Source organism: Neolamprologus multifasciatus, chromosome 7, assembly GCF_963576455.1.
Source record: "Neolamprologus multifasciatus chromosome 7, fNeoMul1.2, whole genome shotgun sequence".
NCBI classification, from domain to species: Eukaryota; Metazoa; Chordata; class Actinopteri; order Cichliformes; family Cichlidae; genus Neolamprologus; species Neolamprologus multifasciatus.
Window position 1 is genome coordinate 62445430 of NC_140445.1, and position 144179 is coordinate 62589608.

Genomic DNA, 144179 nt, shown 5'->3' on the forward strand with positions numbered 1-144179 from the left:
TTTGTTACCACAAGAATGTTTCTCCACAATCTGTTTTAATATGGAAAAAAACGCCACTTTAATAATTTTCTTACTGTTCTTTATAAGTTCTACATTGCACTTCATTAAGCTTTCCGGGAAGTAAGCATTTTAACACCTCTGTGAGATTACATCACATTTCAGTAAAATTGCTGTGTGGTATCAATTGTGTGAGAGAGAATGAGGAAGTGATGTCAGAGTTTGATGTTTCTGCGTGGCAGCTAGTGAACCGGACAGTTCAAGGCCACTGGATAAATCTTTCTTTGTATCATTAATTAGATTAGATCATAGCTTAATGGGGAAAAAAGGAAAAGGGGAAGATGAAAGACAGAGAAGTTCATTTAGCTGACTGCAGTAGGAGAAAGGTGAGGATGTGTGGGAGAGAGATATTGATGGGAAGGAGAGGACTCTGAAGTGGGTCATAAATAAGAAAGGGCAGAAAGAGAGAAAGTGTTTAAGGACACAAGGTTTAGTTTAGCAAGTCACTTGAATTTTATTGAGGAAACTGGAGAGACTGGTGTGAACCCGTTGTGACACCAGCTATAAGAGAAATGTTTTCAGACCGTGATCCTCTCTAAAGGCAACCTAGTTTGCTTTCCCCCTGCAGATGTGAGCCAACATCTCAGGCTTTAGTTTTTATTTCTTTGTTTTTCATCACTATTATTATTTTTTTTAACTCCTGGGTTTGTGTTACACAAATAATAATAATAATAATAATAATAATAATAATAATAATAATAATAATAATAATAATAATAATAATAATAATGTGTATGTGTTAGTCCCCATAGGGAAATTGCTCCTCTGCATTTAACCCATTCACCCAGTGAAGCAGTGGGCAGCCACCAATGCAGCGCCCGGGGAGCAGTGTGTAGGGACGGTACCTTGCTCAGGATACCTAAGATAAGAGATAAGATAAGATAAGACTTTATGGATCCCACAACGGGGAAATTTTTGCGTCACCTCAGCTCAGGTACAGATATCAGAAGGAAATACAAAAATACAAATAAGTACAATCAATGAAAAAAAAGTAAGATGATACACCATATACAATGGTAGCATACACAGTATGTGATTCTGGATATGGTTGGAAATATGGAAGACATAAACTATATAGCTTGGAAGGTCATGGAAGGTCCATTATGCTTGAAGTGGTGACCGTGGATGTTCACAGTGTCCAGTGACTTATGACATCGTGATTGAGGAGTTATAGAGTCTAACTGCTGTTGGGATAAATGATCTGCGAAAGCACTCCTTCCTGCAGCGAGGGTGTTTCAGTCTCTGACTAAAGGCTGCTCAGGCCACTCACATACTCATGCAGTGGGTGATGTGGGTTGTTCATGATGGATGTCAGCTTTACTAACATCCTCCCCTCACCAACCACCTCCACAGACTCCAGGGGACATCCCAGCACGGAGACCACCTCAGGGTAACCGTTCAGTGGAGTCGAACCCCCGACCTTCCGATCATGGGGCCACCACTCTACCTACTGAGCTATCCCTGCCCTCAATGAGTACAGGTATCCCTAATATACACTCTGGCTGTGAGCACAACAACCCCTTCCACTTGCTGTTCAAACCTTCTATTTGTGACGAGCAGCCAATCAGAAGAAATTTAACTTAAATAGCGGGGCAACAGGGTGAATACCTCAATTTATCATTACAGACATATTAGTTCAGCTGAAAGTTTAGATTATACTGAGAAATTATACTGGTAGCAAAGGTAGCAAAGGTGATAACCTGTATGTTGCTTTCACAGCTTGTTTCTGCTGCCTCCAAGTGGCCAAAGGGAAATCAGACAAGCTTTGGTGCCTTTAAATTTTCTCTTTGCAACAATTTGTCTTGTGTACAGAAGCAAATTTTAGCAGAGGGCTCTGGTGTAACACGCTATTTGCTCTTTCATGTGTGACAATCTTTATCTTTTTTCCAAATAATATAATATAAACATTGTATGCAGTCTATGTTTGTGTTCCCCGTGATTTGTGTTGGTCATATAGAGGCTGTTTGTGCTGCTGGTGAGTTCAGAGAGCTCATGACAGGGAAAGGCTACCATATGGCAAGACAGGAAGGAGGGTGTGTGTATGTGTGTGTGTGTGTGTGTATGTGAGAGAGAGAGAGCGCATCACATTGAAGAAGGAGGGATGGGAAATGACAAGAGGTTTAAGAAGACAGAGAATGATAGAGACCGGAAAAGGAGAATAGACCTGGGCGATGGTGATGATGATGATGATGGGGTGGGGGGTGGTTGGGGGGTGGTGACTGAGATGAGTGAGAGATGGTGGGTGGCAGAGCGTACAGCTTGGAAGCAGAGGAGGTGACAGTGGGGGGTGTTCACTGCTCAGTGATGTGTTATGAGCCGACTTCCCCCACTACACACACAGAGACACACGTCTTTTGTCACTTAAGAAGATGTTGATTTCTTCTTTTATTGTTTCCTGGAGAGTTTTTTTTTTTCCATTATTGTCATTATTATAAACAGATTCAGCAAAGCATTTATCTCCTCGAGCTTCATGATGTCCTCCAGCCTGTCTGTTGCAATAAAGCCCAATCACCCTTCAGTAGCAAAGACGATGCAAATCTTCAAAGGCAAATTGGTCGCAAATGTATTTTCTCAAAGAAACAGCTCGTGTTTGTTGGTATGTTTCTGGTGTTAGATAAATTTGATGAATTTTCAGCTGCAGATTATCAACTGCTTTTTTGAAGGTGGCTAAATGACAGATCCAGTGACCCTTTTCATTGTAACACTGAAGAAGCAATGTGGCTCAACAATGCCTGTATTTTATTTATTTATTTATTTATTTATTTATTTATTTTTACCTTTTTAAGCTATAATCAAAGCCTAGAGTCTGTTGGCAGCATGCATTCGCTTCAGGTTTTGGCTTTGCCAACTATAATGAAAATATATATAATATCTCCAGGCTTATCCTTCACCACTAAAACTTAATGGTTTACCTTGTTGAAACCTTCCTTTAGAGGTGAGCCCCCCTGATATAACTGTATTAACAGATTTATGTCCCCACAATAAGATTAATAAACACTCTCTCTCTCTTTTGCTCTAGCTCTCTCCTTAGCTCCCTCCCTCCCTCGCTCTCCCTTATTCTGGCTCTGTTGCCAAGGCTACCGTACAGCCTCTTGCTGCATATACCTAGACGAAGCTGCCGCCTGTGGATCTCTCTCTCTCTCCTTCAGGATACAAACAAAAGAAAACCCATCAGACTTTCATACCTCTGTCTCTCTTTCTCTCACGGACACACAAACACACACACACACCCCTTACATTTGCACATTCTTGTTTTCCTAGGCTCACGCGCGTCCTCTTACTCTCTGTGTCTCTCACTGTCGGTCTGTCTCCTTCTTACATGCAAACACACTCCTCCATCTCCCAGACAGAGAAGCAGTAAAGGGATTGGCGTGGTTCTTGGTGTTTGGCTCCTGGTGGTTTGGCTCACAGGGAGCAGAGCAGCAGATGGCGATGTGAAGACGGGCTCAGCCAGGTAAGAGGACTTATCCTAACCAGACTTAAGGCTGTGGTTGAGTGACTGTGACCGTTCCAGCCCTCCTCGCCTCTCCGCTGTCTCTCGCTCTTTCCCCCTGCGTGGCTGTATGACATGAGGTGAATACCAATTCCTCAGCAAAGCCCCTACGGTTTACATGGCCGCTGCGCTTTCCTGTGCTGCAAAAAGGTAGGAGATGTGTGATGTAGGAGGTATATATGTGCGTGTTTATTCTTAGATCATTGAAACTGATCGTTTGCCAACAGGTTGGTCCGTCGATGGCGCTTTTAACTGTGTATTTTCCCTCTCGTTTATCACTCCAAGCTTGATTTCCTCTGTGTTGTATCATGTCTATGTGACAATGTGGGAGTTACCAGAGAGAGATGCAACAGTCCACCTCCCCGAGTGATTCATTACTAATCCATCCAGCTCTGCACTGTGTGGTCGCTCTAGCTCACCGTAGCCATGTACGTGATATGAATGGTGTTTTGTCTTAGTATGAATGACTGCCAGAGAATGCCATTCCTGCACTGGTGTTTTGATGCAGTGCAATCATGTAACGCAATCTTCTGTCACCAAGAATCCAGATTTATCTCCAGCAGCCTGTAAATCAATTTGCTATGCAGCACATTTTAATTATTCATACAGTACAGCTTTGGCTGAATTGTAAGTTTATATGTGCCTTAATGAGATTTCTCTCCAAAAATACCCATGGAGCAGCTGCGAGCGATCCTGGGAGTGTATGTAAACAATAGAGCTGATTGATTATCTGTCTTTGCGATATACAAGAAAAGGCTGCAGGTTTGCTGGGCATTTCATTTTAAGGTCATTGCTGCCTTATGTGTGTATTGATATCAAGATTTTCTGTGTGTGTATGGGAGATAAAGGTTGATGAGGCTGGTCTTGGCCCTCGTGACTTTATCTCATGTTTCCATCTCATCATCACTTTCAGTAAGAGCTTCCTCTTACCTCGTCTCTCTGCCATATGAGCACTTCAGCAACACACTTGATACTCGCCCTTTATTCACTTTGATTCTCCTGGAAACAGGTTGTTCATGTTTTTTTAAATAACAAACTAAAAAAAGCAGATTTGGACTTATTGTTTTTCCACACAGAGACGCTGGGAGCATCAGGAATATCCATTAAAGCGCACGCCAGCTGTCACCACTTTAATTCCCCCTGTTCCCGACAGTAGGAAAAAGCTATACACAGCTGGCAGCCCCCTTCTCATTTCTGGTCCTCGAGCCCTTCTGGGACAGAGGCAATAGGCATTTTGTACGGCCCACTTTTAGACTCCATTGGATGGTGGGTTCTTGAATGGATGCAGATCAATGGAAACAGTATGCGCATACTCTATTTGAAGACTGAGGGGGTGGTGTTTGTAAGACCCAAGGACAGTACACCTTCAATGAGGAATGAGGCTCAATCCATCATCAGGTTTGACCTATTTGCTTTAAATTCACTCGGCCTGAGCTCAATCCTCAGCTAAATGATTCTGATCTTTTTGGATTTGTAATAAAATCTTTAATTTTCATTGTAAGCTCCTGAACTATCTGTGTTAATATATTCTATAGAAGCATCATACATCAGTTGAAGCAAAGCTTTCTTTTCGAGAAATTTGCAAACATACCAGATATGACTGTGAAATGCAGATAAAATCATGCATAAAAAACAGCTGGAATGTGAACAGTAAATTGCTCTGGGTTGATGTTTTTGTTTGTGTTAAATGATTATAGTGTAAATGAAAAGCTTATCATAAACTTTCAGATTTTTTTTATTCTATTATGAATAAATTCTATCTTCAGAACTGTAATTAAAATATACCTTTACATGTACATGCAACATGTTTGGAAACAGAATGCAATAAATATAATATAGCAGACCAGATATATATTTTTTATTCATCAGTTTAACTGAATCCAGTACAACGTGTCTTGCCTCAATTATTCCTGCATAGTATTAAGACAGGAGTTGCAGCGAGTATTTTAATTCTCATCTGCAGACTACGCAAACATCAATATTTAAATTCATGTCTTTTTCTGCAACGTTTGAAACATTAAAAAGGGAAGGAGCAGAAATTGTACAATAATCTGGAAGTAATGAGAAACTTCTGATGTATTTAGCGTTTAAAATACACTAATGTTGGAGTAATGAGTAATGAATGAGTAGGAGAAGAGGACTCGTGACCTCAGGATTTCTGAGATCCCAACGACTGCTTGGGTTAAATATATCAGACAGTTCGCCAAACAAGCGCTGAGACAAAGCAAGTAGCAGAAAAACAGAAATATTTACCTCAAAGAATAAAAGCAAAGAGAGGCCGATTTTTTTTTTTCTTAGGGCAAACGTGAATGTTGTCACTGCTCTCCCAGTGCAGATGTGTGTTTGTGTTTTTCATTTTTCATGCGGGGTATCTGACAAAAGTATATATGCGCGCACACACACACACGCTACAGTATGTTGGTTGCCACAGTTACCGAAACGCCAACCTCACTGCGTCATTGCTTCAGACAACCTTCACACAAAAAAAGAGTTGCTCTTCCTTCCATTCATCCCTTCATCCACTCTTCTACCTGTCCACCTATTGTTGAAAAATGGAACACATTGAAGCGCTCTTATACAACACAATCCATGCCTCTGTGTGTGTGTGTGTGTGTGTACTTAACATACGTGTGTACATTGCATGTATGCACATTGCCATGGCTACAAGCCGGTCTAACTGGCGTCATCACTTCAAAACCACCTTCACAGCAAGCAAAGAGAGAAAGAAACGGACTCAGAGTGAACATACACACTAAGCTCCTGCTACTGGTGTGGTCTCATATTCCGCTGAGCACACCCCATTCGTTCAACAGGGTCCAGTGGCACATAAGGAGAGAGGGGGAGATGGTAGAGAGGAGAGGAGGGCAGAGAAGGCTCGACTTCATCATGCATACTGATTCGACTGGAGCAATCTGAATGCATTTCTGAGGGTGTCTGCTTAGTCTGGCTTGAATCATCCCTGCCTCTTCGGGATGCAGAGAGAGGCAGGGAAAGAAAGAGTGGGGAAGAAATATTGACAGTTTACTGTGTCACCTTACATCACTGTCCTCCCCTCATGAGCGCACAGCTGGGAGTCTGCAAGGGTGCTACTCTGATCCATCATTAGAGAAAGCTGAATTATTAACCCTCTCTCAGTGTCTATCAATGTTACCAGTTGAATTTGTCACTCTACTGTCGATCATAGACTTTAAACTAATGGATGTATCCACCGTGTCATCGCTCATTGGTTCGTAAACTGATATTTTGATGCCCAAGCTTGCATCTAGGAGGTATAGGGCTCACGCCACACAGACTCGGATAAATGGCACAAACTTCTGCGATTTAATTGTATTAACAATAGTCTGAAAGGTTCACCGCTTAAGTGGTAGTGTTAACATATCATATTGTCAAGTGATCGTTTAAAATAGTCACACCGTGAACCACGTATAACCATGCAGGTGACTCATAAAACTGTTTTGTATTATTTTGTACCATCCCTGGCTATTTGAGGAAGAGACACTTTCTTACTTGTTTGTTTGTTGTTTTTTCTGCTCCAGAGGTTGGAGAGATTTGCATGTTTAGTACATCTGCAACAGCTTTATCATTTTGCTAACCTCAACTTTGAATGTAAGCCCTGAGCTACTGTCTTGTGTCTTTTAGAATTGACTCTGCCTCACAATGGCTGACTGTGACCGGATGCCCCAGGATACAGGTTTTACCTTGATCATGTGATGTGACTCCCCTGCCAGTTCGTTGCCATCTCTCATAGGTCAGTCATTTGACTTTATTGACTTTTGATGTTAGAAAACACACAACGCATTGTCTTTGTGTTTAGATCGTGGCACGATGTGTTGCTCTTTGAGATCTTTTATCTTGCTTCACTGCTTCACTTTGTGAAGCAGGCTCTTTAAGGGATTTCTTGATTCAACAGATCTGCCAGTAATCAGGCCTGAGTATGTTTAGTGAAACTGAACTCAGCTTTCAAAACAATGTGGTTAATTACAGTTAATTCATGATTAAACAGGAGGGGCAATCACTGTGTTACACAGGACCAGGTAGGCTTGGATAACTTTTCTCCCTCAATCAATGAAATCATCATTTAAAAACTGCAGTTTGTATTTACCCTGCTTATATTTGACTCTGATAATAACATTGTTTTGATTATCTGAAACATGTGACAATATCTATATATCTATATCTATCTATATATCTATATATAGATAGATATAGATAGATAGATATCTATATCTATATATCTATCTACCTATATATCTATATATCTATATATATATATATATATATATATATATATATATATATATATATATATATATATATATATATATATATATATATATATTGAAAGTGCTGAGCGGAAAAGAGCTTTGAATACACTGCTGACTGTGTGTGTGTGACTGTGTTGTCAGTAGATGATAATGCTCAGGACGGATGAGAGGGATGAGAGCCACTCTGTTGCCAAGGTGACGGACAGGGCTGTAAACACGCTACCCCTGACTCATTTCTCCACAATGGAGCCTCTCTCTCTCTCTGTCAAATTCACACACACACACACACACACACACACGATGGAGTCCAATCTAAGGGAGACAAGAGGATCCGGAGATGAGAGCCACTCTGTGCTGCTTAGCTGTACATTTGAATAGACCTGCAGAATAAACGCAACCCTTTTTGTCATATACACGCTCATTTAGAACCACACATTAGACACACGCAATGTGACAAACACAGATAGCACATACTTGAAATGAAAATCAGCATGTAGTCCCAGTGTGGCTGAAAATTATGGCCTTGACATTTTATTGTACACAAAAGCAGAAAAATCGCAAATAAGTTGTAAGTACAGAAGAACAGCTGCATGTTAACATCTGTATGTTTCAAACACCAGGTGCTGTAGGTGTTTCAGAGTCTAAGATCCTATCAAAGATCTCCAAAGAATAAGTAAAAGTGTTGCCATTTGTCTACATTTTAAAAGGGTTAAATTTGTATTTGATGGGATGATTTTCAGATAATGGCACACATAAAACCAAACACCTAATGATAAACACGTGTAAACTAAATGCATTTAAAATCTGATTTATAACATATGAAAGGCCTTTTAACACAAAGGAACCTCGTTCAACAGGGGCATCATGACCCGTCGGCTGAGTAGCTCCACTCGTTCCCACACCGAGGACTCCATCTTCCTGAGGCCTGATGAGGATCCCGTTTGGCTAGACGAGCCCACAAAGACTGAAAAAATTGGCGACGGAGCCCTTAAAAAAGACGGGCTCCTAGAATGTAAAGATGGAACCGCTGAGGGCCAAAACCCCCAAGAGGAAGTGTTTTTACGCAAGGTGTACGCACTGGTGATTGAACTCCACTGCTGGGCAGCACTGTTTATCACTTCCCAAATCTTGGTATGTGTTCCAGGCTCTCTATTATCTGCTTTTAATCAGAGTAAGTTTTTAGGTGGTCTTTGGGTTTCAGCTGCAATATCCGCCTTGCAAATGACACGTCAACACTTAAGCTTGAGGTTTTCTTTCAGCTTGACCTTTAATTTTCCACAGTGGTTTATCTTTTCATATGTATGATTGCGTTTTCATATTTGCTTCAAGTGCTTCAGGCTCGGAAAATACTTTTTCTGGGGGTGGGTAGATGAGGCTAAAATTTGACACCTCTTCACCATTAATTCCCTCTTCCTGTTTCCGTCTATTGTTGACTTAATGTTTGATTCATTTAAACAGAAAAAAGGACAGGTGCAACATTACCATAAGTAAATAAAAGAGCCTCGTAAATGCAGCCACGATTACGACGCTAGACTCTATGTGGACAATTTACATATTTTTTATGCCTGTGTAATGGTCCATCGTCTTTTCTTTTCTGCTCGCTTTTCACCTGAGAATGGCTGCAGTCCGATTTCCAGTGCATGAATGACTGGAGCGGTGACAATCTGCCTTCCTTCTTCTCTCCTCCCAGGGGTACTGGATATTTTTTGTGGTGGATGGAAATGGGCCACTCTCTTCCATCTACAAAGCCCTGCAGGTCATTGACTTCTACCTGGGGTTCATCTTACCCTGCCACCCTATTTTTGGAACGGATGTAAGTATCAATCCTATATGTGGCTGACAGCTTTTAAGTCTGGGTGGAGAATAAACAGCTGTTTAACAGGATGTGAAGCACTCAAATATGTCTGACTAACTCATTCTCTCTCTGTGTTTCCCTTTATTGGCCAGTCAGTGGTGATGAGGGATGTGGTAAACACCACAGAGCACAATTGGATTGTTCATGGCACTGCAGGCATCGGTGTGGCCATCTGTGTAGTCATGGTAAAACAGGATCCTTTATTTTAAGCTCTATTTTTATGCAAACATTTCACAATTTTGGTCATTTCAGCATGAATTTAATGCATGGTGCATGCTGACTTGGTGTTATTCGCTATAAAGAAGGAAAATAATCGAAAAAGGAAACAAGATCGATTGAATCGGTTGTTTCTTAACGTAGCGACCTGTTGTTGTGTGTTTGATTGATTTACTTATTGACTGCTTCTTTTTTGTCTTCTTTTCTATCCTTAGATCATCCACCTGGTGTGCAAGTGGCATTATGGCTCTGGCTTGTGGTCATCAGGAACTGTGTCGAGGGACGTTGGTGATCGACGTCAGTCTGTGAGCCGTCAGCCCTCTTTCACCTTGTCAGAGTGGACAGATGCCCAGGAGGATCTGATAGACCTGGACCCGGTGCCCCAGACTCCAGTATTTGATATAGGCGCAGATACCAGGACGGAGGGAGATGCTGCCACCCTTACTGTCACACCAGTGGGGCTTCAGGAGAGGTTAGAAAAGAGCATCCAGCAGGTGGAAATGTTTGCATTTATGTTTGTTTTTCTTCCAGCAGGGAGACTCACACTTTATTCATTCATTTGTAATGCAGATATATGCATTTGTTTGACTGTCTGAATAAAACAGGAGAGGCTCCAATGTTTCCCTGACCTTGGACATGTGCACACCAGGCTGCACAGAGCCCTATGGCTACGGAGCCCAACTCTCTCCAAGAGACCAGTCGGCCCAGGAGTATCTCCGACAGGGAACGCACGTCCTGACCCCTGCCATGCTACACACAAGGGCCATGGACGACCAGAGCCTGCAGGCTGAGTTTTATGTGAGTGCAGCAACAGTAGCGCAGCCACCTACATTCTCGAGATTAATATGAAATGAACAGAGACTCGCCGGAAAAGACGTACACGCACACACAGATGCAGCCACACACACCGATCGGTGCTCTGCACACGCCCGTAAGCTTTTCTACTTTCTGTTCGTGGGCGGAAGATGGAGGGATGCAAGCATTTTTTTTTCTTTTTGCATACAAAGAAACACAGAAAATTCTTGTGTCTGTTAGGAAGAAGGATGCGCGTTCAGGATCACACACACACACTAATACAGCAATGGTTGAGTGTGAGAGGCTGTGAATGACTTCACGTGTTTAATATTATTCCCTCACCGTTTGGTTGTTATGCAGAAGGTAACTTTTGGACTTCCCCATTTCTTCACTTTCAGTTGCCTTCATTGTTCTGTGTCCATTGGCAGGAAACTCCCATGAACTTTGTGGACCCTAAGGAGTACAATTACCCAGGGCTGGTGAGAAAGAATCGCTACAAAACAATTTTACCCAGTAAGTAGAGCTGCAACACAAGCTAGTGACATCAGTTACTATAAACATAATATTGAGGTAGCAATTTGTGAAACTATTTTTATGCTGATTATCTTAAATAATTTTGCATCCTCTTTCACTTTAATGCTAAAATGTGTTCGCAAGACGTCAAATTTCCAGTATTTCTGTTCACAATGACACACATAAGGGTGTTTCATTGTGTTTGTGAATGAACGAATGTGTAATCAGCTCCCTTTCTCGTGATAATGTCACATTGTCCACCTGCAGACACGCACAGCAGAGTGATCTTGAAGTCACAGGATGAAGAGGATTTTCTTTCTACCTATATCAACGCTAATTATCTCAAAGTAAGTTCAAATGCACTCTGATGCAGCGATTTGTTATGGCTTTGATATGTAATGGTAGCAAAACAACGAGTGTGTGCATGTGCAGGGTTATGGGGGCGAGGAGCGTGCATACATTGCTACCCAGGGTCCCACTGTGAACACAGTGGGCGATTTATGGAGGATGGTGTGGCAAGAGAGGACCCCAATCATAGTGATGATCACCAACCTGGAGGAGAAGAATGAGGTAACTGTTCAAAGGATTCTTTGATAAATGTTCCTAAATATTAACCAGCTATATTATCTGCTGTGTCTATTGTTTCTTGTAGAAATGTGCTGAGTACTGGCCCGAGGACACTGTGACACACGAAGGCATCGAAATCACTGTGGTCAAGGTGACCCAGGAGGATGACTACAGTCTGAGGGTGTTTACTCTGAAGGTAACCGACAGAGAATGCATTAATATGTGAAATACAAAGGGTGAACCACAACAACACCACTTGTTTTAGCTTCAAGTAATGCCAAAAAGCTGTTTGCCTCTAATGATATGCATACATGGAAATGGAAACAACCTTAGACAGAGGTGGATGGGTGGGTGGGGGGATGGGGTTACAGTGGTGGATGCTCATGTTAAGCGTGGCCAAAGTTTAATTTAGGTCAACATATGTAAAACTAATCCCGGTCTGCTCCAAACAGTCTGCTCGAGACAGATGTCAAATGGAGTGGATATCCCTAATACGGTCTCAGGCGCAGGTCTGGCTGTGAGCACATAAGCCCCACCCATCTGCTGTTCACATGCTCTGTTTGCAAGAGGCAGCAAATCAGAAGAAAGTTGACCTAAAGGGACAGAATACATACTGAGAGGGGTGCACAAAGAAATAAGTGAACTAAACAAAAATATAGAACTAGTTACAAGTTATTTAAATTTTTTTTCTGATGCTCATACTGTCAAATATATGATTTAAAACAAAACGAAGGGTTCAAAGCCAGGTTCTTAACATGTAATTAGGAACAGAAGTGTGCAAGTTAAACCCTGCCATCTGTATGCTAATGTGCTTAAAGCAGTAAAGGCTTTCATGAGCAGGTAACATCAGAAAGCCTCTGTATCATTGTCCTGAATGATGCCTTGATAACTTTAGAATTCATTTTCCTCTCTCTTGGCCCAAAGGCGCTAAGCCGTGGCGAAGTTGACAATCCTGCATGTGGCTAATTCCAAACGATTACCCACCTTTACTTTATATGTCATCTGTGTTAGCAGACGTCTTTCCACGTAACACCTTAAACATTTTTAAAAGTGTGCTTTATGTTATATTCAAAGTGGAAATTTCTCTAAAGATATGTTACATTTTTGTTTTTATTCTTTCAATTTAAGGCACTTAAATTAAATTTCATCCCTTAGGTGCCAATTTAAATTCAGATGTTAGATGTGGATCAGAACGATCTGCACGGCTACAATATCAGCCATAAATCCGTGCGTTTTAATTAGCTACTTTTACCTGCATCTGCTGATACTGATTAAATGCACTGTTTACATGATGATCCCTCGATTAATGTCACAAAAACACTGCAGAAGATTATTATTTTGTGTTCCCGACTCAACAAAAACATGTTACAGTAAGTGTTTCTAAAAAAATATGTGTATCAAACAGTCATATTTTATCCAGTAATTTATCACAACAGATATGGGTGTCGGTAGGTGGTTCGCTCAACGCTCCATTCATGTGTTCATGATGGGTGCTTTATTTTTAATTTGAGGTCACGGTGGCATCGGCACTTAGCAAACAAAACAAGATAATTCAGTAAATGCAGCCTGCATCTGATTGCTAAGCACCAGGGGATCATTATGTAACTGCGCTGAGTTAAAAGCTTGTTGATTATTCATCTCCTCTGGTTATGTTGTTTATCTATAGGATTCATAATTATTGGTAGACTGACATTCAGAAATGTGTTTATGCTCAATACAGACCAGGACAAATAGTCTGTTTTTGTACAATCTCTTTTTTTTAATGTTTGTTCTGCGTTCACTACTAAACCAAGGCAACTGTTTGGTCAAGCATGAAGAGCAACAGGTGTTCTCTGTGTGCTTGGTATAATGACATCTGTGTCACTGTCTGTGTGCATGCACCAGTGCGGGGAAGAGGAGCGCACTCTGCGGCAGTACTGGTACACTTCCTGGCCTGATCAGAAGACCCCAGACAAGGCTCCACCCCTGCTGGAGCTGGTGCAGGAAGTGGAAAGGGCCCGTGAGGAAGCCCTGCCCTCCAGTGGCCCTATAATTGTCCACTGCAGGTACAGGGCTAAAGCAACTTGTTTGTAATATTGGGAGCATGAAAGATGTCATATTTAGAAGACAAAGCCATCTTTCGTTTTATATTACACTATCTTGTTTTGCTGGTTTTTCTCACGGCACAAATCAATTCAGTTCCTCGATTTATGGTGCCTTCGCTGAAATTGAAATTTCGGTGAATACAAAAATCCAACACATTACTTCTCCAACTTTTTCTTTACAGTGCTGGAATTGGTCGAACTGGCTGCTTCATTGCCACCTCCATCCTGTGCAAGCAGCTGAGGACTGAGGGTGTAGTTGACATCCTGAGAACCACCTGCCAGCTCCGTCTGGACAGGTGAGATATCCTTAGAGCTCTTATCTGTGCTCCTGCCTATCTTTAGTTCTGGCATAAAAGCTCAGCTGACGTAGTTTGATTTAGTTCCAAAAAGAAGGTCACCATTGTTCAGGGTTTGGCTACGTGAGATGATTGCTTGTTTGTATATTGAAGAGGTTCGTTATCGTTTGGCTGACACCCATTTTAAGTTTGTCGAAATCTGGGGCCCTTTTCTAAATCATATTAATGGGAATTTAACATAAACTTTAACCTATTTGACTGCACTTTGTGTTTGTGTGAAACTGCACCTCTGCCGGACCCTGATTCCTTCCTGGACATGTTTCCCACATCTTCTGGTCTTGGTGAAAACTCTGTTGCCCTGTCTAACCTCACACAGATGATCATCTTCTTTGGACAATGGTGTTTCTTTTGAACTTTTGATTTGTACTGGCTAACTGGTGTATTTTTATTTATTTATTTAGTTTCTATTTTTTTCCTTTTCTTTCCTGTTTTCCTGTTTGGGGTCTTTTTTTGTTGTGTTTGGTTTCTGTTTTTTCTTTTTTTTTTCTGTGCTTAAATGTTATTGTTTTTGACTCTTATGTCCTTTGTCTGGTGTGACATTATGTAACTTTGGACTTAAAATCTTATAAATAAACATTTAAAAAAAAAAAGAAAAAAGAAGAAGGTCACCAAACCTTCTTCTAAATTATCTGTCCCTCCATCCGTCTTGTGCTTATCCAATTCAGGACATCCAGGGATCTTAAAATTATAGTCCATTAATTACACACTTCAAAAAACCATGCATGGTTCTGTGAGTGTTAAAGGAAATGATTACCTTTACTCACTTTTGAGTCAGAAAACAACAAGCATGGCTGCTACTAGTAATATTATTTATGTGAGGTACAATCAAAGCCGGCCATCAAACACATTAGAACACCCACAATGAAAGCAGTCATTATTAGTGTTATTGGATACATCTGAGTTGAATAAGTCGAGATGTCACGGCTAATGTATTTCATTCATTGTTTGAAAAAATGTGATAAACATTTTATTTTTTGCTGGAGCTGATAAACAAATGTTTTTCCATTTAATTTTGTTATATAATTACTATATGAAGTGTTAGATTTAATGGTATCTCTTTGTGTGTGTGTTTTTCAGGGGTGGCATGATACAGACGTGTGAGCAGTACCAGTTTGTGCATCACGTCCTCAGCTTGTATGAGAAGCAGCTTTCTCAAACTGCTGAGGAATAGATGGAGCACAACAGCCACACCCAGACCGAGACACACCACTGTACACGTAACCGCCTCAGGTGGTATGCACCACTGTACCTAACATCATCTCAATCTCACCCTTTAACAAGTTCAAACCATGTTGTTCTCTTCACTCAAGGCAGGGTCACTCAAACAGAACTGAATCTGTGCTAATTGTGCGTGGTTGAGTAGAACAAATATAGAGGAGGTGTGATTTGAGATAACTCACCCGGAAATAGTAGTAACGCAGTCCCATCGATCCACGTGTTCTTGATAAGTTGAAGCAGTCACACCTAAAATAATCCAAGCCAGCACTCTCGCCTTCATTTCATTTGCACTGCTAAGGTTTCCATCACACCACTGCACATTAGTCTCCGTCATCGAGGCCTTGTTTTGCACTTGGTCTAAAACAGCTTCCTCGTGTAATGATTGTACAGTTATCGAAAGGTTAGACTGGAAGTATAATCAGATCGCCTGCAGTGGTGTGACTTACCTGTAAGGAAATGAAAGAAAGTATGTGTTGACAATAAGGGCCCTTTACAGTATAAGTGCCAGCATCGTTTAAATCTACAGAGATAATCAAATGCCAGCCTAATATTTAACTATACTGATATAAAAGTTCATATGAAATGTAAAAGTAAATGACGTCTAGCCTTTTCTCTCAATTTCAATGTAAAAAAAAAAAAAAAAAAATCATTACAGAAGGCCTGTCTCAACTTTTGCTGCATTCAAGAGTCACCTCATCTTCAGGTTGCATGGTGCTAAGTGTTCATTAAAGGCATGTGCAATGTTATGGAACATAGGAATGTATAACGATTAGGTTATTAACTAACTAATTAGGATTTCTGTGCAATCTACAGTATTACAGTTTTACCATGCTGCCTGTGCAGTCCTCATGGCCCATGATGTTTACAGTAAACAACTTCTGCATTAAGGCCACATAGACGTTAACTCAGAGGCGTCACAGAGCCAGGGATACTGAGGGGACAGAGGCCAGAAATAGAATCACACCATTAGAAAAATCAATGCAGGAGCTCCGGAGAATCCATTGTGCACAATCGACGTTTCCAGTGACACACACGGGAGGATGTAATGAAGAGGAAAGCAAAAAAAAAAAAAAGTTGCATAAACAATACACCATAAACATAAGGATATTCTTGTAAATGTCCAATTTTCTATCATGAAGCTTGTTGCCCTCAGAGTTTCAAGTTCTGCAATGCCTCTGCTTTAAACAGTAGCTTGAACACATCTGTGAAGTAAGAAGCCCATGATTGTTGTATAGACAGGCCAGGCCTAATCTGTATGAAGCACAATAGACCAACAAAGGTTGTCTCTCCGATGTTCAGCTGTAAAAGTTCTTTTTTCTGTGTTGTGTTTTGATTGTGTTGAGTTTAATGGATTGCATGTGCTGTATGGGACTCCATAGGTCCACAATCAAAGCGACGTGATTGGTTGTCCTGCTTTTTGTTGTGTAAAAGGGTTTAAGCCTATTATTATTGCTTGCTCTCGGCCAATGCTTTTGATACAGTTTGCTTTTGTGAAACCAACCAGAGATATTTTTAGAACATTTTGATACAATCCTTTCGAGTAGATGCCTTGTGTATATTTCCGTTTACACCATGATGGAATGTAGCTCATACTGTGGATCAAACCATCGGTTTATATTGCAAGATTTAACGGAACAAAATGTGACAACTACCTAAGTTACCTTACAGTACAGAAGATAAATAGATTATGTTCAGTCTTCAGTATTATTACTTTAGGTCTTTAGGCTTTGCTTTAATATGCTTTGCTTTCTGTGTACGTTTTTATCGTTTTCTTGGAGAATTTTACCTCAGACTGAGTTTTCACACAGTCCCCACTCTATTCTATCTGTGACTCGAGGCCACTCTCAGTTGACAACACGAGAAATAATCGCTATGTGTAAGGCAGCTAAAACAGTGAAGACAGTTTTCTACAAAAAGTCAAACAACTTCTATCTTGACTACCATGACGCTTCAGATCAGTGGCCCCGGACGTTATCAGAGGATGAACTTACCAGAGTGGGCTCGGACCGCTTTATAAATAAGACATCAGCCGGGAGAATATAACTGCCAAAATGACCTTTTACAGCAGCACCTGGTTGAGACAGACAAGAAAGGCTACAGTGTATTGTCAGGCATGTGACATAATCCTCTGATAATCTCCAGTCTACTTGATTGAAAAGCTTCTATTTTGAGTGTTTGTTGTCCGTGCTTACTTGGCCTTCTTCTGAAGATCAAAATGGGGATGACTTAATAGCCAAACAGTCAGACGTACAACCAACCAGCAATCAGTATTCCTCTCCTCTGCTACAGTATCGCTTTAAGTTGTGACTTTTTGCATCCAAATAAAGATAGATTTTCATGAATTTGTGTTGTTGTTTTTTTTAGAGTTACTCTGTCCTGATCACCTGATCAGTCTTTTTTCCACCCCCTTTGGTTTCATGCTGACAGGCTGCAATCGCACACGTTCACCGCTAGGGGTCAGTATATGCGATCTAATGACACACATTGCCAAACCTCCCTGCAGTCAACTGTTTGCTCGCTGACAGAGTGTTCAAAGCAACAAAACAAAGGATTTAATCTAACAATAGAGAGCTGATGAATTCAATGCATTCAGTGAATTTACTTGGCGGTGAATTCAAACACCAATCATCCATTCATTGCAGAAACCGGGCTAAGTGAGAATGCGATACTGTCGATCGATCAGTTTTCGTTTCTTGTACATTATTTTTAAAACACTATCTTGAAAAACATAATCAAAATTAAATCCAAAGCATCCAAATGACACTTCAGCGTAGCCTGTATCTTTCACAAAGAGAAACGGGCAGCTCAGTAGTTTGCAAGTGCAATTCAGCTTAAATCGTTTGGTCCATGACGAAGAGCAAATACGAAATAGATTTTTAAATATTAATAATAGTAATAGTCAACCATCCAGGGCTGTTAACACTAGGTGAGCCTGTTTTAGAAAATCTACTTTTACAAAATTTGGCTTTTACTTGTTATGAAGTAACAGAGACACGAGTCTGAGCTGCATGCTCATATCGGTTTGGGGTTTTTTTTGTTTTTTTTTTAAAAAAACCTCTTTTTCTAAGAAGAATACATTTCTTCTTCAGGGCAAAAGCACAGAAATCGACTCCAAAAAGCTTTACATTTTTTACCGTAGGCCTAACCACAGGAAACGAACCGAAAGAAAGAAATTCAGAAAAGTAAAATAGAATAAAAACTTACAAATAAAAAAAGGTATAGTGGTTCCCTGCAAAACTGTATTAATGCTTAAGAAAATGACTTGCAAATTTTTTGCATTTAAATTCTGAGATAAGACTGCAGTGTAGTCTAAGTGAATACACGTTATTAATCCCAAAACGGGGGAAATGATTATTTCGCAGAAGCCAAAACATTAAGGATAACCTGCAGCAACATAGCGTAAATGAGGCAGAATAGCTGAAACACACCTACAACATAACGAGACAATATTGCTCAATAAGGCATAAAAGAGAAACAGAAAGAGAAAGGAGCACATAAAAATAAAACAAAATGAAACATTTAAAAGGTGTTATGTGATTTGTATTTCATAATAATTATTTGAATATAATAAAATAAGGAAATAAATAAAGATTCATATTATCCCTGTTTTTTCTGTGTGTAAGGCAGTTTTAAAACACACACACATACACACACACTCAACGTGAGTGCGTCTCCTTTAAAAAAGAAAAAAAAGCCGGACTGTCCCTTTAATCCGCAGATCAGATCACTGACGTCACCTAAATCCTAAACCGTCGCCGCTGATTGGTTGGAAGTGACGTCAACCTCACAGTTTCCTTTTTTCCCCGTCTCCCTCCTGAACCATGACCTCATCGCTTTAGTTCATGAAAGTGCTAAAGTGCACCTTCCGTACCTAACCACCCCCTCCTCCTCCTCACACACACACAATAACAGCTAACAGTTTTAGCCTTCACCTAGCCTAGTAAAGCTAATCTTGCTCTCCACGAGCCAGCTGAACGGCTGAGGAGGCCGTTTGTAGCCTATCACCGCGCGCTTTCATGCCTGGTTTGCTCCTGGCGCTGTCATCCTCTGTCAGCTGAGGTCTTTACTGTACACCCCGCAACACCGCCAAGTAAACACCGGCCAGCCCCCATGAAGACTACGCCACTGTCCCCTCACACATGGAGGCCAGTTGAATAACACCCCGCAGACGCATGGAGCCCGAGGTGAGTGCTTGAGTGTGTTTGTCAATTAGCAAGAAAGGACATTTGTTTGTTTGAATCGGCTGCTCGTTGCCTGTGCTCGTGCCCAGCTCGCTGCTGCTGCGGCAAGTCCGTCATCTCGCACTCCTCCCCCCTCTTTAAGTGCGCGCCCGTCTCATAATGGGAATAAACCTCGTCCATGTTCAAGTTATCGATCGTTTTATTGGGGTGCAAAACATCGCTGTGCCGGTTTCCTATTGTAAGGTAGGTGTATTAGGTTTCTTCCCGAATTTTCTGTTTAATGTTCGCGCTGGTTAAAGTCATCACAGCCTTCCCGATCAATGGAGAGGGCTCATTTTCGCATGCGGACATATCCACGCGTCATAACAAACCCAGGGCAGGTTTCCCACTCAAAACAACCTCTCTGTAAGTGTGGGGTATAACAATAGTTGATGCTGACTATATCCGACGTTTTTTAAAAGCAGTGCCTGCTGTCCGCACTGGAGTCTATTCTTATTTCTAATGTAGGTCGGTTTATTGTAGTGCGCTGCGACCGCTCAGCCTCCATCATTTTGAACGCTGGTAAACGATACACAACGTCTTGTCTGTTTTTTTGTTTTTGTTTTTGTGTTGTGTGTGTATGTATATGTGCGCCCCCATCTCTGATGATGTCTGTATTTGATTTTTCAGAGCATTTCTATATGTACACATTATATTTATTTGACGATGTATTTTTGTATCAGAGATTCTTGATATTATTTACATTTACATTAGATATCATGTGGCTATTGTAGTGGAGTCTGGGGGTAGTCCCAGCTATGTATGACCCTGCATTTTACAGCAGTCAGTGCACTGAGGGAGTATTGATGAGAGGACACCGGAAGGCTTCATGCTTGGATGTGTTGTTTACAATATGATAGCGCTGTCCAGCTGCACCAAGAAATCGATTTTTTAAAATGACATGACCGCTGCAACAGCATGTTACACTGGTTATTAGTCGTGGTAAACACTCAGGGTTAGACAATCATCAACTATTAACCATTAATTGTAAGCATTGTTAAAAATTTGATGATTTAAGGAGTGCCAATAACAGTTTCTTTTTAAATTCCACAATAATAATTGATTACAGCTATAAATTAATTGTTTACTACGATTATTGTATAGCTAAAAGCAGTGAATGCCACTGAACTCACAACAGCCATGCTTTAATTTATTTACCTGACAGAAAATTAATGATAAAGGAGGTTCTCACCTGGGAAAGTCAACTAGATATCTTTTGGTTTTGGACTGTGAGACAAAACAACACTGCTCATAATGCTAACTGTTTTGGGCCTTTGTACAGACCAAGAGATTAATCTTTAACTGACAATACCTTTATTCATTCTGTCGTGATTTTGAATGATATGCTAATATTTTGCCTTTTAACACAATTGCAAGAACCTCTACTAAAATCCTCCACTATAAACAGGTGACCCTGTACCTGCTCATTAGAAGTGGCAATCACCAGACATCCCATGATACAATAATATCAAAATACTTGATATTCTGATATTATTGCAGTTTTTGGCATTTTGAAAGGGTAAATATTTCAATAGATTGTGATTTCACTGCAAATTATGTCCACAAAGTTAATCCAATAAGATAAAGCAGGAAGGCACAGACACTGTCACTAAAACCTGCCATAATTGTTGCTATTAGACAGCGTCAGTGTGCTACCAATGTGTTACTGTCTCTTCCTGTTCTAGATGAATAAAATCAGAATACATCTGTTTGGCAGCCAGCTGAGTCGAGTCCACTCATGTTATGTTCATTGACAAAAGCAGCATGTTGCAATTGGTCCCAGAATGTGAAAAGAATCCGGTACAATCACAAGGCAACCACAGGTTTGTTTTGTTTCTGGCAGATACAAGAAGGTTGTTGTCCTGCTTTTGTACTACTACTAGTGCAACTGAGCTATTAGCTAAGCCAAGCGTGTCCAGTCTTGAATGCCTTTTTCAGTTCAGCAAATATGATGTGATGTTGCTTGAATTAGTGTCCGTGGCTTGATAAAAATAATACGATGCTATGCTGTATCGGTTCTTCTGTTTTTTCCACTTCTGCTGCACAGTGCTTTGTTGTGGTCACCCTTTAAAGTATAAGTGAAACACTCCAGAGACAGAGACAGACAGCTTATATACACATATATATGCAAACCTTGAGTTCATGAGAGGGCCTGCTGCACAGACTAAAGGGCACAAGATGCGCTGGTGATGTAATTGTTTGTGGTCTAAACAAACCAGTCGTGCCTGTCATTGTGCGAACCTTGCTCGCTTCATATCAGCCTACTCAAGGCTGTGGCCACAGGTGACGTTATGCAGGGAGTTAATGAATAACCTGGATGGTATTACATCACCACTGGTTGCCCTCCAGTTACTCTCTTTGTGTTTGCCTCTGTCCCTGATGTCTGATAATGCCATCATGGAGCTGGCCCTTCATGTTCACCCCCATGGTGAAAGGCTGTGAATACCCCTGCGTGTGTTGCCCATTTTATTGAGATAAAGTTACTTCCTCAGCTTGATGTTAACATGCACCAACCTTTTTTTGTTATCAGTCTTTTATTGAACACTGTAAAGAGAGTTTCAGTAGAGTCTGTCAATGATTTGTGTTGCTGTGTTTTGCATGACAAGAGGGGAAAATGTTTGATTTGTTTGATGTTTGATTGGGAGTCTGTTAATTGTCTTTGTCTGGAGGACGTTCATTAGATTTCAGACGTCACTGTGACCTCACAAAGCACCTTAATTATTAGAAAACACACACAAAATCCTACTAGCATAAAATGATGACGCGATGACGAGTTATATCCAATAGGTCAGTTCCACTGTGACTAGGGAGGGATGTTGATAAGATTTTCACCATTATCAATTCTGCATATTGCCCTGATTCTTTATCATTTTCCTTGTTGACGTCTAATCAGTTTTCTTTGTGGAGAAATGTCGGTCAGCGCAGGATTTTTATCGTCAACGCAGTTTGTTATTATCTAAAGATTTCATAGTATAAACAAATGGTTGAATGCGAGGAATTACGAAAAGCTCCACTGCTTTAGCGTCATTGTTCTGCAATGTAGAAATGTTAGAAAACCACACCAGCATTGATAGGTGGAGCTCAAAGGCTCAAATGAAGTATTTGGAACCGGTTCTCAACAGCCATCCTTAACAGTGACATCATAATGTCCTTAAAAAAACACCTTTCTGGCCATCATCCAACAGCATAACTCAGAAAGATGATTTGAGTTGATGTCATATTTGGCTGCATGCTGAAGTGTTTACACTCATCTTAGTGCTTACCTATTGAATTGCTTTAAAGTCATTACTTACGTGTGTTTTGCCAAATTTGGATGTGAACAGCAAGTTGACTGGTTGGTGAAGAGATACAGCTGGGTGTCAAATTCCTGGGTACCATTCATTTACAGCTAATATTTCCAGAAATCCGAAGGATGTGTAGGGTTTTTAAAAAAAAATCCCATCTGGAATAAAAATTTCCTCAAAGTTGAGCAGTCAGACTAGTTTCTCTGCAAGTTGTCGTGGTGTAATTCTTTTGTTTTGACTCCTTGGATCTGCATAACCTGGTCTGTCTGGATCTTCTGACTGTGTGATCTTGCTTTTGGGAAAGCAGTGAGATTTTTGGGCTACATTAGAGGAAAACATCAGATAGAAATATATTAAAGTAATTTTGGTCGGTGGCTTTTAGACTAATTTGTGGTCATTTTCTTTTAAGTGAGTAAAATAAAAGGTGCACATACAGCTCAGGTTGGGAGAATCTCTCTTGAGCTCCGCTGTCTGTTTTAGCTTTATCTTGTATCAGCATCAGCGAGCATCCCATCACAATCACCCTTTTCGTGCCCCCTTATCACCCCAGCCTGGGCTGTTTCCATGGCAACCAAATCTGCTCCAGGCCTGTACACAGTGTGTCTGTCTCTCTGCTTTCTCTTCTCTTTGCTTGTTTTCTTCTGTTCAGTCGGAGCATCACAGCCTAATGCTGCTTCCTTAAGTGTGAGGAGCTTATTTTATTTATTTATTTATTTATTTATTTATTTAATGATTCTTCCTTTTTTTCCCCTGCTTGGATGTGATGTGGAGGGGCATTTTTTCTGCATGAGGAGATGGGCGATATTTGTTATGCTGAGTAATCACGTGGATGGCTGTGTTGCTTCTTTTAATTTCTCTGCCTTTCTCATATTTTCTTGCTGTTTTCTCTTATTAACCTTTTATTCCATCCCCCTTTCTGTCCATAGAAGCGGGATTTTTTTTGAGTTTGCCACGGGACAATAGTCAAGCGACATAAAGATGCAGAGCGCTCCGTCTCTGGCTACCACACATGTAAACCTGCACACTCATCCCCTCCCCATCTCTGTTCACTGCACAAAAGCAAGAAAGAGAGTGATAGAGAAGGAAGGAGAGATTCAGAGAGGAAAAAGTGTGAGACTGGGTGGGTGGGAGAGCAGTCGCCATTAGGCATATGCAGCATCAGATGCTGTGCTCAGCAGCGGCAGGGACACAGAGAAAGACAGCAAAAGATTCACATCCCTCGAAGCTGTGTTGTTAGCTGCACGACTGAAAGGCTTCCTGCCAGATAAGGTACGGTATAACAGGTGATGGTGCAGGTTGTAATGTGGCAGCGGATGTTTTTTGTACAGGGGCGAACTGGTATTGCAGCAAAGCTTTCTGCAGAGTAGATATCCGGATGCTTATAATGTGAAGTTATGTCAGCACGCTAGTTACACATAAACTGTGATTCACTTTTTCAGTTAAAGGAAAGATCAGCTCAGCTCAGGTGGACTGTGTTCATTTGTTTGTGCTGTTTTATATGTTGTCCAAGCCAGTGGGCGTTTTGCCTTCAACCTTCATTGACTATCTAAATTTTTATCTATGTCAATGCTTGCCGGTATCTACGTTCTGATTCAGCAGCAGTTTGTTGTTTAACAGTGCAAGCAGTTGCTACTGTCTCTCTAGACTCTCTTTCATGTTCTTGTGCTGCTCCTCTTGCATCAGGCGTGTTGCCAGGCAGCGATAGCATGTGTACATCGGCTGCAGGTTCAGTTCATCCAGCAGACTACAAGTCAATAGGAGCTGTAGGCTGTAGTGAAGCACTACTCAACCTCCATGTCATATGTTTGATGTGGTCGTCTGCATGTGACATTTGATTTTTCACCCACATTCTCCTTCTGCTCCACAATCATCCCCTCTCCCTCACCTTGAGCTGGCTAAGTTGCTAGGCTGGAGAGATCCTGGCTGCATAACATCCTTCGTTACCTCCACACAGCTCTCCTTTCTCGCTCCACTCCCTCCCTCTGTGGCGCTGCCAGACCACAGGTGAAAAGTTGCAGGACACAAGTGATTAGATGCATTTCCTCCCCAGTTTAACCCCCTCTCTCACTTTCTCACCAGTGTTGTTAACTGTTTTTCTTTTCTGCCCATCCGCTCAAGAGGAACATCGCCTTATCATCGTTTTTGTTTTGGCTACCGCACCTCTGTCACTCACACTCTTCCTTTTCAGCCGAGGTTTAAACCTCCATTTACGCTTTGGGGTAAACGAGAAGAGGCCCATTCATTTTTAATGACACCGCGTGCCTGTAGATGAATAAAACAACACGTCTGCATTCACATTCTGACCTTTTACTTGTCGCATGACACCTGGTTGACCAATGAAATGGACCTCAACCTACGCTGGGTTTATTTTTCATTTGCATGTTGACTTAATTAAATGGCACAGCGGTTTTGTAATGTGCAGTCTAGCACGCACACACATGCTGTTTCTCACAACCCCAATAAACGACTGATCGTGTGTGTGTGTCCCATGTTAAAGGTAAAAGCGCTGTGGTGAATGTGAGCACGGAGGAGATCAGAGTGATTAGAAGTGATGGATAGACGGAGGCAGTTCATCAAGTTTGTGGATGGTTAATTTGAAACACACATACAAACACACACGCGCAGGATGTCACACAGGCCTTCTGCCTGTGTCCAGACCTGCTCTCTGAATTCCCCTGGCTTAATTTATCGCACGCTCTCAGTTTCCTGTTTCACGAGCTACTGCACAAGAGACCCTCGGTCAACAACCACCAGCCTTCACAGTTACACAGGCACTCACACTTACGAATTTAAGTCTTTGTCTTCAGATGTGTGATATTCCTTCAGATCCCGGGACTGCTAAATCTCGTTGGATGATCCGGTCAGCTTTTAAGTCTTTAAATAACTTTTGTATTCATCTTTATAGCACCGTGGTTATTTTAAAATGCCAGGTGCTAAATATCTGCTAATAAAAGATAATGCAAAAGATCAAAAGTACGTGTGAATTCTTGTGCTAGAGTCAGGATTGGAAATGTGTGTGAAATGGATCCGTTGTTGTGACTTTGCAGCAGTTGAGTTTGAAGGGCTTTATTTGTTACCATGGAGCTATCGAGTGAAGCTTAGACCAACACGTGCCCTTTATGATCACATGTTTGTCGCGTTCTTACATTTCTCCATGAATGCTTTGCTAACTTAATTCTCTTTCCTTTTTTTTTTTTGTCGCTTCTTCTTTTAGGCACCATGGATCTCCCAGCGCCCGCTCCAGTGGTAGCCCTTCTCCACTGACCCTTATCTCCTCCTTCCTCCACCTCTCTCATCTACCCCTCATTCTTCATACCCCGCTACCCCCTCACCCCAACGTCTTCGACCCTAGCTTACCGCTCAGCCCGTCTTACATCATGGCAGGGGAGAAAGGGCCCAACAAGAAGAGCGCCATGGACATCAAGCGCCTGGCGAGCCTCATCCAGAGAGGGACAGGCCGCTTGCTGGTGATTGACAGCAGGACGTTTTCTGAGTACAATGCGTCACACGTACAAGGCGCGGTCAACGTTTGCTGCTCGAAGCTGGTGAAGAGGCGGCTGCAGCAGGACAAAGTGTCTGTCACTGAGCTGCTTCAACCCAATGGCAAAGTGAAGGTGAGTTAAAGCTCAATTAAGGCTACCTGACAGCTGATGCTTTTTGGGTGGTAGAATGTGATTAGAGAGCCATTCACTTAAGTGCCAAGCTGTCATTATGCCAAGCTCCTACCTTGCTGATAACGGTGAGACACTTGATTCCCACCTGCTTCATAATCTACTCCTAAAACCTCTTAAAATGGTCATTTGTATGTTTTTACACTTCTCACGAATAAATAAGACAAAGCATGCTAATTGCCAGTAAGTGGAGCACTTTTGCTCAGAGCCAAACTAGCCGTTTCCCCTGTGTGCAGTCTTTGTGCCTAGCCAAATTTAAGATGCTGGTAGTTTTACAATTACGAAACTCATATTGATCTCGTATTGAAGAACATGAGTGGTATTCATATTCTTATTGAACTTGATTGAATTTGAATATTTCAAAAAATGGTTCGCGTTTTTATATTTAGAGCTTTCTGCGCTTCATAAACTCCCTCAACCCACAGACTGAAATAACTCCTTTAAACAACTGATTGACTTGTCCCAAGCACACCTTGGTGATTTACAAATTTTTGTTTGTTCGTCTGCTCACATTTAGGCTACGTTCACACTGCAGGCGAAAGCGCATCAAATCTGATTTTTTTGACCCTATGCGACCCATATCCGATCATGGTGTGACAGTGTGAACGGCACAAATCCGATATTTTCAAATCCGATCTGGGTAGGGATGGGTATCGTTTAGGTTTTATCCGATACCGGTGCCAAACCGGTACTTTTGAAACGGTGCCGGTGCTTAAACGGTGCCCAAACCGGTGCTTAAAGAATGGAAAACACAAAATTGGTCCAAAAACCTCTCATGTTCAGCTGTTTTTTTGTAAAAAGATAACAATGTTAGTCTTTTCTGCAGGTATACGGCATATATGGTATCACTCTGGGCTGGAAGCAGTGCTTAAACAATGGAAAAAACACAAACTTTGTCCAAAAACCTCTCATGTTTAGCTGTTTTCCACTTTTTCTTCGGTCATTTTAGCCTTTTTGGCCAGGGTGAAGGGAGTATCTGCCATCAAACAAGAAGACAGCCGCATGTAGCTATGATGGTGTTTGCTAGTTCACGTTACATGCATTAATTTAATAACGCGGTTAGCTTACTCAACGTAAATTACACACGAACAACATTAAGCTACTCACGCAGAGAAGAACGGCTGCTGCTGCCATCATCATTTCTGCTACACTGGCAGGGCTAGGTTCATCGGATTTAAAGTGTGACCTCCTTTGACAGTATCAGCTTAAAGCACTTGTTGCAGGCTGCTGAGTTTGCATCTTTTGCTGTGAAGTACAGCCAGACTTTTGACCGCTTTGCCTTGGGCATTTTTAATCTGTAGCTCTGCTCTAAAAGAACGTACGTACCTGGACCCGCCTACTATCCTCGAAACGTAAAATGATTGGCTAGAATCTAAAGTGTATCATTCCATACCAGTTGGTGGCGATAATGCACCTTTCAGTTGTTTGCCAACCGCCAATATAAATGTAAGGAAGAAGAAAGTGTATCACAGCTCAGGAAAAAAAAGCACCGAAATAAAGCACCGAAATGCGCGCTGCTTTTCGGTCTGGTTACTACCGTTTATGTCAGAACCGGTGCCATGATGGCACCGGATACCGGTACCCATCCCTAGATCTGGGTCACTTTCATATGTGGTACTGAATCCGATACATATCCGATGTTTTAGAAAGCGACTGCTGTGTGAACGGTCAAGTCGCATTAAATCCGTCTTTTACGTGACGCCAATTATCAGCGCCCGAGAAGACATCGCGAACGCTTCCTGGCCATCCGGTGAAACTGCTGGGAAGACAACGTTGGAGAAACGTTAACATTTTATTTGAACTGTATAATCTGCAGATTCTGACAGAAATCTGAAACTATCCTTTGAAGCACCGCTCCTCTAAAACAGCAATAACGATAATTATTAGGTTATTTACATTATTATGTAAATAACAAAATAACTTAAAGCAAAAATTGGGAAACGTGAAGTCCGAAGTCTTCATATTAAGGGCCATCAGTCAAACAATACTGTTTGCTCTGGGTCTAAACAGAGCGCGTTGTGTTTGACATCTTCTTTTGCGCATGCGGGCCGCTTTGAGCGTTCACACTAGAGCGCGTTTGCTGTCGCATTTTATCTGTAGTGTGAACGAGCAGACAAAAAAATCGGATTTGATTAAAAAATAGGAATTGAGCATCAAGACCTGCAGTGTGAACGTAGCCTTAGAGTTTACTAGTATAGCAGCTCTGCTTGTAGCATGTATTCATTATGCAGTAGGTGCAGTGGGTTGATATAGGAGGACTTTCTTTGAGCCTGGGGTCTCAGATTCAGGTTCCCTTGTCAGCACGCTGTCACACCGTTGAAGTGCCGTCATGCAAGATGCTGACTTTACGCCAGCTGTTTGAGATTATTACCAACAGCCTGACCTGCGTTTCACTGTAGTTCCAAACTAGCCTCCTCTGTGTTAGCCAAGCACATCAGTGGATGCTATATTTGGCGGGCAGGCACGCATACTGTATGTTTGTTGCTTATCAGTGGCCCTGAAATCGGATCCTTCTGGTTTCCATGACTTCTCCTCCGAATATGACAGCCTTCTTTCCATGGCCTGTCCAGCCGCGGCATGCTGACTCCTGTATTTTTAGTCTCTGTGTGAAACTGAAGGATCTCTGAGGGCGGAGGGGGGAGCAGGGGGAGAGGAGGAGGGTTGACATCAGTGTGTTTTGTGTGCGGTATGTGCTTTTTTGTGCATGTTTGCGCATGCATTCATCAGCTAACAGTTTTGCTTGACTGAATACAGAAAGCAAAAACGCTGTAGAGGACATGGGAGATGATTTTCAGCCTCCTGGCTTCAAATGTTATTTTTAGATATTTAACTTAGTTACACCCAGTGCAATAAATGATTGACAGCAACCCATGACACTTGCCAGGTGAGTGAAAAAATTTTTTAAGGCGTGACTCAGAACGGCAGGTCACACTTCTTTTTTGTTGTTCTACTTCCTGGTTGCCAGGAGGCGATCTGATTGTCTGGCCTGCCACTCATCTTATTCTGTTGAGCCTATTTATAAGAGTGATTTATGACCAGCTTCCATGTTATGCCATTGTGTGTCTGCCCCAAACTGGCTGACATGTATTTACCTGCTTGGTACATCTTTCATAACTAAAAACATCACGTCCCAAAAAAAGGCAAATATTTAGACTTTATTACTTTATTGCTCCTGCTGGGTTACACTTTAACATTTGTAGATGACAGACAGCGTCTACATGGTAAAATGAACTTCAGTTCCACTAATAGCACCTGGGATATTTAACCGAGAGTCCCTATATACCTGCTCTAATGCTTTAGTGCAAGTCGACCCCACATGCCTTTATTTTCACCTAACATGAACCATTATCAGCCAGAAGATTCTGTATCTGAATACTTGTATTATTCCGACCAAAAGATCCAGTTTTTTTCCGATAATGGTTTTATTTTAGCCGAGATCATACACACCCAAAAATAAAACCTTTTGAACACTCGAGATGTAGACAACAAAGAGAAAGCGATGGATTTAAATAAGCTGCTGCTGGAGAAATGTTTATTTGAGGCTTTGGATCACTGTCAGAGTTTCAGTTTCATTACTTGCCCTGAGTGCAGCGCGCTAGAGCGTGTTTCTGTGCTCCGTCTCTGGGTTCGTCTCTGTGTGGGGCTCTGTGCTTGGCAGATCTCACACTGTGGCACCCCACAGAGCCATGCTTCCTCCTGATTTCGCTCACTTTCATTCTCGTGACAGCTCTGTCTGTCTGTTTTGCAACCATAGCCTGCAGCTGCTCGCGACCACCTCGATTCTTATTAGTTTATTCCAGTTCTCCTCTCACTGTCTAGCGTTGTCCCATGCCTGCTTTGTTATTATCCATTCCCCACCCCCAGTAAAGAGGATAAGGCTTGCGATTAATGCTAGGCTGGATAAAGCTGGAACTAGCCGGGTTAGAGAGGAGGGCCTGACGGACCCAGACTCTTTTGTTATTGGCTAAGCATGACATCATCCCTTTTGTGTGGCCACTGGCAGGCCGCGGGCTGGGCACGTGCAGATTGGCTGTGTGGTGTTTAAGCCAGCTCCCGACTGACCCCCCCATACACACACACACACCATCGTCTGTACCCCCCACATGGCTCTGAGCATCTCCAGGAGCTGTCTCAGCCAGCCAAAACGCCAAAGGACACCATTGTGGCTCTTTGTATGGGAAGTGAATGCAGGAAGCAGGAGAGCAGCATTGACAGTATTCATGGATGGGCTGTTGCCTCCGCCTCCTCCCCAGCTGCCTCTCGCCTCGCATCCCATTGAGAACTAATAGCCTGCGTCCCCCAAGGCGCTGCACTCACCCTCTTTCATCGAAGCTCCCAATGCTTCAGTTAACTGAGCTGAATGAACAGAACAGCAGCAAACAAAATGGTGTCCTCTTTCTTCTGCCTTTCACGTTCCATCCCTTCATAGCTCCTTTTATTAATGCTCTCTATTAATGTAGGTGTAGAGGACTGGACACAGTAGGCTAGATGATGGACGACCTCTGCTGGGAGAGCGCAGGCTTAGTCGGAAACGGGGCTTCCTCATGCCTTTTCCGACAGGCTAGAGGGCAGGCGGCTGGTTTCTTGGCTTAAGCCTGGCTAATCCCTGCTGCTGTGACGGGGACAGCCGGCCGGGCAGGCCTGACAGATGGACCAGAGGTTTTCACTACCAGCAACCAGCCTGGGGAAGCACCCTTCCTCTTCTATATAGACATGGACCCCACGCTTTTGTTAAACGAAATAGCATGCCTGCATATAGATACGTTACACTTATGAGCTGTCAAATCTGTTAATGTGGCAGAACTTAAATATTTATAACCACAAGTAGGTTTCCAGATGAAAATGTAGCTGATTTTTGCATTTTTGATGTAAACTGAAGAAACCAGCTGTATCAGCACACTGACCAAGATGTAGTGCATCAAGTTTAAGACAGATGTGATGGAGTGAGCTTGTAAAATTTAGGATTTCTGCTTGCAAAATAGAATAATGCTGAAATCAATATCGCATAAATAAATAACCAAAAAAAAGAAAATTGATATATATTGAGCAATTCCCCAGTACTGGACTCTGTAATGGGTATTAACTAATTGGTTGAGACATTTAATCAAGATCAAGAGAGGAAAAAAAGTGTTTTGGAAAGTCGAATGACAACAAGTGAAACCCTTAACAGTCACTTTCAGCTTTCTAAATGCTGCTGATTTCCTTTTGTGATTTCTGCACTATTAGTAATAATAATAATGGATTGGATTTATATAGCACTTTTCAAGGCACCCAAAGCGCTTTACAATGCCATTATTCATTCACTCTCACATTCACACACTGGTGGAGGCAAACTACGGTTGTAGCCACAGCTGCCCTGGGGCAGACTGACAGAAGCGAGGTTGCCATATCGCGCCATCGGCCCCTCTGGCCAACACCAGTAGGCGGTAGGTGAAGTGTCTTGCCCAAGGACACAACGACCAGGACAGAGAGCCCGGGGATCGAACCGGCGACCTTCCGGTTACAGATACGCTTCCCAACCCCCTGAGCCACGGTCGCCCATTTAGCCATTTAGCCCGTTTAGTCAGACTAAACAGGCAATTTGAAGAAATTATGCAAACAGATTTAAACATATTTCTCCAATTTCACTGTATAATCAAAAAACAATAAATAACTGAATAATTGTTAGCTGCAGCCGCACCAATGTGATGCCTTTATGGAAACATTCATTTTACACCTGAAAATATTCTCCAGCTGTTGTGATACCAACATTTTAGACATGATAATGAACAATAGGCTGATTGTTTTTGTTTGGTATAATGGGCATGCAGCAATAAAGCCCAGAAAGGCTGTAATCTTGTCTGTGATCTTAATCGGTGATATCGGCTGAGTGCCCCGCCGAACAGAGAGAGACGGCACGTGAACAACTAATGGATTTATGCAATGTAGAAGATCTCCATCAATTCCACTGATGACACACCATATGTTGTGTTTATCCTCCATGTCAAGGGTTAGGAGGCGGCTGTAATGATGCATGATAGGGAACCCCATATGGAAAGGCAATTTAAAAAATAAATCTCATTAGCTCCAGTTGCAAGAATTCATCTTTTTGTATTTCTCTTTTTTTTTTCTTTCTTTTTATTGTTTTTCTTTAAACACTATACACTATACAACAACAAAAACAAAAAGATATATACAAAAAGTAGGATAACAAAAAACAAACAAACAAAAAAAAAAACATGTTGGATCTCTTTGTTTCTACAATTTGATCATTTCTCATTATCAATGTGTTGGTCTTTATCCTGTTGGGTTTATGTACTCAGTCCATTTCTCCCACTTTTTATGGTGTTGATCTGAGTCCTTATTCTGTAGGTCAGTTGTTCCATGGTTTGTATTTCATCTATAATTTTACATTCGTCCTGTGATTGTGGGTCTATCTTGTTCCATTTTCTTGTAATTGCCTTTTTACAGGCAGCAAGCATAATTTTCAATATGTTTCTATCTTCTTTCATCACATTTCCCGTAATGACACCAAAGTATAATAATGTACAAGTCTTAGATACAGCATAACCCAGAATTTTACCTATAACTAAATGAACATCTTCCCAAAATTTTGTAATCTTGGGACAGACCCAGAACACATGGGAATGATTCACATTTACCTCTCCACAGCTCCTCCAACACAGTTGTGGTAATGAGGCATGTTTGTTCTTAATTTTGGGTGTTATAAAAAATCTAATTACATTTTTTGTATTTCTCTTATAGGATTTTCTTATTAAAATGGCGACTTTTCCATTTTTCTCTTACAGCATGTTTACGTTAATTCATGCTTAATTCCATGTTGCATGAAAAAAGTTACACTTTCATGAGTAAATCAAATGTGCATCTAAAGAGGAAATAGTTATTTACTTTGTTATGATCAAAAAGTGTTTGTCATCGAGTGTCTGACACAGACTGTGTTTTACCATCAAGGACATCACACGTGTTTCATGTGTCATCTCCCATGATTGCAAGAGCAGAACTGAGAACATAGATGATGAATTTCTGTGTTGGTTATTTCCCAGATGACCCAGATGGGAAAAATGGGAAATTTCCATGTGTTTCATTCACATTTATCTGAGTTTAAACAGACATGCTAAAGCCAGCAGTGGTGTTTCTACAGAGATGGATAATGTCATATGTTTGCTTTGATGAAGTCATGCACTGAGTCATTGTTTGCTTTTAAGATCCCACTGTTTAACATAGACACACATGTCATAATCTGTATATAGTTTCAGATCTAATCACAAAGCAAAACTAACAATTACAGAAAATATAATATATGTATATTTCTTTGCTCTAGTGTGAGTTCATGGGAGAGGATTTTGGGATACAAAACATGGCTTCATTATATAAAGAATTGGGAGGATGATGAGGTGTTCACATAAAGAGAATGAATGCTTTCTTTACAGACAAAAATGAAGTCTGTGTACTGAGGCACGATCTGATATCCTCGTGTTGGTGTTGTTCCCAGATCATCATACTAAAGGTTGTTCCAGGATCAACATTGCAAGTGACCAATCAGAATGTTGTGATGTCATACTTTTGCGACTTCGGGAAAAACCGGCGTAAAACAAAAAACTGTACTTAAGCTGCGAGAAACCGCCTTTGTCCGCCGATCAACGGACCCTAACCCTTTAATAAACGCTAAGCAGAATTGATATTGTCCTTGCAACATTGGAATTTCATAAATGCACGAATGGGTTGGTGCGCAAAAGAATAATGTCACAATAATGTGATTGGTCACTTGCAATGTTGAACCTGGAACAACATTTTCATGATGATCTGGGAACAACACCAACACGACGATATCAGATCATCCGTGCTGAGACAGACAAACTGTGTACTTTTATGTAAAAGTATAAAAATTCACTTGTATATAGATGTGTACCCTGAACAGGGCCTTATGTGTGTCTGTGTGCTAAACGATCCCTGATATTCACCAACATGTAGGTGTGACCACACCAGATCAGGTGACCACATCTCAGAAATCATCAGGGATGACCTCACGCTGCACATGCACAGAGTCGTCAGGAGCTTTCACCACCATGCCACATACCCACATCCCGGTCAGATTCACTTTCATTCAGGTGTAAAGTTTTACTTTAAAGGATGTTTCACAGTTATTCCCCATACTAAGGCTGGAATCTAAATGATCTATGAACCCAGGTTGAACCATATTATATACCTCTTTCCACATCTTATGAGCACAGTTGGTCGTGTCTCACACACGCATATCACACCGATGGAGGTGGCAGCTGCCAGTTTCAGTCAATGACATCATCATCCCCAGGGTGGTAGCTTGACAGTCGCGAGAGGTGTAGCTTGCACCTGTGAGCCGGGGTCTTAAACAGACTTATTGAATACTTAAAAGGGGACACTAGAGTACATGCAATATACCGTGTATAATGTTGAATGTTTGGTCCAGTTGGTGCCACATCGGCATAGAAATAATGTTAGAAATGTACCCAGAAACCAACTGAAATAATAGGCGTATGGGTGGTATGCACTTAATTTTTTTTTGGTGAATCAGTATGAAAAACTCTGACTCCTGCTCACAGTGCTGTCTTTTTAAAGAGAGATTTCGTAATGCGCCGTTTATTGCCATTTCCTGTATCTCTTCAGCTCCTCGTTACTGAAGAATTTACTGCTAACTGAAGATGGCTCGTACCGCACTCCTCTTGTTTTGTGTGGGTCCTCCCAGAGTGGACACCGTGAGGGGACCCGGACTGTGCTTCAGGAATGTGGGTCCATTTTTAGATTTGTGTCACAGACCAGTACACACACACAGACTCCCACTCAGCACTGACCTTGTCACTGGTCAGCAGCAAGACAGGGGTCAGAGGGAAGTTGTATATCACTTTTTTGCACAAACTTTTACCGTAAAGCACGACAGCACTTCCCTTATTTCATAGATAGCTTCTGTTGCCAAGCTACCCATCAGTTATCTTTCATTATGTGTGTGTGTGTGTGTCCCTTCAGAGGAGCATTGACACCAAGTCCATGCCCTGACTTGCAGCCTTGTCTCCAACCTCGTTTTTCTTCCACTCCTTACATATTTTATAACAGGGTCAGTTAGAAGTGTACAGGGACTTCTCACTCTCTTGCCCAATCCCTTCATTTTTTTCTCTTTCAGGGTCAAATGTTATCCTTTTTCTAGCTCTGTGTATCTCATTTAATAGAATTTCTTTTATGCATCTTGCCTCTCATGTTTGTTGTTTATTCTCTGCTGTGGCTCCGGTATCCAGCTCCTTTAGAGAGACCTGGGTGCAGCAGGATTGTAGCATTTGGTGTGCTAGTGCTACCTTCTGTCCCTCCATCCCTCTCTTGCTTTATATCTAATCCTCCCTCAAGTTTCCGTCTGATCCCCCTTCTTGGCATTCCTTTCCCTGGCTTCCTCTTCTGTTCCTTCATCCCTTGTTTTTCCTCTCTGCTAGTGGCATTCCTTGTGTACCTGCAGTGTGCATGCGTCAGAGAGCCTGGGCCAGTACTGTAATAGTAGTGATGCTGTAGCACTGCAGAGGGATGAGGGACCTGTACTACTGCTGCAGTCTGACAGCAAGTCCCAGCCCTGGGTCGTTGACCTCCAACACTGCAGCAACCTCCATGTGTTTCACATGCTTAACCAGATGGGTAGTTTTTAGCATCTGGTGTAATATTCTTCTATCTGTTATGCCATTTATACTTTCTAACAAATCTAGACATTTCTTTTTGTCTTATAAGGGAATAAGGTGAGATCTAATTTATCAAAAAATAGTCATCAAAATGGCATTTAACTGTCACTTAATTACATCATTTGCAGCAAATTTATATATTTTTTCTATATTGTGGTAGTACCACCAAACCTGTGAAAATAAAATGCTAAAAAATGCAACTGCAGTATCTGTGGTTGTTTGAGAAAAGTATTTAATTATGATGTTTTCTATGTAATGCATGAACACAGTAGTTTCACAGACAGCGACAGTATTTCCTTTATCAGATTCATTCCATGTTTTCACGTTAGAAATTAAACCTTTTAGACTGTGCAGCTGAGAAACAACACCAAAGTGTGCATTGAGCGGCGTGTTTATATTTGTGTTAACGCACGTTTGTACGGTTAAAGGCCTGTAATCCTCAGGCACTGAGATCAGACTCCCAAATTAGATCTGATCCCATTAGGATTATTAGCCAAAATATCCAGGGTTAGTTAGGATGAAGGATGCAGGGAATTTAAAACAAAGACAAAGAGACGCAGGGTAAATAACAAATTGTGCATTGTGGGGCAGTTTAATGCTAAAACAGGAAATCATAGAAATGGTGCACTTTAATTACGGTTAAATTAATGCTAATCACCGCCGGGCTCTTTCTTTTTTTGTTCTTAATCTGGTTGATATTTTGTACGTGAGTGTATACTGGGCCAGATGGCCTCACAGCTGCATTGCACACAAACCATGATCTTATTATTTTTGCAGCGTATTTTAGCAACAGTTGTTTATCGCAACCACTTTAGGTGATATAGATAAGAAGTCTAAATATCGCAATGCTAATAAATAGAATAAAAAGAAACCAGGGTGTTTGCAATTTTCTGATGGTCTGTGTTGCAGATTATTTATGAAGCTGTTAACAGTAGGCTGCTTGTCGCTATAAGATGTTAACCAGCACTAATTGTCAGTCTTTTTGCAATCCCATAATATAGGTCTGGTTACTTCCTTCACATTGGATGAACTATTTATAGAATATCACATCATGTATGTTGTTTGGGATTATTTTTTTGCAGATATTGATGTTTGCTGCCATGTCGTGCATAAAGCTCATGTAAATTTCACTGCAGGCTTTGCTGTAAATGACCACTTCTAAATGGTTCCCTGTCATAAGTCATTTGAGAGCTTAAAATGGGTCTGTTTTATAAACGAGACCCCAGGTTTTCATTCTTTTAGGTCAGTATTGGTGTTGGATGCAGGCAGGCTTAGCTAAGTCAGCCTTTATTAAGCCAGAGTGAGATTTTAGCATGCTTCAGAGACTGACCTTGTCCTGTCTAAATCACCTGCCTGGCAGTCTTCCAAGCCACTCTGCTACAGCTGCTCTGTAAGCAGAAACATTAGCAAACGCGCTCCCGGTGCACTGTGGAGCTGTGTATATCATGAGTTGTCATCGCCATTGTGCCTTCATGTGCACAGAAAGCAAAGAGACATTGAGGAAGTGGAAGCTAGCGGATATTCAGCGACACTTTGCACACAAGGATGATGTGCTTTTGTTGTTTACCGAGGTACACAAAGAATTCACGACTCGTCTTGTTTCATTGTCGCCGCGCTCCGTCTTCTGTTTCCTCTCCTAAATTCCTTTTTTCTCCCCTTTTTCTTTTTCTCAATTTTTGTCTCTATTGTTCACTGACCGAATGTGTAGTTACCCCCACACCTCACCCCAATCCCCCTCCATCCTTTTCTCCCTGTAGCTGGCCCTCCTTCCCGCTCCCTCTCCCGTCTCCTGTCCAGTGGCGGTTCAGTGAGGTAGTGATTCATAGCTGCAGTAGGCGCTGCCTGGCGATCATGTGACCAAAGCCTGCCTGACAACATGGAGAATGAACACAGCCTGGCTAGTTTGTGTGCAGCCTCATGCACATGCTCCCTCATGCAAACACACACACGCAAAGAAATACTTTGTCGCATCAGCGCATGCTCACATCCTCTCATCTTTCTCCCAATCTGACATAAACAGCATCACTATGAAGCCACTGGATGTCCACGCCCTTCGCTATGCAGCCAGCTTTCATGATTTTATCCTCTATTACTGCAATCATCCTTCTCATATTTGTCCAAAGCAAAACATTATGACTGAACAGTGCAATACCCTACCCTAATGCAATATTCATAGTCCTGTGCATTATCTTACAACTATAAGCATGCGCAGTGCTTGCTGTTTACTGTTGCAGTCACAGGCACCAGTAAAAGTTTATTGTCAAAACACCCAGTGGTGTGTTTGTGAGTTCCTTTTTATTTCTTTTTTATTTTTGTTGCTTCTTCCTGGAAAATGTGAAAGCAGCACAGAGGTCAGGTGTTTGAGGAAACAGGTTTGGTCCCTGCCGCAGCTCATTTACCATCACCGCGTCATCAGAATGCCCTCTTACAATGCCTGGGTTTACTCAGGCGAAAGAAAATATTCCTCAAACCGCACCCACAAGTTTGAATACATGTCATAGATTCAAATGCTGGGGTTGTCCCAAGTCCCAAATTACCCAAGATGCCAATTAGATAGAAATTCCAGTTTTTTCTAACTCCCACTTCCTTGCTGGCTTTGACACAAGATATCTTTTGTTGTATAATCAATTCTCTTCCTTGTTGTTTATCTTCTGTGCAGGTGGAGCTGGGCAGGAAGCAGGAAGTGGTGGTTTATGACCAGAGTTCCAAAGAAGCAGGGCATCTGTCCAAAGATGGTTTTGTGCACATTCTCATGGGAAAGTTGGAGGGCACCTTCCACAAAGTCTCCCTTCTCACCGGTAAGATGAGTTTCTACATGTGTGTCCATAGGTGCAGGTGCTGAATGTTAAGGACGTGTGTGGTGTTGGTGGTGGTGCAAAAGAAAAGGGGAAAGAGCAGACTTTGTATATCTCAAAGCCTGTTTTCCTTTGTGTGTGTGTGTGTATGCACTGCTATTTATTGTAGCCCGAACAGGTGCACTGTTGTCGTTGCACAGTTTGATCAGCAGATGTCACTCATGAGAACAACAGGACAACAATGTAGCCCTTAGTCAGTTCCCCATTTCTTAACACTATACTAGTGTTCTGACTTCGTGGTGTAAGGTTTGCAGGTATGTGTGAGCACAGGAGGGAGAGGGGAAGTAAACTCCCCTGCACTCTTCCCCTTACCCAGCATCTCTGCAGTAACGGTGCAGCTCAACTTTCAATCCTCTGGCCTTATTTATCCCTGTCGTAGTGTCCACTAAGCACACTGAGATTTATAATTGAGCCGCACCAAGACTGTTAATAGTCGTTGAGTTAATAACATCTTGATTGTGGTGGCTGCAGCTTTTTAAGGGATGATATTACACACACACATATCCACCCGCCGAGGCTTATGAATCTGTCCCAAATATGTCAGTGCAGAATGGGGAGTGTAATCTGCCTCAGTCAGGATTTGAAACGAGGCAGCGGAGGCACGCTGCTCTTGCAAATCTCGGCTCTTCTCTCTGCATCCCCATTCTTCTCCTCTTCCCTCCGCTGGGAGATTAGTGCTTTTTTCATGAGTCATTCACGGATGCCTAGGATTGCCTGAAAGCACACAGCCTCTACAATTTGTCACAGAAGTGTACTGAGCGCATGCTTTGGGTGGACACGCCCGTGCATACAAAGTGCATACACACGACCGCGTTTGATGCCTCACACACACACGAACACAAACGCACACTCTCTGATTGCCGAAAAGCCAGGATTTTGTTAATACTGAAGGACCCCCTGTCAGCAGCTCCCTCCTCGTTATCAATCTCGTCTCGTTCTCGTTGTGTTTCTTCAACAGAGGAAGAAAAAGAGGAATCACACCTCTTCCATTTTTGTCCCCGCTTTTCTGCTGTTTCCACGACAACAGTGGCAGAGAATATTCTCCTGTAGGACTCAGCCAATGGCGTCCGCTTTTGTTTGGGTGGTTGTAATATTGGGGTCAGTGGAGCTAGCAGCAGCGTTGTATACATAATATTTGTCTGTATTTGCAGTGCATGCATGCAGGTGGGTGGTGTTGCATGCATGTGCCTGCATGCATTATGACGTTATGTGAACGATTGCTGTGGGATCTGCTTATGTGGGGAAAAAAGCATCAGTGTGAAGGTGTTAGAGATAAGAATAGGATATGCTTGTCAGGATTTTTAAGTGTTATTAATGTGACAATGTTTATATTATAATTGGGGATGACGGGCATTCTTGTTCATTGCGTCTGTACAGTTTGCAGCGGCGAAGTGCCTGGTGTCTAAAAGGACGCTTGTCTTTTCTGTTACAAAAAACCCCCACAGTGGTACAATGTGTGATTTGTGAACAAACTGAGCACAGAGAAAGTTCAAAGGTCAGGGGTCACGATGTGCCATCTTGGATCTCGAGCTCTTCACAGAGCAGTCAAATCAGGCATGCAAGAAAACTATTTTTCAAAATGGGCCACTGGTTTGACAGAATTACTCATCTGAAGATGTCACACTTGCCTCCTAAAAACCTGGTTTTGTGAATGACCGAAGGCCACCACATGCACTAGCCTTTCCCCAGCCATTCCTCCCACTCACTCACTGCTTTCCCATCCACTCTCTGTACTTTACTGTTAAATAAAAGCCAAAGATGTCAAAAATGAAACCCACCCAAATAAAGTAATGGATTAAATAATGAGTAAAAACTTATGCTTCTTTTTGTCCATCCTTTATTTTTTTGTCCTCTTTCTGCCTCCTCATTCTTGACTTTAATTGGCATTACTCCCGTCTCCCAAATTTAAAAAAATAATTTCCCTCTCCGCCCACCTTATGCTTTTACACCTCCCTTCTACTGAACCTCTGATTTATGCTACTAATAATTCCCGCGGTGACCTCATATCTGACTGAGGACTTATTTTCAGCCTCACACCAGACGTACACACTACGCAGAGTGTAGCACTGGTGCAAATCCAGTGAGGGGTAATGTGGGTGGGTAAAGGAGGGAGAAATGGATTGCGAGATGAAAAGAATCCATAAATGGGATGAACACGGTGAATTCGAGAATAATTATGAAGCTGCCTGTCTGGGGGGAGGTTGATTTTTCTACCTTAAATGTCAGTTATGCAGACGCTTGCCAAAGGGAGATTAGCGCAATATTTCTGAAAGGGATTTATGTTTTTTGCATTTTTAAACCTAATGCTTATTGACGTAAATTTCCTTTAAACTAGGGGGAATAAGACAGGAGATGCCAGATAAGCTGCCTGAATGAAATGTTACACAATCATAATGAATGCCCTGGGAACATATTGATCCCAAAACAATCTGTGACCCCTCTCAGGTTTCCACCATTCAGTAATTGATCAACTGGAAAGCACACGATGTCGTTACATGTGGAAAACGTCGTACTGGTAGCGTTGTCCCAAAAGGGCAATTGTTTTTGTGAATGAAATGACTAATGCAGATTCTCACCCTGTATTAAAGAATGTATTCACGCTGGATGTAGTTGTACTTTGAAAGTGTCCTTGTGAATCCATGCAAGCACAAAGGTTAAGGTTATGCTACTTCATTGATTGCGTGAAAGTGTTTGTGAGAAACATGCCTCTCTCAGGACAGCTGTATTTTTAACACAGTGGTGATCTCACCCAGTTGGAGCTCAAGCTGATGCGTCTTGCCTTTTTCAGAGTTCTGATAGCGTGTGTGTGTGTGTGTGTGTAGAGGGAGAGATCATCACTTGGTTGGAGCCAGCTGCCTCCCCAGTGGCTCTAAAGTTTGTGCATTTCCCACCAATCTGCAAGCACATAGCCAAATTGGAGACAACGCTGAACACTCCCTGCTAGTGTGGGGCTAGGTGGTATGTTAGCTGATGCCAGCTGTGTCATACGTCACAGCAGCCCCGCTATAGAACTGACAGCATGAAATGTTTTGCTGCCGTGTTCTAGTTTCAGCAGTCTAATATGCAAGACAGAATAAAAAGAGAACTTTCAAAAAGGCTACTCATGAGCTTTTTTGAAAGCTCATGAGTAGCCTGGATGAAAAGAGAGTTGGGTAGTGTTTTCAAGTGGAAGGGAGGTGGAGATAAAAATAACAATATGTTTTATTCATAGCACATTTTAGTCCTTTTTTTTCAGGTACTTTAAGTTGAGGGGGTGACAGCTAGAAATTAGGAAATTAAACACATGCAAAAATAGCATTATAAAAGCGCCATGACAGCAGTTGGGTCATAAAGAGGAAATGAAGGTGCGGGAACATGCAGATGTATATGTCATCTGTGTAATGTGTGAGTCTACAGAGTTTTCTGATGTGTGAGATTGCTTCTAATCTTTTCTTGCACCATCTGCCAGTGTTTTTCGTGGGATTACTAAAACGCCCACACCGTTAGGTCAAAGGGAAAAAGGAGAGAAAGGGGACACCAACTGAAATGAGGTAGTGACAAGGGACAAGGGACATGTCTAAATAGTCTATAGTGGCAGCACTTGACTGCACTCATGGTGCAGAGGGAATCCTGAAACAGTTATGTGGCCATAAAATAAAGTTTTCCGGTGTATTGACCCTGTGCACGAGAAAATGCTAACTTCCTGGTTTGAGACCGGATGTAGGGTTGTACGTTTCTGGTAGCTTTACTTTGCGGTCAATCGCTACTGCGAAGACATACTCCAAAATCATGTCCAAAACTCGAAAACGGAAAGATCGCGTTAAGTTACAAAGAGCAGAAGGTGGGAACACTCACCACTGTTGTGTCATAAAAAATCTAATGATCAATTTTGACGTTTAAAGAGTTTAGATCGATCAGTTGTTTACATCACTCAACACAAGCAGAACTGCATCACTGCAGCAGAAGACACATCGTCCACATTCAGAAGCACATCTCTGTATAGTGACTGGTCTTATGATTTAAACAGGCAAATGTTCAGCATTCAAACTACAGGTGAAGAATAGTCAAACCAGATGTTTCCCCCGTTATGTCAGATCAGCTAGTCAAGTACACACCTACACAGCATGTTAACAAACCGTGAAAAAAGCCACACAAAAAATGAATGATTGCTGTTAAGGGTTTCTATACATTAGTATTTACGAAGGGTATGTTGTGACTTACCTTAAAAATTACAGCGGTCCCTCGCTAATAACGCGGTTCACCTTTCACCTCGCTGTTTCGCAGATTTTTTAGTGCAAGTTTGCTCTGAAGTGCAGTACTGTATGTCCACGATGTCCACGAAATGTTTTGCACCGTCAAAAAATAAAATTGGCTACTTGATATCATTTATCGCTGGTTATTTTTAGAACATAACACCCGCGATAAACGAAGGACAGCTGAGAAATATAACATTTGAATCCATTTTCTTCTTCTTTTGCCCTGAAGCGCGGGGAAAAAATATCGACAAGTCCATGAACATCATTTACAGATATATTGGGTAAATGCCCGAGACATCTATAGAAATGTAAATCGCCACTCGATTCATTCATTTGCTTAACTTGATTTGGACTGTAAACCAGGCGCGAACAGTGTTGCCAACTTAGCGACTTTGTCGCTATATTTAGCGAGTTTTCAGACCCCCTAGCGACTTTTTTTCTACAAAAAGTCGCTAAAAAAAAGACGTGAAAGCGCATATCGCTTTTACTCTCAACAAGCAGCGGGTGCTGTAACGCAGTCAGTTCTTCTTTTACTCTTTTACTCTTATGCTGTTTTGTGGATCACAAGGTTTAAAACTACTTATAAACACACACACACAAAGTAACTCCACCAGAGTGCCTATTTCGGGTCACTTTTGCCGGTCCAAGCCCGGGTAAAGGAGCAGGGTTGGAATTGTGACATTAAAAAAACAATAATTGCTAAATTTAATTTGTAGTTCTAAATAAACTCTAAATGCATTTAGGACATTTTTTACTCACTTTGTCTCTTCCACGATGTTATTTCTCTCTCCAACAACATAGATTACAATTACATTAGCATGACCAATTATGCAAATTAGGCGATGACGTCATTTAGCGACTTCTAGCGACTTTTAGGACAGCCAATAGCGATTTTCCTTACTGAGGAGTTGGCAACACTGGGCGCGAATAGGACGCCGGAAACAAAGCTCCCCACAGGAGTTTCCGCACCGGAAGTAGCAAATGCTAATGTGCACATAGTCAATTACCGTAATTGTCAGGCTATAAGCCGCTACTTTTTGCACAAGCTTTGAACCCTGCGGCTTTTAGTCAGGTGCGGCTTTTCTATGGATTGTCCATGATTTTTGTCATATCGTAAGACGATTTGTTTTCTTTGTTCCGCTGTTGTACGGCACTACGTTGCCTGGCGGAAGGGCACGTGATCAGACACACAGTATCGGGGTTCAAGAGTGGTATGTTGGTCACATGTCCATCCGCCAGGAAACATAGTGCCGTACAAGTAGCGCGAAAAACAAACTTCACAGTAGCGCTACTGACTTTTCTTCTTGTTAAAGCCGTGTCACTGCACCTGAGCCTAAAAGGTAGTCCGAATCTATTTTTCTGGTGTGCTGTAGGTTATTGTTATGTACTACATTTGTTACTCATTTATGAAGCACAGTACATGTTTCGTACTTGTAATTACCGCTACTTGTACATATACCTAAAAAGTTATGCAAATATGTACCCATAGTTTTACCCATCAAAATATTAATAAAAGGGGTGTGTCTCCAAACAGCCATCTCTTTCCTGACAATTCCCTTTGTGCATATTCTCTTACATATGATAAGTCAACATTGAAACACCTGCGGCTTTTAGTCAGGTGCGGCTAATGTATGTACAAAACAGGATTTTCCCCTGATTTTAGCTTGTGCGGCTAATATTCAGGTGCGCTTTGTAGTCCGGGAAATACGGTAATCCTAAATTTGAAGTGTTTGCTGCCTTTTCACTATCATATAGCTTTTTAAAAAAATTGTACTATTTCGCTACATAGGTGAGTTAAGAATATTCACTGACATGTTCAGGGCGATGATGTCAGTGAATATTTCAGTGATTTCACAGATGAACAGGCCTCGTCAGGTTCGTGCTGTTTCACATTCCGTTGAAGACACACACGTCAATCAAACTGTTTCACAATAAAATGTGACAAAATGAGTTATGCTATTCTAGTATTGCATGACTCATGTTTTAAGTGTCCAGTAGATGGACAGTGTTGTCCCTGATGCAGAGTCCTATGAACTGCATTGAAAAGGGTTCATTTACATACTGTAGCATGTGATCTGGGGCACAGTTTTTGATTTTTTTTCTGTCTCCCACGCAAAAGCACGCAAGAGGCAAGGCAGTGACATACTGATGGGAGGTATCAGGAGATGAAAAGTGCCTCTCTCTCATTTTCTTTCACTTGCACTTTCTTTGTCATGCACATTGTAAATAATGCACACACATACAGGAGCTGCTGTGTTCCTCTGGGCTTTGATGACATCAGGTTAGAGTGTTATTGCACAGACACGGGGGTACAAAGGTCAAGTAAGTTACGGCTCATTCTCGTGTGCTGTTATACAACAGTGTGGGGAGTGTTTTTTGTGTGTGTGTGTGTGTGCAGACATTAGAGAGAAGCTGAAGAGGTGAGGTAATCATGGGAGGCACAACCTTACAATGCAGCCGTTCAGACATTCCAATGAGCTACATAAGGAGGTCTGTTTGTGAGCATGCATGTTTTTGTGCATGCATGAATATGTGCATATAAAGCAGAGCACGAATGCGTATGAGGCAATGTTTTGGAGTATTTGTGTGAGAAAAGACATAATAGACAAATGAGAGCAATTGAGGAGATGAGGTAATACTCCTTATTTCATCCTGAATGTGTGCGCGTGAGTATGCGTGTGCGTGTCAGAGCCTGTGTGGTCACAGAGCTCGCTCAGAGAGACAGGTCGCACTGCTCGGTGTTTGTGAGCCTCCACAGAAACGAAAGACTTTCTTTCCTTCTGGAGCCCAGCATGAAGTCTGCCTTTCTGAAGCTGAAGCCTGAGGTGAAGAAACTGCTCCACACACACAATTTACACGGACACCTGCAGCGCGCATGTGTGTTTGAGATGCTTCAACAGATGCGGATCACCAGTTTTATGTGATCGGAAACTGCTAAAAATGTATCTGCTGTAAAAGTTTTATAGTTTTGCTTGGGGGTCTGGGTTCGGTCGGCTAAAGATAAACGTGTGATGGAAAATGACGTGATCGATCAAGTTGTGTAAACAGTGTTTGAATGACATTTGCCTACTGCTTTATGCCTCCAGGTGTGTTATCATTGGTCAAAGTGCAGGTCAGAGGTTGCAGACTAATTGTGGATGTGTGTCTGAGGTTTTTTTCTCCCCACCTACAACTTTTCTCTCTTCAGCTTCTCCGTCACCCCCTTCTTTCCTGTGTATACTAACCTCCTAACCTGCCCCTTCTGCACCTCTCTGCTCCTTTCTACCCTCCACCCCCCTCCTACCTCTCAATTACTCCATGGGGAGTTCTAGCAGATCAATGATTTCATTGAGAAGGAGCCAGTGGTGCCATTAGGAGGTGAGCTCACCGTCCCCAGGGAGAACTGACACAGTATTCTCAATGACCTCGCCTTCCTCAGCAATCCTCTTTACATCTCTCCTTCAACCCCCTTTACCTTCCCCCTTACTTCTACTTCGCTTTACCCATACCCTTCTCCTCCTCCTCTTCCTCCTTCCTCTCTTCTGTTTCATGGTGCTGAGAACAGAGCTCTATTTTTAGGCCCAGACTCCTGCGGTCGTCACATCTGGCGCCAGTGGCCTCGATGCTCTCACCCTGGCCTGTAGATACACAACACATACCGGCCCCACCCCAGCCATCACCGCGGGAGCACAAAGGTCAAAGAATAAAGGCTATAAAATATCTATGACATCACCTCCCGCCTCAGAGAAGCGTGACATAGTTTGAAAAGCCCTCTAACTGGACAGTGACATAATGCTCTGTTTTCTGCTTTGCAGGTAATGACCTTGATGAGATATTGGGCAAACCCTTAACTTGTGCACACACTCGAGAAAGCTTGCAAATGCATGCACATGGGGACAGACACTCTTACGCACACACATAAATATGGTAACAAAGCCCAGAGGAGGTCAGTACCAAGTTGCATTTTATGTAACAATGTTCTGTTTCTGCCAGTGTTCTCGCCCCCTCCCCCGTCCGTCTCATTGGCCTCACATGATGAGCTTGATGTCATTTTCCCCTTCTTTCCCTTAAATTTGGGAGAACAAAAACAGGCCAGCATATGTGCATGTTTATGTGCGTGCACAGTGTGATGCACGCGCATGTGTGCGTGTGTGTGTGTTTATGTGAGCTGCTGCCAAATGTTTCCACCATGACGTGATCTCACTGCTCTGCTTGCCTCCTGCTCTTCTTCCTTTTCTCCTCCATCACCGAGTCCCTTGCACACACATGCACACGCATACACAGACGCACAAGAGAAACACATTGTTGTACGCATATACTTTGACATGCAAAGGAGAAGACTGAAGGTTTCTTCCAGATCCCGGTATGGGAGAGATGTGCATAAATTTCAAGTAGTGTGGATATGTCTGTGAATGAGACCCTGGTGCTGATACTTAAGCTTAGAAGAATTAAAATAACTTTAATCGTGGGAAGAAATTAACATAAAGTTCACAGTGATTCAGAATAACTGAGTCGTGTGTGGCAAAGACAAAACATGGCTGTAAAAAATAATCATTAAGGGTTTAAATTAGGGGTTTGTTTACACATGCAGAATTAATATTTGCTTACTTTTTTGATGTTTTACTCTTGGTAAACGTTTTGGCAAAATCCTGTGACGTTGACCTAAATACTTGTTTATAGTATAGGTATTTAAGCTGGTTTGTGTATAGTCTGTTCATACCTTCTGTGTCCTGCTGCATTGGAACTCTAGACTCTATCTAGAGGCCTTTTGAACGTCCCAGCCTGCCCCCGGTCATACATCCATCCAGCAGGGGATAAAAATAGTTTGTTGAAACTGTTACCTAGGCAGTGTCAACACATCGGGTCAACAGGAGCTGAAGCTGAACAGTGTGCTACCCGAAGCTCGCTTCACCCCCATCAGCACCTCATAACTCAAACCTCATCATGAGTTTGGGCCAAGCGCTCGCTAGTTTGGTTGCTACACCGTCAGCTTACCGCTGAGGCGCTTACCCTGACGACTCTGACACACATGTGGAGTGGAAATTTCCAAAGGCAGAAGAAAAGGGAAAGGAGTAGCTAACAATTATGCTAGTTTATCCTACCGAGGCCTGGACTGCATCCACCAGATTCCATTCATGCTCGGACTGCCCACTGCCGCTCCTGTCATAACGTCATTCCTTGGAACAATGGTGGATTCCTGTTTATCACTGGGCTGTCTTTGATGCACTTTATCTCTGGCATGCCACAGAGCTGCTTCCTTATTTACCTACTGAAAAGACTCCACTTTTACTGTGTGGACAAGGTCCATGTCTTTGCAGACTTGTACTTTGTTCCCTTTAAACTTATAGCACCAGATGATCTGCTTTAATATGCTGTTTGCTAATTATTCTCCAAAAAAAGGGTTGAGAAAGGGTCTTCTTTTCCAGACTAGTAGCGGAGGAGTAGAATAGCTGCCTGTTACAGTGCTGATACTTTAAATCCTGTGTGGTTTAACACTTTTCCTGGTATGTATACAGACTTTTTACCGTAAATACATGCTGATCACACACTGAAATGTTTGGGTTCAACCTCGAGGGCTGCTGCTGTTTCCTGATAAAAGAGGGAGATTTTCTATCTCCACAGCAACAGGCTAATTTTGGAGTTCCAGGCAAATCCAAACCTTCAGATTGAGGTATGCAGCAGTTTGTGATCATTCTCAGTCCTCCTCATATCTCCCCCTCTGCGGACACAAAAAACTCACTTATACACACACACATACAGAGATGAAGGCTGGACAGCACTGAGAGGCCACTTCCTCTTGTGTTGTGTAACTACTTCCTGTTTCTGATAAAGTGACATCAGGGTTCCCCAGGGTAAAAGAAAAATATGTCTAGTGAACATGTATGCGCACAAATCTTCTATATATCTATATTTTGTTGTTTTGTATTTGGACTAAAAAGAAAAAGGGAAGCTCAGATATCCCACCAGCTTTACAGATGATTAAACGGCATGATGTAGGTGTTGGCACAGTGGTGCACGCAGAAACAGCTTGCCCAGTTCCTTCCATGGCATTACGTCATTCCCTTCCTATTGTTCTTCTGTAGCTGACGGAGTGATGTCACTGTCGCATTGTGGATGTGACACATTCACACATGCACACAGTGTCCAGGGCACGTAACGGCCGGAAAAGCTAACCTTGACCTCGGGTGTTGCAGTAGCCGCTGTCACCATGTCCTCTACACCCAAATCCAGTCTGCAGGTTACACCCTGCCTTGTGCCGGATCTCTGTCCAGGAGGCGAATTGACTGGAAGAATGACATACTTTTTTTGTTTGTTTTCTTTTCTTTTTTTTCCCCTTTTTGTTGAATTATAAGCTGATTTGTGTTACATTTCCATTTCTAATATGCCTCAATATGGTCAAAGAAACCCTGGGAGTTACTATCACATTGATCAGATAATAGTAGTTTTCCTCTTAAAGAATATCACTTAATCTGAAAACACTCAGTGACAGGCGCAGACAGGCACGGCATATAGTCTGCAGAGAGATGCCCTGGTACAGCCTGAGACTGTCTGAGTTAATTGTAAGACAGGTAGACAAGACGCTGAGCTAACAGAGGAGCAGATGGCGTGGCTTCCAGCTCTGTTGTGAGGACAGTGGATCTGTCAGTCTGCCTGCTGTGCTGGTAGGAGCTAATTAACACTAAACTGATCTGAGACCTGCCTGTCTGTCTGCACGTAGCAGTGAAACAAGCCCATTAAAAACAAACAGATCTGGTGTCAGCTCCTCTCTCTCGCAGTATCGCCATTATAAGACTGATACCACATGCGAGAGACAATGAGAGAGTTGAGGGGTTTTATTCTATGCATTCCAGCTCAGGCCATTTGCATTTAGAATGAAATAGCCATCCGCTCTACTCAAGAGAACCTGTGTAGACAAACTCACCTCTGGGGAAATCAGAGCAGGGTGAAGTGTGTGCTCTTAATGCACGCACACATTCGCGTTCTTCATGTTTTCATTACCGTATAGTCATGGACATGGTTTCTGCACATATTCAGCCTGTTTTGCACACACGCATGCATTATTCATCCATATAAAACCGCAGAAAACAGCTGTAAGCTGTCTCGCTGTATAAAGCTAAAGTTAACATTTATTTTATATGCACTCAAAGTGAATGCACAGGCTTCATATGCACGCAAGACACACACGCAGTGGCCAGCAACGATTCATATTGAAACTTAACAGTCCCCCTTTGTCTCCACATGCATACACAGACACACACACACCATTCAAAACCTCAAACTGGTATTTTTAAGTAGTTCATCTGGTTTATGAAAACCCGTCTGGTCCTGAAAGCCCCTTTGGTGTGCTTGATAGCTTACCCTTTTTAGCTTCTCCCCATTTTGTGTGTCTGTGTGTGTTTATACTTTGTGGAAATGCTTGAGTGAGTGTCTAAAAGTCTAAACTAATTTCTTGCCAGTGAGACAGATTTACTGGTGCAGTAACCCTCGGGTTCTGAGCTTCTCCAGGGGCTTAAGTTGTTTGGAGGGTAGGGGGGGTCTGCCGAATGAGTGCTACGAGCTAGCATCCCTCGAGGCTGTGCAGATAGAGATCAGACTGCCTCCTGCCCAGCCTCACACATGACCAGGTGGTGCATCAGTGCACCCCTAACCTTGTGCCTCCTTCTCTCGATTGCATCTAAGAACCACCATCCACCACCTGCCCTTCCCTCCGACTCCCTGTTTTCACTTCCTCAACCCTTTTGATGTTATCATATGTAACGAAGACGTAAAGCTTCTCTATATGTCTGAGAAACTCACATATTTACACACTTTTCTGTTCTAAAAAGTAAAAAGCGGAGCAGAAAATTTCAGTAGTGTGTGCAGATTAATGGTGGTGCAATTATTGATGTTTGAGAAAGAGTCCAGATGAGCACACACACAATACCGGTGACATTTCTAACGTCCCCTGGCAATATGACAGCATCATTTCATCTCCCTATTGATTCAAACAGCCCCTCTTCCTCGCCAGTATCCTCCCATGACTTAATCTCCCCCTCCTCTTCTCTTCTTCAGCACTTCCCCCTCCCTCAATTGCTCCATTCCTCGATCCATCCTCCCCTCTTTCTCCCCTGGTGACTACCTCACCCCCCAGGCATGGCAGCTGTGTTCTCCTGTAGGCATTACATCACTGCAAGAGCATCCTTGTTACTGATCCCCTGACAACCAGCACTATCAACACATTTTTGCTCACACACACACACGCACACATGTGCAGTGATCATACACCTGTGCAAGAGTGCATAAACTTGTATTTACACACACAGGCACAAATAACTAGACTCTATTCCTATCCCTGGAGCACTATTCTCTCCTTTCTCTCACCTTTGCACCAGTCATCCTTCTCTCCCGCTCTCTCTCTCTCTCTCTCACACACACACACACATGCATTAACTGACAGTCTTCATCAGCCTAACCTGCCCTATCCAGAAGATGACGTCTCTCTTTCCTGTGATATCCTGACAGATGATCCACGGTGTAGAGTGACGCTCCTGTTGCTGCCTGTCTCAGTGGAAAAGGACGGGGGGGGGGGGGCTCTGACAAAATATATTAAAGAAAAATATTTGTATCAGCAACTCAGTGCAAACAGAGTTTACGGGTATACGTGTGTCAGTTTATTTTTATTATGTTTTTATGCACTGCTGGTGATAAATGTTTAAATTTGTGCTGGTGCAAAAAAAAAAAGAAGCATATATTAACTTTATACTGAGTTATAAAAGAGAACAATATTGGAGTAGAGTTGACTCATTCAGTCCATTAAATAATTAGTCATTAATTATTAATATCAAATTATTCGTAATTTAATACATTTTCAGTGCCTAGAATGTGTTTTAGTGCTTTTATCTTAACTTCAAAAAATTCAATATTTTAAAAGACATTTCAAAGAGTTTATTAAATAATTGTAAAGAAAGATTCAGAATATTAACTAATTTATCTTTATGTTCCTATTATGGCCACATAGGCCATCTAGTCTTTCTTATCTATGTGGTGAAAAGTAAAACTGTGTATGTGCAGTAATTACCTTTTATTCAGTAATAAAGATTTGGTTTATTGTGCAAAACTGACCAATTTCACGGCAAAAGTTAAGTTAGTCATTTTTTTTTAACTTAAGGGCAATAAACGTAGACTTTTATGCAACATTTAAAGGGGTTTAGAGTTCAGACTGAACCCTGCACTATGCAGTATGTTTGCATTTATGATACATTTACAACATATAAGCACAGAACTGCAAGCTCTATAATCCTCACAACTCTCTACAGCGGTCAGGTGCAAAGGTCGTGTTTCTCCTTTCAATCAACCCAACACCACCATCTCTTGTTGAGGCATTCCCAGTCAGTTCGGACGTCCCAGGGCTCCTCGTCCTTCACCCACCTTCTCCGTTTCCTTCCCATACCAACTGCTCGTTATCAGTTTTGGCTGGGCTCTGTATATGTATGTGTGTGTAAACATGCGTCGCCTTAGTAACAAGCTCTGCGCCATAAAAGTATGCTCTAAATCTAAGAGAGAATCTCAGCGGAGGGGGCGAGCAAAGTGACCATCCCACCTATTTCTGTAGCTGCAGGGCACACATGTGCAGTCAATAAAGAAGGCCCGGCTGTCATTTATAGCATCTTGGCTGTAATCCTCTAATTAACACATCTACTATTCTCAGCCTTGTTACCCCGCTGAGGACCAGAGGAGGAGGAGAGGAGTATAAAGAGAGCGACAGCATGGTATTTCAGCATGCTATCAGCCAGCAGCTACTTTGTTTTGTTGCTGTCGGTTTCCACTGCTCAGAGTTTGCAGGTGTTAGAGCCTCTTGTGTTTCAAAGCTACTTTATGGCTTCGAGCCACACAGCCAGAACAACTAAGCCGAGGCGTGGATTCAAACTGAGGTGATGATCTGTGGGTTTAAAGCGTAGCGACCCCAGCTGACCACCGTGGCATGCCACACCTGTTCAGATGCAAATGGAAGAACAGTGCATGAGTGTGTGTTAAAACGGTGATCGTGGGGTGACGTGTGTTTATTCATAGTTTGACACTCTCCCAAAACCAGTGTCTGCATTTTTCACAAAGCTCATCATTAGGCCCATTTCCTCTCGCGCCCTCTCTTGCAGTTGAACAGAGGATGACGTAAAGCTGTTCTCACCCATGTGTGATCATTCAGGGGTCTGCAGTGATGAGATGAGGTCAGTCAGCATGCAGCTGGCCCCCTAACTGGACATCTTGTATAAGCTTATTTGCCTTTTTTCTCTCTCTCTCTCTTTTTTTTGGAGCAGTGTGGTGACTTAATGTCATTGAAGTCCATCTGACCTAGTTTGAATGTAATCAGTGCACTGTGAAGTCTCGGGGCAGAAGAGATAGAAAGGACAGTCAACTGGCTTAAACATAGTTGTTTCCATACATCTATTATTTTCAGCCAAAGGTTGATTGGCATAAACGTGTGCTAAAAAGACGAGAAAGCAAGTCTGAATATGCAGAAACGCACAAAACACAATAGCCTCATATTAACTCGACAAACAGCTGTACCCGTTTGCTAACACTGAGTCTCTTCCAGTAGTTTTGTGAAGTTTTTTACTGCCTCGTTTCCATAACTGGACTTGTGGCCCACGTGTTTGTCATTCCATAGTACCCGGAGTCTGTGGCCTGTCAAATGGATGGTGGCTGGCTGACCACGAGCTTGTTTGGTCTTTTCATCACCTCTAGTCTTTCCTTCCTCTTTTGTCTGCTTTCATTTCTTTCTTTTTTCCACGCTTTTGCTTTCTTTCTTCTCGCCTGGCTACCTTCACATCCTCCAGACAAAATCGCAGTGTCCAAACACAAACATGTTAGACGTGAACCAGTGCAGGAAAAGTGGTGAAGTCACATACATTCCCTCACCTTGGGAGACAAATCAGCTGTCACAGCCTTAATTCCCTCTCCTGCAGTAAGCGTAATGTGCTAAGAGGATGCAGTACATTTAAGGCAATCAACCTAATGTAGGTATTTAGTTTCTACTCAGTAATAGATAGCACTGCATAGCTGTAGGAGTCTAATTATTGTAGATATGATATAATTATCATCTGGTAATCATCCCTAACGTCTCAAATGAATTAAATGAGAAAACAGGAAAACGGTTCATGTAAAAAAGATAAAAATAAAGCATGTTTCTGTTTGTTATGTATGACGGCATTTACAAAAACAAGTAATGCCAGTCAGTGAAAGGCTTCCAAAAGCCAAGCATTATCTCTCCCCTCTCTTTCATTGAGAACAAAGACAGTTAAATCTATAACGTAGCTGTTTGTTAACAGCGTGATAGCTGCGGTTTAGCCTCCATCCTACCCTGATAGAGGCCTGTTTTGTAGCTAGGCCCCTGAGGTGGCCGCATATTTGCTGGGTGAGTAAGGAATGTGGTTACATGCCTTAGACATTAGCTATGACGGAGCACTGGCTCCACAAGAGAGGGAGGTAGCAGAGGAGAAGGAGGGAGGGGAGGTTGGGTAGAGTCTGAGCTCACGGCAAGTGAGCTCATTCACCCCCAGAGCTCGAGGAGAGAGTGCAGCTCCGTCATCCTCTTTGCAGAGAGAGAGAGAGAGAGGAGGGAGGGAGAGGGAGGAGTGTAAGCCAGTGACTGAGCGAATGAGAGGAAAGGAGAGTGGAGCGGCACAACAATAGTGGGCTGCTCTTCTGGCTGTGGACTCACAGAGACAGAGAGAGCGCTCAGAGGAACACACAGACGCTCTGTAAACCAGCTGCAGGCAGATTACAACTGGCGTTTACATACAGGCGTTACAGGCTACTCACTTTTGTTTTTTCTCTGGCACTCTCTGTGGTCACCATTCTTCACAAGACCACAGAATTACCAAATATTGACGCAGGAGAATTTTAGGAATTTTTGTGGTCATTGCATGGGATTTTGGCCATTTGTTGACTCGAGGAGCGTGTCCACAGACATTTTGGACTAGTTTTTGTTCTGCTGGGTCCATTTGCTGAGGGTCACCGGCCGGACAGCTGGAACAGCTAACTTGACTTGAGTGGAGTTTTGTGGACTTGGGGGTTTTCAGCGGGCTCACCTTTGTCACTCCTCTGAGGAGAACAGAGTGCGTTCTGGGGGATGCCTCTGGATGTGGTGATTGCCCCAGCAGAGGACTGTTTTTGGCCGGACCTGCAGGACACAGACATGAGGCTGAAGATCAGGGTCCGCCGGATGAAGGAGGGGAGAGAGCTTCGAGGTGTGTATTCACCTGGAGGAGAAGGGATACGTGTGTTTGTGTGGGTGCAAGGTGATAAGATGCAACGTGTTTGGATTGAAGTCCTGTGCGTTTGGCGTACATGCAGAAGATGGAATGTGATTTATGATATGCATTGAGTTGCATGGCTATGAAATGCACGATTGCTGAATACATGCAGAAAAGGTGCGAACAAGGTGGAAAGCCACTGATAATAGTTTGTGCGCTGCAGATGAGTACAAAGACACAGTGGACTGTCAGGTATTTACCATTTCAAGCTTTATCCGAACGAAACGTAGCAGTGAAGTGAATGTTTAAGAGTTATTAGAGAGATGGGATTCTACATCAGGCTAAAAAAGAATTTATTAGGCGTAGCAAGCCAGACCTGAGAGTTGCTGTCCCATCTTTTGTTTTTGGACTTAATTTGTTTAGAGGTATAGAATAGGAAGAAAGGGGATTAAGAAGATGACATCATGAAGATGAGAAGCGATGAAGAGGGAAAAGAGGAGAGAAAAAGAGCTAGTGGGGGAGCGGATGAGAGCTGTGACCCATGGTATGACATAGTGCTCATGCTCTCTCAGCCTGTGGTCATTGAGATGTAAAATTATCACAAAGGCTCTTTCTTTCTCTCTTTCTTTTCCTCTGCTCTTGGCTTTTCTTTCTCGCTCCTGCTCACTCGCTCTCTCTGCAGAACGGTGTCTTGTGGAGATTATGTTATCAATATGTGTGCAGTGTGCACTGCAGGTGTTTAACATAACACCTTTTCACACAGAGCAACGAGGCAATGCAGAGCAATGGAAAAATCCTTTTTTTATACGACAATACGGCATCGTGCACGTTGCACAAAATGTGTCTTTAGCTCGTCGTTTGCTCAAATTAATTTGCTGGTTTTGCAGTCGAACCTTTTGGATAACAGACGTACGTCTATTTAGACGGTGCACGCGGGGCATTTTAGAGCACCGGCTCAAAGCAGTTATCTGCACCTGTCACTCTTCACATGTGCACATGTGCATGTACGGGTTATATCTACACAAGCAGATTCTGCTGCTGTAAGTGTCAAATTCATGTGCTCGGAGAAAGCTGGGGTGGGTGGGGGATCACACGTTTGCCATCAGCAGATGAAAATAGAAGTATATGTGTCACAGGTACTGAGCACTTTAACACATCTCTTTGGAAATAGATTTGTCGATGCAGGCTAAATGATATGGTGGTTTATGGTCTTTTATTGCAGTGACACGGCGCTGCTGAAACGGCAGTTGATCAAAGTGGAATATTCCTGCTATCCGTCCAGGAAGATAAAGAGCGATGAAGTTTAACCGTCAGCTAATATGACGTAAATATCGCGCTCTCATTCGCAAGCCATCGTAAAGCCGATGCTGTGCATGAAAGCGATGACCTCATCCTACTATCTCATCCATGTTCTGTCAGTCTACACATTTTCTGTCACAAAAACCCACACAAGCGCACACACTTTTCATTGCATCGTCAGGCCCCAGCACGGCCTTTGTGGAGCTGAAGTGGGACATGTGTGCAATGATGTCATGTGAGGAGGGTGAGGCGGGGAGGGGAGCGGGTACATTGAGATGCTAATGTCCCCCTCATAGTGGAGGGGACAGCTGGAGGGGCACAGAGGATGGCGTCATGTCTCCCCTGATATCAGAGAAAGAGAAAAATGATGGAGGGGGAGTGGGGTAGTCGTTCAATGCCCCCCCACCACCCCCTGGGCCTGAAAGCTTGTCTGTGTGCATGAACACGTCTGCTTTGTGTATTGCCCCCCCTACTCCATTAACAGACAAGTAAAAGAGTAAAACGGAGGCTGAAGCACACACACACACACACACACACACAGAAAGGGGGTGAGCTTGTGTTAGCAAGGAAGTCAATTGTACGAACAGCAGTGATGTAATAGCAGAGATCCCATTAAACCATAACTTCTAGGCAGGTGTTTTGTGGGCCTCTGTTCATTCGCTTGTTCCACCCTCCATTCATCTTTTAGTTTTCTGCAGCAGCACAGCTCTGAGTCTGAATTTGATCTGCTTAGCAGACACACTTTTCACGTTAGCGAAACAATAGCCCATGCCTTCATACTTCATACAAGCTGGGTATTAATTTAGATGTGGGAAACGACTGGTGAGGAGAGGGACTGCTGCTCGCTGCCGGCAAACAAAGAAAGGCCTGAGCGCTCGCCTCTGACGGAGCAAGAGAGAGGAAAATAAGCAGTTGCTTAAATGATGAAGTGGGCAGAGAAAAACGGAAAAAGGAAGTCACCACTGCTGAGAGCTGCCGATGGCGACACAGTGCCCTCTTTCCCGGTTGTGGGTTTTCCTACTCCCCAAACTGCTTTTTTTTTTTTCTTCTTTTTTCTTTTCGTTTCTTCTTTTAAAGAGTATGTTCAGAATTTAGTCACATCCTGCCAGAGTATGGTTTCGTGATTTCAGTGTTTGAACAATAATGTGAGAAGCTCTGGTTTTTATTCCACAAAAACAAAACTGTAGGTTTAGGTTGGTACGTCTGTGGGAAGTTTAACTCGTGAGTTTAACGCGGGGTGTCAGGTTCTGCTGATTATCACGAAGGTGAACTCATCTCTCCCATTTGACTTTCTGATGTCATCTTCGCGGACAGCTGGGCTGGTGTGTGTCACAGGGTATTTTCAGTGACCTCAGTGTGAGTGTACAGTATGTTTATATGTGTGCTTAGATAGGAATGAACGGATGTGTCATCCTTTTCTAATGGAGAATGTGAGGCCACGTCTTTTAGCTTTTTTGGTGTATGTGTGCATAAATCAGTGTGCTCATATGCCCTTGTTTTATACCAGTATTTGGAGCAGGGTGGTGTCGGTGAGGGGAAGCAAATTGTCATCAACAACACTGCTTTCCCTTGTTGTCTTGGCAACCCTAAGTAAAGCAAGGTCAGGTGACGAGGTGGCAATAACACGCTATCTCCTGTGTGACTAATGTCCATTAGCACCAACCGTGTAAAGCTTTGACTACAAGGAAGGTGTTTGTAATTGTGCTGACGTAATGTCGCTGTAATAGCACTCGAAAAGCCAGAAGGCACACTCAGTCCCGCTTCCTTATCTCTGACTTCAGTCACTCTTTATGCCAGTAACCCCTTACTCACTCACAGGCAAACTCTAACTGGCTACACTAGTCGGGACTACAATTATCAGTTCAGTCGATTCAGAATATTTCTGTTCCTGTGTTCATTTCCCTGCACACCCACACACACAGACCGTGTGGAATGTCCTGTCTTCAGTCCTTCTAACAACTCTCTAACAATGTAAGCACATACAAAAGGAAATGCTTGCTGTGTGATGTAGCTATTCCTGTTGATCCGACTGTCTCCAGGAACATACCACTCCCTCACACAGATACAGTATATGCTATATGTAGTGCAATTTTTTTTCCACACCAGCAGCCTGGGAACTAGGAAACCAGGAAAGAAACTCTTCAGAGATCCCTTCCTCCCTCTGCTTTATCAATTATCAGTGCTGTAGCGTTGCCCGTAGGCTCGCTGCAAGGGGAGAAGCTATTGAGAAACAGTCTAGTGTGAACTCCACACTCTGTCTGTTTAGTCTACGTTGTATAGGCCAAGAAAAGGTTTGATCGTAGAGTCGTTGCCGTAACGGCAGCAATCCCTCAGCCTCCTCTTGAAAGTTATCCGATTGCTCCTTCTGCATCAAATGCCTCTCTACACTCCACCACCCATGTGGACTGTTGATGTCATCGCTCCGCTGGTTGCCATTAATAGCTGGAAACAGACGGGCCTTCTTCACTTTGCTCTTAAAGGAACATTGCACCCAGAATAGCACTAGGTCATCGGGATGCACCCGGCCTACTCACCGCTCAAAAGCTGTGCTGTTGTGAAATAGCACCACATACCGAAAGCTGCTATCTTCTGTGGATTTGCACAACCTTTTTATGCAGCTCTGCTGTTTGTTGGGTGCACGCACATGAAACCGTGTGCTCCACATGTGTGCGTCTGTTTGTTTGCCAGTTGTTGTTACTCGAGTAGGGCAGCTGGGTGTGTGTTACAGGCGAAGGCAGCGTCCTGCTTGCACTGTGCTGTGTGTGCTACTTGGGGATAGTGATGTCATGTCTCACTCACTCTCACTAAGTGAATGTGTATGTATGTGTGTGTGTTAAGGTGTGTGCATGCACTGCATCCAGGATTGGGTCAGGGAAGGCTGAACCTAGATTAGGCTCTAATCGTCTTTCTGGGACTCAAGGTTTCCTTGAAGCACTCCCTCTCTCCTCCACACGCCTCAGCGAGGTCAGCATCCAAAGAAGACCCCTGCCTCTTTTCCCTGTCCCCCTCCCTGTAGTTGTATAACTGCAGTACTGCAGACTATTAATGAGTACGGGTACTTGTGTGTGTGTGAATTGAGTGGAGAGTGTGTTAATGTCAGTGAGAGTAAATATTGGGATATATTGACCGCAACAGTATGAGATCATTTCTTCAGATCGTATCTTCTTCGCCTTCTGTCGTGTGTGTGTGTGTGTGCGTTTGACCATGCATTAGTGTGTGTGTGTGCTTTTCAGCTGTCAGTGGAGATGTTACTGGGCCTCTGTCCTGGCCCTGCACCTGTGGCCTCTCTCATTCCCTCAGCCTGACGCAATGCTCTGCTACAGGACATGAGCTCATGCAGGAAACGGAGCCACACACACACGCACGCATACACATATGCCAAAAGTGGAGCCGCCTGCCTCTTAAAGGGCCAGACGCGCATTCCTGGCCACCCAGCAGTTAACCTAACTCACTCACAGAAGCACAGAGAGCCCTTTTTTTCCAGCTCCTGCTGCTCTAAAGGGACCCAGACATTGTAGCTCAGATTCACCTTTTAAAGACTACTGAGCGTCTGCTAATGATGGTGCGGTGTTCGTGATGGAAGTCTTTGCAGAGCTCCCGGTGTGTGTGTGTGTTCGTGTGTGTCTAAATGGAAAAGCATTCATATGCCTAACCGCTTCTCTCCATCTCTTCTTTCCCTGCAGGAGGCTTTGCAGCTTTTTCCTCCTGTTTCCCCGGCCTGTGTGAAGGGAAGCCCGCCACTGCTCTACCTATGAGCTTGTCCCAGCCCTGCTTGCCTGTAGCGAACGTAGGGCCTACTCGCATCCTGCCTCACCTCTATTTGGGATCACAAAAAGACGTCCTCAATAAGGTATCATTTATTTTGGATATTTTGCCAGTAAAGAATGTCTGACTTGCTCTTACTCGCAATAAAGCGTGATGCTAAACCACATACATGTCCCTCTCTGCAGGATCTGATGGCTCAGAATGGTATCACCTATGTGCTGAATGCCAGCAACACCTGCCCCAAGCCAGACTTTATCAGCGAAAGCCATTTCATGCGCATCCCAGTAAATGACAACTACTGTGAGAAGTTACTTCCATGGCTGGACAAAACGAACGAATTCATAGGTAAGGGCGCGTTCTGCGTTTTGTGTTTGGCTTGAAGGACACGTGGAGATGAGGACGTGAATTAATCTCAAATTATGCATCAAAGAATGCAGTGATATTCTGTTATTAACCATGCACATGTAATATAGGTAAACTGTCTGCTTAGATGAACCCTTGTACTCTTTCAGGATATGTCTGTTTTTATTCAGTAGACACTGATTTTCTCCCGAGTCTTCCTACTAAAAAGGAGACCTGTCAGTGGTATGCAGTGTTGCATGTATTTTCATATAGTTCTACATATTCATACTTATTTGTTTCCACCTCTCAACAGACAAAGCTAAGGTATCAAACTGCAGAGTCATTGTGCACTGCCTGGCTGGAATCTCACGTTCAGCAACCATCGCCATAGCATACATCATGAAGACAATGGGCCTATCGTCAGATGACGCCTACAGGTACACCTGCACTTCCCACCCATTAACAGCTGAGCTAAGGTGTCAGCACCAGTAGAAAGACATCTCATTGTTGTCAGGTGGAATCTAATTCTTAGATCCCTGCCAGCAAGCGTAGTTTATACAAAAGGCTTAGCTTTGCCCTGTCAGGACAAGTCTGGCACACTATTATGTATTGTGAATCAGTAAAAGGGCTCACACCCTTTATATAGGTCATTAATTTAATCTTAGGAATTCAGATGTGATTTATTATAAAACCATTACCGCAATTCAGAACACAATTGCTTAGTTGTGTCCTATTTTTTTCTGCTGACAGATTCGTAAAGGACAGAAGACCGTCCATATCCCCCAACTTTAACTTCCTGGGTCAGTTGCTGGAGTTTGAGAAGGGCCTGCGATTACTCCAAGCTTTAACCTCCGATGACAAGAAATCTGAAAACAACACTAAGCAGAATTCAGAGGTTAACGGAGTCATCACAGGTTTCGAGATGAATGGTCATCATAGCAACTGTGACTCATCCGCCACAGATCCACACATCCCACCGGAACCCAAGCTGCCGTCACCCACCTCTCTCCAGCAAGGCTTCAATGGCCTGCACCTCTCTGCAGAGAGGATCATGGACACTAATCGACTCAAACGCTCCTTCTCCCTAGACATTAAGTCTGTCTATTCCCCTAACGGTCCCCACTGCCCCAACCTGGCACCCACACACTCTGAAGACGTCCCCAAGCTGTGCAAGCTTGACAGCCCAGGAAGAGGCATCTCCAATGGTGTCTGTTCTCAGTCTCCCGTCCTTGACAGCCCCAGCCCCTCTGATTCACCATTCCCCTCACCGGGCAGTGGGGGCAGCATAGGAGGCTTGGGATTCAGTGGAAGTGAAGGAGTCCATCGTTCTGGTTCTTCCTCATCCAGACCCAGAAGAAAAACCAAACAAAACTGCAGCAGTTCGCCGATCCACTCCCAACCACGCCAGCCTCCGCAGTCCCTCAACTTGCTGCTGGACCACAAGAGCCCCAGCCTGGAAGAAAACCTAAAGGGCTCCCTGCTCCTCTCATTACCTTCCCTGCCCACTGTGGGTTCTGGGGCTATGTGGACCAAACACAGAGACACTGTCCAAGCCACAACCCCCGTCACTCCAGTCACCCCGACTGCAGATGCTCCCTGGCACTTTGGAGCAGAGGAAGGTGGTCAGGGAGAGATGGAGCTGGGAGCAGGAGAGGTAGGGGGACAGGAGTCGTCGGTGAGGTTCGGTAGCAGCTCGGCGTACGTGGCGTTTGGGTGTAGCGAAGGTGTGCGGTTACGAGACAAATCCCAGAGGGAGAAGCCGTCAGCACCACAGACGCAGCGAGACCTCCGAGACTCTTCGTCGTCTTCGGCGGTGACAATGTCCACCAGCTCGAGTAACGGTGGGGCTGCATCTGAAAAGCAGTTCAAGCGGCGCAGCTGTCAGATGGAGTTTGAGGAGGGCATCTCCGAGACAAGGTCCAGGGAAGAACTGGGGAAAATCGGGAAGCAGTCAAGCTTCTCTGGGAGCATGGAGATCATAGAGGTATCCTGACAGATAATGGACATCATCAGAGCTGCCCCTTGGGGGCAAAAATGGACCTAGCTAGAGGGAGCGCAGGAAGAGGACATTCAAGGTGGAGCCGAGGAGTTGTTATTGGGGGTTTTTAAGCTCCCCTTACAGACAGTGTTAAAGACTCTAGTTGAGAGAAGGACAAATGCAAGCTGAGCATTAATGTGAAAAGGTTAGCATTCGCACCTGGACAGACAGAGCCTCAGATGTGGTGCTTAGCAGACCATAACCATCCTGAAGTCTTGTACAAAAATGAAGAAAAATCTTGGGGGGTGGGAGGTAAAGAGGACAAATCTAGGTACTGAACTCTTTATGTTTATGAGCTCTGTCCCAGACAAAATGAAACAACCCAGGGCAAATGTTGCATCCTTAATATATAGAATTCTTCCCTTATTTTGACAGAGTTGAGACACAAACTGCTTGCCTGTGGTCAAACGTAGCGTGTTTCAGTGGGTGTATAGCTTGTGATTTGAGCCAAGCCCGATGTTCTCTCTCCCGACGCTTCGCCCCGGTTTCGATAAGCCTCATAAGCTCGCACGGCTACGTTTGTCCCCCTTCCCAGTGGCTCTGCCGACTACAGGGAAAACAATAAAGGACTCCTTAACAGCACCATATCCTCACATCGCCACAGCACAAGGTAGAGAGATCCAAAGGACTTCATATTAAGGCGGTACTGCACCCTGACAATGAAGGATCCTCTGCATTTTGTTGATGAAAGACTATTTGAAGAATGGGCAGTGTTTCCCCCTCCTAAAGCACAGTGCGCCTTTCCTGACTTTGTTCCCTTGTTTCCAGTGTTAACAGCGTGATGGGACTGAGGTTTCCGGATGCTGATGAGGGTATGCGTTAATAACCCCTCAGCTCGCTATTAGACCCCCTCCGAGCCTCCTCCCACTCCTTCCAGTCACCACCTACGGTCGCCGCTGAGCATGCACCTGAGAGGCTGACTACAGACAGACGAATACTATATATACAATATGAATATATATAGCAATTTTAATGGACTTCTGTTTAGTTATAGTTTTAATTTATTGTATTGGTTCATTCTGGTAATGAGAAATAATATAATGTTTTGTGGATTTATTTCTTTTTTCTTTTGTTGAATTATAATTATTATTATTATTTGCTGTATGGTATTTATGAACACACACTCGAACGAATACACACATTCAACAAATTCAAGCAAAGAAATATGTGATGTTCCTTCTTTGGGGAGAGTGATGTATGATCCTGAGATGCACTTTTCTGCTTTTCTGGTAACAATTAGTCAAATTATCTTTCGCATCCTTGCAACATGATACTCCTAAAGCCAAGTTTTGACTCTTTTTTTTTGTACTTAGAAGATGACACACACTCCCCTCTAATATCTTTTAAGGACAGCACTGCTGTTCTCGCTCATCTGCAGCGTGACTTCGTTGATTTCAATTGAGGGCTTAAGCGTTACCTAAAAAGACTGTTTTGTTTGTCTGCGTGAAGAGGGAGACAGAGTAGCCATGCGATCTCTGATCACTCACACACAGTGAAACATCCTCTGCCAGTTTCATGAGGGCTTGCATAACAACAGCTATATGCAAACAGACGCAATCTTTCACAAGTTTGAGATTTAAAGGCTGAGCGTCCTCCCTGAGCCAGCACGTGTTTATCAGTCATCATCACAGTGCATCCACCAAAGCTGAAACCAACACACACACACACGCATACACACCTCACACTGTATGCCCTTATACACATGTAAAGCCTAGCTCCCCTCCCTTCCACACACACACACCCTTTTGTTCATTCTCAGGGGATCTTTCAGTGAGCCAAGCCCGACACAGGGTACACAGCTGCTGGTACATCAGCACAATGCATGTCCATAAAGCTCCTTAGCTTTTCTTTCTGTCTGTTTTTTGTTTTCTTATTTCTTATTTTCCAAAGCTTTGATTAAAAACACCAGTAACAAAATGGAAAGGAAAAAAAAGTGAGGATCTTCGTATCCTGAGGTGAAAGACACGAATGCTCTCCTGGTGCGAGATGGTTATTTATTTATGATGTAAATGTGTTTATTTTTCCTTTGACCCTTGATTAGCTTTACTCTTTGGCAATCTCTGACTTTTGACCTTATGCTGCTGCAACTACAGTAAGTTCAGATAGATTCCTATGTTTCCCCCGGGGCTCAAGCAACCTTTCTTTTCCTCACCTCCCTCCTTATATTTTTTAAAAAACTGTTGTTAGAATTATTTATGACATGTAACAAGGATGATGCAGGCTGTCCCATTTGCTAAAATTATTATTATTATTATTATTGTTATTATTATTATTATTATTACTATGTTGTTGTGTAAATAGCAACGCATCTAAGAACACTGATGAATTTAGATGAGTTTTTAAAAGAAAATCCTGATACCTTAGGCTGCTTGATGCAAAAATACCTCAGGTTCTACTGAAAGGCTTTTCCTTCCCCTGTTCATGTTTTTGTGAAAATGAGACAAAAATACAGAAATGACAAAATACAAACTCCTCTCTGCTTCTTCTTCTTCTTTGTGTGTTTACATTGGGCGCGATCGGGGCTGGGGAGGGAATTCCACCAACAGATTAACAACACATTACGACATCCAGAGATGCAGAGGCTCAGTATTGATTTTCTGTTTAACAAACTCGTCTCTGACCACACAACAGGGCTTCATTGATTTTTTCTTCCTCTTGTTCCCCGTCACTGCCGGTGGCACATGGTTGCATATGCTGGTAGGGTTGTGAATTATTAAATGCAAAGACTAATTTGAAGAGAACAAGAGAAAAGAGACATGTCTTAATAAGAAACATTTCAGGTTCCTACTTTCAAAAAAAAGAAGAGTATATTACAGTGAATGAAAGTAGGGGTGTCAGATGGCTTTTTGGCATCGTTTTTTAATTATCTAGAAAATTATTTGAGCTAGGTCTTTCAACTTTTTTTAGGGTAAATATCTGGTACTGTTGCTATATAAATATTGACTCTCACAACGTGGCTCAAGATAACTTAGAAGGAAGGATGTCTTAAGCAGGGTTGGTCAAGTTACTTGAAAAAAGTAACTAATTACTGATTACTTCCCCAAAAAAGTAATCCCGTTACCTTACTGATTACTTATTTTCAAAAGTAATTAATTACTTAGTCACTTAGTTACTTTTTAAAAACACGATTTACAACCTGAATAGGTAATAAAGCGATAGATCTTTCAGCCCAATTCTACTTTTTCTGCATAATCCATCATACAAAATGTAATCAAATGGGAAAAGTCTCTTTTTTAAAAATTGTTTTATCAGTTTTAATCTTTTAACTTTATGCATCAAGTAAAAATTCAATTATATGCACCATTCTCTGACTTGAAGAAATTAGTTTAACATTTAAACCTATTTTCTGCACATTCCAGCACATAAAATAAAATATTTTGTGTGTTTACACTCAGTCTTTCAAATAGATGCAAGTAAAACACAGCAGAAAATAAATAAAATCAAAGACTAGCGATCCTGTTGCTCTATTTTCACCTGTAAAGCAGGAGTTGGGTAGGCGGAGGTTTACCCTGGTGCAGGTGTGCCGCAGCGGTCAGTGGAAGAATCCGCGAGTTTCTCTGTGAATTTCCCATTACGTCATAGCGCACTCGGTCCTTGTTTAGGGGTTTTTTTCGCTGTAAAAAGAAGTTTTCTTCCCACGCACAACAGACACTAATGTTTTTGTCACTTTTTATGGAATCAAACTCAAAGTAAGGTCAGTACTTCCACGCTTTAAACTCTGCACTCTCATACTGTCTCCCGTACTTGATATATTATCCACTGTTGATCTGCACACAGCTGTTGTCACAAACGTCGCACTCGCTTACGTCACTGTCATGAGACATTCTCGCAAAAAAAAATCACGGTTTTGCAGTAACGCAGTTCCTACAGGAAAGTAACGGTAATCTAATTACCGTTTTTTTCGATAGTAACGCGTTACAAGTAACACGTTACTGCCCATCTCTGGTCTTAAGTCCCTAAAGTATTTGCATGTCCGATCTCTGACAGCAGATTTAGCAGCTTGTACTAATCGCAGTTTTGCACGGAGGGGACAGATTATTTTATTTACAGCTTTTCATATACAAAACACGTTCTTTTAATGAGTCCAAATAAGGGTAATGGATTTACAGATAGTAAAGCTCAAACGTAGGACAACAATCCAAAAAAACAACCAAAACGTCAAAGCAGTCCCAGGTAAAACAAAAGTTGACAAATCCAAATAACTTTGGATTTTTAATACATAGTCATATTTACAGTTCTTAGCATGTTTATTATGTCACTTGTCATTAAAAAAAAAGTCACGTTCTAGATTGAAAGTAAATATCTGTACCGTGCTGCCAGTAATTATATTTTTAGAAATATCCCTTGGATTAAAGTGCATCCACATTTCAAACATGAATTTGGTAATTCTCACTACTGTTAATTTAGGGCAGCTGCAGCACAAACATTGGGTCTAATAAATTTGTTAGCCACTGGTTGTACAGTATACTTTATGCACCCTCACAGGACGTGTGCTGAGTGTCATCTGTTGTAAGGACATCCAGCTAGCTTAGTTTAGCTTAAAGACAGGAAACAGAGGGAACCAAATAGCCTGGCAACACCCTCAGCACTTAAAAAAATCACAGCTAAGCATATTCCATGGTTTCATTTGAAGAATAAGGAGTAATAGATAAATAAAGGAAAAGCAGGGATTTTATTCGAGCTGGACAGAGCTCGCTGTTTCTTTGTTTCCAGTTCCTAAGGTGCAGGTTGCTAGCTATGGGTTTATAAAGACATGAGAGCAGTACCAGTCTTGTTGTCCAAGTAAGAAATAGGCATGAATGTAAAACATTTCACACTGAAGTACAAAACAATTAACAGATATACATATTTTAATTGCATAAATATGTCTTTTTAGTTTTTCTCACCAGTAATTAACGGATGAATTTACACCAAGGTAACGTTTAGGTGCCTCCATCAGAGATTTCTTTCACCACGTGGCGACCTAAAGCACACCTTCAGGCAATATATGCACTCCCTGAGCCTTAACTAGGAACACTTGTGCAATCTAATGCAACCAAACAAAACAGCTGCGCCACAAATTCTACTTTTACGAAACTTGTTTTCAGCTTCAGTTGACAATAAACACAAAAATGGCGGCACAACTGCAATCTGAGCTGTAAAAAAAAAAAGATTCCCTAATATTTTGTCACTGCTGAAAATGTGGAAGCCTTGAAACAGCTATTGTGTTGGATTGCACAAGTGCTATATATATAAAGTGCTTGGTGAGTGTACATGTGTGTCTGAGAACAGGAAAGGGGCATGTTATGCCTCTAAAAAACATCACCCTGTTCTTCCCCGTTTTCCTGATTGACTCACTGTCTGGTTACGGCTTTGCTTCCTCTTTTTTACTCAGAGCACACACACACACACACACACACACGACAGGTTCACAGGTCTTTTCCGGCTCGTCTCCTCCTCAGCCTCTTCCTTATCCCTCTGTTTCTTTGAGCGCACGAGTAAGGGAGGCTGACTGGCAAGGGTGCGGTGTTTGCCAATGATGTGATGTGTTTGAACATTGCTTACCTCTAGGGGATGAGACACTGAGATGAGGTAGTGGTGTGTTTGTGTGAGAAAGAAAAAGACAAAGAGAGGCATTTGCCCCAAGAGAATACAGTGTACGTATGTTACAAAAAAACATCCAAATCCATGGGGGGCATTCATCGAGCGCCACCGGTGGGGGTTTCACTACAAGAACAGTTTTGGTTTCATGATGTCATGGTGGAATTCCACCTTGTGCAATCAAACAACATCTCTCCTGCAAACAAGACATCCCTCCTAAAGCCCCATGATTGGATCTGGTCTAGCCCAAACAACTAATGGGGAAATGAGTGAGGTGAGGAGGAGCGAAGAAGATGGAGCGAATCCTTTCAGCGCGTCCAAACACACAAACAACATGCAAAACCAGATGGCCCTTAGCCTTCAGCACAATGCTGCCTTAATGAGCGTGTCCAATAAGAGACAGGCAGAGGTAATGACATTACCACCATCTCCAGCTGAGTCCCTCTGCTTTTCTTCTCTGAGTGTGTCTCTCTTTGATTGCCATCATGGGAATTCCCCCTGACAAGACCACCGTGGCTATGAAATACACAGTAAAATCCCATTTACTCACTTTCATCCTACTCGCCACGCTGGTGTGCATATTTATTACCTGGATCACAACAGATAATCCCTTTACAATATGCGCCCTCTAGATGCGTATATGTGTGCGCGTTTGTTTTTCAAGGTGCCCTCAGCTCGTATTATATACGGATCTGCATCTCGGGTAACCTGCCTTGTCTACAGTCTCTGTTCTGTTCTGCTGTAGTCTGCACTTCTTTGCAGGTTTCCTGTTGCGAGTGTGCAGTGTCCTGAAATAGCTTTCAGAGCAATTCCTTTTTTCGTGGTAATTTCTCTGCTGTTTCTTTATTTATTTATTTTTCATTTATATTTTAATAGCCCTGAGCGCTCGCTTACTTTGCAGATTGTTTAGTAAAACAAATATATGGGAGGGTCAAGGCCAGACAGGCAGCTGGAAAGAATGCAAATAATGTGCATGTGGATAGAAAGTGAGCGTGTGTGTGTGTGCATTGCATAGCACTAGTTTGCCCTCAGAAATTCTGAGTTCTTCGTGGCACAGACTCAACAAGGTGCTGGAAACAGTACTTAGAGATTTCGGTCCATACTGTCATCACAGCTGATGCAGATTTGTTGGCTCTACATCCATAATGCAAATCCCATTCCACCACATCCCAAAGGTGCAGGAGTTCACTGTTGAATACAGTGAACTCATTGACATGTTCAAGAAGAAAGTTTGAGATGACTTGAGCTTTTGTGACATGGTGTGTTACGCAGGAAGGAGCCGTCAGCAGGTGTCTGCACTGTGGTCATAAAGGGGTGGCCAGTGGCCATACTCAGGTAGGCTGTGATGTTTAAATGACGCTCAGTTGGTACTAAGGAGCCCAAACTAGTCAACTGGTCAAGCAAACATCACTACCAGCTTGAACAGTTGATACAAAGCTGGGTGGGTCCGTGTTTTCATATTTACACCAAATTCTGAGCCTCCTATCCGAATGTTCAAATTCAAATTCAAATTTTATTTGTCACACACACACAACCATACACAGTATGACATGGGGGTGAAATGCTTGTAGATGTACAATGCCCGACCATTAAATGACAGAAAAAAGTTTTACAGTATTTACAATTTACAGGTTACTACAAAATTTACAAATTAACTTAGAAATTTACAGTAAAAAATGTGCAAATAGCAGAAAGAGATTATAAAGATTATAAATTATAGGAAATGTGTGGTGGTGCGTGTGGTGATGTGATGTGTGTGGGAGAGTCCAGTCCTACACCTGGTTCAGGGCCCGAATAGCCTGGGGGAAGAAGCTCCTCCTCATTCTCTCTGTTTTGGCCTTAAGGGAGCGGAAGCGCTTCCCAGACCTCAACAGTGAGAAGAGTCCATTGTTGGGATGGGAGAGGTCCATCATAATCTTCCTAGCTTTGGACTTGCACCGCTTGGTGTAGATGGACAGCAGGTCAGGGAGCTCTGATTGAATGATGCGTTCGGCCGAGCGCACCACTCTTTGCAGATCTCGTCTGTCCTGCTTGGTGCTGTTCCCAAACCAGGTGCAGATGTTTGCCGTCAGGACGCTCTCGATGGTGCAGGAGATTGTTGCCACAGAGACTGACACAGAGAGAGAACTGTTCCTCACTGGATATTTTCTCCTTTTCTCTGTAAAGCTTAGCAATGGTTTAGGAAAATACCACTAAAGTATACCAGCCAGCCTGGCACCAACAACCATACCAAGTTTAAAGCATAGATATTAGAGGTAGCAAACAGTTGAATAGGTGTACCCAATAAAGTGGCTGATGAATGTACGCATTCTTTGGATGTTAGACCGATATCTTATGCATGCATACATGAGATGTTTTTATACACACACACACACACACACACACACACATATATTTATATGAGGGCAAACCCAACCGGTTTTGTAAGTTGTGTTGATTTGTGTGGTGAAACAGAAGCTCCTCTGTTGGTCATGACAGAGACATAATGACTGCACAGTAAGCGCCAGTGATTTTAGTCTACATCACAATTATATAAATAGTTGTGAGTCAAATTGTGTTTTTCATAATATGCAGGATATCACGTTTAAACAGTACATGGCAATCCAGGACCGTTTATACTCTCTGTGACCAAAGTCAAACCACATAGCAAAGAACAATCAGAGCACTCTGGTTAGCATCTCAGGATGGGAAGTACAAACAGTGGTGCTCTTTTTGTTTTTGTTTAAATAACCACTCAAAGTAGGATATTAGTGTGAAGTAATACAGTAGAAATGGATTCCTGAAGTCTCTCGCAACTCACCACAACTTTTTCCATCTTTGGTTTTATGATGATGTGATAGAGAGCACAGTTTGAACTCTTTTAATGCAAATCTACATCATCATCAGAGTCATGTCCAGACCTCAGGATCTACTTTGTTTTGTGCGTGCTTTTATTAATGTATGCTCCTTGTCCCTCTATGTGTGCATAGATAAGTTTTTACATGCTTTATGCAGACAGCAAATAGTAGTGACAGTGAAACATTACCTCTGTGAACAGTAGGTGCCTTAACATGTGCTGCATATGTGTTAGCATGCATGTGTGGGTGAATGATAGCGTGCGTGTCCTCCCTCTCACAGTGGCTGATGGCTACCAGACGTATGCTGAGGGGCTGCCTGGCGCCTGGTCCAGGCCTTCTATATGGAAACAGTTTGGAAGCATTACGTCAGCAATCTACGCCACTCTTTTTTCCGCTTTTCCACTCGTTCGCATCCAAAGTGGACTCACGCACGCACATATTTTCACAGAACATGCCCGCTCTCTCTTCCTCTCCTTCTTTTTTATGTGCTTTTTCTTTCGCACACTTTAATCTCCGCCACATACTCATTAGGCTCTTTCCCTGCTCGAAAGTTACGTCAGCAAAGCATTCCGCACTTTTCCACGCGTCACTTAGGACGGCTGACTCCAAACAGCATTTCTTGCCCCCCCTTTTTTTTCCCATGGAAAACTCTTGTCCTTATATAACCCTGTAGTCTGGCAGCCTGCTCGTCCTACTATTTCTCTCTGTCTGACTCCCTCTCCCTAACCTCTCTCTCATCCCTATCCATCTCTCACGCAAGCAGGCGAAAAGTAAAGCTCTTTGGACTGGGAGGCCAGGCAGACTGTGGTAGTTCCCCTCTGGTCTATGCCAGGCCAGCAGCAGCCTTGGTACAAACATATGTGTCCAGCGTCCCTTTCTGCTGTTCCCCTCGTGCAGTCTTGAGGGCAATCATGAGCGGGCCTTCATTGCTACATGAGTTACAACTCACCACAGTGAAATGAGCTAAATAAATGAACACAGGGAGATCATTAGTTTCTTGAGCAACAGGCGTGTGTCTGTGTGTGAGGCCTGTGGTGAGGAGGAATCCCTGGTTGGCTCAGAGGCTCAGCAGGCCTCAGGTAATCCAGCCTAATGCAGTTAGTGTTGTCATGGCCACCTGTGTATTACAGCCTGCAGCGTTACAGCAAGGCAAGAGGGGGTGTCTAGACAGGCAAATCACTGGGAAAAGAAAGGCTGTGAGGACACGCTGCGCTGTCTGGAGCTTTTGATATGAATAAGAGTAAAAGTGCTTACAGAAATGGGTCATGGTAACAATCATGCATCCACCTGGGTGATTTTCATAGGCTACAGAGACAGGTTCAAAATAATTTGCATCTATAGTGGAGCTGGAGTGTGGTTGAGTGTTGAGGGGCTTGCATATACGCGCACACAGCAGCAGCAGAAAGCAGACACTCGGCCTTGATTACTCATTCAGGTGTTGTGTAACTGACTGCTGCCACCTACTGCTGGCTGCAAGTCAACCTCAGCAGCTCCACTTTTGTCCCCTGACAGGAAGGTGAGAGGCGATCAATATTTTTGTTCCACTAGTGAAGCCAGCAGCAGATTGAATCTACATCAGCCCGTCGGGCCTCAGGTTTCCCACAGTTTCTGCTTTCTGAAATGAACCGAGAATGAGAGAGGGAAAGTCTAACTTCATTTCCTCTCCATACATACCGCGCGTGTGAGCAAAGCAACTCTTCATCGCCGTAAATGAGCGTGTGTATGTATGCTCAATGTGCTGACTGAAGCAGCCGGTGCTGCTGACATCTGTCTCTGTCTTTCAGTAGAACAAACTGCAACTCTCTCTCTCTTTCACCACATCAGCCCCATCAGCACTCTGCCCTGCTCCAAACCCCATCAGCATGTCAACACACACACACACACACACACAAACAGATACACACACAGGCTAGTCAGCAGCACACAGCGTGTATCCCATATCTCAGCATCCGCACCTCCAAAAACCACATCCTGGACCACCACAGAAGAAGACAGTGCTTCAGGTGGATGTGGTTCCACTTCGTTCAGACACTGCATCATCCCTGTGAGAGCCAAAAATAAACAAAAATAGTTTCACAGACCACGGTATGCAAGACCGGTTCAGTATCCTAACTGAGCCTTTACTAACTCTACCACAGTGGCCTGCAGGTCTTTAGTTACTGTTTTTAACTGAACCTAAGCCTTTTATCGTTATTCATGCAATCCTGACTGAATCAGTAAATCTGAGCTTCAACATGTATACACTTTGCTGACTTTTACATCAGATTTAAAATGCAGGCCTTTGTCTTTTCACACAACAATGAATGGGACCTCTTTTATGGTCAGCAGTGTGGATAACAGGGAGCTGCTTTCAAATGCTTTCAATTTGAACTTAGTGACTTTTCTTGGTTGGGTAGAAAACACATTTTTTGGTATTGCAACTAAACAATTTTATTGCTTTTGTAAATAATATTTACATTCTGACTACATTATTTTATTGAGAGAAAGAAATTGACCTACTTTTTAGAGCTAGGTTAAGAGTAAACAACAGTGTTGGGAAGGTTACTTTTAAAATGTATTCCATTACAGATTACAGAATACATGCCCCAAAATGTATTCTGTAACGTATTCCGTTACGTTACTCAATGAGAGTAACGTATTCTGAATACTTTGGATTACTTAATATATTATCATGCTGTTTACAACTACATGAATGTACTATTGCTGTGATTTATTACTGTTACTGAAGGTCCGCGGCTCCGAACCGTAGTAAAGGGACCTCTGGCTAATACGGGTTCTGTGTCGGGCTCGTAGCCGAAAACTAGCTTTAATAGCTTAATAGCTTACTTACAACTGGGCTCGTCAGACACTCTTCTTGGCTGCAGTGGTTATTATTATATTTACATGCTTCCAGCTCCCGTTTTTGCTCGATGACAGCTCGTACTTTTCCTTTTTCTCCCTCCCTCGCTCACAGACACATAACGTGTATGTCAGTCCATTCTCCCTGCAGCACGGACTACACTGCCTATCATGCTACATTCTTTAGAGCTATACCTGTAGCATTCTGCCTATTAGCTTAGCACAACAACAACAAAAAGGCGCTCTCTCACCCAGGAAACACGCAGAGAGAGAGCGTCACCCTGTAACCATGGCAACCGTAACGCTGCCACCTGGAACAACAGAATGTAGCTGTCAAACAAAACCCAAACAGTCCTGACCCGCCACAATATGAAACAGGGAAGTACCGCCGTGTAATCCATTTATTTCAACAAAGTAACTGTATTCTAAATACCACCTTTTTAAACGGTAACTGTAACGGAATACAGTTACTCATATTTTGTATTTTAAATACGTAACGGCGGTACATGTATTCCGTTACTCCCCAACACTGGTAAACAACACAGTGATGACAATACTTCACATGTAGTGAGTGTTTTCTGTTGATTACAGCTTTGGAATTTAGAGCAAAAATCCCAAGATTTTGAGTGTAAACACTGATGCACGTAATTAGACCCGTTGCTTGGGGAGGACAGCTTTAACAATCACAGAGACATGATGACTTGTATGTTGCTAAGACAAAGACGGAATCTCTCACTCTGTGGACTGCTTGCTGCTGACACTCAGTATTTGTGGCTGCTGCTCTGTTATCATTTCTCCTCTCTCTGCCCATGACCTCAGAGCCACATGCAAGTTATTTCTGTTGACTTGCTTCTGGCTGAAAATGACTTCATGTCTGATTTGCTAGAAACAGAAAGGGGGAAGGGGGGCTGCATCGCTGTGGTCATGGAAAATTTACTGCATTAAAACAGCATGATTTGACTGCTCCGAAGACGAGTCGCTCTGGGTTTAACGAACCGGAGGCAAAACTGTGCAGCAAGTGCAGCTTTTTCTTTTTGAAAATCCCAAATTGGTTTCAGAGTCTTGGGTCAAACAGTCTCCTGATTTCACTGCTGTCCTCTTTTAGAATCACAACAGCATGAATTTAGTCTGAGAGAGTCACATCCACCTTCTGCTTCTCCACCCCCTCCACCTCCGTCCATCTTTAAAGCACCGGCACACTGGAGCCAGGTAGGTCTGCAGACATGAGTAATGTGGCTAAGACTGACTCACGCACTAAGACATCAGCCGTCAGTGTGGAGCCAGCAATGACACAAGCACTACAGCAAACACACACACACACACATCATATACTGAAAAGACACACAGGCAGACAGACTTGGCGGTGCCGACGTTTTGAAACCCAGTCATGCAAACAGCCATTATCATCACCTTATGTTATGTGATCATTATTGAGAAACTGAAAATTAATCCATCGGTGATATGAGATCAGCCTGCTAACAGTAAACATGTCTAACACAACCACACACACACTTGCATGCACACCGTATCCAACTAAGAGGATGTTTACCTATTTCAACATAAATATTTCTGCAGTTCTACTATTAAAGATTCGCAAACAAATGATCCTGAGGTTACATAAGTCTGATTTAAAAAGATTCCAAAACAAACTGAGTTTAACTTGGTTTCATTTGAGTTTCTTTTCGATTCAAGAATGAATCAAGCGTCTTTTTGCAATCAAGCACCTCCGATCAAAACATACTTTTAGTTCCTTAGAAGGCGAAATAGTGTTCTAATGAAGCTAAAACACTGATCTGCATACACCTCATTGCATCTATTAAGCATTTATTATTCATGCAAGAGTAATGTGAGGTGTCTCCGTTTTAATGCCTCCTAATGGCTTTTTGAGTTACTGCTGCCAGCTATGAATAAATCATATCAGTCATGGCGCAGCTTCACTCACCCTGCAGCGCTGAGCTGATCTATAGGTATGTGTGCTTGTGTGCGCGAGCTTTCGCAATAATCTTATTTTTGATCCAAAAAAGGCTTTAAAGTTTTTGAAAAAGAAAGAGGCCCGAGTCCAAGCCGGGTTGTTTAAGTCTGCCAGTAAAACTAGCCATGTTTTGAAGAGTCAGGACTGTGTGATCATTACAACATGCTGCGATCGGGATACAAATGTATGGAGCTACAGCAGGAAAGGAAGGCAACAGCACAATGCAGCCACCACAACAGATCTTTTTCATGATCAGAAGTACTTGGGTCACCCTAAAAGTTAATAGTTAAACCTGTGTTTCCTTATTTTTTGTATGTAACTAGGTGTTTTGTAATACATTGCAAGGTGTAATATATAATCTACTACCTGTGTTTAATATGCAAGTTATAATAAACCACAAACAGGATCACAGGTTTATTTTAAAACTGACCATAACAAACTCAGCAAAGATTGTGTTTAAAGTAGGATTGATCTTGGATTGTATTACGTTGAATTGCTGCTGTTTTTATTGCATTCGCTGACTGTATGTCTAAGATTAGGGATGACGCACTAGGTACGGGTGCAGATCTCTTTCATCCACCGTACTGGCGGGGGTGCTGTGCAATGGGAACATATCGACCCCCTGGCTGACTCTGTATCGACGAGTGGATGGATTTCAGGAAATGACCTTGGCTAACTCAGACGAGCACCTGACCAAAGCCCGGCTCATTTTCCCACAGAGCACATCTCTGGCTGTGTGTCTGAAGTCGAGCTGCAGGTCATACCCTTGAAAGAGGTAAACATGGTTCACTGAACACCTGAGGTCACTGCAGACTGAGGTTCATTCACAGTGGTATGCTGAAGTATTGTCGTGAATTTTACAATGGCAGTGTGTTATAAACATGGTTTATGTTTCTGTTCGTTTTGCATTAAAGGAGATGGTGCACATTAGTTAACATTAACTCTTGGGTAACTGTGCAAGATTTAGCAGTACAGGCTAACTTTCAGGAGCATGTTGCTGGCAGGCTGGCATTTGTATATGACTAATAAATAGCGCGTGCATGGAGTCATGTGAAAAAGAAATGTTTCCTCAATGACACAGCAGCTTATAGAATCACATTTAGCAGTAGTAACTTAGAGTAATTGTTTTCTTTATGACTTTATCAGTCTCTCATATCTTTATGGAGGAATTTGGGCTCATTCTGCTTTACAATGTTGCTTCAGTTCACTGACATTTGTGGGCATTTGTTTGTGCGTAGCTCTCTTAAGTTCCACAGCATTTCAGTCAGTCTTAGGTCTGGACATCAGATGGGCATCGTCAGTCATTCTGTTGTGAATTTGCTGCTGTGCTTGGGATTATTGTCCTGTTGCATGACCCCATTTGAAACATGCTTTATCTCTCAGATGAATGGCCTCACTTTGCCATACAGAGGAGTTTATGGTCGACTCAAGGTGCGTGCAAGGTGCCCAAGTCCCGTGGCTGGGACACAAAGTCACATGCACACCATTACAAAAGGGTACACAAGTAGCCAAAACACTAGTTTACACAACTTGAGATTATGACATGTTTGATTATTCAGTAACCAGTGTTTTGGATTTAGAAAAGGATTTAAGAGTTGTTGATATTCCAGGTAAGTGCTGCTCGATAAGCAAAGCCTGATGACCAAAAGCTATTTTCTTAAAAGGTATTTTACAGTTCCCTCTAGAAAACACTCTTTATATGTGTGGGTGGTTTTTTTTTTAATGAACTGAAGAAGAAGAGGAGGGGGCATACTGTAAAGAATATCTGCAAATGTTTCCCCAGTTCAAAAAACTGTTTTTGGCAAAAAAATATCGCTTAAAATGTGACTTTAAAAAAAATCTAATGTCTCTTCTGCTGCATTGCACAGATTAAGTATTAATCTTTTTTTTTTGTGCCTGTCCCGTTTTGTTGTTTAGCCATCAGAATTATTATCTGAAGGCAAAGAAAGATGCCCAACAGATTTACTTTACCAAGTGGATCATCACAGCCTTACCATATTGGTCCAATTATTATTTATTTATTTTATTTTCAGTAGTTACAGATGGGACAGACATGACTGGGGAATAAGAAAGAAAGAAAGAAAGAAAGAAAGAAAGAAAGAAAGAAAGAAAGAAAGAAAGAAAGAAAGAAAGAAAGAAAGAAAGAAAGAAAGAAAGAAAGAAAGAAAGAAAGAAAGAAAGAAAGAAAGAAAGAAAGAAAGAAAGAAAGAAAGCGGAGGAATAAAAAGAGGGGAGGGGAAGAGGGGAAGAAAAAAAATCAGCTGGATCACCTGTTGAGAAAAAATAAGAGAAAACAAGCAAGAAAGAGAGCAACATAATAAACATAACATAATAAAGCCATAGCCCCGTCCCCCAGGTCATGAAGCACACATGAAGGAGATCCAGGCCTCAGACATCCAGAGGCCCCTGAGTGTGAGAGCCCAAGGAGGACCATTGGAGGAGCAACCTCTTGGGAAGAGCTTAGGCGAGCCCCAGTGAACTTCAATTAATTAATTAAAACAGGCTGGATGTGAACCAGATACACCAAACATTTAGAACAGATATTTTGACTACATAAGCATTTCCCTATGAATTTCCCTATAAAAGTGCACGCATGATATCATTTGTTCAGTTTATAATAATTAGCATGAGATCCCAGTACTTTCTCCCCAGTTAACTGAAAGCAAACTGGATTTTGTGTCTTATTCTGTGAACAATGACACAACATTTTGAAAATTCATAGGATAATCCAGAGTTTTGGAAGCTTTTATAAGGAATTGTCCGGTGTGACAGAAGTATTGTGTATCTCTAGAAATTAAGCTTTGAAAAGGCAAGTCTGGTGCATGTTTAAAAGAGACTTCCTCTCTGTGTCGTGCTTGTGCTTTGTGTTGCTAACAATCCCAGACCCTGGATCAGCTGATTCCAAACTGTAGCATCAACAAGCATCCCACACCTCCCTCGTGTGGCCTTCAATGGAATTACACGAGTTTTCAGCTTTTTGTCAATCAATACAGAAACCCCGCCCCACACTGAATCGATTGGTTGCCAGCTGGACGCTGGAGCGTCAACGAGCCAATCGTGTGGATCTGCCTGCTGTTAACAGGGCTCCTGTTCTGAATGCCCTCTCTGTCGCCTGTTTGATACTGTTATTTATAGACGCCCGAGGATGCATAGTGGAGCATGACAGAGGAAGGGAAGGAATAGGAAGCAAAGGGAGGCTGATACAGACGGAGGAGGATGAGGAGGGGGGAGTTAAGGGCTGATGACGGCTATACGTCTTGCTCTAATGATGTCTGAGATAGGAAGCAGTAGGGCTGCAGTCCTTTTTACAGAGCAAAGTACATATTGATCTGATTTTTTTTCCAAAATGCATCTGTCTGATCGATGCTTTTCTTTAAGAGGGAAATGGTGGGGAAAGAATGAGAACAAACTGACTAAGGGAAAGCTAGTGAAGGGGAAAGTCTGGTGCATGGTGAATTATAATGAAATATATATCCTGTTATAAGACAAGCAGGTTTAAAATGGCAATAAACTGCAACTGTGCAAAACAAAACTGCTCGGTAAATAACAATTACTGTTATTCTAATTAAATATATTTGACCCAGTTCTTTGAAACTGGAATAAAAATAAATAAAAATGAGTTTTCCAAATAATTTAAAAACAGAGAACAGGAGTTATTATTCATCTATGATTTTTTTTAGACTTCAGGTCTTCACATTAGAGTGCTAACAACTGAAATATCACTAGACATAAAACACAGTTTCTCCTGTGGGAGGACAATCTGTTTCAGAGAGCTAACAGAGCTTTATAGCTAAGACCATAGCCAGTGATACACTGCTTATTACTGTAGCTGCCTGGCTGGACAGGTTCACAGTAAGGGGTCAGCATGTATTCCTATTGCGATGTATGGCCTCTGGCAGCATTTATAGGAAGAGCTCTTCTTATGTGTGTTATAACAATAAAACAGTACGGACAGAAAGATTTCCCCATAGACTTTTCTGAGTTATCTAATGATGGATAAATATCTGACCACAGATAAATGAAAAGACTGATTCTTGTAAAAGAATAAAGCACCTAAACCTAGGTTTAAGCATTCAGGTATGATAACACCAACGAATAGAATTATTGGTTGTAATAATACCCAACCTACTTTTGTTGACCTGCTGGCAGCTGCATGCTTGGTAATCCAGTTTCATGACAAAGGATCTTCATTTCCAAGCTGGGTCATTTCATCTTAAACCTGCTTGACCAAAAATTCTATGTTCCAAAGTTTGGATATGGATGCATAGTTATATTTATATAGAGATATTTAAATATATTTTGTGTAACAAATACTTTTGAAGGTATTTACAAATGGTTGTTTCACAATAACTGAGAACTTAATTTTGATCTAATTATATTTTTTGTACGTAAGTATAGCAATTTTCCCTTTAAAGAGGTGCATATATTTAACTTAATTATTTTCTCACTTATAATTAGAGTACCATCTGGAAAGTCCACAATTTTAGTTCTGTAATATTTTTTTAAATTGTTTGGCTTGTCATCTTTGCTCAATCCAGAATTAAAGTTGAATAAATGAAAAAACAAAATCGGAAATGGTTGAGCAGAAGGCCCACGCTGACTTGACATGAATCATCCAACTGGGAGTCACTAACCTAGAATAAGATGGCAAGTGTCTTGACTTTGTGTTATAACGCCCAAGCCCGCTAAGCTCCACATCCACGGGACGGTAATCGTTCCATTAGCGCGTGAACGTGTTTGGTGTTGGATTTGTCTTCGTAGCGTGATCACGCCAAACCAACCGGTTTTACCCCCATTATTTTTAATTCGCCAACTACATATCCCATTGGATCTGCGCTCACACGCATTTTACGCACAAGAGACAGAGTGGGTCGGGTCTGTGTTTACTTCCGGACTCCGATTTAGACTCCGTTCAGAAAGCAGCAGCTCCAGTGAAGGTTCAGGCTGGCAGCGCAGTGGCCATACAAGGCTTCATGACAGAGGTTACCGGTCTGACCAGCGACATCCCCGTGGTCAAGTCTAACGCGGCGCTACTGAACACTGGACACACCGCGACGCAAGACAGACTCGAACTGCCGCTCTCCTCTCCTCATCTTGCCTTCGTGCTCAAAGTCACTCAATGCTTCAATCCCGCTACCAGCTAACAGACTGATCCGACAGTGTTCCTGCCGCTTCATGATCCGAGCTAACTGGGGGATCAAAACAAGAACAATCGCTTGAAGTTCAAGCGGCGTTTGCGTTTGACCGGCCGGGATCCATCGACTGGGAGAGACGCGGGCCCCGTGGGGAAAGAGCAACAGGACTCGGGGGACCAGTCAGCTAGTGTAGCGAGGGTGGTGGCTGGATAAACTAGGGGGTTGCCTCCAGCTCCTGGTGGATTTATCCCCTACCAGCTAACATTAGCTAAGCTAGCCACAAACAGCACCATGGATTGGTTAATGGGGTGAGTACAGACAGCTAACTTGCATAGCTATAGCATCCTCTCTTATATGACAGGTCAGCTGCGCAGTCTTTCTGATGCTGCCTGCAAATTCACTTCTCTGCAGCTGATACCACTGGAGTCGGCGTTATGCAGGTGCACTGTCGTGTTCAACAGTGTTAAATTCTCGCTTTAATCTGTGTGTAAACGGTTGGCGTGTTGCTTAGCTTAGCTTCGCTCCGACGAGGCTAGCAAAGCTGGCAACGGTTAACCGGCCTCATGATAGCGTTACCCAGGGCCAGGTGGTATTTTTCGGCATCTCTTCGGGCCGCAGATTACTAGCCAAGGATGGCAGCTCCCGGAGTAGGTCGTGATAATATTGCTATACATGGCAGTTTACTGGACGGTGACCTCATCGCTGAGGTGATGGACTTTAGGTTAGCGGCTTGTCAGCGCTGCTAACGCGGCTATGAGCGGTTTCCCTTATTTCCCAGCGCAAGGTGCGCTGGTCGCTTTGACGGAGGGGAACCGCTGCTAGCAGTCGTGCTAACTTATCTAATGTGCAACCTTTGAGGCACAGCAGAGGTTCTGGTGTCAGAGAGAAAGCTCACCGCTGGAGAATGTGTGTGCACCGTGCACATCTTGAAGCACAGCGTGTATGTTTTTGTCAGCGAAGTGAAGCGCGCAGGGATTTCTAGGGCTTTTGTGTAGTTTTCTGCCTTGATGTAGCGGTTGACACCTGACAGAGGTTGGTGATGCTGTGTAAGCTGCGTTATTTTTAGCTCGAGGCTGCACAAGTCATGAGTTTTGAGTGAAAGCTCGTGATAAGGACTGCATTTACCAGCCTCGGTGACGATACCTGCTATACAACCAAAGTTCAAAGCCACGATCGGTGTGCTCGGGCTTAACATTTGAAATCAGTGGAAGCGACGGAGTAACTTTCCAAACCCTGACAGCCCAGAGCATTGTTGTAGACTTCAGATTTGCTATGCAAACTCTTAAGACACTGGATTGTCTGGTCTCGTTTGTCTCCAATCAAAGTAGGGCGTCAAGGTGCGTTTGCAAGTTGAAATCCAAACCTGAAATGTGAAATAAAAACTCGAGGTGTCATCATATACACAAATGGCTCGGACTTAAACATTGATCAGGTTATTGTTTTTGCTTACAGTTGATCATTGTTGGCTTGCTGCAGCACTTTAAAAGCACATCAGGGATGAGGAAGGGTGGAGGCCCGTTGTTAGGGGAGTTTCTACATGTCTGCTCAGTCTTTTCTGGTAGATAACAATGCTGTGAGTCTGTTCCCTGAGCTTAATGTAGGCTGACTGTTAGCTCTGTAAAGATAGTTAACTTGTTGTCCAAGACAGTCTGCTCATAGTCATAATCTCAGGCTTTATCAATTGTGCCCACACACGCGTTCCAGTAACTTAAAAAACAACAACAAAGAAAACCGGGTTGCTTGTTAGACATCACGCGGTATTGGTAAATAACACATTTGCTCCTGAGTGGCCTGTTTGATATTTTATGTAGGTTTTCCATGCAGGGTCTGCTTTGCATAAAGATCATTTGACTGCTTTGGTAGACACAGGTTTCTTGTAGTCATTGTTTAACTTGTGTTTTTCCCCTCCCTATGACACTGGTTTTCCTGGTTTCACTAACTGGCTCTTGCAGTAACTTGTCTTAAATAACATCAGCTCTCTGTTATAAATTCTTTTTAATAGGTCCTTAATTTCTCTTCCCTTTTTTCCCCAAAGCCATGAAATAATCATTTTTTGCCCGGACGGTGCTTTCAGACCTGAACTATTTTGCACAGCGATCTGATGTAGCTTTGTTTTAGAAGAAATGAGGAAAGTAAAGGCCTACATATAAAAGAAAAGACCTCTGCCTGTCTGTGGATGTTACTGAATGTATTTGGTGGTAGTCCATGTTCTCCAAAACAACAACAAAGCAGATTGACTTTGTGATAGAAGGTCATGCCTAATATCCAGTGATGGCATTTGGTCATGTTGAGAGTATGTGTTTACCTGCATGTTAAAGGAGCTCTTTGGGTAGAGTGCAAATATGCAGTTAAGGTGAGCGTTTGCGATCTAAATGCATTGGAGGCCAGCAGGGACGTGTCCAGTGTGCGTCATCAACAGTATGGAGTCCATGAATGAGTTAACCAAGCGTGTAATCACTCTGAATACAAACCTGGGGTGAAGGACACCCCTGCCAAGACCAATGGAAGAAGGAATTGAGGAGAGTGTGAGCATAAGGATGATGGAAGAAGGAGATCTAGTGAAAAAGAGTGGCTGATTTGGAGAGAGGAGGAAAAAACTGGATGATTAAAATATTAAGCGATACCTCTTTATTTTTAGTTAATTAACCAGTTAATGGGGAGGGTGGAAGGTGAAAGGTTGCGTTTGATAAAATGGTTGATTGTGGGACAGTTAAAAGAAATTATAAGGTGGGGGAAGGGAGAGTGTAGTTCATAGGAAAGATGAAGCTCTGCAGGGAATCAAATTGAGACAGATGAGAAGCCTGTGAGTGGTTGTAATGGTGAATAAAGGATAAGATCTAGAGACAACAACATATTATGATGGGAGACATACTCACAAGAACCAACCGCTGGTTTTAGCTGAGGCTACCACCTCTTGGTATGGTGATACATACACGTAGCGCTTTTTAGCCTGAATCTGTTTGTTAACTAGCTGCACTCTATCTGTGTACTGGGATATTTTAGACGGAGCGCATTATTTCAGAGCTGAATGACCTCATCTGTCCCTATTCAGAGTCAGACAGGATGTTAAATCACTGGAGAGATGTGCGACGCCTAAATGTGTCTTTTCCTGCTGGGTGAAATGGGTAGGCTTTGACAGATGTTTAATCCCCTTGCTTTTGAGTGATGGGTTGGTAATGCTGAACGAAGAGCGAGCGAATGGAAAGTACAGCGTCTAAGTGGAGCACTGCTTCAGGCTGCCCGATCGGAGCAAGAGTCAGACTCGTACACTTAAAAAAGAACCGTATCACCTTTGGCTAGGTGTATGGGTAGTGTATCAATATCCAGCACTATGGGAGTAATGCAAGTCATATGATAGGTTCTGGCTGCTTGTGTCTTTTTATTTTATAGATCTCAAATTTCGTCAGGTTCATATAAAAGTATTTGAATGAGAAAATTGATTATATAAAGTAATGTCTTTCTGCTATTTAGTGTATAACGTGCGATGCAGTATAAATATAACAGCACTAAGGCAGGATTCACACAGATGCTTTGCTGGCACAGTCATCATAGCAACAATAACCAATGATCACAAGGCATGGCAGCCAAGCTTCAGTCCGACTTTTCCTAAATTTTGATACCGCACCCACCTCGCACTCTAAGGGTATTTTTATGACGCAGTCTGGAGGATTTGAATAAATGCGACTTGATTGGCTGACGCCTTTGCTGGCATTACAAAGTCAAACTTGTCTAAACTTCAAACATGAGCAAAACAACAGATCAGCACTCGTGAGAAGCAGGAGCACTGAAGGCTGAATCTGTGTGAATGCTGCCGAACTAACAGCCAAAATGACCATGAAGTCAAACTGACGTCTAAAACGGTTGAACAAAGTCTGAACAAGCTTTCTGTACAGTTCCTGATTTCTGTTATGACTTCACCCTCTGTGATGTTTTTAGCCACGTTTCTTGTAGGAAGATGTTAAGCTCTAACACGATTAAGCTGTTTACCTTCCTATCATCGGAATAAGGTGTTACGGTGCTTCTTGTGGCATTGTACTGAAAAATGTCAAACTTCAGGTGTGACTTGAGTCAGATTGAAATGGTTTAGTTACTATCTTTTTTAAAACTGTTTAAAATATAAAAAGAGAGTGACACTGTCAGATGATGGTAGATCGAGAAGGGGAATTCACATGAACTACTTATAGGTTGGACGTTGTCAGCAGTGGTAAACGTCTGTCTATTTGTAAAGCTCGCTTGCCACTGTGGCTCATTTCCAAAATAAGAGGCGTCTTTCTGTGTCTCTTAGTAGGTTTTTCTTTTTTTGTTGGGTTTTTTGTTTTGGGTGATAATGCAATTTCTTAATAATTTTATCAACTGTGGCCTGAATGCACAGTTTCTCATGAGTCCATGCTGCTTTTTAGGTTTAAAAGTAGTGAGTGGGGGCATTGAAGAGGTGGGCACGTGTCAGTTTCTAAGACTAATCATTTTAGTGGCCGGGAATACGTGTCTGTTGCAGTGTTGGATTATATTAATGGAGTAGCAGTGAATTGGATGACTGTATATCCAGGAGAGACTTAAAAAAAATTATATATATATAAATTTTTTTTTTTTTTTTTGGTCCCCGTGGTAATCGGAGCACTAGGTGCGGTGACTCCCAAGCTAGGCGAGTGGCTCCAGCAGATCCCGGGAATAACATCAGAGATCTCTGTCCAGAAGAGCGCAGTCCTGGGAACAGCTAAGATACTGCGCAGGACCCTCAAGCTCCCAGGCCTCTAGTAGAGGACCCGAGCTTGAAGGATAAAACTGCCCACAGGGGCGTGCTGGGTGTTGTTGTTTATATATATATAATTTTTTTCCCCTGTATATTGTGTTTCTGTATATATAGTAGGGCTGCCACGATTAGTCGACTAGTCACGATTACGTCGACTATCAAAATCGTGGACGACTGATTTAATAGTCGACACGTCGTTTGAAGCTTTGTAAGATCCCAAAAGACGCAGGAATAAGTAGTAGGATTTAAGAGTGTAATAACGGACTGAAACAGAAGATGGCAGCACTGCATGTACAAGGATGCCAGCTGCCGTTAAACCCCGAAGAAGAAGAAGTAGCTCTGTCTCAGAATTCATAGCGCAGCCCAGCTCAGTTTCCAACAATGGCGGCAGCTAGTTAGTTTTAATATTACTCTTATTATTCTTTCTTGGTCACAAAATAAACGTTTAACATATTTTCAGGCGAGAATGTAGCTGTGTAAACCTCAAATATCTGCTCAGTTTATTAAGACACCACATATTTTCAAAAGCGCTCCGACGTTTTCGGAGACGTCTGTTACCCACTAGCTCGATAGCTAGCTGGGGGCTAGGCTCACTAGAGCCGTGAGAACACCGGACTCCCGGCAAATCGTCTTCAAACCCACCGCTGTCTTTCACTACTCAGGTTAAACATATATAAGTCACTTAGATAACTTAAAAGTTTTATTGTTTGGCTTTTGTTAGTGTTTTATTTGTTCCTGAGTAAATCGGTTTGGCTGAGATTAAAGTTATAGTTTTTACACAGCTGAATAAACGTCAAGCAGACAGCTGATTATCAGAAGTGTGAGATGCTCCAGAATTTACTCCGGTGTCCTGTTATATTTTAGATAGCAAGGAGTTTATTAAACTTCACCGAAACAATCTGCAAATTTCATTAAAATTTAATAAACTATTATCTTGTCTTTATTTTTAGTTAGCACATACCTTAAACACTTAAAGCTGTAAGCAAATGATCGTTATATAAGAGCAGATGCTGCTGGTGCAATAAGCTGTATGTTTTATGTCCAATGGATGATGATCTGATTAGTCGACTATCAAAATAATCGTTTGTGGCAGCCCTAATGTATAGGCATGAAACTTTAGTTTTCTTTATCAAATATTAGTTTCTTGGGCGGGGGGATAGTTTGCATAAAACTATTGTAGCTAAATCAGCTGCAAGATTTCATCAGTTTAAATGAAGTCATCTCTTAATTTGAGCGTCAGTTACAATATAACGGAAGTTCAAACGTGTCGAATAAACCAGTCGCCATGTGTTAGTCCTTATACAGCAGACTATGTTTTAAAACGTTTCTAGTTTGTCTGCAAATACACCGTTTAAGAACAAAAAAAGTGTGTGTATTTTAGAAAACATGCACCATGATCAGCGTTAAATCTCTTAACTCTGTGTGCTTATCACCTGACCTGTTCATGTGGTCACGAACCGACGCTTACAAAACCTTGTGGTAGAGTATCTTGGTACGGTGTCAGTACTTTCATTCTTAGCCTGCATGTTTGACTAATATCCCTTTTTACGCTTTCCACTTGCTCTGTGTGTATCTTCCCAATGGGGATTTTGTGCACTTCAACCCTGTCCTCAAGTAACCTCACCGCCTTATTTCCATCTCTGCCGCGGTGCAGGCATACACATGTAAAAACACGCGCGCACGTTCTCAGCCCAGGTGGCTGCTTCCGCTGCTTGCACCACAGATGCAGTTCTGATAATAGACTGCGACAGATGAGCAGACATCATCTTAATGCAGTCACCTGCTTTTAAGGGTGGAAACTAACAACCCTGTCACTGAGTTCCTAGTATTGAGTCTGACTTTGCTGCCTAGTGTCAGGTTTTGAATCATGTGTGCTGTTCCTTTTGTACACCGTTTGCTTACTAGGTCTAACCTGAGAGCGGTACGCGTCAGTTCCCACAAGTTCTTAGTGTCTGTCTGTGGAGCTGTTTACTGTGCAATACATAAATCAAACAAGAGCTTCTGTTGGCTCTCTGCAGACAGCATGTAAGAGCCTTGCTCTATTAAGAATCAATGTAACGTGTCTGGCACTGAAGTTGCTTTACTACTGCACACCCACGGCAACCCAAGCCAAGGTTTTTAAGACCACGTAACGTAGCTAAATCTGCTTTAGTGTTTAACACATTACGCCCGTGGTGTTTGTTGCAAATCCTGTATCCCAACACGTAGTTTCTCCACAGCTCCTAACATGGAGCACAAATGACACCGTGGTTAATGTCAGTTGAAAACCAACCAAAACCAACATCCTGTGACTGTATGTTTATGGTTTAATAAGAAATGTTTCTGAGTTTCTGGTAATTTGGTCAGTTTAGAACTAATCTGTCCTAGAGCTTGCACAGGAGATCTGAATGTCCCAGTCTTTAGGAGTCTAACTTTCCAAGTGTTTATGTGTAAAAGCAAAAAAACAAACAAACAAAATACCTGAAAGCAAAATAACAAGTACTCTCTTACTGCCTTCCCGAACTAAGAGGTACTGCTAATCAAATTCTCTCAGTGAATGTGACCATCTTTTACCCCAAGGTCAGACCAAGCGATGTTCAGAGAAGTCGGGGGAAAAAAAGTGGCATACCTGTGAGACTTGACAGGCCTCAGTTACCAGGTTAAATTATAAGGACTGAACTAGTATAGCTTTTATTTTAGAAGGGTGGCCTCTTTCTAAAAAGAGCATCCTGGCAAGTCATGCATATGCAAGCTGGATCTGGACCACAACCACAAGATTCAAGAACAGTGTCTTTTGGACAGATTAGAACAAAGTGGAGATGTCTGGCCATAATGCTCATATTAGGCAAAAACTAAACTCAACATATCAGCACAAATGCCTCAAAGCAACTGTGAAGCATGGTGGTGGAGAGGTGATGGTATGGGCTTGTTTTGCAAGACTGAGTTCCTCTGTATACCGAACTATAAAGTCCACCAGCTAAAGCTCGGTCATGCAATACGATGAGGACCCCCAAGCACAGCTGCAGATCTACTGTAGAATGGCTGAAACGAAAAGAATCAAGGCATTGCAATGATTGAAATGTTATTGGAGCTTCAGTGAGCAATATGAGAGCGTTAATAACAACATACAAAAAAGTGATTGCTTCAAGATATCGCTATTAAAGGTGATTAAACAAGCTGCTTACTCAGGGTGGGAACTTTGTTTCCAAAGCACCAGATTATTATATCAATATTTAATATTAATCAGTACTAATTTCTAATTTTCCAATAATTGTTTTATGCGCCTCGCATTAATTATGCGCTGCTTTAGTGACACGAGGGCCCATTCCCGGGGTTCAACGTCAGGCTTGAGGTTATGTGCCTCCGTTTCTGAGGTTTGTTTACTCCCCACAAAGGACACTGTAGTCACTTTCAACCCTTTAACACACTCTGTCTTCTACTCCCTCCCTCCCCTCTTACTCGCTCTTGCTCTCTGGACACTGACATGCAGAGACGTTTTCGTGCTTGACTGCTGCCTGAGCTGGACTGTTCAGCCACATAGAGCAACGCAGCCTTGGTAATGTTTTTGAGAAATGTTTTAAACTAATAAAAGCCAGTGGAGGGGTAGGAGGAACGCCTAGATGCTGAGTAATGTTGTACAAGCGCTATCATGCTTTTTTTTGTGGGCTTGCCTCGTGTGGGGAAAGAGAAAGGAAAACAGTGTAAGGGCAAAGCAGAGCTGGAGGGGCAGAGTCAAAACAAACAAGTCCTCATCTTGCCTCTGATATCGGCTCCCTTCTTCAAGGCTGTACCATTATTTTTTTGCAACAGCGGTGCCAGGTCCCTCCTATTCCTCTGACACACCATCAGAGCCGAGCTGTTATAGTTCAGAGTTGTCAATGACATCAAGTTTCACAGAAAGCTGACACCTAGAGCACGCAGGTAGGGATGGGTATCGTTTAGGTTTTATCCGATACCGGTGCCAAACCGGTACTTTTGAAACGGTGCCGGTGCTTAAACTGTGCTCAAACCGGTGCTTAAAGAATGGAAAACACAAAATTGGTCCAAAAACCTCTCATGTTCAGCTGTTTTTTTTGTAAAAAGATAACAATGTTAGCCTTTTCTGCAGCTATGGGGCATATATGGTATCACTCTTGGCTGGAAGCAGTGCTTAAACAATGGAAAAAACACAAACTTTGTCCAAAAACCTCTCATGTTCAGCTGTTTTTTTGTAAAAAGATAACAATGTTAGCCTTTTCTGCAGCTATGGGGCATATATGGTATCACTCTTGGCTGGAAGCAGTGCTTAAACAATGGAAAAAACACAAACTTTGTCCAAAAACCTCTCATGTTCAGCTGTTTTTTTGTAAAAAGATAACAATGTTAGCCTTTTCTGCAGCTATGGGGCATATATGGTATCACTCTTGGCTGGAAGCAGTGCTTTAACAATGGAAAAAACACAAACTTTGTCCAAAAACCTCTCATGTTTAGCTGTTTTCCACTTTTTCTTTGGTCATTTTAGCCTTTTTGGCCAGGGTGAAGGGAGTATCTGCCATCAAACAAGAAGACAGCTGCATGTAGCTACGATGGTGTTTGCTAGTTCACCTTACATGCATTAATGTAATAACGTGGTTAGCCTACTCTACATAAATTACACACGAACAACATTAAGCTCCTCACGCAGAGAAGAACGGCTGCTGCTGCATCATCATCCTCATCATTTCTGCTACACTGGCAGGGCTAGGGGCCAGGACTCTACTCTTCGGGTTTTTGGGGGATGTTGCTAACTCCAGGTCCGATAACAGGCACCACACCCGCAGTAGATGTGCACGGTGTGAGGTCTCGCAGCAAGCTATCAAATACGGCGCATTTTTCGGCTTTTAAAAAAACGCTATGCGTCGCCAGGTGTTTCATCAGATTTGAGGTGTTACCTCCTTTGACAGTATCACAGTATCAGCTTAAAGCACTTGTTGCAGCTGCTGAGTTTGCATATTTTGCTGTGAAGTACAGCCAGACTTTTGACCGCTTCACCTTGGGCATTTTTAATCTGTAGCTCTGCTCTAAAAGAACGTACGTACCTGGACCCGCCTACTATCCTCGGAAACGTAAAATGATTGGCTAGAATTCAAAGTGTATGACATCTCAGGGAAAAAAAAGCACCGAAATGTGCGCTGCTTTTCGGTATGGTTACTACTGTTGATGGCACCGGATACCGGTACCCATCCTTACATGCAGGATTAACAGTAGTCGTAGAGATGAGATGCAGGTGTTCTGCACTTATAAGATGATCATTTTCACACTGGTTAAAATTGTGGGCGATCATTTTTAAGAACCACCCTAAACCAGTTGGTGTCCAATTAAATCTTAAATGAGGTTTCTGTATCTTAGCGTTCCAGGATATCAGTGTGCATCATTGAGGGTGATATAAAGGCACTATTGAAAGTGAATGAATGAATCTGATACCAGGATGACTCTGCAGTTTGCCTTTCACTGAATATGCATAAGTGGATAAATGAAGAATCCAAATGCATGCACGGTTGTATTAAGCACTTTCACGAGCACTTGAGATGGAAACTCTCGCTAAGTGTGGTAGCTTTTGTTTTTCTTCTCCCCTTTTGCCAATATATTTGAGTGAAGATGAGCTTTCAAAAGCCTCAGGGCAGTGCATGCTCTGAGTGCACTGCAACTAAATACTGCGATAGATTGAAAGGCTGCAAATGAAACCCAGCGCTGAGTACCTGGAGCTGGATGCGCATGTGAAGCTTCTCCACCCACTCACATGGGTCCTGACCTGTTCAAAAGCTTGAACAGACTGTGTTTCACAGTGTCAACTGCACTGGTTGGTAACATTTAACCAGCGTATAACACTGATTTAAGAGGCCATATGTTTCGATGTGTTTACAGTCTGTAAAATGAATTTGTTGCTGCTTTGAATGTGGAGATGTTCTCAGCTAGGCTGCACTGTTCAGCTTCTGGCATGGTTGTGTGTATGTGTGTGTGTTTTGCCTCTGTTTCACTTGGCAGGGGAGTGGCACCACGCTGCGACTGTGTTTACTCTTTCGTAACGCTCCGGGCAGCTCTGCCCAGCACACACCACTGGCGCTGCCAACAAATGGAGAGAGGGAGACGAGGAAAAACACTGGCAGCAGGCAGGAACCGTCATAGCTGATCAGCTGCTCTCTCACTCTCACCCCTTCCACCTCTTGGTATTGGTCACATCAGGACATTTTCCTCTCACATGCTTAATTACAGAGCTGACTTCAGCACGCAGATCCCAAACTTGACTCGCTCTTCTTGTAGCTGAACTGCCTGCCACAGGCCTCGGAGCAGCTACTGTTCTGTCAGAGAGCATCGCAGTCACGGGCCGCTGTTGGCTACAACTGTCTTAAGATCATCTGAAATAAGTTGAACATCCTGCAGCAGATTTTTAGTAGTTGTTGTTGTTGCTATCCACCCACACTGAATGCCGCAAAGAACAGTTCTGCTGCAAGTTTGGCTATAAGATGCATTTAATGTCATCTTTCTTATTTAAGAAGATATATTCTTTGTCTCTACATGTTTCTTTTCTGTTTATTGGGTTAAATATAATTCTGTTTTTCTAAATTAGAATGTCAGAGATTAATCATATGACCGTTTTGTTCATAAACTAATTAAAATGCCACAATTTCAATAGGCACGCACATGTTCTGTGTGAGCGTACAAGTCTCATTACACTACTGAGTCACAGAGAAGTTCTGAATCTATTAATAAGCCTCAGAGAACTTGAGCTACTGATACATGTCCACTTGTTCAATGCCATAAACTATATATACGAGATGGATGTAGCCCCACTGCAATGTCACCTGGTGACTTGTGAATCTTTGAGATGAGTGTTTTGGCCATGACTGCCTTGTCTTTTTGAAAGCGGGCGCCTCCAACGAGGGTTATATCTGTCTGGGAAACCAAAGGCTGTTGTATACTCATAGAATAGTATGCTTTAGAGCAGGTCTGTCCTGTAGCATTCCCTGGTTTATTGGTATTTTTGATTGCAGTGGGGACCAGAATTGGCTTTGTTTTATTCGGTAAGACTTGAATCTACCTAGGGCTGCCACAAACGATTATATTGATAGTCGATTATTTTTGCGATTAGTCGACTAATCAGATCATGCATCAATTGGACGTAAAACGTACAGCTTATTGCACCAGCAGCATCTGCTCTTATATAACTATCATTAGATTACAGCTTTAAGTGTTTAAGGTATGCGCTAACTAAAAATAAAGACAAGATGATAGTTTATTCAATTTTAATTAAATGTGCAGATTGTTTCGGTGGAGTTTAATAAACTCAGCCGATTTACTCAGGAACAAATAAAATACTGAAAAAAGCCAAACAATAACATTTTGAAGTTATCTAAGTGACTTATATATCATGTTTAACCTGAGTAGTGAAAGACGGTGGTGGGTTTGAAAACGATCTGCCGTGAGTCCGGTGTTCTCACGGGTTAGTTAGCCTTGCCCCCGGCTAGCTATCGAGCTAGTGGGTAACAGACGTCTCCGAAAACGTCGGAGCGCTTTTGAAAATATGTGGTGTCTTGATAAACTGAGCAGATATTTGAGGTTTACACAGCTACATTCTCCCCTGAAAATATGTTAAACGTTTATTTTGTGACCCAGAAAGAATAATAAGAGTAATATTAAAACTAACTAGCTGCCGCCATTGTTGGAAACTAAGCTGGGCCGCGCTATGAATTCTGGGACACAGCTTCTTCTTCTTCGGGGTTTAACGGCAGCTGGCATCCTTGTACATGCAGTGCTGCCATCTTCTGTTTCAGTCCGTTATTACACTCTTAAATCCTACTACTTATTCCTGCGTCTTTTGTGATCTTAGAAAGCTTCAAACGACGCGTCAACTATTAAATCAGTCGTCGACGATTTTGATAGTCGACTAATCGTGGCAGCCCTAAATCTACCAACTGAAGCCATAAAGTCACGAGTAAAGTGTTTCCTGAGGTCATGGCCAAACTGAGGAATGTAGACTTGCAGAATGCTCTGTTAGATATGGCACAGGAAACCTGACATACATAGTTATCATCTGAAGCAAAACTTTCTGAGTCTTTCCAGAGGTTGAATAGCTAGATAAGAAACCAAAAAGATTAACAATATAATTTCCAAGATCTGGCTAATAAGAGTTGAAGGAAAGGAAATATAAAGGAAATATGAATTAAATACACCAGAGGAAAAGGAGGACAGAGGTAGATGATAAGGAGGAGAACAGCATGAGACTTTTTTTGTGAAGTGAGGGAAGGAGGAATGTGATAGAGACGCCTAGGCAATTGGTTGAGATATTCAGATAAATGGGAAGCGGCAACGTGGGGCAGGGAGGTAGATTAGAAACAGCAGGGCTCTTAAATAGAGGACGAAGAAGGAGATTTAACAGCAGGGGCCAGGCTGCAAATGACAGAAGGAGAAATGCAGTTTGGAACTCTGTGCAGGTCAGAGATGGGGAGAAATGCACCAGAAGGACTGAGAAGTCAAAATGCATAGTAGGAGCCTTAACCTCCTGCTTTGATTCCCAAAACTGTGAAGACCAAGATTTGAGTGTTTCTGCAGCAGAACTCTAGCTTCTCATTCAGCTAATCGGGTTTCATTTGTCTTGGAGGAGGAAGACTTTAATTCTGGCTGATTTTTATTTATTTTTTATGTGGTCGGCACCCTCGGGCGAGGTTTCAGCTGAGCAGTTAGCTGCTAAATCTGTACAGAGCCGGTGGGCTACTGGCGTTGATGTAAGCTAGCTAGGTTTGTCCTTGGTGGCTGAAGCTAGACCGCTAGGCTGGTTTGAACTATAATTGGATTAGAGATCTCCGTGTTGCATCAGGCAGGGTAAGCCGAGTAAACACACACTCACTCGCGCACTCTCCCTCTTTCTCCAAAGCACACATGCCCGCCTCAGGGAATCATCTCAAGGCTGTACTCCTCTGCTGCACATGTTTTTTTTCTCCAACACTTTCGTCTTTCCTCAGCATCCCACTATTTGTGTTTTATCCCCCCTTAATCAGTGGCCCGTCCACTCCCACTGGCTGTAAAGGTGTATGCGGATGTGTGTTCTTGTGTATGTGCCCATTGGTGCCTGGCACAGGAAGGATGTGGATGTTTCCAGTGCCACGGATACCAACCTAAAATGGGATTACATGGGTTACAGTGAGCTTGTGGTGGGACAATAAATCACAAAAACAAACTAATGTGAGATCTCATAGGAACATGGCAGATGTGAATATAAAGCTGCCCTAAATGGAGAAGGAAGTGAGAAAGCTAATCTTAACTTTTCTTGCTTTTTCTTTCCTTTTTTTTTATTTTTGTAAAGACAAACTTCCTGTTTGGCAGTTTGGACAGGAAATAAAAGATGATGTCATGTGCCTCTCAACCAAATGGTGTTCAAAGACTTAATCTCTAATCGGTGTCTTGGACTTTTCCAAGAACTGATTTCTTTAAACTCAGTTAGATGTTAACTGGAAACAGTTTGGCGCCTTATTCCATTTGTCTGTCCCGCTTGGTGGCTCGCCCAGATCATAAAAGTGTCACATTTGAATAAACGAGTAAAGGAAATGTAACTTATCAGTAAACACTGGACAATTTTTCAACAGTTCAAGTACCAGGAAATGAAATGATACAATTGTCTAGATGAAAAATGGACTTTACTGCATGCACGTTTTAGTTGCTGGCATCAGTGAAGAAACAAAACTTCAGCAGGGACCTTTTAGTCAGAGCATTTTGCTCTTTTTATATGTGTGCATGTCTGTGCATTAACATTCATACGGCACACATTGAAGCAGTTGCGGTGAGAAATTAACAGTGGAGAGACAGTGTGTAAGATTAGAGGGAGACTGTGATGGAAGAGACTTAAGTGCTGACAGGCCAACACCAGCAGCCATATATTTGCTATGTGTAACTGACAGCTTTGATCTGCCCATACGGCCTGTACATATCTTTAACTTGTGAGTCAGAAATCAAATGTCACACTGACAGAGATGGAGGGAGGGGAGAAGACTCGTGCTCTGATGTGGGATGACACAGGGTAGTACGTGCAAAACATCCACCCACAACCAGTATCATCCTTCCCCACCTATCAGTATGGAAAATATCAGTAGCAGCAGTTTAGATTTCCAGATTTCATTCAACTGGCTTATAATGTGTATCTCCACAGGATTCCCTTCTTTTGCCTGTAGGACAATCGACATGCCTGCATCTACAAACCTAATTGCTTGTTAGCTTTGTTAGCTTGAATCTAAAAAAGGATGTGGAGGAGGAGGGAGATGTTTTTGAGGGAAGAGTTCGACTTGGAATGAAGGCAAAGGGAGATAACGGAGAGGGAGCTGGTGTTCGGGGTCGTCCAATTTCCGCTGCAGGGTTGGGGTCACTCTGTGGAAGCTGCTGACACGGCCTCCCAGGAGCAGGGCTGAAAAGCTCAAAGCTGGACAAAATACAAGAAACACAAGGCACACAACAAAGTATTTGACCCTTGAGGCGGTGTTTAGTGTAAACACGGATAAGTCTGATCATCTGAGTGTTTGCAGAGAACCACACTGGGGAACGTGCTCTGTCCACGCTCTTCGCACACACACAACATTGCACTTCGTTATAACACAGTCATGCCCGTGGTCTTGCATACCGTGTCACAACACTAATCTTCATCTTCTCTAGTGTTTGTTAACGGTTGACCTGTTAAACACGACCTTTCTTAAAGCCTTTCTGATCCCAGGTGGTCTCTGAGCTGGGTGATGAATGACAACACTGAGCCAACAGCTTGTTAGCACAGGGAGCTAGGTTACAAGTTTGCCGTGCAGAAGACTGGCTGTGATTACGGGGTCTTATGAAGCGCAGGAGGTTGAGGAGCAGCTCGCTTTGCCACAGTTTAATCCAGGAAGCCATGCCGAGGAAAGAAAGGCTCCAACTTCATCTGTCGACACCAGATTTAACATTTTAAAACTTCCAATATGGGAGGCTACAACGTAACTTTTTCCCCTGCCTATAAAAAGTTCTTTTTAATTGCATAGTTTGATTACATGCAATTTTTAAAAACTTCCAAAAATATTTTGCCACAGATGTGAAACTCTTAAAATACTATTCCCTAATATGTGACAAAGGTCTAGACAAGAAAATATTGAACAAAAGGTTTAAAGTTCAAAATAAGCAAAGCAGAAAAACAGGAGATGTGAGTCTGTTCTTTCTTCTTCTTGCTTCCGGTCTCATCCGTCATCCACACTTTCTGATTTTCTGGTTGCTGTCGAACCCCTACTCCCATCAGTAACTGCCTCGCACTAGGAGTCGAGGTGGACCGAGTCATATATCAGGGGGAGTGTGCGGAGCAGAGCAGGCTAGGAGAGATTAGAGGTGAGAGGGGTGTGCTGCTGATTTATTACCATCCGTTAGCTGGTTAAAAGAGGCTAACTGAGCCAGTCAGCTCAGGGAGGTGAGATGGAAGAGATTAGCCTACATAAAGAGTGATGGAGGGAGATCTGTGACTCCCGAACTCCTCTTTCTTGTATACTCTTTATTCTCCCTCATTCCTTCTGTGCTACTCTTTATCTTCGTCAGCCACACTTCCTCCCCACGAGTACGCCATATCTTTGGAAAGCACCAATACCAGTAGCTGCCTGTTTGAGACGTGATTAATGACGTTCTCTGCATTTTTAAATCATTATGCAACTAACAGTGCTGCTTTTCTTGCATGCAGGCTCGGTCACATATAAATCAATAGTATATCTATCACAAAACTTCTTGCGTTTAAAATGCTGGTAAAATAAGTTTGACGCAGCAGTGGGGGAGGTGGAAAATTTACACCACATGTTACAAAACCAGACATTTATTAATAAATTAACTAATTAGCACAAGGAAGCAGTGGGGGGCAAAGCAAATCAGAGTGCTATTGAGTTCATTATTGAAATTGAATAGTAATGAAATGACCTATTTTTTAGGCTATTTTTTTCTGTCTTTCAGTTACACATATTGAGAAGTACTGACAAAAACAACCCGTTGTGATAGCACTGTGTAATGAATTATTTTGTACCCAGCTGTAATAGAAATATGAGGTAATAAAGGATTTGAAGATAATAGTTCTTAAACATGTCACTGATTTTGGACGTTGCATTTTAGGGCCTCGGTATTAGCAATTTGGCTATCTTTGTTATTTCTTTGAAGCCACAAGTTACCATATTTGGCAAGTTGCAATCATAAGCTGCAGAAACGCGAGGGTTAAAACTCTGCTTTAGCAGCTTGTAACCACATCACTGGCTTCCATCCACCGTTTGCTCTTCCTGTCGTACGGAGCGCAACTAACGAGCACCCCAGCGATGCTAGATTGAGTCACAGTTAGTGTTAACACTTGTGTGCTGTTGAAGTAGCTGCCTTTTTTCCAGGTGTAGAATCATTATTCAAGGCTGACCTGCTGCTGCTCGCTCTTAGACATGTCTGGGCTTGTGTCATTGTTGTGCTCACTAGGGAATGTAAACACATGGCATCGCTATATCATTGGTAGCACGAGGTGAAACCTTTGTTTTATTTTTATTTTTTCATCATTTAAAGGCACAGGCGTAATGGACACAAATTGTTTGTTTCCACGGCGCAGACTGTAAGGGTTTATTTGCTTCAGGGAGCGAGAAAAATGCTACAAATTAAAGTATTTTGATCTCTGAGGTCTAAACTAACACAAAATGATTGCTCCTGTTCATCAGCAGTGCGTTCAATGCACACCGAGAGCTTCCCGACTACTTAAAATACTGGGATTTGACAGAAGCAACAGATAGAAATAGAAAAGCGCTATCTATGGCTCTGGAAGAGGCTATATGCGTCGCAGCGCTTGTGTGCTGGACATCCGCTCTGTAAGCTGTTCCTCGTCTTAACCTCGGTGTCAGTGTGTCAGGTTGAACATTTGTTTTTTGTGGGGGGAATAAAAGAGTAAGACGCATTCCCCACATCCGTTTCTTCTTGTAGATGAAGAGTAGGTCGGGGGTTTGGTGCGCTCTGGTGAGTTCATGTGTCGCTCAGGGCCACGTACTGTATGCACAGATGGGACGTTTCTCACAACCGCTGGGGATTTCACCTCACCGAGTAACCTTGATGACGTGGAAGCCACTGCACTGACTAAACGAGACCGTGCTCGAGAAGGAAATGTTAGTGCTGACTGAATGAAATTAAATCTGCAGTCTTGATTTTGATAAGGTTCTGGGCCTTTATGTTGCAATTTCCCCTGTGTTGTTTTCTTTCTTTTTTTGGTCCCTTTGCTCCTTTTTCATGTTGCATTTGGCCTCATTGCAGTTATCCACACTGCCTGCATGTGTGCTTGTTTGATCAGGGTGTGCGTCCTCACGTACACCTCAGTCTTTGCCTGTGTTTGCACGTGACCTGTGCGTGTGTGTGTGTTCCTCCATTATCTCCTCCACTGCCCCGCTCTCTCTTCCTCCTCATTGTTCTGCCTCTCTGCCTGTGCTGGGAGTCGGGAACAGGAGCTTGCAGGAAATCTCGTCACTTGTTGTGCAAAAGGGAAAGCAAACAGCGAGATGCACAAACACAGGAAGAGCCGCTTCCCTCACGTGGGCCCCGGCTGGGCATCTGTCACTCCTTTGCGTTCATCATAACGCAGAAACGTGAGCGGCGTCTCTAACCACACGTGCCTTTTTCCCCGTCTTTCTGTCTCCTCGTCTTAGTCAACTCGTCACTGTCAGTTCTGTCTGTGCAGCTGCATTTCATGCCTGAGTGCTAATAAACAAAGACCAGAAAATAATACATAAAATTCATGAACGTGATGATTATCACAAGTGGAATTTATGTCTTTAAACAACTTTGCGCTAGCTGCCCGAAAAACTTTAATAACAGATATAAATTCTTCATTGTGGCTCTTCTGTGTTGCTCGGAGCAGATGACCTTGCTTTATTACTTTGTGTAGCCTTACATTACGGCGAACCCTTCACTGGTGCAGGTTTATTGGAGTTATCTATCAGAATATAATTTCTGAATGGTAAATGGCCTGTATTTGTATAGCGCTTTACACGTCCACCCATTCACACACTGGTGATGGCAGCTACATTGTAGCCACAGCCGCCCTGGGGCGCACTGACAGAGGCGAGGCTGCCGGACACTGGCGCCACCGGGCCCTCTGACCACCACCAGAAGGCAACAGATGAAGTGTCTTGCCCAAGGACACAACGACCGAGACTGTCTGAGCTGGGGCTCGAACCGGCAACCTTCCGATTACAAGACAAACTGCCAACTCTTGAGCCACGATCGCCTAACAGCTAAAAGGTGAGCAGTTTGCGCCGAGGCGTTTGGTCACTGGTCTCCACAGACTGCACAGTAGCTGCAACCTGGACAATGCAAGTCTTCATACAAACACACTGCTGAACGTGCCAGCTGTTGCATAACCACTGGCAGGTGTGGGCTGCGTACTTCAGCACTGTCAGTGTTTCAGTGGGTTTCCAGTGTCGGGCTCAGTTTCCTGGGCAAGGAGTTTTTCGGCATTAGCATAGAGCTGTTTGGGGCTAAACTAGAGATGCTCCATTTGCTTAGCAAACACTTTCTGTGGCATTTTCACACAACCCCGTGGTTGAATAAATTATTTCTGGAATTTGAGTCTAAGTTACACACGGCCTCATTCGTATTAGACAGCTCAGTGTTTGGTCACAAAGGGTCACTGTCCAATAGTTAACACTGTACAAACCAGCGCGATGTACACAAAATGTTTGCATGAAGCTTAGTGATGCAGATGCTGTTCATTATGTTTTAAGTAGAGAATGAAAATAATGGAGTTCAGTATTGCAGTGAAATTAATAAGGGGACAAGAGGCCATAACAGCAACGATTAGGGCATTCATATAGAGCCTGCTGTCAATAAAAATAAATAAATAAATAAAACTAATCAATGTTGCAATAAAGTATAAAAATAACTAAAAAAATTATATGTGTACTGTAGTATAGATTTTCCAAGTTTTTAATCCATTTTAAATCTTTAGTGCAGAAAAACTTTTAAAGGATGTTTTTGCCACTGTAATCTTAAAAATTTTTTTTTTTTTAAATTAAAACAAAAACACTCACTTACATATTGTGAGCCTCTGATGGAGTCGTGCATTCATCTGGTCCCAGACTTAACAGCCACACCAGTATGTATGGTCTGGAAAGATATGGCGTGCGAGTTGACTGCACAGATGACTGCCTCTTTTTGTGATGTAAAATGTGAGATAAGTAAAAATAGCCTTGAATGTTATTTAAACGTGAGTGAAAGAAGCCTCTAACAAGGACGTTTATGTTTTGTCTTCAAGTTAAGATGCTCTATATCTGTTATCGTCTAGACCATCCTTAGCTGGTCCGACCAGTTGGCCGGGCTCCAGCTGTGGCTCTCTTTTCTAAGAGAAAAGACTAAGAACTTATAGTGATGTCCATATAATGTGGGTTTAAGCTGTTTTTATGCCACAAGAGGGCAGCACATCTACAGGTTACATGACTTTTCACCAGAAAGGAACACGTCTGTGGATAAAAAATGATTACCTGCTAGGAGTTGGGTAACTTCGTTTGCTTAATCGTTGATTTTTAGCAGGTCATATAAGGTCACTATTTTCCAAGAGATGGTGGAATAAGCTCAGTCTCATGTGTGTGTCTCAAGCGATGAAGATACTCTGGTTGCAGGATAAATGTAGATAAAGTACGAGTTGAGATAACGGAAGGAGAGGAGAGATCCAGTGGGCATGAAATCAGATCTTGTTGTTGCATAATCATGGCTTGCAGGCCTTCCCAGTGTGCACCAGGCTCCATGCAGTCCACTATCACATGACTGTACCAAGCAGCTGCAGTTTTAAACCAGTGATACCAGTACACCACCAGCCTGAGGCTGATTGGGATCACTAGTTCTGTTCTTATTTGTGTTGAGGCATGCTCTGTTTTCCCCCTAAAACACACACACAAAGTGGGCGGTTCAAGTCCTCATTGTGTCCTCTCATGTATAGTTTATTCCCATCAGTGTGTAACCATTTTTTTAGCCTGCAAACATCTTCTGCAGAGTTCTTGCTTCTCATTGGCTCCTGTCATTCATGTCATAACGTCCTGCCTTTCACATATCAGCAATAGCATGACACTGAGAGCCCGGATCTTCTTGACATAGCCTTCCTCCATCATCTGTCTTCTCTTTTTCCCTTTATCTCTAATTCAAAGCCTTTATTCGCATGCCAGCAATACCAGACAGCATACCAGTCGTCAGGACGTCAGCGGCGGCCCGCACCTCTTCCTGCAGCTTTCCTCCCCTTCCTGCTGTCTTTCTCTCATGACTGTTTCTCAGCTCATGCGTGCCATTAGGAATAATGAGAAAGCATTTACTTTCGCTTGAGCAGTACATTATTTCTTTTTAACAGCAGGTGGCACCAAAGTCCCACCATTCTGAGAAAATAAAATCACCACTGTCTTTTAATTTACTGTCACATCTGCCCCTCATGAATCTATCTTCACAGGCTTTGTGGTGCTACCCATCCCGGTGGCAGAAGCCCAAAAAGGTGGACAAGCAGTTCTCTTGCTTCTGTTTCAGGCTGCGATGTGAAAGACAGACACACACAGAAAGACCTGGCGTCACCCAGCCTGGCGGTGTATATATAGGCTCTTTCATACCACACCGCTTGGCTCGGGCCCAGCTCGCATATACCTCCGCTGTGCTGTTTTTGTGTGCGTAAACATTTTTGGAGTGTGCCCACTTGTGTTGGAAAGAAAAACGGCATGTGTTCGGTTCTTGGCAGCAAAACCCTATGTACATTAAATTGCATAATACAAACATGGTAGTGGTTTCGTAAGACTTTTTTGGCGCCGAAGCAGGGAGTCGTGTGGTTTCTGTCAGTATCACCTCTGTCAGTGCTGGGAAACTTGGAGACTCTAAAGCTGGCCTCTCTTCTTATACATGCACTCAGGCTCCTGGAGCCTTGATATTCTGTGTGTGTTTGTGCATTGCGGTCCACCAGAGTATTCCTGGAAAGCTTCAGAGCAGGAGCGAGGGTTGAAGGGGGCAGGGCTATTCCACAGCCACACACCAGCCAATGATGACCGCTTTCTGGAAGCTTCCCTGTCATTAAAAAACGAGGCAGAGAAATGAACAGAGAAGGTTTATGGGTAGTTTATTTTAACCTCTGGGCCCTCAGAAGCTTCATCTGTTAGACAGGGAAAAAAAGAGGGAGAGAGTAAAGGCATTGCTGTTTGGCTGGCACCTTTTATCCTCATTAGTATGCAAGGAGATGCACTTACAGTTCACCACATTGTTGCACAACAAGAATAAGAGTGTAGGGAGGGATGGGCTGGAGGGAGAGAAGTGATGCCAGGTGGAGGAAGTGGAGGAATCAGCATAAGAATCGCAGAAGAAGAAAGCTCAAATTAACTTAATGAAGGGGCTGCAAACAGAGCAATAAATCAGGGATAGCAGGAAGCAGGAAGACTGAATAGGAGGAGCATCAATAAAACCCATGCTAATTGTGCCTCCGTGGTCTGCAGCGTTCACTGCCCCACACCTTTTAAAAGTCACGTTTTCTTGCTGTTGATATTCTCCCTCATACTCCTGCCTCCTGTTGTCTTCCTCCTCCTCTTCTCTACCTCCAGCTGCTGTTGTGCAACTCCGCAGTGACTGATGGAGCAGCTACAGCAGTGCCATTGATCAGCACTTTTGGTGCCAAGCTGCTCTTATTGTAATAAACGACTTGGAGCTATGAAACCAGTCCCGAGTATTTTGCGGCAGCAGAGGAAACACACACACACACACACACACACACAAATGCCACACTGCACTTTTGCACTTATATATGATGTAATGCGGAATAGGTTGGATTACTTTTAAACTTAACTGCATGCCTGGATTCATTATTTTGTGCTTCTAATCCCTCAGGACACATGCGCGCAAAACGTAATGAGATCTTTTATTTTGCTATTAGAGAAACTATTAACCAAGTAACTCAGGATTCTTTAAACCATATCCTCCTAGATTAGCTGGGCTTTCCCTGTAATTAAGCTGCTGTTGGAGAATTTAGAGCAAATGTAACATTTCTAAAACCCTGATTTGCCGTTACTGCAACACACAACGCTGTCCTGGATGTTGAGCCTTCATTGCACGTCATCTTTCCCTTCTCAAAGCTTACTCAGCCGTATAAGAAAACCACATCTCCTCTTCACTTTGTGGTCTGGCTGTCTACCAAATTTTAGCTCCGTTCTTGCCCTCTTTTCACCTCTCCTCTCTTAATAAATCCATTAAAAAGCCAAGCTTGACAAAACAACAGCTTTGCTTTCTTTGGTTGTAATCGGTGTACACAGATTATCAGGTGGTGTGAAGATTATCTGCCAGGTGAAAGAGCTTTTTTTTTCAGGATGGAAACAGACACATGGGCCTAGCTTGAGGGGATCCAGTCTCCCCTTTATGTCCGCTTAAATTATCTTCCAACTCATTTCATTATCATTTCTGAGGAAGGTGCTGGGAAAAAATGTGGCTATTACTCACTAGCAAGTCAGGATTGATCATTGTGCTCATCTGTATCTAATGCTGGGTCAAGAGTTCCTTGATATAGTAGATGGGGATTAATCGGCATACCCACCCACCCCCTTTTTATCATTACAAGCCAACCAACCAACAATGTAATCAGCTGTGATTAGCGTAGTTTTTCTTTATTAAACCACATCCTGTTAAAATCTCAATCCAGTGTTTATATGCCAGAATAAAGAGCCGAATAGTGCTCCTGGAGTTTAATGTAAAGTGACTATATGCGCGTTAGAAAGCCACAGATACACCTGGAAGGACTACTTTGGATTTAAATGGCATTAATGGATCCTCAGCCCTATTCTTAGCGTCAAATCTGTCTCACCCTTCAGGCGCTGACAAGATCCGTGTTTGGGTGGTGGCGTCTGGTTTGCGTTCAGCCTATATGGAGGAATATAAATGCGTATTTTTAGCTCCGCTGATAGGAAACGCGGTTGAAACATGAGATCCTCCGCTGGACCCTGTGTGGAGAGAAGGAAACTGACTCGCTTCGATCATCATTCTCCTTAAAGGGACCTTTTTTGTTGTTTTTTTTTTTTTTATGTTTTATTGTGTTTAGGGGTCACTTTTATATCGGTTTTATGCCGCCGAGTGGAGCTTGAGGAAGGGATGTAGATGTGGGAATATTGAAAGGATTCAAGTTACATTGTTTTCCTCTCTTTTGGAGTAACGCGCGGTGGTTTGCGTCAGCGAGGCTGTGGACACAAAGCCGACCAGTCTCAACCAGACTTCGTGTTAACATCACTAGATTTTTTCCAACTTACACCGACCACATGTCACCGGTACGAAGTCTGGCTTTGTTCTAATCGCAACTCCTGCAGCATGAAGACTCGTTAACCCTGCCCCATGCACGGAAACTAAATCGAGTCGGGAACCAAAGGAGTAGGAGGAGGAAGAAAAGAAGGAGGCGACGGGGTGGAGGACTGGGGAGAGGAACGATAGAAAGAAACAGTTGTGGAGGAGTGAGAGAGAGGGAGAGGTCTGCAACAAAAAACCGAGAAAAAGGCGTTTGTTTGTTCTGCAGCGGGTCCGGAGGGAGACGCGACGCGGTTCGTTTGTTTCGAGGTGCGACAATAAGAAAGAAACACCATCAATTCTGGATTTCTTTATCCGCTTCCTGTCATCCAGGATGAGATTCAAAAGGAACGGGTCCTATACGTTAAATAGGTAAGAGTGCGGAGCAGTGCTGCGGGGGGAGACGTGTTGTCATATCCTGAGCTCCTAAATCAGTTCACGTTGTCTCGTAGTGCTCTGAGGTCTCTTTACGGCATCTCTGTGATATTCTAGAGTAACGCTTCATGTTGCTAACGGAGAGTTTGGCTACTTTTCTACTGCAACATTGGCGATATTGCTGTGGTATTAGCTGCGGTTTGAGTCTTTGAAGGCTAGGTCTCTGCTGGCGTGGACATTAGAGGAAACTTTGTATTTATTTCTAATGCACTTACAATTTGAGTGAGTTTGTCATTTTAATGACAGCATCAGAGTTGATTACCTTAAAAGCATTGGTTGATCAGACGGCTGTTCAATCCTTTAGTGTGTCAGCTCGTTTAGCCGTTGGTGGTACCCACGTGTAATTCAAGTTTCTGTAGCTGGATGGGGAGAAAAACCTGTTGGTCTTGCTTTTTTAGGGGTTGGGCTCTTTCTTTTGTTTCCCCTCTTTTCACTTAAGGAAATGATGTTTTGTCCCTCTCTCCCTTCTTTATCCTCCCCTTCCCAGGAATACCCTTTCTTGAGGTTACATCACCTAGCAACTTTGTATGTAGCGGCATGAATGATGTACCTCTGCCTCCCCAACCGGCCTTGCCTTTGCATGGTTGCAACAGCTCGCCTTCATTCATATACCAGTGTTTCAAAACCAATCGCGAGTCAGGTCTTTCCACTGCTCATCGGTTCACTTTTTGTCTCGTTATCAGTCCAAGTCACACGTTTGTACAAAAAGGTTTTTCTACTTTCCTCCAAATGAGTCATGCACAGACAACCGTTACTCCGGATGTCTTGATTTTATGGTTGGTTTGACTTATTTGGCAAAAACACACGCAGATGGAGACCCGCAAGAAGCTGGTCATATGTTGAAAGTGACAGTTGATTTAATAGCAGTTTCATTTCTTCCCCTTTCCCCATGGCACTCCTTTTCCCCTTTGGCTTGTTATAAGATGCAGGGCTTTCCGCTGTGCTTTACACACACACACACACACACACCACATCCTGACTCTCAGGTGCTTGGAAACAAAGGGAGCTAACGAGTGCCAACACTCATTTCATCACGCGGTTGAAAATGCGAGAGATATTATCACTGCATACGCGCTCCACCTCTTTCTTTTTTCACTTAGGAAGTGTGTGTGTGATGTAGTCATGCTCCACATATGCTTTCACATCTGTGTGGATGCAGGTGAGAGAGAGAGAGGAATAATTAAGCTATGACAGAGGAGGCCTTAAAGCTGACGCTCCTGTTAGCACTTCTCCAGGGAGCAGAAGGAAGAAGATGAGGAGGAGGAGAGCTGACGTCATCGCTGCTGCGGTGCTTCTTTGTTATCTTGCGTCTCAAAAACTTGTGCGCAGCAGGGTAAAAATAGGTTAGGCGAGAGAGTCTACAATCACTGCTGGCTTTTTTGTTTGTTTGTTTGTTTTTTTCCACATTCATCTCACAGTTCAGAGCTTCTTTGAGAACTCAACGGCAGAAAAAGAGCAAAGCCCCCCCCCGCTCAGGTTACATAACTGCCATCTTCTGAAGGTGACTGTCTCCTGGCTCTGCTATCTCAGTCTTTTTCTTGGCAGGCTGCAGTGATTTGTTTTCACTAAACAGCAGAGTGGATTCGGTCTCTTTGACATTGAAGCGTCAGTATTCACTGGTATACGCTGCCTTCGTTATGCTCGGTTAATCCTGTGTTTGTCTGGTGTGTCCGGCAGCGTCCGAAGCCTTCGATTTAAGCAGCAGACATTGATCTGTTCTCTGCAGTCCCTTAAAGTGCTTATGTGTGTTTTGAGCAGCGAGGAAGTGAATGATGGGGAGCAAACGAAGCTGAATGTTTTTATTTGCGTCCTTCTCCTTATTTGCCCGCATCATAACTAGAGTACTCTGCAGTGATTGGCTCACTTCCTGGAGGTTTGTCTCTGCGCTATCCCCTCCCTTACCGTACCTATGCATCATTTATATGAATGAACGGTCACAGGCACTTATATGGGCTCAAAACGCTGTATAACCTTGTGCTGCGTTCATTCCCGTGTTCAGTCCTTTCTCCATGTTAACGCAAGAGCTGACAATCACCTTGCTGCAGTTACGATGACGGTGCAAAACGGCGAGTGTGTCAGCTTCCTGAACTCCTCGACTTTCTGCAGAGGTTGGACAGGATTTGACTCAGACTTCGCAGACCAAACACACAATGTCTGCTAAATCGATGGGTGGAGATGGGATGTTTAGCCCTTGTTTAGGATGTATACAGATGTCAAGATTACTGCCTCCCAGGGATTTTCACCCCCCCCCCCCCCCCCCGCTCCCCTGCCCCCCAATGTCCCTCCTTTTCGCTCTACCCTGCAGTCCACCATGTACTGCCCAGCAGTCAGCAGTTTGTTTATGGGACTCTGTTTGCCAAGCTAATCTTCCCGCCTTTCAAGTGTGAGCCAGCAAGTGGGAGGGAGGGAGAGAGAGCGAGCGCAAGAGTGTGAAAGTGAAGCAGGCAGTTGCAGTAGCTGGAAAGGAGCGAGAAAGAGAAACCTGCTCAGAGAAGTGCGTCTAGTTTTGTGAATGGTTGTTTGTTTCGAGGTGTTTTTCCTCTGCCCGTCCGGCCGGCTTCGTGCGTGAGCCGCGTTGAAGTCGAAGGTCTTTGCAGCAGACGTATGATTACACTCGGTGCTACGTTGGAGCTGGGAGCAGTTTTCCTGGTGCACCTGTAGCAGAGTTTCAAACGGGGAGGTGAAACGGTGTGTAGGGTGCTGTGGTTTGGAGCATCGTCACCTTGGCTCTGCTCGATCGACTGCTGGATGGGGGTGCTGGTGTGCTGTGACTGCTTCTTCTATAGGTATATTTTACGTGTCGACTCTTGACCTTTCATTCCCCTTTTTGTTCTTGTTTCTTGCTGTCGAGAGTATAATTTCTTGCAGTCTTTAAGTTAAACTTCAACTTCTCCATCTGATCCCTCCTCCTGTTTCCTCTCCTGCCCACTCGCTCTGTTATTGTGCTGCGGTTTGGGGGAGACTTTTGAGGACACTGCTGCTGTAACAGGCAGATATTCTGCTGTAGTCAGACACACACTGTATCTTGAATTGTGGGAGGGCAAGAGGAGGGGGGGGAAGCACGGAGTTGCAGACAAGGGGATGTTGATGGCTCGTAGCCAGCCTCCTATAGCTGAACAGAGAAGCGGAGCGCTAGACTTTGGAGGTTATGGGTTTTGTTTGGAGGGTAGGTTAGGACTGGTTGGAAAAAAATGGAATGCAGCCAAAAGGTAGCTCGTCAGTCATGCTTGCCCAGCTTCTCCTCTCATCCTGTTGTGTGCCCCTTTGGCTGTGCAACACTGTTTGTTTTGTTTGGACACAGTGTTCCAGCATAAAGGGACAGGGGAACGTTTTTCCTCTTTTTCTGTTTCCCATGGTGTTTGCAGAACGCTGGACTTAACAGACTTTGCTCTTTAAAAGAAAAAAGTAAATGTTCCCAGTTTGTTCTTTTGGGTTTTTCTCCCCCCTCTCCCGCAGATAGACCTAGCACGGCTATGCAGAGCTTTAGTTTTAAAATCTGACTGGCTTACTGGCATGCACGTAGCTGGTTATTGTGCTTGAAAGAGAGGCTAAGATGATATAGGCTCTTGGGCAGTTGGAGCAGAAAGATTCTGGTTCTTCTCTCTTGTGGTTTTAGGGCTAGCCACTCGAAGCGTGCCCCAACTGCTGTATAAAGTCTAAATATAGCTTTCTAGTTTTAAAGGACCATTTTGATGGTGAGGGTAAAATTGTAGCTTTCACACATCCACCACAGCTGGATTCGATTAGGCCTCGGTGGGATTCGGAACTTTGTTTACACTTCGTTGCTACTTTTAGCACGAATAACAGCCTGTCGTTTCTGTGCGTGCGTAATGTAAATCTAAAGCTCTGCATGTGTTAAATGCTGTTGGTGAAATGCACACAGAAGCCTGTTAAAGGCGGGGCTTATGCCAGAACTATTTAACTATTCTCCCCCCATCATAATGAAAGCAGGGGTGGGACCTGATCCTGATGTCTCTTGGGCTCATTAAGCCAAAATGGGCTCTCGGGTCTATTTTTAGCTCTTCTCTTCCTTTGCGACTTCATCAGCCAATCAGATGTCTTGGCAGTGATGTTATATTTCTTGATTGATGTGTGTTTCGGGAGGCACACCCATCTGAACGGGTCCTCGTTGACCTCGACTCGAGGCAGCCCTGGGTCCCCTGGGCTCCGGTGTTTAAGCTTTCAACGGTAGCATTGTGTGAAGTAGAAAATGCCTGCCAGCACTCCAACAATCACTGTCAATTCCAATGTCGATCATGTCATTTAGAACAAAGTCGTCTGAAACGTCTGTCGTCGTATGACGCAAGTAAAATAAAACTCACTTGGCTTTAATTACTTGACCGTTGTATTATGTTTCTGTCCAGTCAGTAGCTTTGATTTTCATACATAGGCAAAATCGGGGGAGGAAACGTGTATAGGAAAGATAAAAATTGCTTTCAAGTCTAAAATATGCAAGTGGCATCATTCTAATGGCCAGCAGGGGGCAGAATTCAGGGGTATAGAATTCTATATGGACATAAATCATATTACCTCTGGAAATGTTATCCAAATAACTTAACCGATAAAGCAGGGACTGCAGCCACTTTGCTGTGAGAGTGCTGATACATTTAGCCAATATAATATAATACTTTAATTTGAATGATGAAATAGCTGAAAATTAACTGCAAACGTATTATTAGAAGCATATTGTTCGATCACATATATGTAGTGTACTATATCCTAATGTTTTTGTTTTAATTTAAATTTAACCCTTTTATTACCGATACATTAAAGACAGGAAGCGAACACGGTCACGTCTACGTGTTCGTGCCGCTGTTTTAATGTTGCGTGCTTCATTTCTTTCTTTCTGTTGGTAGATTGTCTCGTCTAACCAAGGGAGCAGAAAATAGTTCTAGAGCTCATTCTTGCTGAGCGCGACTGTCCTGATCAGTTTGGATTAAATAGCTGAATTAAAATGGTTTCAGTCTCGTTGGCGGTTATCTAAGGAACCCCTCGCTAAGATCTTTATGTATTGTAACGTGTAGAAACCATTCTCGTGCTCTCGCATACTCTTTGCACCCACAAACTCACAAGAATTGATTTTTCCAGGGTCTCTTCCAACGCAACACTCCTGAGGCAACTACTGCTGTTGGAGTTGAATCCAAGGTCAGGGTTTCATTCAGTTTTTAAATGTCAGAGACACAATTACACAATTACAGCATGAAACAAAGAGAAAAATTTCAATTTTGGCAGCATTTTGTGGTTCAGCGTTTCTCTACCCGTAAGACATGTTGCTGACACGTCGCTGGAAAGCGGGTGCAGTCAGACTGTAAGGCTCCATCACATGACAAAACTTGTGTATGTTTGCTTGCGGTGGGTCACTTGGTTAGTTTTATAATGTGCGGTGTAGAACAATAGCTGTGTGTCGTACTAGCAGAGCAGACCATACTAGATGCCATGTGTCTCTCATTAGGCTGTCTTTGGCAGACCGGGCTGCTGTCACAGAGCTGAGCTCAACAAGAACACCATTCTCCACCAACAAGCCCCGCGATCCTTCCCCTCAGCCCAGCGGGCTCCCTTATTCTGTGGCTCATGGTCACTCAGATTGATTGGAAATGCTCAAATTTTGAGGAAAGTTTGTTGAAACGACTAATGCCTAGGCATGCCATATAATCATTATCTATTCAATTCCTGGAAAAAGTGAATGGAATTATTTCCTGTGGCTTTTTGTTGTACAATAGGCAGCATTTATCATTCCAACTTGAGAAAAAGGCTTACACATCAAATCAAACTGTAAGATCAGCCTTTACATTTTAGATAAGGGCTGTAATATGTAGTCGTTTCTTCTTCTTTTTTTTAAATCTGTTGTCCTTGTAACCCGACTAGTGTTTGTCATAAACTACTCCACCCAAATAAATGAGCCATAGAGTTGAAAGTCAACCAGCAGGATTTAGCAAATCTTAATTCTCACATATATTAGACACTCCCTGACTGGCTGCAAAAAGGCAAATGCCTGCAGTCAGACCGTGCCCTCGTTAAACCTGGTGAATTTGTAAATCGATCTTTATCTGGCCTCAGAACACTGCTATATCCCACTGCCCACCAGGAGTTAGTTTCCCCCCCCAAAGAAACACATAAATGTGTTAATCTGAAAATACTTGGTTGTAGGGCTGGGCTATATCATATCGTTCACGGTAATACCGGTGTAATTTTGGGCAACGATAGGAAAATGACATATCGCGATAGAATATGGGTAAAACGCGCATCCGCAGTGCCTTTGTTTACATACAGACATGGCGGCGACGCAGAATGAGAAGAGCGAAAGTGGATCGTTGAATGAAACGGATGAACCAGAATTGGTTTGTTAAAATGCTGCAACTTCAGTGGTGTGGGACTGGTTTAGCTTTCGTCCGTCAGATACATAACAAGGCACTATTTTTGGTAGCGCATGCTAGCGGGCCGTCGTTATTACCGTGTTGTTTGGAAAATACGGCACAATTAAAATCAATCCTTTGATTTTTCTGAAAATCAACAGTGCCCCTTATAATCCCGTGTGCCTTATGTATGAATTCTGGTTGTGTTTACTGACCTCGAAACGATTTTATGTGGCACACGGCGCTCGAAAATCTGTCAAATGTTTTAGTGCGACTTTGCTAAGCTACAAAGCCGCACCGCTTGATGGATTGTCGGAGCATTACGGCTATCGTAGGCGGAGCCTCGCGGAGTGATACGTACTGTGCTTCAACATAATATTACAGTATTGTGTGTGTATAACCTCTTTTTAAGTTTTGTGGATATTATACATGGTTATGCTGAGGATATATCGGCCAATTTCCACTGGAAATGCCTTTTGGTTAAACTGTCAGCAAGGAATTTGCTTGTTTAAGTGAAAATACATTGATGGGGTTTTTTGCACTAATAAAGTTGTGGAGTTGTAAAGTATTTTGTCTAGTGTCAATTATATCGTCAGTTATATCATTATCGCAAATTTTCAAATGTATATCGTGATAAATATTTTTGGTCACATCGCCCTGCTCTACTTGGTTGGTTTTGTAATGTGTGATGAAAATGAAGGCGTGTTGAATAACTGTCAGATTGTTTATTGAACTCAGCTGAAGGAGAAGGAGGGAAAAAAGCTTCATCAAAAGCATGGCTTTACCAGTTTGATCTTCTCTCCAAACTGGTTCTTCAGTGATGAAACCATGACTCAGTGCCAGACAGTCCCTTTGTCTGTCTCACTGAAGTTGTTGCGATCTCCTGGGAATAATAATCAGTGCATTAGAAACACTAATGCACTGATTATATTAGTGTTTCTAATGCACTGATTAATATTTTCAAGTTGACTTAAGGAAAGTTAACTTGAAAATATTAAGCCTCCCCTTTGTAATCCAAAGTCAGGGGCTCTCAGGTCAAAGTTCAAAGGCAGGGAATACTGTACCACAGTGATTGTGGTACAGTATCATCCATGTCCAAGGTGCCCAGAAGAGAGGAAATAATCCAAACAGGTCAAAAATCCCCCCAAAAAATTCCAGTGACTCCTGTAGCATGTAAAACAGCTTCTAGTCCTGATGAGTCAAATAAAAAAATATGAATACTGTTAATGGGAACAAGTAAAAATCAATTTAAATGACAAACAGCCACTTCACAACTGGAAAAAGCATATTGTTTTTTCTTTGTGGAGTTTTTTTTTCTGTTTGTTTCTCACTAGTGTTTGAGGCTTTCCTCTGCACATGCCCAGTAGGAGGCGTCTTATCACCCAGCATCTTAATGTGGAAAGAGATATTTGAAGAAATGAGGCATAGGGGATAAATATTTTTATTTTTCTACATACAAAGTAAAGAATATAAAATACCAGAGAAGTATATCTAAACAAGGAAATCTGCTTTTTAATGAGTTCTTCTGGGCTTAATTTCCTGACAGTCTAACCTGACATCCTCCATATAAACATAACTACACATCGTATTGACGCAGAATCCATTTTTTGCGGTTGGCCCGTTCAGCACCGTTGATGAGAGAATAACTGTCATCGTCTCAATATAAGGGCGCATAAATGTCAGTAAATTCTTGGAAAGAAAATGCAAAATGTGCTAAGAAGTAGAAAAAAATTTAAGGGACAAACATATTTGTTCCTGGAACAAATAAACTGAACACAACAAGATTGGGGTGATGTCAGCCAGTTATCTAGGTTATGCCGTACATTCACCACAGAAGTCTAAATCGGCCGTTAGTCAGTTCACATGTTAAGCAAGCTCTGTCCATCTTGCCTTAACTGACTGTCCTCTACGTTCACCTGCCCTCTAGTCACTGCAGAGGGCAGAGCCTCACACAAGAGGCTGGTTGCATAACACAGTCTGTGTGTGTGTTTCAGAAGCAGCCCTGTTCTGCTGGCTCAGGAGGAGTACAAAGAGATGGCCTTGCACTAACCTCACCTCCGCATTTAGATTCTCTCCGTCAGCAGCACACATGCTTAAATTAAAAACCATTCGACCACTTCGCAGGTTTTTTGTTTCTGAAGTATCCTTTTCCAGTTTGTGGCAGTGAAACAACAACAAGGTAAAGACTGTACTCTCCATGTTACCTATCAGTGCAGTTTATACAAATAGTACCTGAGAGTGTTTGTGTGTGTGGCAGCAGGTGCCCTGTAGGCATCGAAAAACGTGTTACAGCTGCATGGTGGCCCAATTGGCAAGTGGATAATGGCTTCATTGTGTTGGCTCAGTTTCTCGGTTGGTCAGGTGGCAGGAAAGGGGCGAGACAAATTTCACTAGCAAAACAACGTGTCTGGAGGCTTCGTGCAGGCTGTAAAGGTGGCGGGTTGTTGCAGAAGCAGCCCACGTCTTGTGTGTTTAGCCTCTGGCAACGACAGACCCATTTGAGTGGAGAGGGGAAGTGCCTGGGCGTCTCATTTCCTGTTTGTCAAGCTTGTCCCATGCAGTTGTGAAAAGGGAGGGGTGGTCTGGTTCTGTCTAATTGAACACTGAATTTGGGGGTCAGTAGGTAAGACGTCCTTGTTTGTACTATTAAAAATAAGAAATAAAATGCAGTCACATGCATAGCTGCGTAATTGGCTCTATGCTGCAGTGCCTCTGCAGGCTGTGTCTCCTCATTTGTTTCTGCTATCTGACATGTCGCTGTTACCAAAAGAGAGAAGACGAGGAAAAATAAGCTTTATTAAGATTTTAATTTCACACCTTAAAATCAAAGCATCGCGCTCAGACATAGGAGTCGTCCACGGAGATTGATTATCGGACAATCAGAGGGTGGAAACCGTGGCTCCCGAGAAAGCAGCGGTGCTGCAGAGCGCTGACTCCAGTTTGTTCTGAGGCAGCATTCATTTAGAGGTTGTGTGCCAAACAAGCACTCACCTCAGATGCCCTTTTTGTAGCCATAAAGCTCTCCTGCTTGTGATGAGCACAATGCCACCAAGACGCACACAGTCACGCACACACACAGTCTTTTGTGAAGTCTTTTGTGTTGCGGACAGATGTGCTTACTTCACTGGCAACCAGCCCATCCCCCACGGTGAGAGATGATGTCACTGCATAAGCTCATCTTCCCAGGTGGTAGATGGATCCTCCGCTGTTTACAGCCAATCAGAGGCTTATTTACACCTGAATCCACTGGCACGGGGAGGAACAGACACGCTTTCTTACGTGGCTCTGTAGTCATCTGCTGATCTCATCTCACTGAAAAGGTGAAATTAGTCTGAAATGCGTCTCACCACAGCTCATCCTTTCACTTGTATTCTGTGGAGGAAAACCCAAATATTACTGCTCATCAGTGAAACGGCTCCATTAGCATCTATTGATTTGACCTCTGTCTTCTTTCCATCAATCTCTTTTCTTTCCTTGTTCTTATACTAGCAGCAGCTGCCTATGCCCACATCCTTCTTTTTCATTGACGTGCCACGAGGATGCTGAATGGAAAAAGGGGAGATCAATCTGTATCTACACTTGCTTTTAGCTTTCAGCGCGTCAGTGTTTGTGTAGCTCAGTAAGATTGTGTACATGTATTACTCGGCAAACACAGGACATGTCACAGAGGTTTTTTGCTATATCTGAAGTCGTCTCTGAAATAGGGCTGCCACAAACGATTATTTTGATAGTCGACTAGTCACCGATTATTTTTGCGATTAGTGGACTAATCAGATCATCATCCATTGGACATAAAACATACAGCTTATTGCACCAGCAGCATCTGCTCTTATATAACTATCATTAGCTTACAGCTTTAAGTGTTTAAGGTATGTGCTAACTAAAAATAAAGACAAGATGATAGTTTATTAAACTTCACCGAAACAATCTGCAAATTTCATTAAAATTTAATAAACTCCTTGCTATCTAAAATCTAACAGGACACAGCTGTCTTCTTGAAGTTTAGTCAGCTGTGTAAAAACTATAACTTCAATCTCAGCCAAACCGATTTACTCAAGAACAAATAAAATACTGAAAAAAGCCAAACAATAACATTTTGAAGTTATCTAAGTGACTTATATATATTTAACCTGAGTATCGAAAGACGGCGGTGGATTTGAAAACGATTAGCCAGGAGTCCGGTGTTTTCACGGGTTAGTTAGCCTTGCCTCCGGCTAGCTATCGAGCTAGTGGGTAACAGACGTCTCCGAAAACGTCGGAGCGCTTTTGAAAATATGTGGTGTCTTGATAAACTGAGCAGATATTTGAGGTTTACACAGATACATTCTCACCTGAAAATATGTTAAACGTTTATTTTGTGGCCCAGAAAGAATAATAAGAGTAATATTAAAACTAACTAGCTGCCGCCATTGTTGGAAACTGAGCTGGGCTGCTACTACTTCTTCTTCTTCGGGGTTTAACGGCAGCTGGCATCCTTGTACATGCAGTGCTGCCATCTTCTGTTTCAGTCCGTTATTACACTCTTAAATCCTACTACTTATTCCTGCGTCTTTTGTGATCTTACAAAGCTTCAAACGACGCGTCGACTATTAAATCAGTCGACGACGATTTTGATAGTCGACGTAATCGTGACTAGTCGACTAATCGTGGCAGCCCTACTCTGAAACGCCCTCAAATAGCAAAACATGAGTAGCTTTGTATTTCTGTAACATTTGCTGCCTTTCTTTCCCCTCCTAAATTCTCCTGTCCTCTCCTTTCCTCTTCTCCTATAGAAGCACAGACGGGCATACCAAGGCTGCCTCCTCGCTACCATCACACTAACATGTGCGCACTGTCTTTTTCCTCTTGATTAGCCACCAGGGATGAGCATTTACAGACATGGCTGCGTGATCTTCTGTCACTGCGAATCATCGTAACAAAGGTCTTTGGTTTGGACGCGGCTACATTCTAAACAAAGTGCAGCTCGGTCCGAGTCTTTCCGAGCTTCTGCAGTTTAGTGTCAGATCTGTTGTTGTTATGATGGGATGTCCGTAAAAGGCGTTGCTGGTGGTTAAAACCTCCCTGCCTTCTTTCCAAGTATCTTCCTTGGAGAGATCAGACTTCCTCTCTGGGCAGCAGAGCTGTTGCACAAACACAGTCACACGTTACAACGCTGTCTGTACACCTCTAAGCCGATTAGAGGTTAAAATGCGCACATCAAAGGTTTAAAATTGCTCATATTTTCCAGCCGCCTCGTTTTTGCTTTGTAAATTTGTTGGCCTCCTTGAGTCACATGCTTCTTTTCACCTTTTTGCGAGCTCCTGGGCGTGAGTGCTTCCTACAGCTTCATCACTCCAACAATTAATCGGGCTTACACAATGGACCAGAGTTTCCTCTGCTATCAGATGGTGGAGAGATCTCGTCTAGTCATCAAGGAGGTGGATGTCGTCTCGTTTTCTTCTTTCTTTTTTTTGTGCTTGTCCTCTCAGAGCTTTTTGGTTAGATTAATAAACTTCCTCTCTGCTTAAGAGTTTGTTTATCCTTTGTTTTGGATGTTGTACCCATATCCCTGAGTTATTAGGGATATGAATTATTACCCTCGGCCTCCTCATTTGACCCAGCAGCTGTTTTGATAATCAGAGCAGCAGATGTGAGTTGGCTGATTTAAAGCTAGCCAGGCTCTCGGGGGCTTGTTGTGACTACGACATGTCAACTATTGTACAACGCGCACTCTAGCTAATGGATGTGTAACACTCTGTGGAGACGAGTGTTGGAAGAGCATTTCTCAAAGTGCTCGTGTTACTTACTGAGCTGAATGTTGAAAACAAAGAAAAATGGACACCTCAGACACTCTGCAGTCGCACTACCTGCAAACCTGCCTTAAAGATGGGTTAAAATGGTTAATTTCAGACAGCGGATCACAAACTGAGAGGCAGCCCAAAAAAACAACTTACAAGAACTTTTTGAATTTATGTAACATTCATGAGTTCACTTGAAGCAGTATTTTACCCCTGAAAACCCCACTATTGTCTATAGAAACTTTACATTATAATAACAAATGTTTAAATGCATACATACATACATATAAATTAGAGATGGCACGATACCACTTTTTTATGTCCGATACCGATATCATAAATTTGGATATCTGCCGATACCGATATGAATCCGATATAGTGTGTTTTTTAATCAATGAAACGTTTTTTTAATATCTTGCTGCATTTTGTATAAGTTTATACTCAAGTTTAAATAAATAACAACACTAAAGCTATTCTGTTATACCTGTATGTAAAAAATACACTGCGCCCAAAATATTTCATAGTTCAGCAACACTGATCAATCTAATAAACTTAAACCTGCTCCATCCTCCCTATTCTGGTATTTTAAAGAGTACTTAGCAGAAATATTAAGCAACCTAACTAATAGGGTTGCAAACTCCCAGCAAAAAAAAAAATAGGGAACCACCCCCCACCTCATGATGCTTAATCGATGTAATCAAATTTAATTTGATGCAGGGGGAAAATGCACAAAAATAAATTATTTTTCAAGAATAATTAAATAGATTCAACATCTTTCTTCAACAGAACTGCAGACTGCACAGATGGTATCTTCCCAAAGGAAAAAGTACTATAGCTTACTAGGGTATATTAGACTTAACAGTTACTATATACAGTAATGGACTTCTATACATTTTACATCAGATTAAAACTTTGGGTGTAAGATTCAGATAATTATTAAAAGCTCGACATTTTAAATGAGAATAAGAAAGAAAAGTATGTCTTTGTGCCCCCTTTTCCCTGTTCATGCCCTATCGGCCCCCCTGGCTAAACTTTGCTAGATCCGCCCCTGCACAGTTACCAGCCGTCAGCTACGTAGAAAAAGATCCTGGTGTAGAAAGTATTAATAAATAAATTCTAACAACAGCTTATCAAGATTAATAGTGCTGCTGTTGTTCAGCCGCTGGTTTCCTCTTTCTGGTGAGAAGTGGGCCAAAAACAAAGACGAGAGACGGACTCGCGACAGAAAAGCCGATCAGCTGATCATTAAGCTGTTTCACGATTGAAGTAACAACAGGAGAGAGAGAGGCAGTCCCTCCATATATCTGTTGTTAAGCTTAATGTGGGAATGCTTTACAGACATTCAGAGATTAACTTACACACTTGCTTTACTTCTCTCTGGGAAAACTTCCTGGGAGATGAAATGCTGGTTTGCTAGCTAGGCTACAAATACACACAGCCGCTCTATCACGTGATGCATACTGCTGCTACGTGCTACGGTTATGAGCAGAGTTACGCCGTGTAGCAAGTTTTGTGAGGTGCTTTTTTTGATATTTAATGGATCGGATTACATTTTTTATTTCTCGCCGATATCCGATCCAGTAATTTGGGTCAGTATCGGACCGATACGTAATATCGATCGGTCCATCTCTAATATAAATTGTCAAGAAAATGGACCAGTGTGAGAGCCGAGTGGGCAGGGGGCAAAGCACAGATAAGTATGGCTTGTTCACTATTTATTGGTGGCTACAGTTTACCAAGTTTAGAGCAGGTCTGCTATCTCCACGGCCCCCCGGGTTAAAGAGCAGAAGGACATTGGCCTGGCTGGAGAAAAAAAGCAAATGAAACGGCAACATACCAGACAGTCTGACGGAGGAAATTGAGATCTTTCCTCTGGGAAATAGGAAGGGTTTGGGGGGGAAACCCTTCATCTCTCGTCTCTGTGTCTGTGTTTTTCTCACAGGTTGGGGAGGATGCAGTGATATACAATATACCTAGAAAAGAGATGTCTGTCTGTGTATGTGTGCATTAACAGGCAGACTAATGCGATATGGCATTGGATTTTAACAGCAATACAGATCTCATCAGCTGGTTTTTAAGGCATTGTTGTTAGTGTCGTGTGAAATTTCTCTTAGGTATGGCTCTGTGTCATAACTGTCTTTTATGTAGTTCAGGTTTCGAGCGTTTCTCACAGTTTTCACGTTTACTTTTCCCACGCTTCATCACTTCAAAAATTGATGATTTAAAATATGTCAACTCAAGCAAACGGGCTGCTCTGCATCAGTAAGTCACTCATTCCTCATCGTCATCGAGTTTTCACTCCGAAACCCGATTACTTGAGCTTAAATGTCCATTTTAAGGGAACATTCTGTGCTTTCAGTCGGTATGTGGTGGTGCGAGTCTGTTCCTGGAAGCGCTATAGGATACTTGCGTCCACATTCCCCTCAATAGGAAATGTGTGTCTAAATACCCTTACTTAGGAGTTAATGAGCTGGATCGGAACAGACATGCACAGCCCTGCAGCAAAAAGCAGAAGGCTACCCAAACTGTGCAGAAAGCCCACACTCTGCTCGTTACCCCTGCATCATTTTTACTTTTAAGAGTCACCAACAGTTTCTTCACTGCTTTGCGATATTTCTTTTCATTTTGTTTTGCAAAAGCCTGTTTCTACTTTCTTTTTTTTAAGGTCCATTCTAGCAGTTTCATCTCATTTTGTTGTTTTTTGTTGTTATTTTTATTTTCTTGGAACCCTGAAAAGAGAGCTCTGTTCACCCCGAAGCCCAGTGGTCTACCCAATCACACTCCACCCTTCACACATACATCCTGTGCAAACATGGGCGTCACCTCCATCTTATTTCCCGAAACCTCCTCTTTCCATGACGCTCCTTCTTCTCCATCCTTCCCCCTTCCACCTTATTCTCTGCTGGCCTCCCTAACACACACACACACACACACTCATATACAGACCACTACTTGTGCTCCGACGCAAACAGCAGCTCAAGTCTGACCACAGCTGTTCTTTATGTTACAAGTTCCCCTTTTCTTGCCTCATCCAGCTCAGGTTTACTGAAAAGTTGTTAAAATATTATTCCCCGTGTCCTTTTCACACTATTTTCTTTTATGTTTATCTTACTCAACCGACACCAGCAGTAGTGGAAACTAACTCATTAAATTTTATAGTCTTCAAAGGATGCTGGCATCTGTAACGTCAGCACAGCTATGGTTCGGTTTCAGGTGTCAAAAAACAGCACACAGAAACTTAACACACACACATCTAAGCATCCACACCCAGGGATGGAAAAGTGGAGTGGAAAACTGTCTAGCTGTGAGGTTGTGTAAGTTTCAAACAATGTCTGCCTTGAGAGGTCTTTTTCCAGTGGTGGGAAGATGCCTCTCAGCTTCTTCTTCTTCTTCTTCTTAGATGAAAAAAGGAAAAAAATGCATTTCTTTGCGTTGTCTGTTTCCTGGTTTGATGCAGCTGTTCGTTGCCAGTAGATGGCAATGTTGATCTCACGCCCAAGTCATACCTGTGTGGTCCTCTTCTCTCAGCCTGTGCACTGCTTGTTTGTTTGTTTTTTCATTTAAACTGTAACCTGCTGCTGTTTTGCTTTGGTTCAAAAATGTTCTGAATTTTATCTGCAGTCGGGGAATCATTCAGATAAGTCTGTGTGCATCCAGGAATTTGCACAATCGCAGGAAAAGAGATTTTTCCTGGTCTTTTTTCAAGTCTATACGGGGTTCTGGGAACATGTGAAGGAAAGCTTTTGTGTCTCCAGCAGTGCAAACTTGTTACATTTGCACATACCTACATTGTTACAATGTTTCAGTTTAAGTGTTCCAAAACGTAGCCACATTCTCTCGGTTCTTCTTGATGAATTAGAATCTCTTATAAGCACCATTTTATAGATTACTGCAGGTCGTCTGTCTCTCCTTCCTCTAGACTGTTAAATTTAATTAAAAATTGAACATGCCGTGTCATTTTAAGCCTTGGAGGTTGTGTTTTTGTGTCTGTGTTTTGGGGGCTCTTTGTGCGCTGTTACACTTGACAGACAGGTGTTTGGCTGGTCCAAATGGTGAAGTGCAGGATAGATAGAGACTCTCCCCTCCTAAGGAATGCAGGGAGGAGGAGTGCAGCGGGCAGCCAGGGCATGCTGTGACAACCTCCCACATGATCTAAACTCTTTCACTCTTTGCTTCTTCTTCTTGCTTTTAACTGTTATTAACACTTTTTCTCTTCTGTTTTTCCCCTTGCGTCATTCTCTGCAGCTCAACCCTCTCACTTTATCACTCACTCATCTTAACCCCTTGCTCATTCTCATTTCCTAGTCCCCCCAATTTCATCCATTTCTCTGTGTTTCATTCTCAGTCATTTCTCACTGACATAATCCACGTAGCATCCATGTCGGTGATTTATAAGGATTTGGATACGAATCTGGAATTTCTCATCTCATGTCTGCTTCTTGCTAAAGTCCTGTCTTCCTTTAGCTTTAAACAAGAAAACCCCGTCCTCCTGTCTGTTCCACTCTCTCTGCTTTCATATTGAAATCAACTCGGTGCCAAAGGTTTGCAGCAAAATGTCTGAACTCCAGACTAAGCTGACTTGTAACTCGCTTACAGATGCAGCAGCAATTGATCAGACAGGTAAAGCTCTTTGATGCCATTGCTGTTTTGAAATAGAGCGTGAAGTTGGACCTCTATTATGTTTGTGCATGAAGGGCTCACATATACCTCCCAAACAAGAATGTCCAACTGAACTGTGAGCCAGAATCAAACGCTCTTGATCTCCTTCAGTTCAGTCTTAAAGGAACTCTTCTCTTTGTTTAACAAAGCTGTGTGTGCAGAAAGCGATGGCATGTCTTTGCTTGTAGCCCTTCCCCTACAGGAATGTAGAGCAAAGAAGAGATGAAGCAAAGGACAGAAGAGAGCATGTGTGCAAAGATTCACGGGCATAAAGGTCGAAGGGAGAAAGTGGTGAGCAAAGACTAGTTAGTCTCTGTAAGGGGCTCGCTGAATTATTGTAAATGTTTAACGCCATGTGCTTCATATGAGCAGCGAGTTGAGACTGGTGTTAAAAGCACAGCTGCTTGTTGCACTCTTTATAAGCCCAAAATGGTCTGTAGCAAGTAGGTGTAAGCACTTTCTAGCTGATCGTAGTCATTGAAGCTGCCTTTTTTTGGCTGGTGTTTGCACAGACATGCAGACCATACGTGCCCATTTATCTCCACAGTTTTGCAGAAGAAAATCCAATCCAATCCCAATCCAATTTTATTTCTAAAGCACTTTAAAATACCCAGCACAGGAACAAAGTGCTGTACAGAAAATAAGTTAAAACAATAGAATAACAGAAAACAGCAAAATAAATAAATAAAACACATAAAACATAAAATTAAAACAGCCCTATATTAAAACAAAAACAAGATAAAACAGCATCGAATCACCTAAAAACAACTAAAATAAGAAATAAAAATAAAAATAAAAACCAACATCTCACATGGTGTCAAAGGCCAGGGTAAAGAGGTGGGTTTTAAAAGAAAGAGGTGGGAATTATTTATTTTGTATTATTTATAACTTAATTTATTTGTAGTATTCTTCCTAGATTATGCATAAAAGAAAAGGGAGAAAATTACCAATGTTGCTTTTTTTTTCTTATTTTTGGTTAGTAGGGGGGCATGGTAGCAGATGCTATATTTTTATTAAACCGATTTTCTTCTGCAGTTATGTACTGCAGGCCAGGTCGCTGGGTTCATGGTCCAAAGTGTCTCCCTGGCCCCGCTGACCTTTATCCGTGCCTATAGAAAACCCCCAGGCTCTAAAGACCTTCGGTCTGTGCTGTTGTTACTGCCTAAGACCTTACCTAAACACAGTGCACACTCCCACATGCCCAGAATGCAACACCAACAGGTCATATCGAGCAACTTGGAACTACTCTGTTTCCCATTCATTTATTTTGGGTTTTAACACGGTTGGGTCCCTGAGCTGTCTGTCATTTTGACCCCAGCGATGATTGGCTGGAGATTCACTGTGGCCTGACCAGGACTGGTCTGTTGCCAGGCCCCAAGGCGCATCTGCTATGGTCGTGACTCATGTAGCTCTGGCCTGGAATCAGTGTTTTCTTTGTTTTAAATACGTGGAATTTGTCCACTGACTTTCAGACTCAACCTGTTGAGCCAGCTCCAGAGATCGCTGTTCACAAACATGTTTTATCCAGAATCTTGTATTCCACTTTAAAACATTTTAGTGATAACGAAAACTTTCAGCAGATTTTAACACATTAATATGAATTTTCTCTATGCCTTATGCATTGTGTTGCTCATGACATCAATGCTGTGGTGAATGAATATTTTACATTTCTTACAGTGCTTATTTTTCTTATCTGTTGGTCTGATCAGTTCTGACTATAATTATCATGCTTAATGTTGTTGTTTGGGTTTTTTTACCGACATCACATTAGGGCTTCATTAGGCATCTGTCAGTATCAGTGATGTCGGTGTTTCCATAAATGGCTCCGTTTATTCTTTTATTTTTTTCCACAAGCGTCCTGTTTTGTAATTAAATCCAATCCTTTGGTATCTCTTAATCAGGGTGGTCGTTTTTGATTAGTTTAACATCCTTCAAGCAGCTTCCAGGTACTGATAAAGTCAGTCTTTCTGTGGTTTTGCTTGTTAAACTAATCTGCAAATTGTTGTTGCTGTGGATTTTACATCCGTAACCTTTTTATAGTGGAAAAAAGTTCCTACCCTTTCTCAAGAACTACGCATCACCCACAAACAAATGGATGTGTGTTCAGAGAATAGAAATTTGATCCTGTATCTGCATTACTGGCAGGTCATTACGGGACTTGGCCTTTTCTATCCAACCTTTCCTGTGAAAGCTTTGCTGTGTTATTAGTAATTTACAGCAATATCTGTTTTGTTGAAAGCAGGTAGCCTTGTCTGCGTATTTGAAGGGGAGGACGCTAGCAGGGAGGGAAGAGTAAACCTCTGTGTGAGAGACAAAGGAATGTGGCAGTTGGTTTCCATTCACGTCAGACGTTGCATAAGAGAGGTCCGACTTGTGCATCATCAGAATCCACATGGTCACACAGCGCCGCGGACCGCAGTCGTGATTACATATCGCCCGTTTAGTAAAAGAAGGGTCTATTTTAGGTTAACGAGCTCTGCCTCCTCTAACTTTTATCACCGATTCGCTAAACGTTTTGTTCCCGCAAGCGATTGTCGAGGCCAAGCGCTCAAATGATGTTTTCTATTTTCAGTGACCACTTGGCTCCGATAGTTAAAGCAAATTAGTGGAAAGTTCCTCAAGCATGGGATTTCCATTATAGCGACACACTGTTTTCTCATGATTACATGTAACACTTTAAACAGCAATATGACACTGTGATAGACCACATAAAAATGTGATTTCAGTGTTTATGATGTCCTGTAATACGTTATTATAAAATTTATTTTATTTTATTTTTCATCATTAAAATGACACCAAAAAGGGAATGAAGAGAATGAAACTATTAGCAGTTTGAAGAACTTCCCGAAATGACAGTAAACAGAAAATGACCAAGAATTTGATGCAAATTTACTGCACATTTTGCAATATTTAGAACTTTTTTTTAAATCTTCTTGAGATCTGACTTTTGATAATGAGCTAGATATAACATACCGGCCACATCCCCAACACCAACTACCCCCACGTCTGATTATATATCCCCTTCTTACCTCTTGCTTACACAGTGACTGGTTAAGCTGCTCATTTATTTGTTTCTGCTTACTCACACTAATGCCGGGCTCACACTGTGCGATTTTTGGCCCATTTTGAGCCGATTTTTGAGTCGTGCGACCGTTTTGGCGATCGGCCCGATTTTGGCCTTCATCGTGCGTCGTGTAGTATACGTGGGGTAACGAGAAGCGATTAACACCTCACGACCAGCTCCCGATCATCAATCGCTTGGTCGTGAGAATTTCAAACATGTTTGAAATGAGGGTGTCGCCGCAGTTTCTCACACTGCGCACGCGCAAACACAAATGTCAGCGAAAAAGACGGCGCAGCACGGCAGTGCAGCGTGTGATCTGGACACAAGCGATGGAGGCACTTGTAGAACTTTGGAAAGCTCATCCGAGCCTTTTCGATGTGGCCTCACAAAATTATCACGACCACAACAACCGTGAAAATAGTTGGATTTACACTGCTGCTCAATGACAGCTGCCTGATCAGTGTTTTTCATTAGCAATTTAGCAAAGTTGATGGTGGTGTGTGTCTGTGTGAGTGAAAGACAGAGAGGGAGAGCGAGCGACAGAATTTCTGTTATAACCTTCATTTTATGGACGCACAGTGTGAGCACTCGGGTCGCATCAGAGCATCGGGCCGTATAGTGTGAGACCTGCATCGTGACCTATGAACTTCTAACCACTGCGAGTCAATCGTGCAGTTTGAGCAAGAGCTGAATCGCACAGTGTGAGCCCGGCATAAGACAGACACCCATGCCCCCCCCTTTATTTTTTAAACGCTTTCTGTAGTCTTTATGGTGAGGCATGCTGATACTATTATTAGCATCTTAAGAACAGAGTCTGTGCCCTGTTCTGGTCTCTGTCTCGCTGTCTCTCTCCCGTCCTCCCCAGACTCCTCACAGCTGGTATCGGGGCCAGAGCCAGACTCCGTGTGCACCCGTAATGTGGTATGCAGGATGTGGGTGCAGAAAGGTGCCTATCCTACTCGCTGTCTCTTAAAATTTCTTTATTTTTTGATCATATAAGGGTTAACCATAAACAAGTACTACATATTCCTTACACACTCTGACAGTCTCATTCATGTTGCTCTTAAAACTGCATTCCCCAACTTAAGGCATGCACATAGCGCTACAGAATCCCATAGATTTGTGTCCATGCATGAATCTATACTATAGCCGGGCACATGAAGTTTTGTCTGAGGAGACGGAGCAAAAACAGACAGTAAAGGAGTGAGGCGGTGAAATGCGCAGAGAGAGAATAAGAGGGCTCATCTGTTGTAAGGCAGTAATTAGAGGGAAGAACAGCGAGGGAATGATAGCTTAGTAACACTAGTTGTAATCTTCTCATGAATGGAACACCTTCCACTTGTCTGTGTTCATTTACACTAGCACATTTTATACTTAAGTGTTGTCGCTTCAGCGCTTGACTGATAATTTAATTAGAATTTATATCATACATGTGCTTTAAAAAAAAATCTAAAATAAATGCAAAGAAAGCTCCAGATGTTTTTTACAGATCTCCTTTTGGCTTTTAAGCAGGCTTTGTTTGATTGGCTCACTGGTTCTTCAGCTTTTACAGCATGTCTGAACTCGCCTGACTGCTGCCAGCCTATCATAAATTGACTCAGTTGAAGTTCAGAATGAACAGGAGGAATGTTGCACAGCATGCAAGACAATTAAAGTGAACGAAGATTTTAATGGTTATTTTAACACAGAAATAAACGATTTTTACTTACACTTGCGAGGCTTTTCATCCACAATTTTCAATGTCGGCAGATGAGTTTGAGCATTATTTAAAATGCATATATTGGTTTTAGTTATATTTGCACCAACTTATTTTGTGAAAGTCAACAACTTTAAGCATACATATGCAGTATCACTGTTGTAAACCCAGAAACGGTCATGCTTGTGTAAATCCGTTGTGTTACAGCGGGTATATAAAGTCTAGCGACACCTTTTTATTGTGTTTGTCGTTTACCTGCGGACCACCTGTTGCTACATTGTAACTGCAATTCTGGGGAAAGGCTGAACCACGTCCACATGGGCAGACACTGACGTCACCACACCCCACCCCTTTTGCACGTTCTTCCCCTCTGTGATTGGACGAGAGCAATAGAGGAGGAGCGCCTTTCTGTAAAGTGTGCTCACAAAGTTTTTTTCTCTACCCTACAGTGAGTCACAGCTTCTCATAAGTCCCAACGTAGTGTTTTTACAGGTAGACTACAGCTTACCAGTATTAAGGAGAGACTCTGACATCTCTCTTCATGTTTTAAGCTATGATCAGAGACTCTTACTCCTTTTCTGGAGATAAGAAGGTCATGCACCCTCAGAAAAACTCTAAAACCGGACTAAGTTGCAAAATGGTGCTCCAGGCAGTTGGAAAAGTACTAAGGTAAAACTTCTATTTGAACTTAAAAGTGTTGTATCTGCTATTCAGTTGAGTGTCTCCCCTGCGCTGTTGCTTTTAATGAAGTCGAAGCAGTGGGTTGTTTTAGTGTCGTAATGCTGCTTTTATCGAAGACGTAAAAACCCGCGTCGACTTTGCCTGTTGTTTTCTCCGACGTCATATTTCACCGCCTTCTGATTACAGCAGCGCTAACAGTTAAATATGGTTTGTTTTTTAATTTGTTGTTTTTGTATCTAAAGCTAGAAAGTCTCTAATCTGTGGTTAAATCAAGATAAACTTGCTGCCTCTTGTAATTACACAAGTATTGGGCTCCTGTGATTCTGGGGTCAGTGCAAATTATCAGGATCACCTGAAAACTAATAATTCCTTGTCGCTGCAGCTCTTAGCAAGACTCAACAAGAGCAGGAGAAATGTGACACTATCTTCTCATCCAGTCTAATCAATTATTAAAGACGCCTGTAGTATTTTAACATACTTAATTGTGTTAGTCACAGAAAATAATTACCCCCTTTTCCCCCTTAAAGTCAAAATGAATAAAAGGTCAAATATTTGCCAAGGTTATGTGTAATTAGCCTTTTAATTTATAAAATATCTACCTGCTATCTACAGGTCATAATATGAAGATACCTGAGGAATGCCTGACCCCAATATATGGGTTAACAGTGTGTTTGTGTGTCATACGACGTGATAGAGCTACCCCAGTTATAGAGAATAAATGTGTCTCTACCCTGTTTGTGTCAGAGGCCCACAGTCATTATGACTGTGTTCCTCCAGGGGACAGACAGTCGTGTGAATGCTGCGATGAAGGTTCCTGTTACTTTTCAAGTCTTCGGCCAGGTGTGCTTCTCTTCAAGCAGCAGCCCAAAGGGCACATGCCTCACATCCTGTGGTGTTTTGTGAAGATGTGGAGAGGGATAGTGAGGGGACTCTCCACTATTGTAGGTTCGCTTAACATATTCTAGGCTGGATATAGAAAGTGTTGTTGTACAGTATGTTGTCTTTTGCAAGAACAAGTTTTTCTGCTCCGTCTTTCTTGCGAACTCAACCCCCGTGCTCAAGAAATGTGCTGATCACCGAGAAACTACAGCCTTAATGTATTTGCGGGGAGGGCGAATGGTTTCAGAAATCTTCAATAAAACCTAAATAAAATGACCCTGTTTGAGTTAACAAAGACACAAAGTTTGGTTAAAACAAAAGTTATAACAAGCTCCAAGGTGCCACCGACCTTATATAATCCTATTTCCTCCTTCAGTCACTGATTCAATTCCCTTGACTTAGACGCTGTTGTGAGTAGAGGTTAGACAAAAGATTACTAAGATGGCTTTTAGGTATTTATGTCCTACCCGTTCTCGTTGTTCTACAAATAGATTGATGATTGGTGTCGAGAAATTGTGCTTTATTTCAGTATGTTGCTTCCTATTGTGTTAAATCAATTCAAGATTACACAAACCCTTTTCCTGTTACACATGTGTTGTTATGATGATGAGGCTTGAATGTGGTGCTCACAGGGGTTCCTTGCATATTTTGGTAGACTGAGAGCCAGTAAATGGGATGTTTGATAGGATAACAAGGAGAAGTTGCTAGAACAGGGCTAGTAAATGGAGTGTGTGTGTGTGTGTGTGTGTGTGTGTACATTTACATATGTTTAGGTCTGCACCCTGGCTACAGTCCTCATTTACTCATTTGTGAGGCTGCTTTCAGCCCCAGTAAAGCCGTTGATTAAGTGGTGACAGCTGCACTGTTGTTGTTTTTGTTTTCTTGTCCAAAAACTAAAATTGGCAAAACATTAAAACTATACTTAACTCTGAATAAGGCAGTACTGACTTAACAAGGATGAACCTCAGGTTTAGTTGATCCTTAAGTCAGTCTCTTTTGTAAGCTCTGCGATGGCTGCTGTGGTGGAGCTTTGGTGCGCTCAGACTGCTTGCTTTTTTCCCTCTTTGTGGTTTTTCAGGGCAGGGTGCCATTGGGTCTATTTAATTTAAGTCCTGAAATAGATCAGCAGACTTGGAGAAAGCTGCTTATTTAACAAAATAGCAGAGTTCATTCACTCTGTTCTGGCCTTATCATTAAATTTCAGTATTATCCCGAGTTTTATCACACCTCCTTTTCTTTTTCTTTTTTTAAACTTGACTAGTATAATAATGGGCTTAGAAATTAGTCTCTCTTCCACAGCATGTCTTTTATCCTGTCTTCCTTCTCTCACCCCAACCGGTCGCAGCAGATGGCCCCGCCCCTCCCTGAGCCTGGTTCTGCTGGAGGTTTCTTCCTGTTAAAAGGGAGTTTTTCCTTCCCACTGTCGCCAAAGTGCTGCTCATAGGGCGTCATATGACTGTTGGGTTTTTCTCTGTATCTATGAAGCGCCTTGAGGCGACTTTTGTTGTGATTTGGCGCTATAGAAATAAAATTGAATTGAATAGAAATGAGAAATAAATTAGAGATGCCCTTCAATATATGATTTGATCCTTAAACTATCACGTGTGTTTAAGGTCCGGGCACATAGTAAGGCTTTATTTCCTCGCTGTATGACCTCCAGTGGATGCCAGTGCTGATTTGTTTTTTTGGTTGTTGTTGTTTTACTTTTTACTTTATATTTATATTTTGTTTAATGTGCCAGTGCATTTGATTTTTTTTTCTTATCAGTCAGATCAAAGCTCTTCATATAGAAAGCAGCTGCCTTAAAGAAAATGGTAAAAACTGTCAGTGTCACCCGACCAGATTGCATTAAAGCGTCCATATGCCACTCGTTGGATACCCCTGTTATCCAAAAAGCCAATTCAAGCAACAGTTGTGTAATATTTTGCTCGCCAGGAGCCAGAGGCTCAAGAGGAACATTGGTTTTGTTGAACAGGTTTTCTTTGTTTGTGTTCAGCTCACAGAAAGAACCAGTAAAAACTGAAAATGTTGTTTATTTTTCTTTTTTAAGCATTAATGTCAGTGATTTGGTGATATGGAGATGATTAACTATGGAAAGAAGAAGTCGGCATGTTCTGAATACTCCTGAAGCGGTTTAGTCGCCAGTTTATGGTGTTAGAGAAACTACTATAGTTAATTCTCCAAGATGGTGCGGTAATGTAGCCCCATCCGATGGCACGATTAATTGGAACCAGATTCTGGTAATGAGATGGACTTGCTTTTGGCGTAACTGCAAGAGGTTCGGTTAGATGAGCCTTTTGTAAGAACCAAGCGTATTCAAGATTTATTTGGCCCACAGTCAGAAAATAATCAGCAGTTAACTTTTGCACATCATGTATATGCATGTTTGGCTTGGTTGATGCTCACATGTCTACACAGTCTTTCAGACCAGATAGAACTTGCTTCTTCTAGTTTTTCTTTGGTGGGATCAGGCTCACGACACAGCTGTTGTCACCAGCTGGGTTGTCTGTGAAAAAGAAAAGGGGGCTACTGCTAGGGGTGTGTGTCTGTGCACGACACACACAGTGCATTTGCTCTGTACTTTTGCTCTTGTACAAGAGGAAAGGTAGTGAGAGAAGATGGCTTGATGGTGGGGGAGGTGGCATTGCTGGGGAAAGTGAAAGGGTGAGAGTGGATAACGATGGAGTTGAACAGCTGTCGGGTCAGTTACTCCACAGCTCTGCAGCACTGAACTTTGCCTAACCCGTATAACAGCCCTATTTCCTTTTTGTTTTCATTGCAGATAAACACCAGCAGGTGTTTCTTCCTGCTTCTCGTCATCCACTCGTATATAAATCAGGTTTAAATGTATCTCTCAATTACGAGGCCATATCGTAGACTTGCTTCTGCTGGTGCCAGGCACACGTTCCTTTTCTCCCCCGCACTCCTGACTTCTGGATTGCCCTGATCTGCCGCTGATCTGGCGAGGAGAAAGAGGCATCTGATGCCTTTTATGGCAAAAACTTGCCTTGGAGAACATTACCAATCAGAAAGTTGTGTGAAGGGAGGAGTGCTGGCAAAGAGGAAGTTTTCTTTATCCTAAAATAAACTAATGGCTACAGACCATCACCTCCCCTTATCCTCAAATATTCGTAAGAACTGGAGGAGGCAATTGTGTGGGGAAAATTATGAAATTACAAAAAGAAAGGCAGGAAATGGCTCAGTGAAACAATGTTTTCAAAAGGATCCTTTCACAGGACTTGACCAGTTGTTCTGAAAGGCTTAGCAAAACCTTTGAAAAGTTGTGAGAGCTTATGGTATCCAAAGATGAAGCTCTTTCGTTGGGAAAAGCTTTTTCACGTGATAGAACATGTACAGCGCAAAACCACACAGACCACATGAATCTGTCTGTGCCCTCATGAGAGGGAAGGGGGGGTATTTTCTGTTTGTTTTGGCTAGAGGAAGGAAGCAGATGGCGATAAGGAGATATGGAAAAAAAACAAGCACTTGAAGGAGCTTTAAATGTGAAAAAACGATTGGCAATTAAAACTGACTTGGTACAGTTCATAGTGTGGGGTAAATTGAAAGCTTATTGGGCAGCTTACAGTTGCACTGTACCTACGTCGTAGATTCAAAGTACAGTGCAAATGGTGCTGTGAGGAGAGAAGGATGGGAGGAAAGGACAGAAAGAGATGCCTTAAGACGGATGAGTGGAGCAACTGGTGAAAGTAGCCTGTCATTAATAATTAACCATCAGCGTGTAATCTCCAGTGTCTTTGTGGTTTTACTTTTGTTTTTTCTAAATGATGCCAAAACGAGCTCAGTACTGCCTGACGGAAACATCTGAATAATTTCCCAACAAACAAGAACCTTTAGCACCGTTGCAACCTTTGCTGTGTGTCTGCGAGTGTGACTATGCAAGTGTGAGTCTTTCAGTGTTTTCAGACGCATCCAGAAGACAGTTTCCAGCTAAGCATTTGTCTGACAGTTAAATTAGGAGACGGTGAACATGTAAGGAAATGGGGGCGGGGGTGTCTTAAACATCTACAAAGTAAAAAGCTCCAGGGCTCTGTATCTGTCTGTATTATGTTGACATGCCTTTCCTTGTTTGCTGAGGTGGAAAGCTGGGCGATGCTTCCTGGAGAACGGAATTAAACAGTGAAAGGCTTTTGAACACGGAGCTCTGGCCAAGAGGCCTCGTGCTTTACAGTCCGGTCGTGTTTTGAAAGTGTTTATTAGTTCCCATGGATATCAGCTGGGCCTGTGTTGATCTTCCCTCCTTGCTCCATTCCTTTCTACTCCTGCCTGCTCTCTTTTGCTCTTCTTCTATGAATTTAATACCCCTTTTCATGCAGAAAAACAAGCCAATTAACTTTCCTCCTGTAAACTCCAGTGGGGTGAGCTGTGAACAGGAAGTAAAGGAGAGAATGCAAGAGCCGAGAACACGTTGATGGAGGTTGTGGAGAAACGAGGATGAGGGGAATTTGCAATAAGTTCAAAAAGGCTGGAAATGAAGGTCAGCAGTAGCCCAATAAATTTAAGGAGTAAACTGAACCTCCTTCAGCAAACCAAAACAGCGTAGCACTGGCAAGTAGGAGCGAAATAAAGACGCGTGTATAATTCGAGAAGAATAATAGTCTTTACAGGAAGTGGAAAGGCTTGAATGGAATAGCAGATTAAGCTGGTTATTATTAGTCCTAACTTTTAAAATTGTGAAAAAGGAAGATGGGTGGACAGTTGATTGCGCAAAGTCTGCTGCTTGTTACGATTTTCAACCTTTAACCCAGGAAGGCAGTGCCTTCACTGAGCAGGAGCTGAGGGAATAAAGGGCTCAGCCCTGGGAACTCTGGCAGAGTGCAATATCACATTGCAGCGCGAAAACTAACAGTGGAAGTACAAGGAGCTGGAGATGGCTGCCTTTATAGAAGCTATTCTACAAACATTCGGTATTGAGCCAGAGTTGGAGGATAGGTACAGTAACAAAGGGCTTTTTTGTTTGGTCTCTTTAGGCTGCTGTTAATCAAACGATGGAAGAGTCACAGAACGTTTGTGTTTCGTAACTGATATTTGTGCAATCTGTTATGCATTGGATGCATACCAGTTATTTTATGCTGACTTCCCTGTTTATCAGTGGAATTTTACCGAAGTACTGTTTTGTTTCTATATTTACTGTTGGCTTATCATTTGACCAGCTCATCTTGAAAGGCTGGTTGTAGAATATATGTGGGGGGGTTTTCAGCAGCCTGAACAACTTTTATTCTTTACGGACTCAAACTAAACTGTCGTTTTACAGCTGGCATAAATCTCAGGCACTTGTAAATTTCTTCTCCCGCTTCGCTTTATCTTGTATTTGCCTTATCGGCACCCTTATCATTTTATTAATCTGCCCTCTTGTCTTCTATATTCCAGGAAGTCCAAAACGAAGCCAAATGGAAAGAAGCCACCAGCAGAAGAGAAGAAACAGTACTTGGAAGCAGAGTTCACGAAAGTCCGCGTGGTGGACTTCGACCTTAAGGAGTTGGTGGTGCTGCCCAGAGAGATAGATCTCAACGAATGGCTAGCCAGCAACAGTGAGTGCCTTTGACTGTGGTAGTCGTGACAAATGTGAACAATAGAGTTGGACACTTGTAGATGCTCAGCATTTAAAAGACATTTAGTGAGGTCCGTATTCATTGATCAAGCTTGGTGTTTACGCCCACTTGTAATGTTTTCTCGGGGGCTTGGAATTGCTTTCCACATCTGCGCTTGTCACTCACCTGGATATAACAAGTAGGACAAGGGAGCTAAGCCTTTAACATGATCCAGGCCTGGCACAGTTTAGAGACTGTTCCCGGTGCAACACTACACGCCAACCTTTACAGCCACTGTCAGTGCAGCGTGTCAGCCTTTACCAGAATGTATATTTGCCATCATGAGCGTCGCTTCTGGAGTTTAGTCAGCTTTCTATGACCTGGCAGCTGGATCAGTCTCAGACTTTCTTTTTGACTTTGCTTTGGTTACATATCCAAACCACTACGGTGCGTGCAGGGGGGTGGGGGGCAATTCTTCTTTCCTTTTTATTTTAGCTAATAAAACACTGTTGCATAACAACAGATGGGATTTCACATGCCGATAAGTTTTTCACCATGAAAATGAAGTTATACAAGCTTGCATGTATCCATCAGTGACTGAGGTTTAGCTTCCAGGAAACTCAGTTGGGTGGAGCAATGTTTAGATTTTTTTTTCTTTCTTGTAACCAAATAAATAATGATGTCATTTATGCTAAATATTTTCCAACTTCAGGCTTCTATGTTGCGCAGTAGAGGTGGGAATCACCAAACATCCCACGATACGATATTATCACAATACTTAACGCACGATACGATATTATTGCAATTTTTTAAAATATTTTGCGATATTCAGATTCTGTACATAAAGGTAAACTTTATCAATATTCATTTGATCTAATATCAAAGTCTCACACTCAGTCTTTCTCTCATTTCAGTTTTATTGTTGACAAACTGAACGGTTTGTATTACAGTCTAGTCCAACTTAACTGAATCAACCATCTGGTACAATTATAGCTATTCTGAACTATGCAGTTTATGAAAACTATGCAGCCCCTTCAGCAACTGAAGAATTTGAAAGTAAATTAAAACAAAATATAATTTTGCATTAAATAAAAAAGTTTTACACTTAATTAAAATAAAACATGTCTTAAATTAAAATAAGTAAACTGTCATGTTTATTGCTGCCAAAAACAAGTTCAACACATTTGGACAGTGAAGGAATGTCAGGATTCTTGCTCAGAAAAAGGATCAACATGCTCTGAAGTCAGAGCACAAAAACCTTTTTTTGTAACAAAATATCGATTTCTGCTGTCCCTGTATCGATACATTATTAGCAAACAAAATATCACGATACTACACAGTATCGATTTTTTCCCCCACCCCTATTGCGCAGGGGAAAAATGTGTGGGAACTAGTGGGATGGTAGTTTAATCCTAATAGGAATAATAATAATAATGGATTGGATTTATATAGCGCTTTTCAAGGCACCCAAAGCGCTTTACAATGCCACTATTCATTCACTCTCACATTCACACACTGGTACGTTGTAGCCACAGCTGCCCTGGGGCAGACTGACAGAAGTGAGGCTGCCATATCGCACCATCAGCCCCTCTGCCCAACACCAGTAGGCGGTAGGTGAAGTGTCTTGCCCAAGGACACAACGACCAGGACAGAGAGCCCGGGGATCGAACCGGCGACCTTCCGGTTACAGATACGCTTCCCAACCCCCTGAGCCACGGTCGCCCCAATAGCAAGGGATCTACTTTTTTTCTTTGTAAATATTGGTTGACATTTTTCCTTATTTAGCGTATTTATGTCTCCTGTTGTTGGAGATGATTACATTGGGAGTCCCTCTAGTAGTTCAAAGCTTTAAAAAACACAGTCACAGAAGACATATTACTTAAGGAGTCTCACACTCAAGTAAGATAACAAGTAAGATGGACGGGTTTTCCTACAACTAACATGCCTTGCAAGCATGTTGACAGTTGAATAGTTTTCTCGAGCCCCTATAGACCCCACCTTTGCTTTGTTCCACTGTTGTGCAAGCATATAAGGCTGTGCAGGAGTTTTACCTTGCAGCAAAAATACCTGTCTGTTTTAGGTGAATGCTTGTCAAAGCCTCCTCCCATTCTTTGTGTGAAACAAAAACATCTTTTGAAGGATGTGGTAATTGGAATTAGTGTGTGCGCATGTGACTCTGACTTCCCACTAAGCATTGCGTATACAATTTTTAGGTGTGTCCTCACGATCCAAAGAAGAATGTGACAATAACATATCTTCTTGCGGTCATTCACCCACTGGCATACCAATATTTGCCTGTGCGTTAGTGTTGTTATAATCCCTGTGTTGTGGATGACCAACAGTCTTGTGCTCTCTCGTCTCTTTCCCACAGCAACAACATTCTTCAATCTTATCAACCTTCAGTACAGCACTATCTCAGAGTTCTGCACTGGGGAGATCTGTCAAGCCATGACGGCCTGCAACACGTAAGTTATCGCCCACACTTCTGGTTTATTCATCGCTCACCTGGAGAGCCCTTATTGGTTTATTCATCAGAAATCTGGTGTCCTATTGGATAATTCATTAAGCAACGTTTCTCTGGTCAGCAAGGGCGAACTCACAACCCCGAGGAGGTGCTCGGTCTTCTAACTACCCACACAGTATAGAAATGTGCATATTTTAAAGCTTTCAAGGAGATCTGTTCAGCTCATCTGAAGCTTCATATTATTTTTTGAATTTATCAGCATGATTGGCAGTTCAAAAATGATCCTTATTTTACACTAGTCCTTCATCCAGGTTCTCAGGTCTGGGAACGGGGCCTTTAAGGCCACTCACCTATTAAGTCAACTTTTTTCTGATTGGCTGCCCCTCACAAACAGAAGGTTACGGCTGCTGTGCTTTGATGTGCTTAGATGTTGCACCCAAGGCATGGCCTTTTTAATTACTAGTTTTCCTCTTTTCATTATTATCACAGGCTTGCACAGACGAAAACCTGATGTAGTCTGGCAAATGTAGAGTCCACATGCTAATAACTGTAGCCTGGGCCAGGTTCAACTTCAATGCCTTGCAGTCCAGCCTGTGATTTTTGCTGCTGTCTGAACCTTGCTAATATCATTACACTCACATCACACACACACATTTCCTTGATTCTCTGATCAAAGTGTTACCAGGATGTCTGCCTTTAATCTCTTGCCATTTGTTAGCAATCGGTTCCAGTCCAGGGGCTGAAATGTGTATCGCTCTGAAGTCACCCCACAGGATATTTTTTGAAACTTGTCATGTTTTTAGACCCATTTGTACTAAACTGGTTTATCTATACTATGTGCAGTAAATTAGGCATATTTTACATTAGTTTGTTTAGGATAATCCTGATAGAAGTGTATCCATCTCATGTTAACACAAACAGATTATGACTAACTCTTCAGTATTTATTGAACTTGCTTCCCCTGTTGAGGTTTGGTGCAGTCTTTTTATGAGGCCTTGACTCTTAAAAAGAGGCCTTCTTTTCCCCCGCGTCTGCTGAAGGCTCGAAAAACTAGATTAGCCACCCTCTGAAAAACCGCAAAAATCACTAAACACCTCTTAACACATTGTAAGTAATGCAATCACTCAAGCCGAATTCTGAGAGATCGACAAACAACCTGGTGTTTGACAGTAATCACGAGTTGAGCTGTCAGACAATGGAGTTTTCTGCTGTTGTCACCTTAAGCTACTGCTTCTAACCCACACCCTGACAAATAAGACAAACATGCTTCACCTGCGGTATGTGAACGGAGGAGGCGTTGGAGCAGATTAACAGGTTTTTGTTTGTGACTTAATGTCTTGAATATTAAAGACGCAGAGTTGGAGTGAAACTGAAAATGGTCTGTAAGCCCAGCATTTAGGATTGTACCTTTCTCCGCTGCCTGGTGCCCAGCACCCCGCCTTTTCCTGCCTATGCAGGACCTGGCACGCGCCGCTCTCTGTGGTTAAAACTGACTGAGGCCCAGTCACAGCAGCAGCGTCAGTGCCCCTGCCCAAGGCCAGAGCTGAGCACTATTTTTGGAAGAAAATGTTTCCATGAGCTCTGAAGGCACCAGAACCATTTGGTAACTATTTAGACCCATTTTGTGTAGGTGGGTGGATAGAAGTGCTCACTGTGTTCACTATACATTGACTTCTTCTAGATGTTTCCAGTTTAGATCCTGTTTCTGAAAATACACCCACTTCTTCAGCATTGTTATAAAAACGTACGTCATTAGGAAAGAATAAAAAAAACATCCAGTCACTTAGCTCGAAGCTAAACATTCACTGCACAGTCAGTTTTTGTGTAAGTCAGTATTTAAAAACAAAAAAAGTGAGGAAGGAAATGAAGAAATACAATTGAAGCAAAACTTGCAGAAGACAGAAAGTTGAAAAAGGCATAAAGTCATGTTTTATAAAGTATCCTCAATTAGATTTACTTAATTTAATCTTGTTTTGTGATCAGATCTTTATTTCTTCTTACATCTCTACAGGCGCTCGTTGTACACACTTGAACAATTTTAGCGATTTGATTTTTTTAATAAATTATTTTTCTTCTTAACTATAAACCGAGGACACTATAAAAGAGAGAAACTAAAGGTTAAGCAAAAGCATATTAAATTTGAAAAGCTGTCTGTGCCCCGTTCATGAAGTCTGACTAAGTCCCTGTGTTATCTGTGCCATGTCTGCTTGTCTCTGTGTATTTAGCAGCACAGGTATATTTGTAGTTTAGCCCGTCTCCCACATGCACACAGTGTTAGACTGTCTGTCTGTTAGTGTATTGTAAGTGTCGTGTCCTGCTGTTGTGGTCAGTACTTGTCTCCTGGAGGATCAGCTATGTGGACACTTTACATTCCTCGGGTTTTGTTATGTCTGCCCTGCTGCCTCCCACAGCCGCACCGCAGACCGCTACACCTGCACTCACATTTATTTTATCTGCTCATTCACTGGCCTTTCCAACTCACAGATCATCTCTTGTCCCTGTGGTTATTTTGCCATTTCTGTCTCAACATCTCGTCTCCTGACAGCCCTCGAAAAGCCGCCCGTGGCTCATTCATCTATCTCTAAGGTGCCTGCTGACCTCCCGTTTGACCTTTTGTTAACCATGTGTCCAAGCCAGCCGCTTACAATTCAGTTATCTGGGTCAGCCCCCACGGAAATGTTTGCCCAGCAGCAGGACTGACGGGGGATCGGTGTCAGCAAGAGGCAATGTGGCCCGATCAGGAAATTAAAACTCAGAGTCACGGGATCCGCTGTAGCCAAAAAATGTAAACATAATATCTGGGTTGTTCATAAGATTGACGTATCACTTTCAGTCATACAGTGATACTCTGATTAGAGGGCTGGGTTTTTCCTCGATGAGTAAACCAAGCAGGTGATTTTTCATGAGCCAATTGTCACTTGTGTTGTTTTATCTTCCTGCTTGTTCGTTTCTGTTCTACCGCATTCGATTCAAAATCCTGCTGCTTACCTTCCGAATTATTAACAATATAGCGCCAAGCTACCTCATTGAGCTACTTAGATCATACACCCCTACTAGAGCATTAAGATCATCTTCCCAGTCGCTCTTGGTACTGCCGAGATCTCGGATGAAGACTAGAGGTGACCGCGCGTTTGCCTTCGCTGCCCCCGATTTATGGAATAACCTCCCCATCGCTATACACTTATTTAGCCTCGCCTTTTCTACCAGTTAACGCTTGCTTGATAGTTAGCTTAACGCTTATTCTTATCTTCAGCTTATTCTTAATTACTTTTAATTCATTTTTATTTATTTTTTTTACTGTTTTATCCTCTACACTTAGCCTTCTTTTATGCTTTTATATGCAATTCCTTTGCCTTCGTGTGTTTTAATGCCACTCAACCTGCTAGCACGTTTTGGTACCTTACCACAGCCCTCATCCTTCCCTGTTACTTCATCTTACCTTCTTGCATGTTAATCACTTTGGTACACCACTGGTTTTTAAATGTTCTATATAAATAAAGTTTGTTGTTGTTGTTCTAGTTAAACACTTTTGTCTGAGCTAATGCTGCTGCTGCTACATGAGCCACACACATTCTTTCAGCAGCATTCATTATGATTATTAAAGCTCTGATCACTGCTGTGTAATCACATCCTGTTCTCCGTTCATGTCTTAATATTGTTGTAATAACAGGGATTGTGACATTTCCTCTGTGTTACTCTCTTTCTAGAATATACTACTGGTATGACGAGAAGGGGAAGAAGACGAAGTGCACTGCTCCACAATATGTAGACTTCGTAATGAGTCTTTGTCAGAAACTGGTCACAGATGAGGAAATCTTTCCTACAAAATATGGTGAGTGCGGGCCAGAGCAGCTCTGAAGTGTTAAAGCACTTTACTTCCCCCTGCTGGTGCAGATGTGGAAGTGTAGGGTACCATAAATCAGCAGCAGTCCATTGAGTAACGGCAGGAAGAAATTGTAGATTGCAATCAAAAGGCTTTGTGAGTCTTGGGATTTTTTACTTTATTATCTAAGCAATGAATATTATCAGCACTTTTTAAATAACTCACTTTTTGTATGTATTAATTTATGCAAGTTTCAAAATTTTTACACATTCACAAACAGCGGGACAGAGGAACACAGACAATAAAGACAATAACAACAAAAAGAATCAAAAACAAACAAACAAACAAACAAAAACAGCAACAAACCCCACAACAGGGTACACGGCCAGCACTTATTAAGAACAGCAGAGAGGGGAAAAAAGCAACTGGTATACATGTAAAACAACTCACAATCCAGTGAGTCCAATCCACAAGATCAAACCCAAAGATCGCTAGGAGGAGCCGATAACAATTATGCAATAACAGTTATGGGCAACAGCTCAGAATGAAAGCAGTTAAAACAACGTGGTCTGAACTGTCCTTCTTAATGTGGTAAATAACTCACTTTTAATGCAAACCTGCAGCAGTGCTGCATCTTTAGTTTTGCATTCACACCAAGTTCTAATATTTTATTCAGGGACTGGCAACACAGGCCAGTTCATAACACTGTCAAAAGCTCAGTCATTTAGTTATTATTGTTTTTGTCTTTTTCTCACTTCAGGCAAAGAGTTCCCCAACTCCTTTGAGTCCTTGGTAAAGAAGATCTGCCGGTACCTGTTCCACGTGCTGGCTCACCTCTACTGGGCGCACTTTAAAGAGACGGTAGCTCTGGAACTGCAGGGCCACTTGAACACTCTGTATGCACATTTCATCGTTTTCGTAAGGGAATTCAACCTGGTCGACCCCAAGGAGACCTGTATCATGGACGACCTGTCCGAAATCCTCTGCACCCCTGCCCCGCTGCCAGCACTAACCCCGGCCCCCTCCGCCACAGCACCCTCCCCTTCTTCACAAAACCACGTGACGGAGAGATGAGCGGGGGGGGCGGTGGTGAAACGGCAGCCGCGGGGGTGTTAGAAGATCAGATGGAGAAGGACGGACAGCCAGGCCCTGGTGCAAGCAGGACTTAAGAGACCTTCCACTACCCTTATATTTCGCTACAACTCCAACCAACCAGCCGGAAGGAGAGGGGGGGGAGGGGGGATTTTTCAAGGGGGAGGGTTGGGGTGGTGGGTAGGGGAGGGGTTTGTCACGCCAGCAGGAATTGGCGTGAGCGTTCCTCCAAGGGACAAATTCCTCCCACCTTCTCTGCAATTTAAACTAGGAACAAAAAGTATGTTTTATTTTTTTGGTTTTTATTTTCTTTTTTGTTGACTTTTTATTTTTGGTTTGAGAGGGAGGTGCAGTGTGTTTGTCAGCACTTCACCTCCCTCTGTCCTCTGCCTAACATACAGTACAGGAAGGGGGGCTCTGCTTTGCTTCGACCTACTATTGTACAGTGTTGTTGATGTGTGGAGAAGAGGCGTCTCTGCTGACTTGTGGGCTTGTCCTTCCCCCCCCCTTCGGCAGTGGGAGGCGGCCGACAGGCGCACGGCCACTACCCTGGCCAGTAGGGAGCCATGTTACTGCCTGACAGGGGCGATACTAGCCAATCACTGTTTTGGGTTGTTTATGTGGGGGATGATTAAAGCGCTTCCTACTCAGGACCTGAGAGAATACGTCACTGCTGCCAGAGAGACTCTACTCGTTTTCATTCTCTATCCCTTGTTCACCAGACTGCTCAGACAGATGTCGATTGTGTTTAACTACAATATAGTCAAATAATCACCAGGGGAACCCCTTAACAAAAATATCCCAGAGCTTACCTTTAGAGGGCAGCAAAGATGTGGAAGATGCCACAGAAACAGGGAGACGGAGAAGAGAATATAAAGATTGTATGAGAGATATTTAATCCTATCAGAGAATCGAGACTTTGAGACAGATTGGTGCCTGTATAAGGTGAATCAGAGCTGTTTGCTGGCGTCTCACACAGCAGCAGCCCCTTAACCCACCAACACCATCTCCACCCACTCACTCCAGCAGCACAGAAGGACAAAGACATGAGGTAATGTCTGCAGGCGCAGAGAGGGGGAGAGAGGGATGGAGTGAGAGGTGAGGGCAATGGTGTGACGCTGCTCTGCTGTTTAAACCAGTAATTCCAGTGCAAAATAAAATCTATTTTATTTTTACCAGTCCCTTTAAATTTGCTTTTTTATATATATATCAGAGGAAAAATTACTTTGGAAATGATGACAGTATCATTACACATGTATAGAAAATGCACAGTCTGCTTGGACTTTACTGTACAAAGAATCACAAGCGGGTTCTGTCAGAAATAGCCTCTGTATGGAGGAGGATTCAGTTTATAATTCTCCTTTTTTATTTATTTTAACTTTTTTTGCAGGGTTCCTCAGTTCTGGCTCTTGTTTTTATGTATTTTAATTATTAACTAAGTTAAAAGCAATTTAATATTTTAAGCTCTGCGGATTATAATCTAATAAAAGAGAGAAATGCCAGCTGTCTCTGTGTCTTTTGTTTGTTTTTGTTTTTTGTGGGAACTGAAGAAGCAGCCTGATGTGAGCATTTTAATGGGAACTCCACCAACTTCACACTGGAATTTTTGTTCCCACCTCACTCCTAAGATAAAATACTACTCAGCATGTGTTGACCCTTTTGTAATGGTGATCAAAGGTTCTTTAGTACGACCAGAAGCTTGTTAGAATGAATGGAAGATGGGAGGCAGGAAAAAGATGTCTTTTTTGGAGAGTGAAGAGCTCAGTTTTCTTCTGTTTGGCCTCTGTGGAGACCTCGAGGGCAGACTGGCTGCCTGTCTGTTTAGGGAGAAAATGCCAAAACCTTTGGTTCCTTATCTGGAGAGACTTTGTGGAAGGATGCATGTGAAACTTGAAAAGAGCTAACCGGCGGGAGGTCATACTTGAGCAGAGATGGAAGTAACGCGTTACTGTAATCTGATTACCTTTTCAAGTAACGAGTAAAGTAAGAGATTACTATTGCAAAAAATGGTAATTAGATTACCTTTACTTTCCCGTAGGAACGCTGCGTTACTGTCATGAGTAAACAAGTGCGACATTCGTGACAACAGCTGTGTGCAGATCAACAATGGATCATATTTCGAGTGCAGAGAGAGTATGAGCGTGCAGCGTTTAAAGCGTGGAAGTACTGACCTTACTTTGAGTTTGATTCCATAAAAAGTGACAAAAACATTAGTGTCCGTTGTGCGTGAGAAGAAAACTTCTTTTTACAGCGAAAAAACCCTAAACTTCTAAGCAAGCACCGAGTAGCTACGA

General features: G+C 42.6%; 3 protein-coding genes and 1 long non-coding RNA gene across 14 annotated transcripts; 3 read left to right on the top strand and 1 right to left on the bottom strand.

Moving 5' to 3' along the window:
• Nucleotides 1-777: 777 nt before the first annotated feature.
• On the bottom strand, nucleotides 778-2903 carry LOC146515813 (uncharacterized). The gene is made up of 2 exons (XR_014875119.1): nucleotides 1442-2903; nucleotides 778-916 (listed from the first exon to the last, which is right to left on the bottom strand). It is a non-coding gene; the product is annotated as an uncharacterized LOC146515813 (long non-coding RNA).
• A 258-nt stretch (nucleotides 2904-3161) lies between these two features.
• LOC146515814 (tyrosine-protein phosphatase non-receptor type 5-like) lies at nucleotides 3162-17761 on the top strand. 6 transcript variants are annotated; one of them, XR_014875116.1, is made up of 14 exons: nucleotides 3162-3511; nucleotides 7190-7298; nucleotides 8673-8946; nucleotides 9506-9628; nucleotides 9763-9855; nucleotides 10102-10358; nucleotides 10492-10684; nucleotides 11110-11194; nucleotides 11462-11541; nucleotides 11627-11764; nucleotides 11847-11957; nucleotides 13646-13806; nucleotides 14028-14238; nucleotides 14806-15260. XR_014875116.1 is itself a non-coding variant. In XM_085166568.1 (14 exons), exons 3-14 carry the CDS (start codon nucleotides 8680-8682, stop codon nucleotides 15370-15372), a joined length of 1716 nt encoding a protein of 571 aa, XP_085022694.1. In that variant the 5' UTR covers nucleotides 3163-3511; nucleotides 7190-7298; nucleotides 8673-8679; the 3' UTR covers nucleotides 15373-17761. The 6 variants fall into 6 exon arrangements, 5 of the variants coding, with proteins under 5 accessions (XP_085022698.1, XP_085022694.1, XP_085022697.1 ...); XM_085166568.1 differs by lacking the exon at nucleotides 14806-15260 and adding an exon at nucleotides 15279-17761 and having other exon boundaries at nucleotides 3163-3511; nucleotides 14028-14141; XM_085166571.1 differs by lacking the exons at nucleotides 3162-3511; nucleotides 14806-15260 and adding exons at nucleotides 3578-3700; nucleotides 15279-17761 and having other exon boundaries at nucleotides 14028-14141.
• A 1486-nt stretch (nucleotides 17762-19247) lies between these two features.
• Nucleotides 19248-63624, top strand: dusp8a (dual specificity phosphatase 8a). 3 transcript variants are annotated; one of them, XM_085166566.1, is made up of 7 exons: nucleotides 19248-24192; nucleotides 26138-26537; nucleotides 38946-39084; nucleotides 60571-60737; nucleotides 60838-60997; nucleotides 61308-61431; nucleotides 61745-63624. In XM_085166566.1, the coding sequence occupies exons 2-7, from the start codon at nucleotides 26301-26303 to the stop codon at nucleotides 62985-62987; spliced, it is 2070 nt and encodes a 689-aa protein (XP_085022692.1). In that variant the 5' UTR covers nucleotides 19248-24192; nucleotides 26138-26300; the 3' UTR covers nucleotides 62988-63624. The 3 variants fall into 3 exon arrangements, with proteins under 3 accessions (XP_085022692.1, XP_085022691.1, XP_085022693.1); XM_085166565.1 differs by having other exon boundaries at nucleotides 19248-19843; XM_085166567.1 differs by having other exon boundaries at nucleotides 19248-19603.
• A 17381-nt stretch (nucleotides 63625-81005) lies between these two features.
• On the top strand, nucleotides 81006-143387 carry mob2a (MOB kinase activator 2a). 4 transcript variants are annotated; one of them, XM_085166597.1, is made up of 5 exons: nucleotides 81006-81702; nucleotides 134346-134506; nucleotides 136878-136971; nucleotides 140678-140802; nucleotides 141554-143387. In XM_085166597.1, the coding sequence occupies exons 1-5, from the start codon at nucleotides 81686-81688 to the stop codon at nucleotides 141865-141867; spliced, it is 711 nt and encodes a 236-aa protein (XP_085022723.1). In that variant the 5' UTR covers nucleotides 81006-81685; the 3' UTR covers nucleotides 141868-143387. The 4 variants fall into 4 exon arrangements, with proteins under 4 accessions (XP_085022723.1, XP_085022721.1, XP_085022722.1 ...); XM_085166595.1 differs by lacking the exon at nucleotides 81006-81702 and adding an exon at nucleotides 105622-105785; XM_085166596.1 differs by lacking the exon at nucleotides 81006-81702 and adding an exon at nucleotides 105794-108634.
• The last annotated feature ends 792 nt before the right edge of the window (nucleotides 143388-144179 follow it).

Excerpts from the sequence above, each read along its gene's own strand:
- dusp8a (XM_085166565.1), top strand. The coding sequence starts at position 19,779 with ATGTTCAAGTTATCGATCGTTTTATTGGGGTGCAAAACATCGCTGTGC. Across the intron at positions 19,844-26,137 it reads TGCCGGTTTCCTATTGTAAG|GCACCATGGATCTCCCAGCG; the intron begins GTAGGTGTATTA and ends TTCTTCTTTTAG. Across the intron at positions 60,998-61,307 it reads CAAAACGAACGAATTCATAG|ACAAAGCTAAGGTATCAAAC; the intron begins GTAAGGGCGCGT and ends ACCTCTCAACAG.
- LOC146515814 (XM_085166568.1), top strand. The coding sequence starts at position 8,680 with ATGACCCGTCGGCTGAGTAGCTCCACTCGTTCCCACACCGAGGACTCC. Across the intron at positions 11,765-11,846 it reads ACCTGGAGGAGAAGAATGAG|AAATGTGCTGAGTACTGGCC; the intron begins GTAACTGTTCAA and ends TGTTTCTTGTAG. Across the intron at positions 11,958-13,645 it reads TGAGGGTGTTTACTCTGAAG|TGCGGGGAAGAGGAGCGCAC; the intron begins GTAACCGACAGA and ends TGCATGCACCAG.
- mob2a (XM_085166594.1), top strand. The coding sequence starts at position 127,951 with ATGATCAGAGACTCTTACTCCTTTTCTGGAGATAAGAAGGTCATGCAC. Across the intron at positions 136,972-140,677 it reads GCCATGACGGCCTGCAACAC|AATATACTACTGGTATGACG; the intron begins GTAAGTTATCGC and ends CTCTCTTTCTAG. Across the intron at positions 140,803-141,553 it reads AATCTTTCCTACAAAATATG|GCAAAGAGTTCCCCAACTCC; the intron begins GTGAGTGCGGGC and ends TTCTCACTTCAG.